Raw genomic sequence first — 115,408 nt, forward strand, 5'->3', positions numbered from 1 at the left:
GCAATAGACGTAGGCTGCCGGGGGATTCCCATGATGCATTGAGTTTTTCCTTTCCAGTCACCTTTCTCACTCACTATGCATTAATAGACCTCTCTGCATTGAATCATATCTGTTATTAACTTCTGTCTCTCTTCCACAGCATGTCTTTTATCCTGTCTTCCTTCTCTTACCCCAACCGGTCGCAGCAGATGGCCGCCCCTCCCTGAGCCTGGTTCTGCCGGAGGTTTCTTCCTGTTAAAAGGGAGTTTTTCCTTCCCAATGTCGCCAAAGTGCTTGATCATAGGGGGTCATATGATTGTTGGGTTTTCTCTGTATCTATGAAGCGCCTTGAGGCAACTTTTGTTGTGATTTGGCGCTATATAAATAAAATTGAATTGAATTGAATTGAAAAAACCATTTTATTTTATATGCTGGAATATGCAGAAAAAAGGTTTAAATGTTAAACAAATTTCTTCCAGTCAGAGAATGTTGCATATCATTTAATGTTTGCTTCACGCATAAAGTTAAAAGATTAAAACTAATAAAACTAGTTTCAAAAAGAAACTTTTTCATTTGATTACATTTTATATGATGGATTATACAGAAAAAATAGAATTGGGCTGAAAGATCTATTGCTTTTTTACCTATTCAGGTTGTAAATAATTTTTTTTAATAAGTAACTAAGTAACTAATTACTTTTGGGGGGAAGTAATCAGTAATTAGTTACTGATTACTTTTTTCAAGTAACTTGACCAACACTGCTTGAGAGTACTGACAGGGACTAGAACGACAGAGCATGCTTCAATGCCGGTTATGTGTCAAAATAGAGATATGTGAGTTTCGTTCACCCTCAGTCACTTCTTGGCTACATGCTAGCAGGAGGCCAGGTGAAGACAGACCTAGCTAACGTTCTAGTCGTGAGGTAATGGCCCACACCAACATCTGGGAAACATCTTCAATGTTTTCTGGGATTCGGTGAATAGATATTTTAACTTAACGGAAGGGGATCTGTAGAAGGGGGATCTCGGTGGACTTGAGGTGAGTGAGAGGTGCAGCTACCTGGCTGTACATCGCGTTCCAAGTTATTATGCACATTGTGTTTAAGTGTCATAAAGATTAAATAAGTTGTTTTTCAATTAAACTCATGGATGGAATTGTGTCTCAGGGATTTGTGGATCACTGAATTAATCTCGGAGACCTGTGATCATGAGTTTGACAGGTGAGCTCAATTAAAGGCAAGGCAAGGCAAGGCAAGTTTATTTGTATAGCACAATTCAACAACAAGGTGATTCAAAGTGCTTTACAGAGACATTAGAAACAAGAACAAATAAAAAGCATGATTTAAAATTGATTAAAACAAGCAAATAAACTAACTAACTAATTAACAAACAAACAAACAAACAAACAAAACAGTATATAAAATCAAAACAGATAAAATCAGAACAGTAGATAAAATCAGTAGTTAAATGTAAGTTTTGAAATTTAAGCTTAAAGTGTGGATTTGGTGCTTTATTCAAATGCAGCTGAGAACAGGTGAGTCTTCAACCTGGATTTAAATAAACTGAGTGTTTCAGCTGATCTGAGGCTTTCTGGGAGTTTGTTCCAGATATAAGGAGCATAAAAGCTGAATGCAGCTTCTCCGTGTCTGGTTCTGACTCTGGGAACTGATAAAAGACCGGATCCAGATGACCTGAGGGATCTGGATGGTTCATACTGGGTCAGGAGGTCATTGATGTATTTTGGTCCTAAACCATTCAGAGCTTTATAGGCCAGCATCAGAACTTTAAAGTCTATCCTCTGACGGACAGGCAGCCAGTGTAAGGACCTCAGAGCTGGACTGATGTGGTCCACTTTTTTGGTCTTAGTGAGGACTCGAGCAGCAGAGTTCTGAATGAGCTGTAGTTGTCTGACTGATTTTTTAGGTAGACCTGTAAAGATGCTGTTACAGTAATCAAGCCTACTAAAGATGAATGCATGGACTAGTTTTTCCAGGTCCTGTTGAGACATCAGATCTTTTATCCTTGAAATATTCTTGAGGTGATAGTAAGCTGACTTTGTTATTGTCTTAATGTGTTTTTCTAAGTTTAGGTCTGCATCCATCACTACACCCAAATTTCTCGCCTGGTTTGTGGTTTTTAGATGTATAGATTGAAGTTCTCTGGTGACCTGTAATCGTTTTTCTTTGGCGCCAAAGACTATTACCTCAGTTTTGTTTTTGTTTAGCTGGAGAAAATTGTGGCACAACCAGTCATTGATTTCCTCAATGCATTTACCAAGAGCCTGTACAGGGCCTCGGTCTCCTGGTGACATTGTGATATATATTTGTGTGTCATCTGCATAGCTGTGATAGTTTATTTTGTTGTTCTTTATAATCTGTGCCAGTGGGAGCATGTAGATGTTAAACAGAAGGGGTCCCAAGATGGAACCTTGGGGAACTCCACATGTGATACTTGTCTGCTCAGATGTGAAGTTACCTATTGATACAAAGTATTTCCTGTTTTCTACGTATGTTTTGAACCAGTTTAGTACAGTTCCTGAAAGACCTGTCCAGTTCTCCAGTCGTTTGAGTAATATGTTGTGGTCAACTGTATCAAATGCTGCACTGAGATCCAGTAAAACTAGGACTGACATTTTTCCACTGTCTGTATTCAGACATATGTCATTAAACACTTTGGTCAGAGCGGTTTCAGTGCTGTGGTTCTGTCTAAAACCTGACTGGAAGGCATCGTAGCAATTATTCTGTTTTAAGAAGTAACTGAGCTGTTGAGAAACTGCTTTTTCAATGATCTTACTTAAAAACGGGAGATTTGAGATCGGCCTGTAGTTGTTCATTTGTGTCTTGTCAAGATTGTCCTTTTTCAGTATAGGTTTGATTACAGCAGTTTTTAGTGATTCTGGAAACACACCTGATAATAAAGAAAAGTTGACGATCTGTAACAGGTCTGACTCTAAAGTCTTTGAGACCTTTTTGAAAAAACTTGTTGGCAGGACATCTAAACAGCAGGAGGAGGAGTTCAGTTTACCTAAGATGTCCTCCAGGTCTTTGCTGTTAATAGGTTGAAACTGTTTCATGGTGTTTAAACAGTTTTTTGGTGGACACAGTACATATCCTGGATCTGCTGTTGATGTACCAATTGCTTGTCTAATTTTTTGGATTTTTTCAGTGAAGAATTTGGCAAAGTCATTGCAGGCCATGGTCGAATGAAGTTCAGCTGCCACTGACACAGGAGGGTTTGTTAGCCTGTCAACTGTAGAAAATAAGACCCGAGCATTATGGCTGTTTTTAGTGATGATGTCAGAGAAGTAGGACCTCCTTGCATTCCTCAGTTGTAAATTATAATTGTGAAGTTTCTCTTTATAAATGTCATAATGAACCTGGAGGTTTGTTTTTCTCCATCTGCGCTCAGCTTTCCTACACTCTCTTTTTTCTTTTTTCACCAGTGTGGAGTTTCTCCATGGAGACTTTTTCCTTCCAGAGATAACCTTCACCTTAATGGGAGCAATAGTGTCCATTACATTTAACATGTTAGCATTGAAGCTATTGACGAGCTCATTGACTGACCCTCTGGGCAGGTCAGGTGTTAATGGGAAGACCTGGTTAAAGATCTCACTACTGTCTTCAGTTATACACCGTTTTGTGATCACTGTTGTTGATATATTTGTGTGGGCTGAGATTTTACTTTCAAAGAAAACACAGTAATGATCAGACAGGCCCACATCAGACACAGTAACCTTTGAAATGCTCAGGCTCTTGGAGATCAGTAGGTCAAGAGTGTGTCCTCTATTATGTGTGGCCTCTGTTACATGCTGAGTCAGCCCAAAGTTGCCCAGAGTGTTACTCAGATCTTTAGTCCCTTTGTCCTGAGGGTTGTCCACATGAATGTTAAAATCCCCAGCAATAATTACACAGTCAAAATCAACACAGATCACAGACAGCAGTTCACTGAGGTCATTAAAAAAGTCTGTGCAGTATTTGGGAGGCCTGTAAACATTAAGAAACACAACTTTGGATGGGGCCTTCAGCTGTAAAGCCACATATTCAAAAGACTGAAAACTTCCAGGAGATAGCTGCTTACATTGAAATGATTCATTAAATAAGACAGCAACCCCTCCTCCTCTCCTGCTCGCCCTGACCTCACTGATAAAACTGTAGTTAGGAGGGGTCGTCTCGATGAGAACAGCTCCACTGTTACTTTGGTCCAACCAAGTTTCAGTTAAAAACATAAAATCAAGGCTGTGCTCAGTGATTAAATCATTAATTAAAAATGTTTTCCCAGCTAGAGATCTAATGTTTAATAAAGCCAACTTAAGTGTTTTAGAGGTATTACTTGTCCCCTCGTGTTTGGGAGCAGTCTGTGGCACACAAGGTATGTTTACTATATTTAAAGATCTTTTAGAGTGCAGCTCTCTGTGTTTTGACCAGGCCACATGTCTCCTGTCACCTAAAAGTACAGAAATTTTAAAACCTTCTAGTAAACAGGGTCCCAGCTTCTCCTGGGAAAAGTCATCACTGCCATAATCCTTACAGCCCGGACCCTTCACACATCACGCATCAGACTGCGGAGACAGGGCATGAAGAGGAACTAAGGGGGGCGAGGCTGGGCAATGTGACTTCGATTGCTCTGTTGAGGGTGGGGCTCGATGGCGAACCTTTGGCCGCTCTGGTGGGGGGTTTATGGGGGACAAAAAGGGATTGGGACGGGGGGTAGATCTGAGCCCAGCATTGACCCGCTCCATCATCTCCTCAGTGAATTTCAGGTGTGGGGAGGAGGGAGAAAGGGAGGGGGAGGAGGGTGAATTAAAGGAAAAACTACTAAAGAAGGATGTTCCACATTATTAAGCAGACCACCATTTTCAAGCAATATGAGTAAGAAAAAGGATCTCTCTGCTGTTGCATGAAATAGTTGAATGCCTTGGACACATAACCAAAACCAGAGATATTTCACGAAAACTTAAGCGTGATCACCATAATGTTAAGAGATTTGTGGCTGAGTCAGAGCACACACGGGTTCATGCAGATAAAGGCACAATGAGGAAGGTTTCTGCCAGACAAATACTTCAGATTAAGAGAGCAGCTGCTAAAAGGCCATTACAAAGCAGCAAACACATATTTGAAGCTACTGGTGCCTCTGGAGCCCTGCGAACATCAAGGTGTAGGATCCTCCAGAGACTAGCAGTTGTGCATAAACCACCCCTAACTAATGCTCACAATGGCTGCAGTGGACCGAGAACTACATGAAGACTAATTTTAAACAGTCTTGTTCAGTGATGAGTGTTGTAATAGTAATTTTACAATGTATGTTGAAGAGATATTACTGCCCTCTGTTGGTGTGTCTGTGCATTACAAGCAATAAAAGGTGTTCGTTAAAAACATCAGGTTATGGGCCCAGAGGTCGCCAAGGGAAGCTGCTAACACGTTTTCTTTTGGGAGTCATAAACAGAATTGTGGGATTCACAATGGAAGATAGACTGTTTATTGACAAGCTGAGCGGACCGGAGAATTGGGCAACGTGGAAATTTCAACTGGAGCACCTGTTGAAGGCAAAAGGACTGTGGGGTATGGTACAGGAGACGGAGCAGTTAGCTGCGGATGCTAATGCCCAAGCGCGAGCTGAATTTGAACGGAAGAAAGAAAAGGCATTTTCAGTGCTGGTACTGAATGTAAGTACACCCCAATTGTACTTGATAACAAACTGTAAGACCCCCAAAGAAGCATGGGAGATGCTAAAAGCACAGTTTGAAAGAGATACTGTTGCTAACAAGCTATTTCTGAAGAAGAAGTACTTCCGGTGTGAAATGAAGGAAGGAGAACATCTCAATGATCATTTAAAGAGGATGAAGGAACTTACTGATCAGCTAGGGGCAATAGGTTCTGTAATTGAAGAGGAAGATCAAATTGTCACCCTTCTAGGTAGTTTGCCACCCAGCTATGCGACTGTTGTTACTGCTTTGGAGACAAAGATGGACAGTCTGACACTACAGTTTGTTCAACAAGCCTTGATAAATGAGGAACAAAAGCGAGTGCTTACTGACAACACCACTGTGTCCAGTAGTGTATCAGCGATGTCATCTCAGATGCATAGAAATGAACAGAGTGGATCAAAAACAGTGGGAGCAAACAGCTCCGACTCATGGAGATGTTACAAATGTGGGAAGGAAGGACATATCAAGCGTGATTGTCCAAGCATTAAAAAGAAATACAAGGCCCACAAGGCTAAAAGCGTGGTGTATAAGGACAAAGAGGACTCATATGAGGGAGCTTTTGTTGTAAATGAGTCATGTAAAAGTGATGCACAACAAGAAGAATGGTTAATTGATTCAGGAGCGTCAAAACACATGACATGGAATAAAGAAGCTCTACAAAACTACCAAGAGTTTTCAGAACCACAAACAGTGAAACTCAGTGATGGCAGAGTAGTTGAGGCTTTAGGTCTGGGCAACATAACAATGAAAATGTCATTCAGAGTTAGTAATGGAAAAGATGTCACAATGTATGATGTGCTGTATGTTCCCAAATTATCAATGAACCTTTTCTCAGTGGGAGCTGCTGCCAAGAAGGGAAACACAGTGAAGTTCAAAAGGACTCATTGCTACATAAGAGGAAAGAATGGAGCTCTCCATGGAATGGGAACACAAAGATCTGACGGATTGTATCAGCTGGATATTGAGGGAAACTGCACAACCTGTCATGGAGCGTCAACTGCTTCAGTTCCAGCAAGTATGTGGCATCAGCGTCTAGGTCACACTACAAATCTGAAAAAGGTCAAAAACTTGGTAAAAGGAGTTAGCTTTACAAATGAAGAGGAGGACATTTTTTGTGAAGCTTGTGTTGAGGGCAAATTATCAAGAAAACCTTACAAATCAGTGGGATAAATACGAACAAAACGCAAGTTGCAATTAGTGCATAGTGACGTTTGTGGTCCTTTTCAAACTGAGTCACTTGGAGGAAAAAAGTACTTTGTGACTTTCATTGATGACTACTCCAGATGTTGTAAAGTGTATTTCATAAGAGAAAAAACAGAAGTCCTGAGCAAGTTCAAAGAGTTTGAAAGAATCTTCTCAAATGAATGTGGACAGGGAGTAATAAGACTCAGAACTGACAATGGTGGGGAATACACATCTAAAGAGTTTCAAGAATATTTGAAAGCTCAAGGCATCCACCATGAAATGACTGTACCACACACACCACAGCAAAATGGTGTTGCAAAAAGAAAAAACAGAACTCTAGTGGAATCAGCTAGAAGCATGCTACCACATGCAAAGTTGCCAAACACATTCTGGGCAGAAGCTGTTGCTACTGCAGCTTACACACAGAATATGCTCCCAACATCTGCTTTAAAGAACGAAACACCCTATCAGAGATGGTATGAAAAAAAACCAGACATTAGCCATATGAAAGTATTTGGTTGCGTTGCTTATGCTCATGTTCCAGACACAGAGAGAAAGAAGCTGGACAAAAAGGCAGTGAAAGTTCGTTTCCTGGGAAATGCAACCAATGCAAAAGGCTACCGACTGTGGGATGAGGAAAAAGGAAAAATACTGATTCGACGAGATGTGGTCTTCAATGAAACAGAGTTTAAATGCAAACAAAGTGAAAAAGATCTCGGTTTGGGGAATGAGGTGACACTACACACGGGTGAAAGACAAACAAGTACTGAGGAGACTGTCACCAGTGAGGCTGCAAAAGGAGATCAGCGGATCAGAAGACCTCCAAAGAGACATGGATTTGAGGAGTTTGCTGATGCAGCTACAGTTGATCATTATGCAAACATCTGTTGTGTCACAGAACCAAATACACTAGAAGAGGCTATGTCAAGTCCAAATGCAAAGGAGTGGAAAGAAGCAGCTGATTTGGAATATGAGTCACTGCTAGAAAATGGCACATGGGATTTAGTGGATCTACCAAAGGATCGCAAAGCAGTTGGATCAAAATGGGTCTTTAAAGTTAAGCATCACAGTGATGGACAAGTGGAAAGATACAAGTGCAGACTTGTTGCCAAAGGCTATTCACAGATTTATGGTGCAGACTATGATGAAACATTCTCTCCAGTTGTACGATTTGGTTCAATTCGTACATTGTTGTCATTTGCTGTGCAAAACAATCTAAATGTGCATCAAATGGATGTTGTGACTGCATTCTTGAATGGACACCTGGAAGAGGAAATCTACATGGAGCAGCCAGAGGGTTACATCAAACCTGGGCAGGAACATCTAGTGTGCAAACTAAACAAGTCAATATATGGACTGAAGCAGTCTCCACGTTGCTGGAGCTTTTACAGAGTTCATGAAAAGTATTGGTTTTACACAGAGTACTTCAGATCAGTGTGTGTTTGTTAGAACAGGTCAGGAGTTGGAAATATTGGCTGTGTATGTTGATGATCTGATTTTGATTACAGAATCAGCAGAGAGCATGAAGACCTTAAAGGACACTCTGAAGAAACACTACAAAATGAAGGACATGGGTGAGCTATCCTACATTCTGGGCATCTCAGTGGTCCAAGACAAGGACAAAAACCATGTTATGCTTCATCAGAGGCAGTATATTGAAAACATACTACAAAAGTATGGAATGGACAGTGCCAATCCAGTAGCAACTCCAGCTGACACAAATGTCAAATTAAGAAAGAGTGATGATGTCAGTCAACCTGTAAACCCAAGCATGTATCAGTCAATGGTTGGAAGTTTATTGTATGCTGCCATGGCCACACGACCAGATATTGCACAAGCAGTGAGTGTGGTGTCAAGGTTCAATGCAAATCCAAACACTACACACCTGACAGCTGTGAAAAGAATCCTGAGATATTTGAAAGGAACTCTAAACATGGGGCTCAAATATCAAAGAACAGAAACAGGAACCTTGGTTGGGTATTCAGATGCTGATTGGGCAGGTGATCAGGACGATCGACGTTCTACAACTGGAAACATCTTTCTACTTGCAGGAGGTGCAGTCAGTTGGCTTAGCAAGAAACAAGCAACAGTTGCACTTTCAACTGCAGAGGCTGAGTATATTGCTTTGAGCCAAGCTGCACAAGAAGGAGTTTGGTTAAGACGACTACTAACTGAGCTTGGAATGGAAACCACAGCAACAGTGATCCTGGAGGACAATCAAGGAGCAATTGCAATCGCAAAAAATCCAGTCGATCATGCAAGAACAAAGCACATAGACATTCGTTACCACTACATTCGTGAATGTGTGCAAAATGGACAAATCCAGCTGAAGTACTGCTGTACAGAAAACATGAAGGCTGATATGTTAACCAAACCGCTGCCTAGACAAAAATTTGAGTATCTCAGAGGGAAGATTGGACTGTGTTCAGTTTAAAAGGGTTATCATATGCTTAACATGCCTATACTATGCTTATGTTAAGATAGTGAGCATTTAACTGTAATGAAGAATAATAGTTTTGTCTAAGATGGACACAGTACATTTTTTGTGTGAGTTCAAAACAAAAGAGAAAATGTTTATTTTCTAGTAACACCGTGATATAGGTGCATAATGTTGTTTTTTGAAAGAAATAAGCAATGGCAGTCAAGTAAGTGAACTCCATGGTAAAATTAAGTGGGAGTGTTGTAATAGTAATTTTACAATGTATGTTGAAGAGATATTACTGCCCTCTGTTGGTGTGTCTGTGCATCACAAGCAATAAAAGGTGTTCGTTAAAAACATCAATGAGTGCAGTGCAACCCTGGATGGTCAAGATGGATGCAGTGGTGGATGGTTGGTGGACAGCCACCATGTCCCAACAAGGCTGCGACGTCAGCAAGGAGGTGGTGGAGTCTTGTTTTGGGCCGGAATCACAGGGAGAGAGCTGGTCGGCCCCTTTAGGGTCCCTGAATAGACTCAAACACAGCTGTTATCCAACTGCAATAACACATCTGAATACTACAAAAAAATGTCCATCACGCCACTCTTGTGTTAATCTATGCACGGTCTGAAGCATGTGTGTGGGAATGTATGTGAATGTTTTACTGTTATATCTTATTAGTATTTTAAGTATTCTATCTATTTTATTTATTGAATTTTATTGTTTTATTTATATTTTGATATTGCTAGGGATGATGCAATGATCGGGGACCATTCTTAATTTCGTTGTTCTCATGACAATGACAATAAAGTTTCTGATTCTGATTCTGATTCTGAAGGTGTGAAAAGGACCTCTGCAAAGTATGTGGAGTTTCTGACTGACCACTTTCTTACACGATAGAAAAAGAAGAACTGTGCTTTCTGCAGCAAAATCACCTTCATGCAAGACAATGCACCATCTCATGCTACAAGGAATGCCTCTGTATCATTGGCTGCTATCAGCATAAAAGGAGAGGAACTCATGGTGTGGCCCTCATCCTCCCCTGACCCCAGTCCTATTGAGAACCTTTGGAGCATCCTCAAGCAAAAGGTCTATGAGGGTGGGAGGCAGTTCACATCCAAACAGCAGCTCTGGGAGGATATTCTGACATCCTGCAAAGACATTCAAGCAGACACTTTCCAAAAACTCACAAGTTCCATGGATGCAAGAATTGTGAAACTGCTATCAATAAAGGGTTCCTATGTTAATATGTAACTTGACCTGTTAAGATGCTTTTGATTGAAATGGCTTTTGATTTCACTAAAATTGATCTACTAATGCTGCAAATTTGACAAATAGCCATTTTCAATTCTCTATAACCTATAAAATGTTTTGACACTCTGTGTTCGTAATAATTTGGAACAGTGCATTTTAAGTTTTTTATTTTTGAAAAACATACTGTTTTCATTGGGAGGTTTGTTCAGTAACATTTGACTTATACTCTAATGGTTGATGACTCGAAAAATATGCTGACTGTCATTTGAATGGACTATTTAGGAAAATCAGAGAAAAATATCATTTGCATAATAATGTGGAACGCAGTGTAGTTCCAAGTGAAGCAACAGTAAAATATTTGCAAGTCCGAGAAAACGTTGAAAATGTTTCTAGCACATTGGTCTACAAATGACACATCTTGGGGTCGGGATGAATGTGAACAGGTGCAGTAGAGGTAGACACTGGTGTAGGAGTGGTACTCTCCCAGCGGTCCAGGCCACATTCAAAGCTGCAACCCTGTGCCTTCTTCTCACATTGTTTCATTCTGGCAGAACAAAATTATGATGTAGGCGACCGTAAATAATTTGCAATTAAGCTGTTATTTGAGGAATGGCGTCACCCACTAGATTGAGCCGAGCAGCCTTTTCTTAGATGGACAGACCAGAGGAATATCACTTACCTGTGGACCACAAAACAACTAAATGCCCGCCAGGTTTGATGGTCACTGTGTTTTTGTAGGTTTTAACTTTTTCCATCTCATACTGTCCAGGTTCTCTGAATATCAAGTCGGATGCTCTCTCCCGCCAATTCGCCACAAACACCGATCACTCACAAGGGGAGACCATCTTACCCGCCACCTGCAGGGAGGGTTTAATTTCCTGGGATGTGGAGAAGACAATTCGCCAGGCCCTCCAGGATGAACCTGATCCTGGCACTGGTTCACCTGACTGCTGTTTTGTCCCCTCCTCAGCCCATTCCACAGTAATCAACTGGATCAACACTGCTAAGTTCGCCTGTCACCCCGGCGTAGGTAGGACCATTTCATTATTAAAATGGTACTTCTGGTGGGAGGCCCTGGAAAGGGATGCCCTTTGTTATTTCTTTTAGTGTTATTTCAGTTACTACATTATATATGTAGTATGACGATGTCTAAGCTGAAAAAGAAATGGGGGAGAAAACTGGAAAAAATATAGCATGTGGCGGCTTGTACCATCTGTGCTAGGAGTAAGAACAGAACTCAACAACCGGCAGGATTCCTTCAACTTTTAACTATTCCCCATTGCCCCTGGTCTCACATAGCCATAGATTTTGTCACTGGTTTACCTGTCTCTTCTGGGAACTGTCATTTTGTCCATATTCGACAGGTTTTCAAAGGCTGCTCATTTCGTCACCCATGACAAACTCCCTTCAGCCCTTCAGACTACTAAGCTCCTGGTTAACCATGTCTTCAGGCTTCATGGCATCTCTTTGGAGATTGTTTCGGAACAGGGATCACAGTTCACCTCGCATGTCTGGAAGGCCTTCTGCACTACTCTGGGAGCCAAGGTCAGTCTCAGTTCTGGATACCATCCGTAGTCCAATGGCCAGACAGAGAGGCTCAACCAGGAGCTGGAGTCTAACCTCCACTGCCTAACCACTTACATCCCAGCGACATGGTCCTCTCATCTACCTTGGATAGAGTATGCACACAACACCCTCATATCTTCTGCAACTGGCTTGTCTCCCTAGGGTATCAGCCACCCCTATTTCCTGAGGAAGAGGCTGACCTCGCCATTCCCTCAGTCCAGCACCATCTCCAGCATTGCCACCGCGCCTGGGCTTAGACTCGGAAGGCGTTACTCAAAGCCACTAATCATCAATACCACTATGCCAATTGGCTAACAGGTATACTCCAAGGCAGCTAAGGATATTCCTCTGAAGGCACTCTCTCGCAAGCTTGCTCCCCACTACATCGGTCCTTACAAGGTTAAGTCCATAATCAGTCATTCGGCTGTCAAGCTTAAACTTCCTGCTACCATGTGCATCCAACCAACATTCCATGTCTCCCAGCTCGGACCAGTGCACTCCAGTCCCTTATATCGTACTATTGCCTTCCGTGTTTGAATCTGGTCTTGGGTCCAAATCATTGCACCAACCTCCGGGCCCCTGTGACAGCTTAAAACTTTACTTTTTGACAAAGCTAATAGTTAGAGGTGGATCAGGTGACCCTGAATCCTCCCTTGGTTATGCTGCAATAGACTTTATGCTGCTGGGGGGTTCCCATGATCCAATGAATGTTTCTCCTTCTCTCACCCATTTTCACTAACCGTGTCTTTATACACCCCTCTCAATTTAATTATGAGTTATTATTAATCTCTGGCTCGCTTCCACAGTAAGTATTTTGTCTTGTCTTGCTCCCCTCACCCCCAAACGCTGCGGCAGACAACCAGCCCTCACTGAGCATGGGTCTGCCGGAGAGAGTTCTTCCTTCACACAAGTACTTGCTCATAGTAAGTAAGTAAGTAAGTAAGTAAAATTTATTTATATAGCACTTTTTTAAGACAAAACGCTGTTACAAAGTGCTTCACAAGAAAACATGTCAAACAAACAATATAGCAACATAAAGAAAGTAAAAAGCATATCAAAAAAGCAATAGTACAATATAAATATAAAATAAAACAACATGTTACGCATTAACATTTCCCAAATGCCTGTCTAAACAGATGAGTTTTAAGCTGTTTTTTGAAAGAAGCCATCGTGTCGATGGTGCGTAGTGGGGGGGGTAAACCATTCCACAGTATAGGAGCCAGGGTTTGAAATGCGTGATCCCCCTTTGTTTTCAGACGAGTCCGTGGGATAGATAGACGACCGCTATCAGTGGATCTAAGAGTTCGCTTTGGAGAATAGGGCTGGAGAAGCTCCGAGATATAGATGGGGGCCCCACCTTGTAGAGACATAAACGTAAAGGTGAGGATTTTGAACTTATATCTATACTCAACCGGAAGCCAATGCAGGGATTTTAGTATAGGAGTGATATGGGAAAATTTATTGCTATGGGTCAAAAGCCTTGCTGCAGCATTCTGAACCGCTTGGAGCCGATTTAGTGAGGCCTTAGATACGCAGGAAAAGAGTGCATTACAATAATCCAGCCGGGAGGAGATAAAGGCGTGGACAAGCATCTCCAGTTCGGTTGTGGAGACAATAGTCCTGAGTTTGGCAATATTTCTTAAGTGAAAAAAGCAAGAGCGGGTCACGGATTTAACATGGACATCAAAGGACAAAGATTGGTCGAAAATTATCCCAAGATTCCGGGCAGTGGCTTTTATCGACGATGAAAAAGCACCCAGATGTTGACTAATCTGTGGCTTGATATTCTCCGGGGCTAGGATTAAGCACTCGGTCTTGTCTGCGTTCAACTGCAGAAAATTGTTTGTCATCCAAACATTGATTTCCTTAAGACAGTCCATAAGAGTGGATAGCTTGTCTAATTCCCAGGATTTAAAAGAAATGTATAATTGGATGTCGTCCGCATATAAATGATAGGAAATATTTTTGAAACCGCTAATGATCCGGCCTAAGGGAAGAATATATAGTGAAAATAATAGGGGGCTTAGAACCGAACCTTGTGGAACTCCACATAGAAGCTTAGCCACGTCTGATTGGAAGTTTCCCACTGAAACTAAAAGCGTCCTATCTTCCAGAAATGAGGTGAACCATTTTAGAACAGATCCTGATATCCCTACCGTGCAGTTTAAGCGATCGATTAAGATCTGATGGTCAACGGTATCAAAAGCTGAGCTAAGGTCCAGAAGAACCAGGACTGAGCAATCACCCCTGTCTGCAGCCATCAAGAGGTCATTTGTGACTTTCAGCAGAGCTGTTTCTGTAGAGTGTAATTTTCTGAAACCCGATTGAAATTTATCAAGAATGTTATGCTTCTCCAGCGCTTTCTTTACTTGTAGCCAAACAACTTTTTCTAGGATTTTTGAGATAAAAGGAAGTTTTGAGATGGGCCTGTAGCTTGACTGAAGTGTTGGATCCAGGTTAGGCTTTTTCAGCAGAGGTTGAATAACCCCCTGTTTAAAGCACCTGGGGACAGAGCCAGATAGCAATGAATGGTTTATCAGCGTGACCACAGAGGGCCCGATGGTCTCAAAAACTTTACAGAATAAACGAGTAGGTAAGACATCAGCTAAACTCGTTGAAGGATTCAATTGAGTCAGTGTTTCCAATAAATCCTCTAAAGAAACTGGGAGGAAAGATTCCATAATTATGGGGTGTGGACGATCATGGTTGGTGGGGTTTCCTGAGGGAGTTATGTTATGTCTTAGGCAACTAATCTTATCTTGGAAAAATTTTAAAAATTCACTGCAGTCCTTATCTGAAGAGACGGGTGTACATGGCGTTGGGGGGGAGACAAAGCTACTCACTGTATCAAAGACAATTTTCGGGTTTCTTTTTCCTACTGCAAGTAGTTGAGAGAAGTAGGTGGCTCTTGAATCTGACACCATGTCATTAAAGGTAGATAATAGTTCTTTTAAGTGAAGCTTGTGAACCTCGAGTTTTGTGATTTTCCACAGGCGCTCGGTTTTACGGCATATTCGCCTAAAGCTGCGGATAGCTTCTGTAAACCAGGGCGGGCGTTTGACAGTACTGCCTTTCCTGATTTTAAGAGGAGCCACTTTATCTAGAATTTTTTGACATTGTGAATTGAAGGAGGTCATCTGCTGATCTATATCGTCTGTTTCAGATAAATTGTTAACAAACAATTCCCTAAATTCTTCTACCGCTGAGTCGCTGATTAATCGTGAACGCTTCTCATAAACAGAGGGTAGAGTGTCATAAGTAGAAGAGAGATCAAATAAAAGGTATTTATGATCACTAATAAAAATGTCTCTGCAATGAACTGGGCCGATATCCAGACCCAGTGATAATATCAGGTCCAGGGTGTGGCCACCACTGTGTGTTGGCCCAGTCACATGTTGGACAAGGTTAAAAGAGTCTAAGAGAGTAAGAAAATCCGAAGCAGCGTGACATGAACTGTCGTCAACATGAAGATTGAAATCCCCCAGCAGAAGAATTTTTTCCAGCTTAATGGTGGAGGATAGAAAATCCCCAAACTCCACTAAGAAACTCCTAGCTAGTCCTGGTGGCCTATAGATTAAAATCACATAGAAGGGATGAGTCCTATTGATCTTCATCATCTGGATTTCAAAGGAGTTAAAGGAGGGGGTCTTTACCAGCCGACAAAAAAAGGAGTTTCTAGAAATAACTGCCAACCCACCACCACGTCCTGAGAGACGCGGTGTGGTTAAGCACTTACAGTCTGCTGGACACAGTTCTTTGAAATGGACAATTTCCATATTCCGCTGCCAAGTTTCAGTTAGGAACATAAAGTCCAGGTTATTCCTAATGAAAAGGTCGTTGAGAACAAATGCCTTATTTGAGATCGAGCGGCAGTTTAATAGAGCCATGTTAATCGGCGGTGCTGGAGTGTCACTGTTTACACCCTGAGGGGCTTGGTGTAGGTTCGCACTGCATACTCCTCGGGGTTTTTTACCGTTTAGTATAATCCGTGGGACAATAGGACGGTCACTCACATGGTCTGGAAAAACTGTTTTCAGACACGGCGTCCTGATGAAGCCCATGCGAGGAGACTGTGCATTAAGCTGGAGGTCCGCCTTAGCAAAAACATCCACTGTTGAGAACTCCAAGCAGGCCGTTAAATCAGCGGTACTCTTATATTTCCGTAGTCTCACTTGGATGCCCGCTCTCCTTCCTCGTCTTCTCTGACGGTGATTTGTCCGGGAACGGCGGCTCCGGTTTTTCCCTGGCCCAGGCAAGCAAGGGACGTAATGGGCAACAGCTGATCGCCCGGAAGGTGGAGAGAAGCCTCGAAAATATTTCCAGGTTTCATCCATAGATTTCATAGTTGATTTAATCCGAAGTAGAGTGTGGCGATCGTAAACATAGGTAGCTGTAATCTTATCCACAGACAGCAGCAAAATGGGTAATGCAACATAAAACAGAAGAAGAACACAGAGTCTGACAGCGGCATTGCCGATCACAGGCGCCATCTTGTCACCCAACTCATAGGGAGTCTTCCAATTGCCAGAGTTTCTTTGTATTATTGTAGGGTCTTTACCTTCCAATGTCAAGTTCCTCGAGATGACTGTTGTTGTGATTTCTCTCTATATAAATAAAACTAAAAAAATTGAAACGATTTGTGTCTTAGATTTGAAGGCGCTCCTATATGTTTACAATGGTGATGTATAGTTTTTAGCCTCTATGGACTGTGGCGTACACAGAGAGAGCAGTGAAAGTTGTGCTGTCCCCAGCGATGTGCTATACAGAAGTTGATATTTATCCTGGCGAGGGCAGGAAACAAAAAGAAAGTTGTATATATATGAAATGATACATGTTTACAATAATTGGGATATTCTTTTGTCACAGCAGTTGAAATGATGTAGAAATAATGTTATAATGAAATACCACATGAACCTCACTGTCACTGCAGCTGAAATAATACATATAATAATAAAAAAGCAACATGAATGTAACAATAATAGCAGTATTAATGTCATAAACTAATGGAATGATCACCGAGCACTGTAAAGGTTCAACAGGTTTATTTACAGGATTTTGCAAGGTCAAAGGCAATAACAAAGTGGAGGGTCAGGTGTTAAGAGTTCTAGCAACAGCGGTCTGATATTGCAGGCTGTTTAGTACACACACACACACACACACACACAACAGGGTTCACGGGAGTCAGACTTCATAGCAACAAAAAAAAACACTGATGAGGAGCAGGTCAGTCATCACAGCTGATTGCCAGCAGGTGCTGGCAAAATTCAGTTGTGGTTGCTTTAAAGTCAAAGCAACCACAACTGAATTTTTAAAAGGAAATAAAATATTAATGAAAGAGCAGATAGCTCTTCACCAGAGAGACATATTTTATTATAAAGAGTATTTACACGTGGCTGTGAGCTGAATCAGTGTGTGCTCAATAAGTGGTCCAGAGGATGGCCAAGAATATCTATGATGCCTAACAGTTTGTTCAGTGATGGCCTCGCCACCATTTGACAGCCAATCACAGAGCCAGCCTTCCTGTGGCTAGTTAATCAGCAAACTCCAGCAGTTAATCAGCAAACACTGTGGTCACCAACTGCCTGATAAAAAGCCTCCAGGATTTTGCTGTACATATTGAAAGAGCTCCCTTTCTTGTACACAACCTCTGTGATGGTCTTCTAATTCAGCCTGTCCTCGATGTTGACGACAAAAGTTGTGTTCTATCAATCAGCAAATGGTTAAAATCACCCATAAAAGCACTAAAACGCTTGGTGAGCTGGCACGTCTCACGTCACACATTACCAGTGCATCAGATGATAGCTGAATGTAAAAATGAACAACAGAGCAGACTAGGGTTTAGAAAGTGGGCGGTAAAATGTGTTTGGTTAGGAGCTCCTAATAACTGAAATACTTGGTTCAACAATGCCATTGACTTCTTTGAGAAATACATAAAAGGGTAAATGTGGTTGATTTCATTTTTTTACAGGAGTTAAAAAGAGTTAAAATGGCTAAAACAACTAAAAACGTCCCTCTTCATATGCTGTACTGATAAACCTAAAAAGAGACACAAATGAAGGGAGGCTGGTAGCAAATAACTGGGTTTGCATTGCAAAGGGTGATAAGAAGCTGAGTGACTGTCCAGACTGAGAAGCTGCGGTTACTGGTCTGAGAATATTACTGGGTTCCAGTGGAAGGGTTGGGCCAGAAGGAAAGGAGAGCAGGGCCTGGAGGCACTGCAAGAGGGAGGAGAGAGTTATTTCAGGAGGGGAATATCAGCAAGTCCGCCTTGAATAACTAACTAGATCAAAGGATGGCTAAAGCACATTTGCGTTGGAGACTACGATCTGGCAGTGAGGTGGTGGCAGAGCTGGATATTTGTAGACTCTTGATTACTGCAGTTGGTGAGGCTCTGCTCCAGTTCGTGGCACCTGTCTCCAGTACTTCAACCAAAGAGCTACACACACACTCACCAGAGTGACTGAGTGACTGTGTGTGTGTACGTGTGTGTGGTCAAATAATCAGTTTTTAGTTGCGAGGTTTGCTCACCCTGGGAATACAATGGGGGCACAACTGTGCTACATCAGGACTATGACATGACTGACTGAGTAGATCGCACCCATTGGAGACATTGTGATTCCAACAGACATGATACAATATGCTTCAGAAGCACATCTACACTCTGCCTCACTAAAAATAGTGTTCGACTTTACTGTCACATATCATCTTACTATACTGATATATGCATATACCCTATCTCCTATTTAAGTAAAGGCCATTCTGAATGAAACCTTCGACTGATATTGTCACACATACAGCGATTATTCACATCTATATGTTTTGTTTTGTTTTAAACAGTCATTAAAACCCAGTTCTTTTAATTTTTGTATTCATTATTCCTGCAAAGGTTCTCCAGTTGTGTTGTTTCACACATCACTCATATGTAACTTCACAGCCACCAAAATTTGTATGAGAATTTTGTCACCATTAAATACACTATGAAGACTGCCCAGAAAACTGCCTGTGGGTGATGTTTGCTAGTCGAAATTAATGAAATTTCTGTATCTATAACTTTAAGTGTTTATACATTTTAAACTTTCAACAATGTGTTAAAACAATAGACTGTTGTTTATAAATCCCTGAGTGAACTATGAATGTTGTGTACTGTAATAAGACTTGCTTGTTATTAAGTTGCTACATTATGTGAAGCACTTTGTAATGTGGCTTTAGGAAGTGCTCTCTCTATAAACACTGCTATTTTATTATCAGTTCTGATTGTAATCAGTTTGATGGACAGTTAAATTGGATAATCTACTTAAGCAGGAAGAGACATTCTGACTTTACAGGTGTAAATAATTCTTTGTGGCTTTCTTTTTGACCCCAGTCACAGAAAACAGAACCAGTCAACTCCAATCAGAAACATAACAGAAGAACGAGTAACAGAGATCAAAGAGTAATGCTGGCGGAAAATTGTTCATTGGAGATAAATTATCTGAATTTCAGGAGCGGGACAACCGGAAGGGGGGTGCATGGAGGTGGGTCTATATATGACCCCTCCAACACTACAAGCTGTTCATTCTTGTTTTCATATGGGGATCTGCCCAGTCCCAGGAGCCGCCACCAGTACCCTTACTGGCCTTCCCCAAACTGCAGCCTCAATTCACGCTTAAGCCATCTACCCTTATCTACTAGAAATGCTGTCAAACCTAAAATGAGGATGTGGTCCCAGCTAGTTTACTGATAAAATATTTTGGTCAAAAATGTCCAACAAACTGGGCTTTCTTATTTGTGCTCTATCAGCTGTAATTCCAAACAGACTTGGCAGCAGATTAGCGCAAAACTTGAAAACATTTATGCATTTTCATCAACTGAATATGTGTAAATCCCTGTGATGCAGTTTCTGCTGCTGTGGCCCTGCTGCATGGCTTACTCCTGTAGTGTTAGTTAGATACAGCTCAACAGGCTGCTTTTATAAAACATATTAGTTCAGCAGAGACTCTGTATAGCATTTAAATTATACTGTAAGTCAACATCAGTGTAACCCTGGGACTTCCAACCTGAATATAACCTGTTCCGGGTTCTGTGTTCAGCATAAGTTGCTATAGTGATCTAGCAAGATAAAAAGAGAGCAACCTTTGTAACTCTGAAAACTGACTTTAAGCTGAACATATTTCTCTGACCCATTAACCGCACTTTGTAATACACCACCAATATTTGCTAATCATCCATCTTCTTAACTCAGTGCGCCCCAGGACAGCTGTGGCTACAATGTAGCTTGCCATCACCAGTGTGTGAATGTGTGTTTGAATGGGTGGATGACTGGATGTGTAAAGCGCTTTGGGGTCCTTAGGGACTAGTAAAGCGCTATATAAATACAGACCATTTTTTACCATTTAACTGCTTTAAGATTTATTTCCTACTCTAATGTAATAGTATAGTCAAGTTTTATGGTCTTATGGCATTACAGGAAACAATGTAAGGTCACCAAAACTGAATATGACTTCATGGAAATCTAACTAGTACATTTTAAGAATTAAAGGATGGACAGATTGATGAAGAACATTTCCTAGGAACATATCCAGCACTTTTTGCAGATGAAATGTGCCACATGAACATATGAGATTCAAGGACCATTTTAAAAAAAAACACCTTTAGTCAGTCTGACAGTCTGGCTCAATTCAGTGGTTGATAAACTTTGATTTATATTGGACCAACTTCTTGTAAAAGACTACATGTTATGGGCTTGTACATTCCCATCTGTCATCACACTGCAGTGGAGAAAACCTTGTGTTTCGTTTTGTGTGTTCCACTAAAAGCACAAACAATTTTGGTGCTTTTTGTCTTAACTTTATCATGTTATGTTTGAGTTTTCAGTGGTCTAGGTTACTGAAATAGAGAATCATACAGTTGAATGCTTGTCATCTCCGAGACTTAACAGAACATCATCTTGGCATGTGAACCACGCTCTGGTCTTGTCTCATGTTGCCTCATGACTCAACAGGTACACGTCTCAAGTTTCAGTCAGAAAAGTTAGATTAATGATAGGTAAATATGGGGATAAGTGCAGTGATTATTAGAGTAGGATTTAAAAGCTGTAAACACAATGCATGAATTTCAGGAGCTGCATGACATGATAGATTACACCTAAAGTTAAAGCAGTGCGTAGACATCCAAAAGAATTGTGTCATGAACAAATATCCCCATGTTTACAGTAGGATGTAATACCACAAGTTCTTTCCATGTGTTTAAAATATTTATAATGGAAAAACATAGTGTCCTACTGGTTTCCAATACTTCTCACTGTGCTAAAGTTACCCAGCAGTAAAAATAATTCCTTCCAGTGAACTCAGTTCAGGTTAACAGGGTTGCTTAGTGACAATGTTTCTCACCAAATAGTTCCTATACTGTATGGAGCCGTAAGACGGAGACTAAGTGCTACCACTGACTTTCAGTATCTAGCATTCTCAGTAAAAGTAAAATATCTCAGTTAACAAGAATATAAAAGGTACAGATGGACACATTTATTTAGATGAACTTATTATTTATTTTTGTTCAGAGTAAAGCGTCATGGTATATTAACAGACATGTTTACTTATCTGAGAATTAAAATGCTTCTGTACTAGTGTAAGCATTTTTCAGGTCCTGTTTTATTGTCCAACAGTCCAGGAGGAAGGACAGAGGTGACACTGCCTAAAATAGCCTTTGGTGTAACTCAGTCCTGGGTGAAAATACCCCACTTCATCACTTGAACTGGATCCCTTTTCAAGTTGCTCAGATAAAACGGTGTGTGTGCCAGCTCTGACAGTTGAGAACACAGACTGAACCAAAGGTGTGTATCTGTATCCAGCCATTTAAAAAAATGACTAATAACGTTCACCTCAGATGTCCAGTACAATGTGCATTTTAAACTGGTCTGGATTGATATAGCTGACAGGGGTTGAACATGTTGCCAGTTTTCTAATATATGTCTAAAGGTGCTATTGACATGAAATTGTAATTGTATGTAAAAAAGAATTCTTAAAAAAAAAATTTTTTTTGCAAAAGATCCCCCCCAGCAGAGAAGGCCAGAAAGAGACACAAGACGAAATAGAGCAGCAGTAGCTGCAGGCCTTAAACACACTGAGCCTGCCAATTGATGTCAATTAAATATGACATGTGGCATAACTACATTATCGGTTTTCCATTAAAGCCCAACTACAGCTGAATTTTATTATTTTAGACATAGAATTTACATTTTTTATTAGAGCTATTTTTGATTGAAATGACTCCGAAGTTCAATATGATAAGCTATCATACCTTTAAGCATTAAAGGGCAGAAAATGTGATCACACAGCTGAACCTCTTAAGTAACTTTAACAACTTTTGAATAGCTTTTGGGTGCATGATGGCATCTGTCTGACTGGGATAGTGTGCGGCTCAGTACTTCCTGTTGATTACCTCTTATTTAAGTATTACTGTGCTGATAACCACAAACATCAACACAAAGAGCAAGATAGCTAGTAAAAACGAGAGAAAGCTTTCCAGCAGTATAGAAAGTCCACGTTACATTGTTGAGTGTCCCTTTTAACTATTTTACCATCTCATTATAATTTGGAGACAAGTTCTCACTCATTTTAGAATAGAATAGATTTCCCTTGGTGCACAGAGGACAGTTATCCAAAGGGACAGCAACTTTAACCTCACTGAAAACAATTATGTGTGCAACAGGAACAGGAGGAGCACATAAAAGAAGGAGAATATGCAGGAATAGGTTTCGTCTTTCTCTACTCGAGTAGAGGTTGATTACTTTATTAATAATTTTACATTTGCACTGCGTACAACTCTGGACACTGTAGCGCCTCTGAAAAAGTAGGCTTTTGTCACTTCTTCAAAAAGTTTAACTCCCAGGTTGAAAGTGAGTATTAAGCTGCTGTCTGGGAAGCTGCTCTTCTGGCATATACAGCTTTCCGTCAGTACAGAGCGTGTGATATGAGCTTGCATTGACAGGCCCTACGCAGGCTAGCTCAGTCAAACATGGCTGAATTAGCACTTTCCAAAAGGCATGAAACCCAAGCCTCTCTCCGGGGATACAGTGCACTTCTAAAATACACAAGCAAACTTTGAGTCTTTGGTCTAATTGTTCCTTTGTTGTTTAACAGCGCTTTCTTAGCTAAAGTTAATAGGAGCAGTACAGAGCAGTATTTGGATAAGTAATATTATATATGGTAATGTTGAATATAAAACATTATAAATTAATTCAAATGTGTGTGGAAAGGTTTGATTTCTATTTATACATGACTGTGTGCAGAAACCTAAATGTGATTTGTACATGTTATAAGAATCCATTAAAAAAATTCAGCTTTTGAAAATTAACATTGTTTTATTAGGATGGTCTTTTGCTTTATGTAAGATATGTAAGTAGGCATAGTGACCTCTCTTCACTTCATGTATCATTTACACTGTGCTCCGCCTTATGCTATTTCAAGGTCTGGGTGCTTGTGCCACCTTCTGGTACATAGCCTGTACAGTTACCAAGACAAAATGATTTTCACCATATCATTACATTTACATTACATTTTATATGTCGGAGTGACCTTGAGAATGGCCTCACACATGTATGTGTAGTGTATGCTTTGTCGATTTCTCCTCAGTTTTAACCATGTCTAACCTTATATTTTTTCTTGTACACTTTCTGAAATGCTAGGTCTGTACACAGTGCTGGATGTTGATAAGGAGGTCAAAGTGAATCGCCACCTTATCGTGGTAAGGGGTTTGTGTGCCCCAGTGATCCCAGGGGCTATGTTGTCGGAGGGCTTTTGCTTTGCCCCCTAACCCTACCCCCATCTTATCTCACTAAATTAAATACTATATCAGAAAATATCAATAAATTAGATTAAAAATAAAATATTAAAAGAAGGAGAAAATTATAACAAGTATTAATAATAAAACACTTTAAGATGCAACTTAATTACATTTTTGTTTATTACCACGTGTGAACATAATTGAAAGGTCTATGTCAGTCATCTGTGTTGGTTATTGAACACATCGATGTGCCTTCGGCCAAATATTAAAAGACACCTTTTGTGTTTTAGAGTGAATATAAGATGTACTATGCTAGATTTAGTTTTTTGAAGATGGGTTTCCAGCATTCAACTGTCTGGGGTAATGGAGTAATGAGCATTAACCATTACTGTGTGTAGAAATTTTCTTTACTGTGCCCAAGATTTTATTTAATGTAAACTTAATGTTGGGTTTATGAAACATGAACTGAGCAGTCTTGTTCTTCAACTGTGCATGTGTTAGTGAATAATTTCTTTTTATAGGGAAACAGATTTGAGGTGCAGCGGAACAAGTACTGACAACATTGCAAGAGAGAAGCCTCTACTGCTACGAAAACAAGGCAGAGAGAAAGAGAGAATGATAGTGTTCAAGGAAGAAACCACATAATAAGAAACTGAAAACAGGCGGAGAACAAGGGTCGCCTTATCTCCCAGCCAAAGACGAAAGAATCAGAGCATTTACTAAAAGAAGTCATCTGTCATCCAACATCTTTGGACAAGTGCCACTAAATTAGACTGGATGAACAAATGGTTTTTGTTCATGGCTGTTTATCATCCATGAACAAAGAACAAAAATCCTTAAAAAAAAAAAAAAACACACAAAAAACACAAAACAAAACATTACAAAAAATTGCTTAAGTTACTTTCCCCTAACAGATTTCTGCGTTAAAAACATGCACACACAAGGAGACAAGTCTTAATAACTTGAATTTAACATTCAGATGAAAGGTCATCTCTCTCTGTAATACCAGCTAAAACATATGCATGTTTGTAACACTGACGTCAGGCAACAATAATTTTAATCCAATATTGGCAAGAAAAAGGTTCCTTTAAATGTAGCAGTGACAGGAAGTGCACTGATTTTAGCGTGGCAGGAACCAGTGAGGGTTTAAACTGTCTCTCACAGTCACTGGTCAGGACAGTTTAAAAAAAAAAAATATTATTATTATTTCAAGTACATATACAAATACGGCAATCAGTGCTGCACAAATTCAAAGGATTACAATGAATTGCCAGAAAGAACAGCGATTACAGTAACAATGTAACCAGATAAAACAGAAATAATGAATTTTTACATCGATATAGATGTGTACAAATGACCAAGATGCAAAATTGAGTGAAATGCTGCCTATTAGAGAAAACAAAACAAAACAGACAAACAAAAACAAAGGGGAAGCATATATTCAGTTATTGGAGTCAGTGGGAAGATGCTTAAGAATATCATATAGTTTTTGTGGTTTATTTCCTTTAAGTAACTTAAGGATTTTATATATAGTTTCAATTTGTATAAGAAAGTAACAAACCTGGGGATGTTTTGGTAAATCTACATTTGTGTATGAAAAAATTTGCTATACATAAAATAACATTATGACATAGTCCATCCTTCTTATACTGTAGAAAAGGGCCAAAAGATTGGTCAGGACCAGTTGTCACAGTGACAAAACAGAATTGTACCACTCTGCTGCCATCTTCCAGACTCCGCTGTTTTAGAACAGCGCATGCGCTGGCCGTGACGTCTCGTGACGTGACATTTGAAATGAGCCGGGAAAGTAGCAACTGAGGAAGACTACGATGAAGTGAGAGCAGCTAAATGTGTGAGTGAGCTTAATAATACACTGTGTGTACAGGTGTGGGGACGGATGGCGCTTATGGCAAAGGTTACGCTTCCACCTTCAGTCTGTTCCTACTTGTTACTAACGTCATGGGTTCATAAGATCCCTGTCAAACGCTCGTACCTTAAACAGTGTACATGCTGTATATGCTCTCATATAGAAAGACTTGTTTGACAACCCGAGCGTACCGATCGCGCGCACGGTTAGGTTGCTGGCAGTAGAAGCAAACAGGTTTCCGTACATCAGTTAGCTGTAACTGCACTGCTTGTGGCTGGCTTTTATAGCTCTTGACCCTTACATTTCAGTGGTCTTCTTCTTCCCTGTCGTTGCTCTCGCTCTCGTTCACTCAGAGTAATGATGAATTAATAAGTTGTCCTTGTGTAGCGCTTTGTCTTAACACGTAATTTTATGTATGTTCCACAGACTTCCTGTAAATGTTTCAGAATAAGAGCCTGGTTAAGAAATGACTGTGCATTGACACGGTAACCCCCCCTTTAATTTGAAACAGCTACCGGAAGTGCCGAGTTTGTATAAACAAACAAGACTGTAATATGGGTTTTGACAGCATATAAGCAGGAGCCAGACCTTTGGTTTTAGCTGTCCTTTCATTGACGCCTATTAAAGTTTATAAGCTGATCTTTTAATAAGTGTCTGACCTGTTTGTTAATCCGTGTGTGGACGTATTCCGGTAACTACGAACAGCACATGGAGTTCATAATTATGAAACTGTCAAAATATAACGTACGTTAAGAAAACTCTGACCATTTGTGTATTATTCCACTGGTTTACTCTTCAGATCTCTCATAGTGCATTGTCATATTCATGCTACCTTGGTCCATCAAAATTGTCGAAGTGTTTGAATGGAGCCGTGAGGGTCATCAGTGTAAAAGTGATGTGTGTCTGACATAATGCGCTCGCTTTAGGAGATGGCTGGAGCAGCAGTCTCACATGTCCCATGTCTACAACTTAAATGTTTAAGGTTTTAGAGAGGCAATGTTTTTCGATCCAATTTTCATTGTCGTGCCTGTTGCTTTTTCTTCTCCTTAAGCAGTTTGATATCATCAAAGTTCTACTTTAGTTTTGTGCATGACCTTCACCTGCATGCTTGACAGGTTAGAATTTTAAATTCCAATGTTAATGGTTTTAATTTGACCCTGTTTCAGAAAAATGGGCGACCTTGAGGATATCAGCCACCACATTCATGACAGAATAACTTCTATAAAACACATGCTGGATCTGTCAGTTATTGGTATGACATGTCCACTTGTATGAGACTGATGATAGTGTTTGCATCCATGGGAACCACTGCTAAGTTTTGTGACATAAAATGTTCCTCTGCATACAGAATTGCCTCAAAACAAGACGAAGAAACTTGGACAAGAACTGTTTGCCCTGGAGAGACTTCTGGAGGAGTTTGAAAAAGGCGTTGACCAGCAGAAGGAGCACCTGAAGCATCTCAAGGTAAAGTAGAGGCGTTTGTTTATCTGTTGGAACAAACAAGTCTAACATTCACACCAATAAAGAAGAATAAGCTGTGACCGCCATAACTAATTTTAACTACTGCATAAACCAGTTAGTCACTGATACATGCCATCCAGTCAAGCCCCTGAAGTGATATTAATTTTTAGCATGAATGTCTTGCTTTTCCTTTGCTCAGAGTGGACCTTCAGGGGTGACTACATGCACAAAATAGAAATTCATTTTCTCCTGACAGTTTGATCAGCAAAATGGCTTTTTAATGCTTTCTAAATGAAAACCTAGATAAACAACATTTAGTTTCCTTAAAAAGCACCCTTTGAGGATGCCAGAATTTTGTGAATGCAGGAAAAATGGCAGAGATGAAAACAAATAATGAAATCATCCAGAGTAAAACATTAAGTGAGCGGAGGGTTTTAGGGTTTGACAGTCTCTTTTTCTCACTCAGGAACTTGATGAGGTTTTCCAGAAGCATCTACAGGATGTTCAGCACATTAAGAACAACATCCCTCCACACATGCCCCGGAAGAAGGGCCTGCTCAAGTGAGAATACCGGGATTGCTTACTTATGCTTTTTTTTTAATGGAAAATGGGGGATTTTATTTTGAATAAAGCAGTATTTCTCTAATGATCTATGAATCAAATATATTTGGCAACCCGCTTCAGCATTTTTACCTTTTTTGTTATGTTACCCTTTCAACAGAATGTTGTTTGTGCTCAATTTTTTACTTCTCTTTGTTTGAAAAATTGGCGCTAACTATCCAGCCCGGTCCTTCCTGTCGTGGATTTCCATACTGCCTGCTTCTCTGCTCAGACTGCTGTTGTAGCAGTCTTTGATAACACTCAGATGCTGAACCACAACTCCCGGTGTTACCATCCAGCTCATGGGGGGCAGCAAGAAGCAGTTGTTCTTGTTGCTCTCTGGAGATCCATCGTGAGGTGGAGAGTCAGTGAGCAGGTGGAGAGTTCATGTGCTGCTAAGTGGAGCTTACCAGAACTGCAGATGGATTAAGACAGCTGACTTCATTACTCTGCTGTTAATCAAAAAGTGCTTGGTTGTTTTTTTTGTTTTCCCCCCGCTCTTCTCAGCATAAAAACAAACGCATTATGTTTGCTTTCAACTGTTGCTGTACCTTGCTTGTAGAGCCCACCACCTTACAAAATATGCAGTAAATGCTTATGATCTGTTATTTTCCAGAGGAAGCGAACCTGCAATAAATCAGAAAGAAGCTGTAGAGGTTCAGCCAGCAGAAAAAAAGAGCAGCAAGAGTTTTGTCAGAGAGATGGAGTTTGTCACTATGCCAGAGTTTGAGAGCATCCCTCAGTAAGTATAATCAATCACTGTAATTCAAAATGACCTTATGTATGAAACCTTTGTGAAACCCACTTAAACAATCTAGGGAGGCTATCTCATTTTGACCTTGAGCCTTCCAGGCCATTCTTGGCACAGATGTTTCTGTATACAATGCCAGCTACTTGATTATGGGGTACCATGTATGCCTTGCCTGCTAGGATCTGGCAACGTGTGTGTGTGCGTGCTAGCTTGTTAATATCATATAATATGCTGGACACCTGTCTGTTCATTATGAGGAGTTTTCATGTCTTCATATCAGTGGCATCCATTTCCTCTTTATTACAGCTGGGTGTCTGATATCTGCTAAAGAATATTTGATGGCTTGGATCTTTTCCTACTGTTCAGCTGGCTTCTCAGCACCTGTTTTACTTTCTGGAAGTATTTGACTATTTTGCTTTCTGTAGCTCCGCCCCTTTGCTTTGGATCACCTTCCGTTTCGTTGCAGTCATTCAGGTATACTTATCCAGTCCAAAGGACATCCCGATATCCTTGCCTTAGATCTTCGTGTGGTGGAGCAGTGAGTCGATATCTCGCTTATTCCTGGCCTGCAGGACTAAGCGTCTAAGCTCTGGCTGGATCTGCCCTTGTGCTTTTGTGCTTGTGCTACCCGCCAGAGCTCATTTAGAGACTTCTTGTACCTCTTATTCATGCAGGACCTGTGTGTCATGACACCCTTCTGCATTTCTGTTAGTGACTGACATCCTTCCTGAGTTCTCTGATTTTATGACTTCCAGCCGTCATCATAGGGCAGTCTGGCTACAGTCAGCTCAGCAGATGTCATTGGTGGCTGGGCCTCATCTAGTTCAGTTACACTGCTCTATTCTACCATGGTTGGCTCATTATGCCCATACCGCTCACTATTGCTCCCATAATAGCTGAAGACATAACATGAAACGGTGTTTTTCTGATGTGTGTTCATACAGGTACATGAAAGGACGTGTGACATATGAGCAGCTCAATGCAGCAGTGGAGAGCATCAATACTGCTGTAGCAGCCAAGTACAAGATTGTCCATCAGTCCTTGAAAACACTCAACAATCACTCACGAAAGCTGCACCAGCGCTTTAAGGACCAAGAGACCAAAGATACAAAAGGTATCCTGCAAGCCAAAATTGTGTGCTACTTGTGTACGTCTCAGGAAGACAGAATGGGCGTGTAGGTTTTCAGTCATAGAGGTCATGTTAGTCCAAAGAGCTTTCTTTCTTACCAAGCTCCTTAGTTTGCAACAGAAGTCTTTCTTGCTTTAAGATCACATTTTAGAATCATTGTGAAGGTTTTTCTGATCACTTTGAAAGCATCTCTGGGTTTTTCCCCTCAAGACAGTGAAAATGTTAGACTTCAATATTTGATATGTTGTCTTTTTAGTGTTTTCAGCTAAGCATAGGCTTTTAATGATCCACAGACCTTTCTTCTGCCATTTATTTTATTTGTTTGTTTGTTTTTAAGTATTCATGAGTCATATAAAGCGATATAAAAATCATTTTGGACTAAACAGAGCAAACAAAACTGTCCTGAAAATTAAAAAACGAAGGATACCGGTGTTATACTTGCTTGTTTTTCTTTTGCTTTCAGCTTTGTGGGCGAATCATTAAATGCAAACCCACATCTCAGATATTTGAGATCACTTTTTTCAACTGGCTCTTTATAAGTACATTATCACATCCATATTGGTCAGTTTCTGAGAAAGGATTGTTTGTAAAACACAAAGTTTCACAGTTGTGCTTAAATGTTTTGCAGGTCAGTATTTTGTGGTGGAGGATGACATTCGTGAATTTACCCAGATGAAGGTGGACAAACGCTTTCAGGGGATTCTGAACATGCTGCGACACTGCCAGCGCCTGCGGGAGCTCCGAGGGGGAGGGCTCACCCGCTACATGCTGCTATGAAAAAGACTCTTTCAGTTAGTTTTTCCTTTTCTCTAGTACACTGCCATATTTGTAAATGGCTTACATAGGTAAATGTCATTTGTTGTGATAGGTAGACAAACCAAACATTTAACACGCTTCTGGTATATATATATGTTTGCGTACTTAAACTTCTATATGTATGTTGTATTGTCATATAGTGTAATAATAGATACTAGTAATAATAAATGGCACATTTTCTCTTCTGTATCATTATGTTGTAATAATGTAATAATATCTTTACATGTCTGAAAGCTTGGTTATGATTAAATTGCTTTTTGTGGTTTTTTTGAGACTTCATTCAGAGATTTATAGCCCTTTTACACTAGCACCTCTGCTCAGCTCCGTTTCAGTCGTTTTCCATTACAATTAAGTACCACCTATTGTGCGTGAGGTCATTACAGCAACATTCCTGAAACTCCTGCAATATCATTTGTAAGCAACACAAACATCACAAGAATGGAAGATGTTGTAGCAATAGTCGCTCTCAAGACACTATCCGAGCCAAAGACCACAAACCTGCCACAAGGTTAGACAAAGGGTAATACTGTCTGCTCTGGGACTACCCCAGGGTTACCTGGTAGTGGTTTATGAAATAAAAATTCTGTTCCACACTGAAAACTTTATATTCCAGAGGCCGCTGGATTAAAATGGAGGCTCTCTTTGTTGGTGCCATGGTGAATCCTGGTATCAGAGCTCCAATGGTCATTCATTATCTTACTTTAATGCGTGACTGGTAGAATAACTCGCATGCTTAACTCTGGAAGAACACACTCCGGGTTGATTAAAGTAAAGGTGATCAATCTCTTGATACTCAGAACAGAAGTTATGGTCAGGCTCAGTTTGTGCAACAGCTTCTCAGGCATTCACGTCATCAATGGGACGCTAACACACAGGCTGAAAGTAATAAGTAATTTTATATATGTATATGACTCAATGCCCCACACATGAATCCTGGAATACCTAGAACTATACAAGATCAGCAGGATGCTGAGAGCCTTCATCAGGAACTCAATGGGGATGTGGCAAACAACACTAGAGGCCAATTTCAAGCCTGTAGCACAAGTCACTATCGAGTGTGGGGTCTACAAAGGAGATGCGCTGTCCCCACTGCTTTTCTGCATAAGCCTGAACCCCCCTCAGTCCAATCCACACCACGAGGATCTACAGGAACGACATCTGAATGTCATTCGGACTGGAGAAGTGTAGTTGGACGGTAACAAAGAGAGGGAAGGTAGTCAGAACTGAGGGGATTGTAATACCGGACAGCTGCAAGTACCTGGAAATCCTAGGCAAATGGGAACCTTAAAGAGGCCGCTAGAAAAGCTGCAAATAGCTGCAGAGAGTGAGGCAAGTGCTGTGGAATCAGCTGAATGGGAAAAACAAGATCAGGGCTATCAACACCTACGCCCTGCCCGTGATCAGGTGCCCTGCCTGGATAATAAGCTGGCCAAAGGAGAAGACAGAAGCCACTGACATCAAGACGAGGAAGCTCATCACCATGCATGAAGGATTTCACCCCAAGTTCAACATCCTGAGACTGTATGCTAAGCGGAAGGAAGGGGGCCTGGGACTGGTGAGTCCAGGATGAGGCAATGAACATCCACAAATACATCAGGAAAATGGCCACAACTGACTGTGTGCTTAGTGAATACCACAGGTGGTAGAACCCCGAGAAAGAAGAGGAGCAAGAGGGGGAGCCATCATAGAAGGACAGGCCCCTGCACAGTATGTACAAACGCAAGATACAGTACAAGATCCATAGAGGGTGGGTTCTACCACACCAGACAATACCCCAAGTGCAGGCTGTGCAAAGCTGGCCTTGAGATAATCCACACAAAACAGCAGGGTACAAGATACTAGCAGGCAGGTCATACATGGAATGCCGTAACCAAGTGGCCGGCATAGTGTACAGAAACATTTGTGTGAGTATGGCCTGGAAGTCCCGGCCATAGTCAATGTTTTTTTGTTTTTTTGGGGTTTTTTGCCTGTCCCGTTTGGCTTTTTTGCCATCAGAATTGTTGTCTAAAGGCAAAGAAAGATGCCCAACGGATTTACTTTACCAAATGGACCATCCCAGCCTTGCCGTAATGGTCTATTTGATTCACCTTTGCTTTTATTGTTTATTTTATTTTATTTTCACTTGCTACACACGGGACAGACTTGACTGGGGAAAAGAAAGGGGAGAAAGAAAGAGGGAAAGAATAACAGCGGAAAAGAGGGACGGGGGAGAAGGGCAAAAAACAAAAACCAACAAAATAAGCAGACAAAAAATACATATATCAATCACCTGAATCACCTGTTGAGAGAGAAAAAAGAGAAAACAAGCAGAAGAAAAAGAGAGCAGTATAATAAACAACATCACGATGATCTATGGGAATATAACAGTAAATACTAAATATTAAACATTATTGAGCAGCACGTAAGATCGACAGCGCACAGTGTGCTTTGAGGTAGGAGCCAAAAAGGGTGTACTTTGTGTGTGTGAGCACTCGTGTGTACACCTGTGAGCGTGAGCGCGCTTGTATTTAAAAGGTTCCTTCATGTAATGATCTGCTAGAGGGTGTGGGGGGGCCACAGCCCCGTCCTCCAGGGCATGAAGCAGGTATGGAGGAGATCAAGGCTCCAGACATCCAGAGGCCCCCAGAACACAAGAGACCAAGGAAGACCAACAGAGGGGCAGCCGCGCCACTGTCCCAGAAAGAGCTGACGGCCATAGAGCAAATAATATCACATTGACGGCCATAGAGCAAATAATATCACATTGACGGCCATAGAGCAAATAATATCACATTGACGGCCATAGTCAATGCGATATTATTTGCTCTGCTGCTTATTTTCCATCCTTAAGTACAGCGTGTGTTGTGTGTGTGTTCACGTTACTGTGCTGGGTAAAGGCACACTGTGCGGTCAGTGTGCTCTGGTGTACTCTTGTTCGTGTACCACGAGGGGTCAGTCTGAGGAGCTCATCGCCACAAGTCCCTGCATGTGTGCCCCTGTGGGCAGTCTGCTTATTCTCAGTGTACAAGCCCACTGAACTGAGCTGGAACAACTTGTCACAGCTCATTGCTGATCCACGAATCTGCGCAGGGTCCCGGAGTACAGCAGGAAGAGGCTCCCCTTCAAAGTAAAGCAGTTCCGTGCGTCACAGCGCTGTTTGTCTCCGCGGTGATTTCACTCGAAGCTGAAGTTCAGGAAAACGCTACAGCACAGACTCCGTCCTCATGGACCTGGAAACCGCTCAGCACAGTGAGCCGTGTCTGCCTCTGTGAGGGAGCAACAGGCTGATTTCTGCCTCAAACCACCGCAGTGAGGTAAGCAGAGCCGCACAGCCGAGCAGCTGTCCGCAAACAAAGCGCTTGTCCTGGTGTGTGTGTGTGTGTGTGTGTGTGTGTGTGTGCGCGCTGTTTGGTTCTCGGTCAGCCTTCAGTTCAGCTTTCAGCTCTCGGTCAGCCTTCAGTTCAGCTTTCAGCTTCTCCAAAACTGGAGAAGCTGAAAGCAAATATCATAAAGCGTCTTAGTAAGGTATGAAAAAGCCCTCTGAAAATACAGAATACTTACTATAAAAACACAAATAATACGACAAAGTAAAACAGTACGGTAGAGCTCAGTAAACCCATTAGAGAATAATTAGGAAAATGTAAAAGGCTTAAAAATAAGGTGCAGTAAAAATATATGAGGAGTGAGGAGGGAACAGGAGTCTGCTGGGCAGATGTCACACGGGGTATGAAAGAGTTCATGCAGGTTTTGAAGAGCTGATTACTGACACACACAGCTATGCTCTGGGTGTATGAGGCCTGATGGGAGGGAGCTTTGCAATCTGGCCATTCTCTTTCCAGCTGTTAGCTTTTCTCTCTCAGTACAGTTGAGCTGCTTGCTCAGCACAGGCATGCTTCCATTCATGCCAGCCTTTCCTGCTCCAACCCCGGAGGTTGAAAGATCATCACCACCATCGCTCATACTCACTTTATTAAGCAGTTGTTCCTGCACTGCAGACAGTGCATTTCTGTGTATTCATTTGGCAGAAAATTAAAAAAATTTAATTACCACTTCTAACAGTGGTAGAAAACACCCTCTTCCTTTGAGGACTAACCCGAGAAGCATGCTGATGTACTGAAGGTGGGGCACTGCGTCAGTGCTCCAGGTAGAGGGTCGCCACAGCGCATCATCTGCCTGCATCTCACCCTGCTCCATGTAACATCCTCCATTTGTTAGCGCAACCTCTGCAAGTTCTCCTTCACTGCATCCATCAATCCACTCTGAGCTCTTGCTCGTTTCCTCCTGCCTGGCAGCTCTAGATTGAGCATCCTTTGTTCAAACCAGCTCAGCGTCGCTTTTCTTGTTGCAGTGTGTCTCTCACAAATCATGACACTCATTACCACTCACTCCACCCTGCCTTGACTCTCTTCTTCACCTCTCTTGTACACTTTGCTTTAGAAGGTGGATCTCAATGATTGTAGGGTCTGTCTTACAATATAAAGCATACCTCCACCTCTCCGGGCTCTCCTCCACCTGCTCTCTGTTCTCACTACAAATAGCTATGTCGTCTGCAAACATCACAGATCCACAGAGCCTCCTGCGTGAGCTCGTCTGTCACCTTATGTGTCACTTCTGACTTCTGAGATGACCAAAAGTTTACAAAGTGAATTTAATATGTTATTTGTTTGGACCCAAAATGTGTGATTGAGCCTGTGATTTCATTAGAGAGCTGCTTTCACATAGAGTTGTGTAGGCTCAAAAGTCATGCTTTAGTTACAGGTTGTTCCCTGCTGACCAGCTTTAAGGCACTTTCATGTTGGCTTCACTTCTCAGATCAAGAAGCTGTCCATCTTTTATACCGTTTGAGCTTGTGTTTATGTAATTCACATTCGGCTCACGCTGCCTTTTGACTTTTCCTTCAACTCATCACCTTTTCCATCAAGACAAATTAAACATGATTAGGAAAAGGCAGATGAGGGAATCTGTTGATGAGCCAATAAGGGTTAAGAGGTTTACCACAGAAGAAGAACCAAGCAGTGACATCTCCTGTTGGACATTCTCTGTTCTTGCTTTAGAGCCTAACGGAGGGACCGTATTGATCATGGTCTTAGCTGCTCTTCCACACACAGTTAGTGAGCAGCTGGATCGTCTGTCTGTTTCAGATCAAGTGTGGAAACCGGGGAATCTGCAAAATGAGCAGGCCTCCTTCATGCTGACAGACAGGCGGAGTGCTGTGTGGATGTTTCAGAAATCTTTGAGAACATGTGGCTGTCAAGCACTCCTATTTCGAGCTTTATCTTACAGGCTCTTTAAAAGGCAGAAGCACACACTGTTGCGTTTCTCCGGTCTGTCTGTGGCTCTGTCACACAGCAGTCAGCCGTGCTATGTGGGGTTAACCAGTGCTGCATGCTTTACTGTTGAGTCATGCTCTCTCACTCTGCTAGCATGTCTTCTGAACGCTGTGTTTGTTGTTCTGAGTCGTACTTGTTCTGGGTGTTGTGATGCACAGCAGTGCAGTGTGTGCTTTCTTAAATAAATGATTGTGTGAGACATAATGCAGATGAACGCTGCTTGCTTTACTTTCTCGTTAGTGTGACCTTGAAGCTGACAGGAACTAGAGAACAGAGTACAGACTAATGTTCCAGCTGCAGTCCAAGACAGTGGAGTTTGAGTCCATCCAACCACAGGAGGACAGACCATGCGGAGAGGCAGCTAGGTGATACTGAGGTCAGCCGGTAAGAAAACATGAGATGGAAACAGCTGACTCCCTGATATGTTGGCTGTTCTTCATTTCTAACTTTTTATCTTGTTTCTCTCGGGCTCCTTAGCTGGTTAGCAGCAGCTAAAATTTCTTAAAAGCCAAGTTGATGGCCAGTGACGGTGTTCTCTCAGATGGATTAAAAAGTAGAAATTAAAATGCTTGTATGAGATGTCAGAAGGTGCCGGCGTACATGACTGTGTGCAGACAGTCCACACAGGCCCAGCTGTTACTGCAGTCTAACACAGCGTCGCCCATTTCTGTGCTTTTCTGATCCCACTGACTGATTCAGTTTGTTTCCAAAGAGAGTGTAACCCAGGTTTCATTTCTCTGTACACAGTCTACAGATGCCCCCTGAATGCAGCACAGGCTGGTGGTGACAGAAAACAAGTTCAGGATTGGGAATGAATTCGTGCCAGTGACCACAGGAAATGCACAGACACAAAAGTTATTAAAATGCTGTGACGTCACAGCGAGCAGACAGTTTCCTCTCAGGCGTCTTTAAAGTGAACTCGACACTGTCGGAGCACGGCTGATGTTTTTCAGGAGGTCCTGCGTAGCGCTTGTATGTTGTGCTGTGACTGCAGCAGTAATAGAGACAAACAGTCTGAAAAGAAGCTCCCTCACTCTACATCGTAACTGTTCCCATAGCGAAGCAGGACAGACAGAGGTTGGTGCTTTGAGCTGTAGGCACATACATGACCAGCTCTCATTAAAATCCTCTTTTTGGCTTTTTTGTCTCATGCTTCATTTTGCTGAAAAAGGCAAAGGTATCAGAAGCGTCTGCTCTGTGGTCTTATCAGAGTGCCGATGTCACTGAAAGCACGCTCTCCTGCCCGCCATGTCACCATACTAGTGCTGTTCACAACACTGCCAAAGCAACACTACCAAAGCTAACAAAGTTTCAGGAGAAAAGTCGGTCCATGTGCAGCCTTGTTGTTTCAGTGATGATTCTGCGGGCTGATCTGTGCTCCTAATGAAGCCACTGTGTCACCCCTGTGGAATTTGGCACATGTATAAATATCTTTGCAACAGTAATTGCCTGCAAGTGACAGCAGCCAGAGCTCAGCTGTGTGATTGCATCTGAGGTCAGGATAGTTTGACTTGAATTGCCCAGACACGTATACTTGCCAGTTTGTGCTAACATGAAAATAAAAAGTGAAGCAGAGACGTAATGGATGGTGTGTAAGCCTTCACAAAATCCAAACCCATGACTTATAAAGATTCATAACAACTGTACAAGGATGATTTTTTAAATCACTTGTATTTTCACATATTGTGAGATTTGCATAAACCTCAGCGTGTAAAGTTTGAGCTGTGAACATTTTACTGCTGCCATTCTTCCCCAGCAGCAAGAGCGCCTCCCAGAAGTCCACTTCCACAAAAGTAGGTCACAATAGTCCCAGAGATGCACCCAGCAGTCACTTTGTTAGTCACTGCCAGTTACCACAAACACTCGAGCACAGTCCTCTGTCAGTGATCAGGGTTAGGGAATTACTTTTTCACACATGGCCAGGATAGCTTTTAAATTGATGAATAATCATTTAATAAATGCATTTGGTGTTTACTCAGGTTATAGTTGACTAATATGGAAATTGGTTTGATGATTTGAAACATGGAAGTGTGACAAATATGCAAATAACTAAGAAATCGGGAAGGGGCCGATAGTTTTTCACAGCGCTGTCTGCAGTAGTAAAACTCTGCTGCCATTGGCTGCGTCTCTCTGTCGTTCTGTCATTGTTCCTGAGGGCGGAAGCAGCAGCAGTCCCAGGTTGATTTAAAGCTCCAGACACTGAAACAGTCAGTTAGAGCCCAAAACCACAGTCTGCACACATGTTCACAGCACGGTCTGTGTGCGATTCTTTCTATATATTCTCGGCACCTGTGACACTGACATTAGTAATTCCTGGAGTTATAGGGGCTTAAAATCTGCATGATTAAGTGGGCGTGGCCTCTTTGACAGGTGGATGGTGTCAAAGAGTTGGAGTCCCAGAGCCGGACCTCTCATCCATGTTTGTGCTCTTTGCTGACAGACAGTCATAAAGTCTGTGCTTTTTATTTTATGTCCTCATCTGCTAAACACGCTGTAACGTCCTTCTCTTTAAACTGAATTATTTGTCCAGTTCTCTGCCTAATGTGATGTTGTACGTCATTCTAAAATATTCTGGCATATACACACGGTTAAAAATAGCTGCTGAGTAGTTCCAATTTATAATTAGCAAAGAACAAGAGTAGTTAAGCTTAGACCTCTCCAGTGTCTTTTAACTGAGTATATATTATTAGTATTTAAAAGGAGCATCCATCCATGCCAAGATACTGAACCCTGATTTGCCCCTAATGCATCCACTACAGTGTGAGTGCGTGTGTGAATGTTAAACAAAAGTTCTTGTATGGATGTGTGTGACTGAGGGGATGAGGCTTCTAGTAAAGTGCTCAGAGTAGAAAAGCACTATGTCAGTTCATATATTAACCAGTTCTCCTGTGTCTGTCTGGACTTGTGTTCACAAGTATGAATGAATGATGAACAAAATATAAAGATTGCATAATATTCCCCTCTTCACCATCTATCAAATTTCCTATGCAGCAACCCACCCTGAGGTTGAGAGACGGGGTGGACTATACCTTAGACAGGTCAACAGCCCTGAGATGAGCTGTGGACATACTCACATATTGGCCTGTGGCCAGTAAAGAATCACCAGTTTGTCTTTGGAATGTGTGACGAGGCACCCGGAGGAAACCCCAGCAGGCACAGAACACGTCCACGCGGCTGCTTTGAAGCAGGCATGGTAAGCTTCATATATAGTATGCTGTTGAAAGCACAGTGACTCGTAGGACATGCACAATTGCAGTGAGTATAGCCTTGACATTTCCTATATTGTTGCCGTACGTGGTAAAATGATTAAATAAGGTTGGTCGTTGAGAGATCCACAGACAGACACTTTGACAAGTGATGAAACTGATATTTCTCCTTGTTGTAACATCACACTCAGAAACAATATCTTGACGTGTCCTGGCAGGCTGGCCACTAAATGAGTGTAACGATGGACTGGAACACTTGTGTTGCTGACATCAACTTTAACCTGTAATAAACAAGTACTGTTGCATTTTCAAAGTTTTGGTACCAAAAGCTTTGTAAGTTGTTCTGGTGACAGTTCACTTCATAATTAATCCTTCTGTCAGCAGTCACATCATCAGTAAACTCCAGTGACCCGCTTCCACTGGCAGGCATACATGATGACAACAGGGAAACATAAGGTTTCCTGCACCACGTTTGACAGATGATGACAGATAATGAGCTGGTCAATGCTTTTCTCTTACATCATTCTGGTACAAGTTAATCTGGCTGTCATCTGTCCACTGATTTTTTTTTCCTAGCACTGAGGTGGAAAAGTCTACTCTGGCCTTCCTGTTCGTGAGTCTAACCAGTGGCTTGTACCTTGTTGTAAACCGTCTCTTGTACACTTATTCACTCAGGAGTTCTCTTGTTAGATGTTGTAAGGGCTTTTCTTCCCCAGGAAATAATTCTGCAGTCGTGAACTTTAGTTGTTTTTGTTGACTTCCAGGCCTGTTGGTTTTCCTGAGCCACCCGGAGCGTTGCTTCTTTTTAAGAATGTAACAGATTGTTGGTCACTCGTAAGTTGTTTTTGGTCTTTCTGCACTGACATCAACCCTTTATGGACCTCGTGTTGTGAGTTCCAGTGAACAGATCTATTAGCTGCTTAATTTGTCATTGAATGATTCATTTTTAATAACTTTATGCATTTTTGTGGTTAGAAAAGTGGTGACACTCTTCTCTCAGATATTTCATTACTTAAACAAAATTACTTTTCCAGAGTTAGCTGTAACTGAGGAAGTGACATCTGTGCTGGGTTGTGACAGCGGTCACACTACAAGTGTACAACTGAAATATGCTAGGCCCACCTCTTCATGTGGGCCAAGGCTTAGTTTACTAAACTGTTTACTAAAATGTGCACCAGTGAGTCACTGGGGCGTGTGAGTAAGAGGATTCACCACCATTGCAGCTCAGTAGCTAGACCGGCTCATCTAACAGTGTACTGGAAACATTCCGATGGAGTTTTGGTCAATGTTGAAATGATTCCATCACACAGTTGCTCCAGATTTGTAACAGTTTCACCACATCCCAAAGGTGCTCTGTTGGATTGAGATCTGGTAAATGTGGAGGCTGTTTGAGCGCAGCAAATATCTCTTTGAGGTGATCTGAGCTTTGAGATGTAGCACATTATTCTGCTGGAACTATACATTGGGATGCACGTGATCAGCAGCAATACTCAGGTAGGCTGTGGGATTGAAACACATCTCAGTTGGTACTAAAGGGCCAAAGTCTGCCACCACCACAACACAACACAACCACACCACAACACAACCACAACCACAACCACCCCACACTACCTGCAGCAGCTGCCTGAAATGAATAGACCTAGCGACTCATGTCTTCAGTCTGGCCTCACTGATTGCTCCAAACACACCAGGTTACTGAGAGATGTGTGATAAATCAAAACAGCACAAAAGTGCAGTGTGTCTCGCAGTTGTGATATCAGCAAATACAGTTTAATAATGAATTAATAGATTTTCATTAATCTTCTACACCAAATTCTCAAAGTGTTCTGTTCGTTTTCATTCTCTGCTGTTACCTCTGGTCCTTAGAATCTGGGCCTTGGTATTTTATTCAAGGTGAAAGCCTGTAAAATGTGGGTTAAAAGCTGGCTGAGCTTTGCCAGAAGCAGCAGCTGATTGGCTGTGGCTGAGCTGGTGTGTTGTGATAAGAGCCCAGCCTTTTGCAGCTCCACTGTGCAGTCAGAGGAAGTCTGTGACGGAGTGAAGCACAGCACCCCTCACTTCTTCCTTCCACTCTCTCTCTGCTACTCTGTCATTCCTGCCATACCAGACATAGCTTACCACCAGCTGAGGTAGGCTCTCACCATAAATTTTTGGAAAGAACAGCCGGAGTCAGCATTCAGTCTTAAAACACATAATTACAACAAGTTGTGGAAACATGTCCTTCTCTCTGTTTCTGTCGCAAGAGCCAAGTGTGTGTGTGTGTGCGTGCGTGTGCGCGTGCATGCTTTTTCAGTCTTTATATGTGTTTGACATACAATGGCAGTGTGTGTATGTTTTCTGCAGTTTACATAATGTACGTTGGAATGCTTAAAACTAGCAGTGAAACTAGCAGTAATAATTCCAGTAATTAAGAGGAATTTTGGCCCACCCATCTTTGCAGAATTGTTGTTATTCAGCCACCTTGGAGGGTTTTCGACCATGAACCGCCTTTTTAAGGTCATGCCATCCATCCATCCATCCATCCATCCATTTTCTGCCCCTTAGCCTGGGCTGGGTCGCAGAGGCAGCAGGCTAAGCAGAGAAGCACAGACCTCCCCTGCCACCTCGTACAGCTTGTCCAAGGGGAACACCGAGGCATTCCCAGGCCAGGCGAGAGATATAATTTCTCCAGTGTGTCCCGGGTTTGCACCGGGGCCTCCTCCCGGTGGGACATGCCCAGAACACCTCACTCAGGAGGTGCCCAGGAGGCATCCTTATCAGATGCCCAAACCACCTCAACTGGCTCCTTTTGATGTGGAGGAGTAGCAGCTCTACTCTGAGCCCCTCCTGGAGGGCCCACCCAATCTCTAAGTGAGAAGCCAGCTACCCTTTGGAGAAAGCTAATTTCCGCCGCTTGTATCTGCGATCTTGTTCTTTTGACCACTACCCAAAGCTCGTGACCATAGGTGAGGGTAGGGACATAGATCAGCCGGTAAATCGACAGTTTTGCTTTTACGCTCAGCTCTTGCTTTAGCACGATGGTCAAATTGCGAACAGAATTGGTGACAAAGGGCTGCCCTGGTGGAGTCCAACACAAACAGGGAATGAGTCCGACTTATTGCCAGTTATGCAGACCAAGCTCTTGCAGTGGTTGTTTAAGGATCGAGTTCTCCAAGTCCACAAAACACATGTATACTGGTTGGGCAAACTCCCATGCACCCTCAAGTATCCTTGAGAGAGTAAAGAGCTGTTCAAGTGTTCTGCGACCGGGCGGAAAACCGCATTGTTCCTTCTGTATCCGAGTTTGACTAACGGAGCCCCAGCCTGCTGCCTCTCACCAAGGGCAACTCCAAACTGAACCAGAGTCCAGCTCTTCTCCGGGAGACTGGTTTCAGAGCCCAAACTGTGCACTGAGGTGAGCCTGACTATATCTACCCGGTACCTCTAAACCTAATGCACTAGCTGAGGCTCATTCCTACCCAGAGAGGTGACATGCCATGTTCCAGTCGCTAGTCTTGGTAGAAAAGAGGATCGTTACGTCAGGTTTTGCTCCGTCAAGTTTGTATGTCTTAGTCCTGGTCTTAGTGTTAGTTACTTCCTGTTTTATTTTAAAAGTGTGACAAAGGACCCGACGCACACAACTTTACAAGGTACGTGTATGTTTATTTACATTGGATTTTTGCTCAGTCTTCTCGTACAGCTTTCCAGCTGCCATACTTCCGTTCAATCCAACACCATACACACCTCTCCCATCAGCTCTCGGTATCCAACCTATATAGGGGAGGCATGATAAGATAATGGAAATCAGCTGTTCTGGTCAGCCTCCCTGACACCACACCCTGAACCCACTGCTTCATCTCTCCCCTGCAGCTGAACCACAAACCACACTTCACCACAGATAGTTGCTTGTGTCAAGTGTGTTGTGTTGAGATTTTCATCTCCTTATCTCATTAGTTAGATTTAGTTTAGCTCTGTGTTGTTCCTCTGGTGTCTCCACTCCTTCCTAATGTCCTCTTGTGTATTTAAACCCTCAGTTTGCATTGGAGTCCTATTTCTGCCTTGAACATAGCAGTCCATGACACTTCTAAGAAAGGATGCAATCAAGATAACTCTAGAGACGAGTTATCTGTTTTACCCTTATCCTTTTTTAGCTTCCTTTCTGTCCCTGCATTCTCACTCATACTTTCACACATTTAATGCTTCCAGGGGGTTTGGGATTTTCAGTAAAATAATTTTATTTCTTTGCTGGAGTTTTAGGGTTAACCCTGGGTTTTTTGTACTACAAAGGTGGTTGACTTCTTACTGGAGTAAATCACAATGGTGACTTAAGCTGCTCCGAAGCTTCATTCACTTCTCCGAAGTTGTGCATTTTACTGGTATATTTTTATAACCTTTTGATATTTTTTGTTGCCATTTGATAACATTGCTGTAGTAGGTAGTAGTTAACCCTGGGTTAGCTTAGCGATTTGATAACCAGCTTTGTATGACCGTTTAGCCTGATCGCCAGTGTTAAGATAAGTGAAAGATACTGTCACGGAGGAGCAGGGAGGACTCGGCGCAGACTGAAATCTCAGAAAAACAGGTTTATTTACACACTCCAGGTGCACTATATACAGGTGAAGGAGAAGGGGGCCAGGGTTCCCAGGGGTGCAGAGCGGGGTCGGGAAAAGCGTCCAGAGTCTCCAAACCAAACACGAGAAATCTGCATACAGAGAACAAGAGTTAGCACGGAACTTTCACGGACAGAGCTCAAAACTGGCTGAGGCTAAAGTAGCACTGACGAGCGTTACTCAATAGTCCAGCGGCGAGGTGCTCTCAGTCACTGCCTTAAGTAGCGGGAGCAAACAAGGTGAGGAGCCACAGGTGATTGCCTACAGGTGGTGGAGGCCGGGAGCTCACAATGAGCTCCGCCCAGGCAGCGAGCAGAGAGAGAGGAGAAAGAGAAAAGACAAAACATAACATGTAGCCACACAGGGCCAGCCGAGCAGGCACGGGGACCATGACAGATACCCTGGATATGTTGAACGAGCTTCGTACTGTAGGGCACTGCTCATCTACTAATTAGAAGGTTGGTGGTTCAATCCCTGCCTGCTCCAGTGTGCATGCCAAATAACCTTGGGCAAGATACTAACCTCAACTTGTGCTCCATTGGAGTTTGAGTATTAGAATGAAAGTACTTAAGCATAGGGGGAAAAGTGCTTGTTTGAATGGCTTTAAGTGTGTTTAAGAGGCTTGTTGTATAAAGAGCTTTGAATGCTCAGCTAGAGTAGAAAACCACTATTTAAGAACCAGTTCGTTTACCATTTTACCTCTTGTATTCTAAGATCTGCTTTCTCTTCCAGCTGATTTAGCTTCCTCATGCTGAATCTTCCTTCATTTTGTCTATAGGCTATAAATCTAAACTGTTTTCCACTATTATATGATGGAGCAGTCAATACAGCGAGGACGACCAGGTCCTCGGTTACTTTCTCCTTTTGAAAGTCATTTAAAGTTGTTCTGCTGAGCTCCCTGGGTTTACTCGGCCCTGTAATGAACTCTACACCAGGTGTGAACACAGAGAAACAATCAATTTCCTAATTTTCTTTTTTCAAAATTATAACAATTTCTTCGGATCTCTCACCCTTGAAGACAATGTGGTCTTCTGATGAAAATCCCAGTGTTGTTGGTCTTAGCACTTTTCAGGGATAATCAGTTTATGTCCATCTCAGACCCCAGATGCCAATCAGTCATAGGATCCCGTAGGTGACACCAAGGTCGTCGTGGAAATATGAAATGAATTGAGGTGCACACAGCACAGAAACTGTTTTTTATTTTATTTTCTCTTGCAAAGGCGTCGAACAGCAGCACAGGGCAGCAGTCTGTATGCAGTCTGTAAGCCTAGAATATTTATAGAGTATAGTTAATCTGTCTGCCATGGTCACAGAACACTGTAACAACAGATAACTCGCTCATCAGCATGTGCTATAACTGAACGATTAGATGGGGACACAATTTGACCGTATGGAGCCTGCCATTTGTTAAGGTTGGGACTTATTAAGGCTTTTAACACTGAAGCAGAAGAATCCTAAAAAAATCCATGACAAATTACAACCATTTATATAAAACTGCAGCTGTGAGTTATTTTAGTAATCAAGTACACTGACAAGTATCCCATATCAGTGACATTCACATCCAAAAACTGACTGCTGTCTACAGTGGAGTAGACAGCAGTCAGTTTTTGGATGTGAATGTCACTGATATGGGATACTTGTCAGTGTAATGTCTACTCCACTGTAACCTATGTTGTCCGCGATCAAGACGAAAACCACATTGTAAAAGAAGAGAAGCACTAAAGTGCTGACTGTCATCATTTGTCCCACAGTGAGCAGTAAGATGCAGCGCTTTAGTGACAGACTTCGGCCTGCAGCGTCACTGAAAATGACTTCTTTGTATTTGAAGAGCAGGATACTGCTTCCTTTCACTCAGACACTGAAGTTATTGAATATTTGAGGATCCCGAACTTTTTCAGGATAGACTCTTTCCATGAAACACAGCAATACCCTCGAGTGTGCCTGTGGAGAGCTTCTTCAATCTGGGGAGTCTTGTGCTAACTCAAAGAAGTCAAAGGAGGAACATATTGGATTTAAAACTTCTCCCCATGAGGTTTAGTCCACTGGTAAGCTATTATTTGGCAAAGGAGCAGCTTTTCCCCTATTTTCAGTATTCCATTTTAACATGCTTTTTCCTTTTATTCATTTTTTTCTTGCACATATCTAACAAGCCTGTAAATTTCTTCATCTGTTGTTTGACTGATTTTGCTGTGACCTGTCCATAGTTGGATCCAATATACTAATAGGTGTAAAAAGGAAATCGAATGAACAACACTTAACTCTTAATTCTAAACCTGCACAGTGTATTTAACCTTCTACAGCCCACTGTTGCCCTCTGACCCTCACCCAACACAATCTCAAACCGAAAAAGTGTTAGACCTCCATATTTACCAAGAGATATGAACGCAGACATTATGACTTTTCTATTAAAGTTAATGTCCACACTTATTAATAGACACAGACAAAATAATAGTTACTAAAGCCCGAGCCACCAAAAGGGAAAAAGTTCTCTGTGTCATTCTACCCGACCAAAGAGACTTTATGAAATCCAGAAATGTGCAGATTTTTAAATGTGGTCAGCTTTACTAGAAACCAGAGAACACACAGATTACCTGATTTGTCTACCCTTTTTTTCTTTAAATGATATATTATAGTCTCTCTTGGGTTGCTTTTGCAGTTTGTTTTGGATCGTTATCATCTGTGGTGATAACTGTGAACCTCTTTCTGCTCAGTGTTGCAGCATTAGTCTAAATGTGAGCAGAGTGCTGCCCTGTACACTTCACAATTCATCCTGCTGCTTCTATCAGGAGTCGCATCATCAACAAACACCAGTGACCCGCTTCCACTGGCAGCCGTACATGCCCATACCATAATGCTCCCTCCACCATGCTGACAGATCATGTGGATGCTTCAGATCATAATCTTCTTTCTTCATACATTTCCTCTCCATCATTCTGCGAGTTTCAGTGAACAGATGGCAAATGCAAGTTCAACACTTAGAACTGACTCCAGATCTTTTATGGGTCATGAATCAGTTTGTCATCAACTGCTCAGTTACTTTTGAGCCTCTGGAAGTGGGAGACTGTAAAAATGGCCATAATTCCTAAAGAGTTGATTCGGTTCTTTGTTAAACCCTTTGAATTAAAGCTGATAGTCTGTACTTGGACAGCTGCAGAGCAGAATCAGTGAACAGATTGATGTCTAATGAGCCCCTGCTGTGGGATGGGGGGTGTGAGCAGGCACACACAGATTTATACACACATTCACACGATGCATACATCCATCCATGGGAGGGTGAGGATTATCTTTGCAGGCAGAAAGACAAGAAGATCCGGTTTAGCCACTTAGAAGTCTCTACTGAGCGAGCCTCTTTACCCACTAACCTGGATGAAGTCTCTAATTGACACACAAATTGTCATGCTAAAGAAATACTCGCTGCTTTTATATAGAAAGCACAGACAGCTGTCATTTATTTCTTGAGTAACAGTTTAAAAGTGACTTTAAAGATGTTCATGTTCAGCAAAGGAGAACTCTGCCACTAAGGTACCAGAGTCTAGTGGCATGAGTGGAAAGCATGAATCAGCCTCAGGGCAGAACTCTTCAGCTCAGGAATGTGAGAGCTCATTAATCGCTGCAAGCAAGACTGAATATCGAATGTAAAAATGCAGCAGAGCTGCGAGTGTGCGTTGCTGATGTCCTCCTTTATGTTACAGCTTCACTGCAACTCTCAGACGTTGGACAAAGACAGAGTTAAACAGAGCTTGGCGTTTGTGGCCAGCCAATGAGAAAAAGACTCCTTGCTAAACAGACAAAATGTCAGATTTCTGTCTTGGCTACAGAGCAGTCAGCAGGATTCTTTACAGCTTGGTTAAGTACCTGACGTAATGATAAAACCTCCCACCAGTTCATGAATGAGAGGCTCTAAAAAGCTCTGTTATACAAAGACTGTGTGTCTGTGAGTTTGTGTGTCTGAGAGAAATAGTCTTGTCCTTTGGGTGTGTAAGGATTCCCCTGTTTCGTTCTGACTTCCTGCTTCCTGTCTGTGAAAGGGCTGACCAAATCAGTGCATGTACGAGAGCTGAATGCAGCTTTGTGTCTCTGTCACTTGTCAGTAATAAGTGTGGTTTGAACAGTAAGTGAGTCATGCAGACTAGGGCTGGGCGATATGACCCAAAATTCCTATCTCGATATTTTTTAGCTGGATAGCGATATAAGATATATATCTCGATTTTTTTTTTTTAAAGCCATAAGTTAAGAACAAAAAGAGAGTTCTTAGTCACACTGTGTCCCAGATGTCACACGGGCACTTTTATTTACATACAGCGTAGATATTACTCAAAAATAAATTATCAGCATTTATTAAATAATCATGGTCCATAAATAAAAGAAAACAATGTTGTTTTTGTGCATAACAAAAAGCTCACAATTGTGCAGTCAAAATGTAAACTAATAGACGCTGAGCATAATAACAAAGAGACAGATTTCACAGCTGCACCACGTCTCTGAACAGGTGCCATTTGTGGTCCTTATACACACACAGTACGTATCACTCCGCGAGGCTCCTCCTCGGTAGCCGTAATCCTCCGACAATCCATCAAGCGGTGCAGCTCCGTAGCTTAGCAAAGTCATATTAAAACATTTTTTGACAGATTGCTGAGCGCTGTGTACCACATAAAATCGGTTCGCGGTCAGTAAGCACAACCAGAATTCATACATAAGGCGCACTGTCGATTTTTGAGAAAATGAAAGGATTTTAGGCCGTGCAGCCCCTCCGGGCTGCATGTCGTTAGCGCGGTTAGCTCGTTAGCGCGGTTAGCTCGCTAACATGTTGACGCCGTCCAGCCCCACGCACGGTAACTCGCTAACGGACATTTTCCGCTTTCATCTTGTCATTGCCTGCAGGTGAAACTATGGGGGAGGGGGAGTTGGGTTCAGTGAAGGAGAGGCGAGGCCGAGTAACGTTGTGTAGAGACAAAAGTGGACGAAAGAGAGGCAAACCTGCGGCTCCACAAGTATAATTCTAACGTAACATAGACTATATCGATATAAACGATATTGTCACATCTTATATCTCGTATGAAAATATATCGATATTTTTTTAAAAACTCGATATATCGCCCAGCCCTAATGCAGACTGCTACATTGTCAAGTTAAAGCTGCAACAAGTTCTTGCCATGTGCTGAGCGACACTCTGTCCACCTGCACGTCTCCACAGCTGCTGCACAGTGACAGACTGTGCCAGACTATGGTGCTGCCGTCACAGTGCCACTCCTGTAGTCTGACATTCAAACTGCTGCTCATTCTAGCAATTCAGCTACTGCTAATAGTGAAGCGTATGAAACACTCTAAAATCTCATATTAAAAACCAAAGACAAAACATTCACAGCTAAGAAGTGTTTTTCTTTTCAAACAGATAAGATAATACGCTGAAGTAGAAAAATATTTTTTCCGCACACACAGAAAGAACATATCGCACATGCTCCACTTCCTAGGAATCCACTGCTTATTTAATGTTTGCGTCTGGAAAAACGAACATAACCCTCTTATCAGGTTAGGCTGAGCAAACATCTCACTATTACAGAACATACAGCATGGTTACTTGAAGGAAAGGACGTGGAAGTGTGTCAGTGTGTCAGTGTGTGTTAAACTTTGTTTAGATTAGACTAAAATGTAAACCATCACCAGTTTGTCTGTTTGTAACTGGAAGTCTCACAGAATCTTAGTTCGGTCATTCCCAACCACCCATTTTGACTTCCAGGCCTTACTCGGCACGGATGTTTCTGTATACACTACCGGCCTTGGTTATGGCATTCCATGTATGCCCTGCCCTCCTGGCATCTTGCACCCTGCTGTTACGTGCTGGATTGTCTCAATGTCTGCGGTTTTGCCTTCTGGTAGTACAGTCTGATTACCTTCCCTCCCTTTGCTACAGATACATTTCTCCAGTCTGAATGACATTCCAATGTTATGATCCTCATGGTGTGGATCAGTGAGTAGATGTCTTGTTCACTGGCATGCAGCATATAGCAACTTTCCTCTGTGTTGCCTTGATCTTGGCCTCTGAATATAAAAAAACTAAATGCAAGTACCTTTATGTGCTGTGTTGGTTCAGAGTTTCAGTTGGCACATCCCTGAAAAAACTGCAGCAGTGTGTAAGAGGGTGGCAAGATGTTACAGTCTTTGCACACAGCTTCATCAAGCATGTATGTAATGTGTGGACGATGATGAAAATACAGTTTGTCAGCGAACACATCCTAGCATGTCATTTTCATGAGAAGATAACTGTTTTTCACTTCAGCTGTTTCAGACCTTTCATGTTGCAGATCTGGTATACTTCCTGGTGTATTTCCTCTGGCACTGTGAATGTTACATCTCTGCTTTGCCTCTTCTTCTAGTGTCTGACACCATGAAACTGAATCCACGGGAAGCTCTGCTTTATGTAAGTATCTGTTGTTTTTATAAGGCATCATAATGAGCTGTAAAGGAGCTAGAATGTCTTATTAAACTTGCCTGGTGTGGCAAATGCACTTTAAACACCAGCTAGCCAGCCGATTAGCAAATATGCTAACACACTTCACTACCAAACAGTCAGCAGATGGCACAGACCCAGATCTGTCACATGCCATCATTTTTGTTTCGAGTGAGGTTCCTTTTGTGAAGCACAGGGGCCATACCATTTGAAAACATCATCTAGCTTCAGCCATACAGGCGTTTTCCAAACTTATAGGTCTGTTTTTCCATCTATCATCTGTGATAGAGTAGCTGATGTGAGGTAGTGTTTGCTGACTCTCAGCAATCTGTGAGCATTGCTGCAGTCAATCGCCGATGCCATGTTTGTGACACTGTTTTCTGTCAGGGAGACTGTTTGCTGACAGTGCAGCTTGATGAGGACGAAGAGAAGGAAGCAGACTTTTACCTGATTTTCTCTGGGTCTACACAAAGGCACGTGAGCAGTACACTGCGAGTGAGTCATGTCACACTGCAGGCCATGTGTCCAGGTATAACACACACACATGTACACATGCATGCACATGCACACACTCACACTCGCGCGGCTGGTTGAGTGGATTTTTGAAATACCAGAACAGAGAGTGCAGAAGTTTTGCAGGTGGATGAAAGTATGTGTGTTCACATGAGTGGAGCTGCTACACAGCCCTCCTGCTTTCACCGTCCACTGAAGCAGTCCTGTGTTGGTTCCACTAATCCAGACTTGAGCTCCGTTAGGTTGGGATCTGGAGCCTGGGACCATCTGTACAGACTCACAGTGCAGACTCCTGTACTCAGTTCTTCATACTTCATGCTTTAGTGAATTTGTTTACTCTTTAATTGTCTTATGGATGAACTGAGGTAGATAACTTGTTGGTGAGTGAGTGATAATTTTGATGGTTTTGTTGATGTGCTGCTGACAACTCCACCCATAGATCACACATTAGCACACATCACGTATCAGGTTCTCTGCATGTAGATCACCTGCCAGAAACTGACTGTGTGTGTGTGTGTGTGTGTGTGTGTGTGTGTGTGTGTGTGTGTGTGTGTAGGCCATAATGTGTGTGAACAGGTCTTGGTGACACTGTGTTTGGCTCGCCCTGATGGATCAGTGGACACACACTCGCAGCAGACCTTCTCCTTTATACAGGTAACAGCATTAAAGAGCTCCTTTGGTTCAGCCCTGTCATGATGTCATGTGACTGGTGGGATGGATGGAAATGATGTGAGACTATTGCAGCAACTGATCACTTCCAATATGAGCACAAGAGTGTTAAAGTTTGGATTGTACGTGCCTGACAACAGAGAGCGGCAGACGTCTTCATATGTTGAAGAAAGCAGTCAGCACTGTGAGGCGGCAGGCCTGTTTACAATCCTGACGTACACATGAGCCAGTTTTATTTCTAATATGATTATTACTTATTAATGACTGCCACCCACAACTACAAGTATACCTGACTGAAACCTCCATCAAGGGACATTATTAACAACTCAGTTCTCAGACTGTGTGCACTGAGACTGAGACAGAGCAGAGTTTGCATCCATCCAGAAAGTTAACTTTAGCCATAATATAGATATATTACAAAATATATATTAGCAGTAATATAGATATATTACAAAATATATATTAGCAGTAATATAGATATATTACAGAAATGGGTCTGTTATAGGTATGAGGGTACAAAATATGGGTCTATTATGGGTATGTTACAATGTACACGATATGAAGGTACCGTATGTTATGAATATGCTATAACTATAAGTATGTACAGGCTGTAGTGGGTGTACAAGCTTTGTACAGGCTATGAACAGGATATAAATATGAAAACTATACAGAAATATGAACTATGCAAGTTATAAACAGTTGTAAACAGTTGTAGAATTATAATTATCGTATTGTACAGAATGTACAGAGGCTATATAAAGTGCAAGTGGTTGTGAGTGGTGGTTCAGTCCATGTTATTATTGTGTGTATGAGGGTACAGTTGGCCATTTGTTTGTTTTTGTCCATTGTGTGTGCGTAGGTGGTTGTGGGTGTGTGTTCAGTCCATGAGTTTAATGTGGGTCAGATGTCAGGAGGCTATGCTAGTAAACCTGTACCCTATTGGCTGGTGTAAAAACAAACATACTTTGTTTCTCAAGCAAGATAAAACCTAGTACAAATTCAGTTTCAGGGATCTTATGGTTAAGGATTTCTTAAAATATATATATTATAAAATAATATAGGTACCACAGTTTGGGAGCATGGGGCACCTTTGTGACATGTGTGTGATGAGTGTGTGCTGCAGGTCATGTTTGCAGTTTCCACAATGGAGGGTGATGTTTTTTTGTTCATCCTGTTTAAGAATGATGATTAGGCAGCAGAAAGCTGTGTGACACACATCCCTGTGAGGAAACAGGCAGATGTGAGCAGATGTACTTGAGTTGACAATTGACAGGTTTGACAAAGAGCCTGTAGGAGTGTATCTGAATGATGACTGCAGTGTGTGGTGTGCAGCACACAGAAGCATTCCTACTGAACCGGGAGCAGGTGAGTGAGAAGAGACAGAGGGGTCCTGAAGCTGCTGGTATTTAGAAGGAAACTCAGAAATTGAGAGTTTTGAAGAAGTGCTCAGCAGTGTGCCTCTGTTTGTGTGGTAGAGTCCAGAGGAAGCTGAGAGCCTGGCCCTGAAGCATGTCAGCCAGCCTCACCGCAGGACTGCACCACAAGCACCCTGCAGCACACACACAGATGTGCAGAAGGGAACGGTCACAGTGACGGACACGAACAGACCCGACACACGGATGGATGTCGCTTCATTTTGGAGCAGCTGCCCTGGTGAGTGAGCATGATTTCTGTGCAAACTACTGCAGTGAGAGTCAGCCTCACCTGGAAGAGGTTGAGAACAGACAGGTACAGGCTGCCCCTGCAGGGTCAGTCTTCTTCCAGTTCTCAGACGGTGACGGATTTTTCCAGCTCAGATGGCATTTGCATATTGTGTAATTTTAAAGGTTTGCTATTTAATTTTTTTGTATTCACCAAGGTGCCGAGCCAGAACCCACAACACAGCGTCCCAGCTTCAGAATGTTTAGCAGAATATTATGAAGGTTTATCTGGTTCCACCTGCAGACATGCACTACACACGTTTGATTAGCAGCCACGGCGGTCTGAGGAAGCTGAACCTTGTGATCCTCATACATCTTTTAGCACAGGGGTTTTATCTCAGTATGTACCAACATAGCACTTAACCAAAGAAGACCAGGTGTCCCACCCACAAGCTACTTCCTCTCCATGGGGAGCCCATGTGCTTCCAGATTATAAGGGGTATGTAATCCCTGCAGCATAATCTTTGTCTGCCTGTGCTCTCCTCCCAGCTGGACAGAATGTCTCCCTGTGGTGGTGTGCAGGTGCCATTGTGGTTGGTGGCTCACACCCAGTGCTGTGCAACTTCACAGAAGTCCTGTGGCTGTAATCTGCACCCACAGCTCATTGGTAACCTATGAAGAAGATATGGACATAGAGTAGCCGCAGCCATGGGTTTGTGAAGTTAGCTTTTTAAAAACTTGAGCTGGTATCATCTTAATTTTGTGGCCAGAAGTCTCCATACTGCGATAAGAGGATGGAGATTTTAATGAGCTGCATTCATGGGCTGTATGAATGCATCACAGATAACTGCTAACATCCACCAAAACTGAAGCACAGCCTTTTCATATGGTCTGTTAGCACTTGAACTGCACTTGAAACTATATTATTTAATAGATAATTACATTAAAATAATCCAAATACCAGCAGCACACACACTGTCCAGAGGGACTCAGGGACTGCAGTGAAGGCCTAGTTGGAGGCCACTTGGATAATAAAGCTAAACTTTTAGACTTGTTTCTATAAAAGGTCACAAGAGCAGGCTGAGGAGAATGCAAACAGAGGTTTGAGTCGTGTTCAGTCAGTCTGCGTGTCACTCTGCCAGAAGGAAAAGTCTCTGTTTATAACAGTAAACACAAGCAGAGCTAGCAGGTTTTTCTGTGTTACAGCACCAGCAGTGGTCCTCAAACGTCACACACAGCTCACTAAGGACTCTTCAGAATCACCCAACTCACTTCATGACAGTCGTGCAGAGCGTGCACAATGAATTCCACCTGCGTGCTCCAAGCTTGTTACACATGATGAATGTGCGTGAATTATCTTGGATGCATGAATCAGGTTTTCCTACCGAAATACTTCAACTTTGCCATTAACAGTGAGATTTCTCTAACGTCAGATGGTTCGTTGGATGATTTTGTAGCTTTAATAATGAAAGTTTGAATGAATGGAGACAAAAGCACCGTTGTTCTCCTTGTTTACACTGAACGTCACTGTTGAGCGGAGCGCCGTGTCCTGCTGCGTGACTTCCAGTCAGCACCAAATTGCTGTTATAATCTTCACTACGGTCTAAGTCAGCATTGGTTTAGTGTTTGTACTTTTCTGCCCACTGAAGCTTTAAACATTTCATGAAGCCTTTTAGGTCCACTAAATATGAGGCAAGTCTGTTTCTGCTGCTGTTTGGCAGCCCCCCTGATGCTCTAAGCACTGCTACATGACCCACATACATTTCCTTTTCACTATTTCTGCTTGTTGTTTTCAGACATTTCATCACACACACGTCTCTTAAAGATACAGAGTTAGTGGTAAATGGGCCGGCTCTTATATGGTGCATTTCTATCAGAGCACTCAAAGCGTTTTATACAAAATGCCTCATTCACCCAAGCACATGTTTCTATAAGAGTGCTTTCTAACATTCACAGATGTTCATGGAACAACTTTAGGTTGTTAGTATGTTGCCCAACTTTGGCACGCAGGCTGATATTTGGGATGCAGATTGGAGCAGCCAGGAATCAAACCACCAACCTTCCAATTAGCAGATGACGTGCTCTAACTTCTGAGCTACAGCCACCCTTACTCTATTCTTCTCTGTCCACCAGGAGCTGTTCTGTTTTCAGTTGAATCCAACCATCACATTTTCTCTCGTTTCTTCTTCTCCAGCTGTGTGTGAGCACCAGCAGCCCTCCAGCCTGCTGCAGCTCGCAGCCAGTCATGGTCTGAAGACGGCACCAACATTCCTCCTGCAGCAGCCCGCAGGGAAGGAGGCATTGCGAAGGACGAACACTCAGGGTTCAGCTCCAGCATGTCTTGCAAAGAGCAGAGGGAAGCAGCCACTTCTGGAGCTCTTCACACAGTGAGTACTGCTCATTAACGGGTACTAACTGAGGTTAAAGCTCCGAGTTTATCAAGAAGCTTTTGAACTGAAACACAGTGACAACATTCTGCACTCTTCTGTACACACTCCGGCACACAACAGGGGTCCAGTTGGCTGCCCCTCCCTGAGGGTTCTTCCTGTTAAAAGTGAGTTTTTCCTTCCCACTGCTGCCGAATGCTTGCTCAAATGTGGTTTTTGATTGTTGGGGTTTCTCTGTGGGTCTTTACAATACAGAGTGTGTTGAGGTAACTGCTGCTGTGAATAAAACTGAATAGAAATAGAACTGTCTTCAGTAAATCTGGTTTGCATTCAGTGCCAGAGAAATATGGAGATTATTCTTATTTTTATTAGTATTTTTAAAGGCATGAAAACTTTGGTGGCCACCATTGGGAGCTGAAAGGCACCAGTGTGTGTGTATTGTCCTGTGTTGTGATCGGTCAGTGTGTTCATCGCTGCTGCCCTCAGTCTTCAGTGTGGCCACTAATCCTATTGTCCTGTTGAGCTCCACTAACAAGCTCCTAATATATTTAAAAGGGATCCAGTGAATATGTGCAGCACCACAGATGCTAGCTAGAGATGATGTTAGTGTTTTTAGCTCATGCTTTGGATGAAGTGTTGGGTCCCTTTTCAAAGCCTCAGCAGCTTTACTGAATGGGTGGTGCAAAGACTGTAGCAGCTGAGGACACAGTTGGGTGCTGTGTGTTTGCTGCTGTGTGCCCAGGCCTCTCACAGCTCTGTCACCGATGAGGACGAGACGGTGCAGCTGGATGTCTGCAGGTGAACTGAAGCGTTGCATTAAATGACTGTTCGGAGGAAACAAACCCCACCTAAAACTGTGCCGTTGCCCCACCTTACTGTTTTTCATTTTCGAAACATCTGTTTTCCAGGCCACAGTTACCACAGTGTATGCACGAGTGCCATTGTGGCTGTGAGGCAGTAAGCCGTGGTGACAATGATGTGTTCATAGCTGTGTTCAAACACACACAGTACCCAGAACTTTTATCCCCCAGCACATTCATCAGAGAGCAGGGCGTCATTTTTGCACAGAACAGCAGAACTAAATACACATATACTAGCTCAGTAGGTGGCAGTATTGCAGATGACTGTACAACAACAATAGCAGCATATAAAACAGACAGACACCTGCAGCAGGCATCAGAGAGCAGGTGATTGTGATTTCCTGTTGATGGGGTCAGAAAGTCAGTGCTAGGAAAGAGACGAGCAGTAGATGCAAGACCCCGCTCTCCCAAACACAAAACATACATACATGACATCAACATGTTTGGGCCCCTGTTAGAGAGTTAGAGATCAGATCCTGTCCCAGCAGCAACGTTCCAAGTTCCTGGAAAATGTTTGTGTGTTTGAATCAGAGGGAGGGAGCTGGCAGAGTTCACAGAAACATGAGGCATTCATTTTGTCCCTGAGAAGAGCACAACACATCGAAGTGTGTGTGTCTGTGTGTGTGTGTGTATCAGTAGCTTTGAGCTCTGTGATGTGATCTGGCTGCATGGTTAGGGCTCCTCCTCTTTAGGGAGGGCATGGATGAGTTGTGTGTCTCAGAGACAGGAGGTGAAGTGTGTCTTTATTTGAGCTCTTGCACAGTTTCCTGATTCAGCTCCTCCCTCGTTGTGACTTTACTTTCTGTTCTAATCATTCCTGTGAACAGGTAGGAGCCCTGGGGTTGTATTTCTCTGTGTTTCCTGTTATCCTGGTATCTGGATCTGTGCACGTGCGCTACAGAGGAAACCAAGAAAACTCATTTTTTGTTGTTGTTGTCATTGCAGCTATGCAACGCTCCCAGATGTTCAAGCGGAAGCTGAGGAGACACTGCAGGTTTACCCCAAAGGTCAAGTGTTTCAGTACCATGCCAGTGTAGGTACCTACACCCTAACCTTCCTCCTCCAGAGGGAGGGGGACACAGGGACAGACAGCAGGGGGCGCTGCTGTTTACCAGAGGAAGTGATGGAGCTGAGGAGGCTGATGGAGGGTCACAAATCCACCGTGGTGAGTAGATAACATCAACAGTCACAGTGTGCAGAAAGACTTTTGCAGCTCTTTCCTGTTCCTGGCTGCTGATGGAATTTGGCTTGTTTCTTTGCTACTTTGTAGCTGCATGAGGCTTTCATTCATTATTGTATTTAGATTCTAATTGTCATAGCTGTGTGTGTGTGTGTGTGTGTGTGTGTGTGTGTGTGTGTGTGTGTGTGTGTGTGTGTGTGTGTGTGTGTGTGTGTGTGTGTGTGTGTGTGTGTGTGTGTGTGTGTGTGTGTGTGTGAACTTTTATAGGGTAACTTGGTGAGTAGCGATGCTATTAAGCAGTGTCTGTAATATGACAATGGGATAATGAGGTCAAAGGGAAACTCCCAGGGCTCAACGTGCTCACACATGCATCTGCATCATTTCCAGGATACAACGTGAGCTTGCATAAATATGGGCTTTGCTGCTAATACAGAGCCAGCTGTCCTAGACAGGTGACCAGCAGAGGAGCGTTAAACTGTTTATACTGCACAGGTGTGGCATATGTGGCATGCGTCATGATTTCCATGAAGTGATAACATCCACCCAGTGGAAAACCTTACAGGAAAGCTTGAAGTAACAGAGCACTTTGTCCCAGCCAGCAGGTGTCACAGTCAGACCAGAAGAGTGAGACGCTGGACTGTGACCTGCTGTTTCCTGCAGGTCTGTGAGCCAGAGGAGTGAAGGCCAAATGAAATTAAAATTCCCACAAGTGTCTCCTTTCTTCTTCAGGTTTTAAACCTACTTTATGCAGCTCACCTGACAGTTCATGGCTGGCCTGAACATGTGAGTGGATAGCCAAGATAGCTTGTTTGCAGTGTAGGGATCAGTTCCACATACAGTGGGTTGCTGTGGTAGGCATGCGAAGCCTTCGTTTCCTTAATGAGTGAGTGAGCTGTATGACTATCAGCAGTTGTAGGCACTGATGGCTGTGACAGATCATCTCTTTTGTACGTCACTCTTTTGTTAGTTTTGAGATTAGCTTCGATCACCCGTTCGGGTAACAGCCATCCATCTGCTAATGTTGTCTTTCACGCATACTGAACAAACGATGTGCTAAACTGCTTCGTGGGTCATTTCTGCATGTTTCCATATACGATTCATTTGTATTTCTTTTCCTTTTTTCAGAGTTCAGGCTTCCACTCGCTGGAGGAGAGAACACAAGGGGACGACTCGGCTGCTGTCAGTCAAACATCCTGTACCAGTGGAGGTCTTTGTCAAAGAGAGGAAAAAGGGTGGGAACACCAGGGCACAGCAGCTGCCCGCACTGGGAGGAACAAGAAAAACAAAAAGAGAACCGCCAAAGTCACAAGACCTGCAGCAGAGTCTTCAGGAAACCAGAGCCGAGAAAGTGCACGGAGGCCTCGCACAGCAACAGGAAGTGGAACTCTCTCACCAAGACAACGAGCAGTGGCGACCGTGACTAATGTCGGAGGAACACAAGAAACTCCATCACCCATAAGGCCAGTATTGGGACCAGGTGTTGAAAGGAAGTGTGCTGGCAGGAAGGTGGTTGCCTTGCCTACGGCCAGTGTCGTAGATAAACAGGAAGACCAGAAACAGGAAGTGGAGCTGCTGATGCGTAAGCTGGTGTCAAAGACAGGAAGAGACACACAAAGTGTCAGCGCAGAAATCACAGTGGAATCAGCTGCAGATGGGACAGGTACGTCCTGTAACTGAATACACAACTTTATTGTGCTGTGCGTCGTCTGAGGTGTGTGCAAAAACGAAACGCTCTTTAACAACAAGTGCAGGCTGTGTAGAGACGAGAAGAAAAGGAACGATGAGCTTGTGAGTTTCTGGCTGTTCAGTTACTTAAAGACTCAAAGAGTAACAAACGAGACATCTGTGCATCTGTGCAAACTGCTGTTTGATGAAAACGTGCATACAAACACATTATCTGAGCTTTTTCATGTTTATGAGGTTTTTTCTGAGGTGTGTGTGTTTGGTCCTGTTTCCTCTGCAAACAGCTTGCTCAGATAGAGACACGATGAGCAGTAAGATCCGAACTCCACAGAGCTGAAGGAGCCCGGTGGTTGTTTGTTAGCTCACATTAAAGATGAGTTCTTTAAGGCGGCGTTGTTGTGTAGGGATTGTGTCATCATCACTAAAGACAAAACCTGCTGCAGTCTCGGATACATGAAGGAAGGAAAATGAGGCTCAGCAGGTCAGTCAGAAATCCATCCCAGCTCATCATCAGTCTGCTCGCCTCTGTCTGAAGTTGCGGTTTATCACAGCGTTGCAGGTAGTCTGTGTCAGGCCTGTTCTCACTGCTGTAGATGCAGTGTGTCTGTTTTAGGCGGGGTTCAACAAACTATTAACCGCTCCATCTGACATCACAGACCTGAGCTGGCAGGTCAGGGACTGTTTCATGTGTTCGGCATGCAGCTGTGGTGTGTAATGTCTGGCCTGGGTGTGTGATCCAGATCAGAGTAATCCATTTGATGAGTAAGAGTTAAGAGTTAAGCTGTGATAGACCTGTTTGTTCTGCAGTCCCTAATCTGCTCGTCTCCTTTCAGTGGCCATGGGTCAGGAGCAGTCCCAGGACAGTCAGACAGAGCAAGAGGAGCCAAGCCCAGTCGGCACTATGGAGAAAAGTCCTTCATCTGACCCGGGAGCCAGCCCCGAGTCCACACATGCTGAAAGGAAAGGCAGGAGAGTGCTATGGCGGGATGGAGGCTGGACCGGAAGCATAATGGGACCAGAAGCAGCCGGAAAAACCATCTGGTATGAGGAAGAAAACTTCGGACAAGTTTCCAGTGAAGATTCCGGGAGAACAGAAGTGAACTCGCAGTCAGTCTGGTACGACAGTGGCACCACGGGTGAGAGAATCCCCGGACAACTGGAGCAAGGAGTGACACAGAAGAGAAACTGCGATGCGAGCTCACCTCAAGCTTTAGGTCTTAGTTCTCCACAGCTGTTAGAGCAGGCTCTGTCTGCAGCTCCTAGTCAGTCACATGCTGCTGGAAACCTGCCAGCGCTGTCACATGGGCCACACGCACAAAGACGGGAAGTGCAGCGAGAGGAGGAAGTTAGGTCAGACTGGGAGAAGGCAGGAGTGGAAGGAGACAGAGAAGAGGCCAGTAACAGAGAGACAAGTTTCAGCAGAAGGATTTGTGAAACAGCAGGCGCTGAAGAGGGAGGAGAAAAACTAGCAACGAGCAAAAAACGCAGGAGAAAGAAGAGGGGGAAGAGAGGAGGTGGAGAAGCCAAACTTAGCTCCTGCTCTAGTACAGAATCTCAGGGTCACACAGAGATTCAGTCAGAAAGCCAAGAAGCAACAGACCCCGGCATCCAGTCACAGACGCAGACTGGGAGGACAGACGATTGCTGCCTCCCTGATTCTGAGCCGGCCCGGAAGCAGGAAGCCGATGACGATGCCATGCACCTACCCGGCCACACGGAGATCCAGGCCCGCAGCGCTCATGGAGCTGGCGGTGATGTTACAAGCTCAGACTCTGGTTTCATGGCTGAAGAGCTCAGTCACACTGAGCATCTGACAGCACACTCCACTCCAGTTACAGCTTCACACACAGAAAGAAGAAAGGACTCATCGGAGGATGAGACCGTGAGCTCAGAATTCGGTGAAGCAGACGTCAGTACGGTGGACATAAAGATAAATACAAGTGTGCAGCTGGAGGCAACACAAGGACGTGACCCTGGAGAGCTGGAATCACAGATGCCTGCCATTCCTGTCCAGCCAGCACCGGATAATGCTGATCTTGAGGCTCTGCCACCAAACGATGATCTGACCGTTACTTGTACAGCCACAGAGTCTGGGATCCAGATCGAGTTAGCAAACTCCAAGTATCCAAAGGAATTTGTTAAACAGTCGGAGGATACAGAGCTCAGGGAGGAAAAGCCAGGACACTGTGTGGATCCCACAGGAACACCAGCAGGACTTGTTGAATCTGTGCGTCCCACAGAAGCTGCTTTTGTACCAGCTGACGATAGAGCGGATGTTGCTCCCCTTCACATTCAGGAAGGAAGCACTGAGATCACTGCAAGGGAATATTTAAAGCATTGTTTGGCCCCTGAGATGCTGAGAGGTCAGCAGCACACGGAGAAAATGAGACATGACATGTGGGTGGGCGTAGAGGGAGGAGTTGAGGAAAGAAGCCAGAGTGGCGACGAGGACAGTGCCACAGAGGCGTGCTCCATGGAGCGAGGGCGAGCGGTGAAGCAGAACTATGATGAAGATGTGGTTGCTGCTGCAGTAGCTGTTGTAGCAGTAGCAATAGCATCAGCAGTGGTTAGCATAGAAGTTAGCCAACATTTATTAGACAATATGTCAGAGAGTCAAGTGTGTGCTGGCAAAGAAGCAGGAACCAGTCCATCATTAGCTAAGGGGAGCGGTGCAGTCGGCCTCAGCACGACTCAGTGCTCACAGCTGGCTCCACAGCTGATCGCCAGAGCTGACACAGAAAACCAGCCTGCAGCACACTCTCACTCTCACCTCACTAACCACATCACATCTATAGGACAAGTGTGTGCTCACACAGCAGAGGAAGCACCTTCTGCAGAGATATCTTGTATAACTAACAGAGACGATCAGGCTAACAGTGACCTACCTTCATGTGCTGAAGCTCTTCAGTTACCAAAACAGCCCAAAGAGGAAATTCAAAAAGAAAGTCTGCACAGCAAAGTCTTTACATACTCACCACCTAAAGAAGAAGATAACAAACCTTTGCCAGAGGTGATGACAGCTAAGGCAGACGGAGAGAGCCAGTCCCACTGTCAGAATCCACTGACCTGTCCTGAAGAGGGAGATGGACAGCAGCACTTTCAAACAAGAGAGATCCCCGATCAAGACGGCGGTCACTCTGTGGAGTGCAGAGATGCTGAGTGGCAGGATAGATCAGAAGATAGTGAGTGCTGTGCAGACCTGTCAGCCTCACACTCTCACACTCCAGGAAAGGAGAGCCAGCCACAGCTGGTTATAATGCCACATCAGAGTGGTTCAGCACTTCCTGTTATCCCCAGTAACCCAGCTTCCCTAGCTAGTCCCACTCCACAGGAAACTACTGCTCCTGTGGAATCAGCTGAACTTCTGTCATCAGCAAATGGCAATAGTCTTACTGCAAGCCATCCTGAAGCTGACGGTGGCACAAACCAAAGAGAAGCTCATGACTGTGTCTGTGTGAACCTTGAGGATGGTGTATTTGAAGGTCTGGATACGGTGGAGAAAGGAGAAGTGGAGAAGCTCACAGTGGAGGATGCATCCCACACAGGTAACTCCATCTACACCCCCCCCCCCCCCCCCCCCCCCCCCCCACACACACACACACCCACACATCTTTGTTCATGTCTCTTATTGTCACTTTGATCTCTTTTATTTCCTGTCCTCGTCACCTTCCTGTCACCATCATTCATCCTCCTCTCCCCCACAAACCTCTTCCTTTCCTTCAACAGAATCATCATAGCAAAAATATCTCATTCCACATTCATTAGACTGACATAAATGTTCTTTAAAATTCTTTTTAACCTTTGAAGAGTGTGTCTATGGTCTAGTTACTCTTTGAAAAGATAAGTTAGTGTTGGAAAGAGCTGTCACATGAGCAGTCATAGTGTTGAATACTTGATTGAGACGGTGAAAGTCTTCCATAGTTCTCTCCTGGTCTGATGAAGGAGTGACTGGAACGCATCAGTTACGACATTCCTCCATTCTTAATGAGACTGAGTGGAAGCAGGCCAAAAAAGGTGTGTGTGTGTGTGTGTGTGTGTGTGTGTGTGTGTGTGTGTGTGTGTGTGTGTGTGTGTGTGTGTGTGTGTGTTGTGATGGTGGCGGTGTTGGTAAGCATTAGCTTTTCTTGGTTTCGGAGGCACTGTTTATATTTTGCATTGTATCCAGGAAACGTGATGATGTAATCAACATCATAACATCATAACAGTTAAATGTAAAACTAGAGGTAGGTGGAAATATGGTTGTGGTATGAGTTCTGTTCCTCTGTGTGTGTGTGTGTGTGTGTGTGTGTGTGTGTGTGTGTGTGTGTGTGTGTGTGTGTGTGTGTGTGTCCAATCCAGATTCTGATCCACTGAGCAAAGGCCTCGAAGGACAGCGGGACATTAAACGAGTATTATACTATTCGACGCTAAGTTAATACAAGCACTCACACTTTAAAAACATACCCGTGCTGAGGCCCAGCTAGCATTAGCACCAGAGCTAGCTGAAAGAGGCCCAGGCTCATAATTCTGCCCTGCTAAGACAGAAAAAAACCTAGCCTTTACGTGTGCCTACCACTGCAGTTTTGTTCCTTACATACAAAACACACACCTTGATCACTTTTCAGTGAAGTGTTTGCACTTCCTGGAACAATGACATCACTTACTTGTTTTCAGAGGCTTTGGAGTTAATGTGTGTGCAATGACTGGCCTGTTTGATCCTACCACCTCATGTTGTTGTTCTCATCACTGATTCACCACCCTCTAAATATAGCTGTGCTCTGTGTATTGTGGATGATATTGTAGCTGGCTGATGCGTTTTTCAAAGCCAGTGAGTGTCCACGCTAACCTGATGGTGTTTTCTGTCGTGTGCAGGAGCAGCAGAGCAGGAGCAGAGAGGCTGGGACAGCGCACACACTCTGCAGGTGAGCTGCTGTTCAGTGGAGTGACTGTTTGATAGTGTCACAGGCAAGTCTGTCCTATTGTCTCACCTGCATACACTGAACCTGTCAACGTTTTGCGAAGCAGCTGGCTAGATGTGGTGTGATCATTGCAGGCTCTTGCAGGAGTGAAGTACTGAGACTTTCTGGAGAGTAAGCTAAGGCTCCACCCCCTTAAAACCCTGTTATTTGACAGAGCGGACAAGGGAGCACGTAGACCGAGCAGCTAAGACAAATACACCAGCTCAGTGCCACACTCAGGTCCCACAAGCCCACCTCCTCTCTCCTTCCTGCAGTGCATATGAACATTAGTTTTGCTCTCTGTGGTTTTGGGGTTAGATCAGAGCGGGCCAGGCCGCGGTCTCCTTTGACACCATATAAATCCTTCTCTAATGACTCCTGATGACGCACTGTTTGGTATCATAGAGCTGCAGGTTACAGTGGGAGGCATGGGAACCTTGAGACCTTGCCCTGGGGTGTAATGTCAGAGTCAGGGAGGGACGGAAGAGGGAGGTACAGTACACAGAGCGGTATAGGAGACCCTGCTTTATTCGCTTTCATGTAAAACTTTGCTACCTTGTTGAGAAGATGAGCAGGTCGAGTTTGGAGTCTTAGAGAAACTGCTGGATTTCCATGTGTTTGATTCAGATGTTTGGCACTTTTATTTATTTTCCATAAAAGTGATCATAGGACTTTGAAATGACTTATTGAATCATGTTTGTGCAACTTTCTAAAGGATCCTGGGTTCCACTGTGTCCACATTTGAGTTAGTTTTTGTTTGGGATCAGGTAGCAGGTTTGCTAACCTCTGTTAACAGATCTGTTAATGCAGTTAGGCCAGAGCTGATACAGTCTCACATCTTACACGTACGGCTCGGTGACAAATTAAAGGAAAATCCTGACCCTCTCAACCCTGTAGTGAAGTGACCATCTTTATCACCTTTATTCCACGAGGAAGCTTTTCTGTGCTGATGGGAGTGCTCTCTGCATCCAGAGGACATGAACTTCATCACTGTCTCGGGTTGATCTTGAAGCAATTCCTGCAACAAGTCTTTCTGTCTTCCTCGTATCGTCCCCAGCTGTCGCAGCTTATGGCCGCCCCCTCCCTGAGTCTGGTTTTCCTGGAGGTTTCTTCTGATAAAAGGGAGTTTTTCCTTCCCACTATCACCAAAGCACTTGCTCATAGTGGGTTGTCTGATTGTTGGGGTTTCTCTGTATTATTGTAGGGTCTATACCTAACAGTATAAAGCACCTGGAGGTGGCTGCTGTTGTGATTTGGCGTTATATAAATAAAACTGAATTCAATTGAAAATTGAACCCTGTGTTCTCTTTGTGTGCTCTCTGATGCAGTCTGTAGGAACTCACTCATTTTCGGGTATTCTTTGTTGCCCCCGTGTGGTTTCAGTAGGTATAAAAAGTTCCAGATGTGACCGTCTCTCACTCTGTCAGAGCTGGGTGGTGTTCGGCTGTTACCGTGGTTACTGCTGTGTTTGTGTGCTGCTGATTGGTCACAGGTGGTGCTGATTTCTTGCACTTACTGACTATAAGTTAGCTCTGTGTTGTTGAGAGAGTTCTTTAATTTATTAAAAATGACTTTCATCATGTTATCAGCAACACATGCACACACATGCACACACACGTGTTGTTTTTCAACCAACTTATTCATTATACTGCACATTTTTTTTCCCAAGGTGTACCCAAAGCATTGTGGGAACTGTAGTGTGAAAAAGCAAATACTGAAAATATGAGGCATGCCAGAAATAAATTTGATTTCTTTATTTTTGTAACTTCAGCACGAGAACTGTGTGCTGGTGCAGTGTTGACCGAGCACTCTAATGTCAAGCCTGTTTGTGTGCTCTGTGTGTACATATGTGGGTGTGTGTCACGGGTCTGCATGTGGGTTAACTGTGATTGAAAATGTCCAGTACGTGTGAACGGTTGTGTGTCTCTTTGTGTTAGCCTTGCAACATATTGGGGGCCTGTCCCTGGTGTACTCCTCCTCTCATCCGTTTACAGTGGCATTGACTGCAGGTGTCTGTTTTCCATGTTTACGTCACCCTGATGTGGCAGTGATTGTGCATGTGGGTGCAGCAGCACATATGACATTATCACTCAGCACAGTCACTCAGCACAGGGCATAGTCACTATTTATCCACTTCTGCTGCTCTTATTTGGCTCCTTTGATGGAGGGAGTGGACAGAGAGAGAGGGAAGAAGGCAGTGAGGGAAAAAGGAAGCGGGTGGATAGGAGGGATGGAGAGGGGGCTGGTGTTATAAACAGATGTGTGCAGGAAGTCTCCTCGTCAGAGCTCGCAGGCTGTAGAGGATTACTCTGAGTAGGAGCACACTGATCTGCGTTAGCTGTTCTTTCACTGTTTGTTTAAGTGGATTTGGTTTGGATTCCCTCTTCTCATGTCGCTAATTGGATATACTAACTGTTTTCTTCTTTTGTGAAGTTTTCTCGTTTCACCTCAAGTAAATCAGCTGCCTGTAACTGCACAAAGTTCCAGTTGGACCTTTTTCCTTCGTACTCCTCCCTCGGCTGTTTCCATCATTGCTGCTGTGACAGATTTGCAGTCGGGACAGACAGTGGAGAGCGGGGCGATAGCTGAGCTTTTGCCTGCAGTATGTTTCGCTGTCAGCATGTGTGTGAGACCTGGATTGTTAGAAGCTGAGGGTGAAACTGGCAGCATGTATGAGAGGCACAGGCGAAGGTACAGCTTCTGTGCCAAAGGAGAGCCCACTGTGGATGTGCTGTTGATTAAGGTAGGGAAAAAAGCTGGTGATTTGATGGCTGAGAGTCCTGCAGTCACTCATGGCCTTCATATATGTACTTTAGATACAGTGCTGTGCAGAAGTCTTGAGCCACGCCTCATTTCTTTATATTTTGTTAGGAAATCTGTGCGGTGATTTATAAACATGAACAAACGTCCATGTAAATATATGCATGTTCCGGGGTCCGGGGGAGGCCAGTCCATAACTGATGGTGTTCCACTTTGTGTTTTTCTTTCCAGGAATGCTTTTACTATATTTGCAGTGTGTTTGGGTTCATTGTTGTATTTACATAAAATGAAGCTGCTGCCAGTCAGATTCTTTACAAATGTTTTTACACGGTGGATCAAAATCTGTTGGTACTTTTCTGCATTCATAATTCCATCGATTTTGACAAGATGTCGAACACCACTGGCTGAAAAGCAGCCCAAACCATGACAGAGCCTCCACCATGTTTTACTGCAGACACTCAGTGTTGGACCCTCTGTCCTGCCCTCCTCTGTAGATACACTCAGGGAAATAATTCTGTAATCTCCTGCTGAATTTGTAAGTTTGCTCACTCCCCTTTTTTTTTTTACTTCCCTTTTATGGCAGATTCATTTTAATGGAGAGAACAGAATATGAACAAACAATCCAGAAAAAACATTACATAAAAGTTATAATCTGATTTGCATGTCACTGAATGAAATATTGAAGTATTTGATCCCCTACAGCAAGCAAGAATTGTGGCTCCCACAGATGTGGCACACACATGACAATCAGTGAGTTGCAGATACTGCTGATCTAAACTCTCAGTGTGTATGAAGTAGGGCTGGGCCATATTATACCGTTCACGGTAATGAAAAATGTTAGGCAACGATAGGAAAATGAAATATCGCGATAGAATATGAGTAATCCGCGTATGCGCAGTGCCTTTGTTTTCATACGCACATGGCCGATTGTTGAGTGAAACAGATGAACCAGAATTGGTTTGTAAAAATGGTGCAACTTCAGTGATGTGGAACTGGTTTGGTGTTTGTCCGTCAGATACACGACAAAGCACATTTTTTTTGCAGAACATGCAAGCGGCCGTCGTTATTGTCGTATTTGTCGGACTAAGATGCTCTTAAATCTGGGAGTAATCTGGTTCCTAAACTCCGTATGTTTCAGGTGAAACAACACTGCAGCATCACTGAGAGTTTAAAACTGTCTAAATTCTTTCATCTTTAATAAAACGATCAGCATTGCTGCTTTACCAGGTATAACTATGAAGTTTAACTTCCAGGCATCCATGAAAACAAAAGTTATTACATTTAACGGAGTTAGAAGTTAGCAGGAAGCTAGCGGAAGTTAGCTCGCTAGTTTCGCTAGTTACCTAAGCATGATATTGCATGTTCTGACTGAGAGATTTCTGAAAAAATTCAAACGTACATTTCTGCTATCACTTCCAACATAAATGAAGACAGGAAACTAAACAGCAGTGACGTTTGTAGGGTTACTGAAGTTGGGCTAGCTGGTATATAATTATGTGCTACGTGATCGCTAGCGACACAGCTACGTTAGCATAACATAAACAGTGAAGCTGGAGGACAAACACTAACACTTTTCCACTTATAAAAGTTAACGTTAAGGTTCCTGATAGTTAGAGACAAATGCAATCGCATGGCAGGATGCTGTAAACGGACCAAACTTCAGTCAGGAGAGCAACTGAGATAATCCATCCACAATACGAGGTTAGTCATTAATATACTGCAACAACATGGGAATAGAGCAGCTGCCAGAGAATTCAACATTAATGAATCAATGGTACAGAAGTGGAGGAAGCAAGAAGAATGAGTTTAATAAAGTTTGATTTATCTGACTGCTTTGTTTCGATTAATGTGCCTTATAATCCCGTGCACCTTATGGTCCAAAAAATAAGTACTGCACACTGCAGTTTAATGTTGCAAAGCACCTCTTTTTAACTTCAGTGGATATTATACATGGTTATGCTCAGGATATGTCAGCCCATTTCTACTGGAAATGCCTTTTGGTTAAACTTTCAGCAAGGAATTTGCATTTGCACTGTTACATTTTTATAAAGCTTTAATGTACATAAAAACCAGCTTCTTGTTTAAGTGAAAATAAATGATAGGTTGTCTTTTTGCGCTAGTAATGTTGTGGAGTTGTATTTTGACTCGCATCAATTATATCGTCGGTTATATCGTTATCGCAAATTTTCAAATATATATCGTGATAAATATTTTTGGCCATATCGCCCTGCTCTAGTATGAAGGACACCTGTCCACAGAATCACTTTCTCTCATCCTAACTCACACTAAAAAAAATCTAATTTGGGTTGATCAGACCTCTTGCCACAGATTTTCAGTTCAGTTCTTGTGTCATGTAGGGTACCTCAGCCTTTTCCTCCTGTTTCCCTTCATTAAAAATGGCTTCTTGATAGCCGCTCCAAGGGCTGGGGCATATCATACCGTTCACGGTAATACTGGTATAATGTCGGGCAACGATAAGAAAATGAAATATCGCGATAGAATATGGGTAAAACCCGCATGCGCAGTGCTTTTGTTTTTTATACGCACATGCCGGAAAAAGCACGGCGGCGACGGAGAATGAGAAGGGCGAAAGGGGATCGTTAAATGAACCAGAATTGGTTTGTAAAAATGCTGCAACTTCAGTGGTGTGGAACTGGTTTAGCTTTCGTCCGTCAGATACACAACAAAGCACTATTTTTGGTAGAGCATGCTAGCTGGCCATCGTTATTACCGTGTTTTTTGGAAAATACGGCACACTTAAAATCAATCCTTTGATTTTTCTGAAAATCGACAGTGCCCCTTATAATCCCGTGCGCCTTATGTATGAATTCTGGTTGTGTTTACTGACCTCGAAACGATTTCATGTCGTACACGACGCTCGAAAATCTGTCAAATGTTTTAGTACGACTTTGCTAAGCTACGAAGCCGCACCGCTTGATGGATTGTCGGAGCATTACGGCTATCGTTGGCAGGAGCCTGGCGGAGTGATACGTACTGTGCTTCAACATAATATTACCGTATTGTGTGTGTATAACCTCTTTTTAAGTTTTGTGGATATTATACATGGTTATGCTGAGGATATGTCAGCCAGTTTCCGCTGGAAATGCCTTTTGGTTAAACTGTCAGCAAGGAATTTGCATTTGCACTGTTAAATTTTTATATAACTTTAATGCAAAAAACGGCTGCTTGTTTAAGTGAAAACACATTGATTTTATTTTTTTTTTGCACGAATAAAGTTGTGGAGTTGTAAAGTATTTTGTCTAGTGTCGATTATATCGTCGGTTATATCGTTATCGCAAATTTTCAAATGTATATCGTGATAAATATTTTTGGTCATATCACCCTGCTCTAGCCATCCCTCCACTGAGAACATTTCTGATCATCAGAAATGTTCTGTGCAAATGACTTAAAGTCATGTCTTTAAGAAACGGGATTTTTCCTGTTTCTTAAAGACATGACTTTCAGATACTGTTCGTCTGCTGTTGAAAGTCTTAGACCTGCCAGTTATTTTGAGGGAGAGGGATGTTGTTGATGCAGGATTCTAGCTGCTCAGCTGTCCTGGCTTCTTCTTCTTTGTCTCTTCTTTCTTATCATGATGCTCCAGATGTTCTCAGTTGGTGAGGGTCACAAAAATAACGCCATAGCAGGCCAGGTCGGCCATGCTTTAACAGATGCCATACATGGGTTAGCATTGTTATGCAAAATATGGAGAGTCGTCTAAAAAAGGTGTCATTTGGATGGACTATCTGTTGGTTTAGAACATGTCTATACCTTTCAGCATTGATGGAGCCTTTCCAGATGTGCCTAATTCCTTTGGTCTTCAGTCAGGAGGATGTGGTGCCCATGTTTTCCAAAAACAATCTGGAAGGGTCTGACCTCAGAACAGTTTCCTACTTTGCTTCAGTCCATTTTAAATGAGCTGTGGTCCAGAGAAGAAGGCAGAGTGTGTGCATCATGTTCACTGGCATCTTCTTTGCAAACACACACATATACGAAAATTTGTGTACATATCACTATGATCAGTGTTTTGGTGATAGTGTGAAATTGCCACACCCACAGCCTTTATGCTGTCACAGAGAGTAACACAAAGCATGGTTTGCATTATAGTTTCTCTGTTTTTACTCCTATGCACACAATTTTCAGAGCAATAGAACTCCAACTTCTACTTTGGTGATGCAGAAATGAAATCCTGCTGCCGGGGGCTGGTTTGGCTTGCTTCTTACGTATCAGCTCTTCCCAGCAGAGATGAGAGAGCAGAGCAGGCTTTGTGACAGCCCCCAGCATTAGATGACAGCACTGCTGTTAACACACAGCATCTCAGCTGTGTCAGCTGTCCTGAGAGATGATCTGTGCAACTATGAGAGAAAGCGCTCCGTGCTCCTGATACAGATCTGTGTTGTGGTAAAGTGTCAAAAACTGTGATGCTGATCATGCTGATTAAGAAACAGTCTATTACTGACAGAATGTAACAGACTGTAACAGCTAATAGTCTATCAATGTCAGTAGTGTATCAATGCTGCGATTGTCCTTTATTAACTTTTAACTAACAGCATCTGCTGCAACTGGTTGGGAGCGAGGGGAGAAAAGACAAGAAAGACAAGAAAAAGGAATGTTCTTTCTCAGACTCACTGAAAGCATTAGATGATTCAAATCAGCTGGACAGATCGCCAATCGACATACACAAACATATGTTTTATTTGGCACAGGTAAATTATTCAAGCTCATTAAACTGGGATAGAACAGTTCACATGCTTCATACATTTCATTAAATGTACTTATCTCTGGTGATTTAAAGTGAGTGTTCACTTTAAATCAAGTGTGCACCCTCCAAACAACTGTCCAGCATATGCTGCATGGGTGCAGAGTGACAAATGCTGCCTGTTGTCTCCTACATGTTGGAGAGCTGCTCTTTTGTGTGGATCTTTTTCTGCAGCATGTTGACAATAGACAGTGCAGGAAACATGGAGCTAAGACAACAGATCCATTGAGACAGTCGTCAGCGAGACAAAGGAGTCATTGGCTTTACTGATTAACCATCACACAACTAAATATGAGATCACTGCGATGGCCCAGCCTACAGCAGTGACAAAAGTAGTAGGAGTTACACAATTCATTGCTTCACTCACATTAATATCCAGCCCTTAGACTTCAGTCGGCCTTTGTCTAAACACGCACATTTATCTTAAAGATGATATCAGAGAAGAGAGGTCTTTGTGGTCTTTTGTTCAGTCCGCCATCGTGCAGTTTTACAGTGATTATTTCTGTACCCTAAACACAAAACATACAATTGTGACTTGTACATTCCATCAGAAGCCACGAGTATAAAGAAAGTCTGTCAAGTTCTTCCACACCAAACTCTCTCATTTCTTTACGGGCTTTGCTTTGTGCACTGTTATGCACTCATTTTGGAACAGGAAGGGACCATCCCCAAACTGTTCCCACAAAGTTGGGAGCATGAAATTTCCAAAATGTCTTTGTATGCTGAAGCATTAAGTGTTCCTTTCACTCGAACTAAGAACTAACAGCCCCACAACATAATCGCTCTCCACCAAACTTCACAGTTGGCACAGACAGACAAGTACCGTTGTCCTGACAACCGCCAAACCCACACTCCTCCATCAGACTGCCAGATGGAGACGTGTGATTCATCACTCCAAAGAACACTTCTTTGCATTGTGCTATTTGATGTAAGGCTTGGATGCAGCTGATTGGCCGTGGAAACCCATTCCATGAAGCTCTTACTGTTTATGAGCTAATCTGAAGGACACATGAAGTTTGCAGGTCTGTAGTGATTGACTCTGCAGAGAGCTGCGGACTGTGCACTGTGTACCTCAGCATCCGCTGACCCTGATCTGTAGTCTTGCGTGGCCGACCACTTCACGACTGAGTTGATGTTCCAGTCAGTCCCACTTTGTCATAAGTTCACTGACAGTGTGGAATGTGGAATATTTAGTAGCAAGGAAATTGCTACTAAACTGGTCAGCTGGATGGCCCAAAACATTAAAAATCTAAAGACATATGCAGGCTGGAAAAGTGTTGTCCCGGAGGGATGTTGAGCAGTTCAGAGCAGCTGATGTTTGAACAATTGCAGAATTGCACCCTGGTAAAGGAGCCTTCCTACATCGGTCTTATGTTACACTGGACTGCTGTGTGTGTGGAACAATCATTCTCTATGTGTTGGATCAACATGTAACACACAGATGCAGCACACACAGTACGTGGGTGAACGGCTGTTGTCATCAGTCACGCGTGGATCCCGTGTTTGTGTGTGACAGTGTCATATTGTGTCACCTGAGAACGCTCAGAGAAAAATTCTGCAAAGAACTGAGGATGACGCTTAGTTCTTCATCCTTGTTTCGGAGCACAATGCTGTGTGCTCAGCACAGAGAACTTTACAGGAAAACTCATGTACTGCAAACAGCAGCCTCATTCTGCTTTCTCTCCCTCTGTGTTTCTTTGTTAGATCCAGAGAGAAAGCCATGTGCTCTGTCCTGTACAGCCCAGTCTTGAACACAACGCAATAACACCATGTACAGGTAAGGCTTACAGACTGTCAATCCACTTATTTTGAAAGGAAGTAACCAGATCTTAACACCAGTTTACCTGCTACCAGTACAGCTGAGCAGAACCCTCAAGAACTCGTATTTAATGTGCTGTAAAATGTGATGGAGATGTGTGGAAACACTTATAATAGTTCCACTGTAATAAGCACGGCTCAAGCTATTTCTGTTTAATTCCATAGTAACATTTGAATCAATCAAACATAAGGAAGAGTGATGATCGCCTGCAAACACTTGAATCAGGGCTGCAAAATGCAAAACCATGTAATAACACGTGATTAGCATTTTGGAGGCTTGAAGGTGGTTTTAAATGCGTTTTGAGTCGAAACACTGATTTCACTGCATCTCTGATGAGGTTCTGTAACGAAAACTTTGCATTAAAATGGATTATTTTATTATTTAATGATAATTTGAGTAGAGTTATCAGTAGCAAAAACCAAAGATTGTTATTAATACATTAATTAGATTATTTAAATAGAATATTTGTATGAATGTAAACACTCACTGAGCCACATGGTACAATTCAGAACATAAACTTTCATTTATTATTGCAGTAAATTTAAAGCTTGAGCACTTAATGTTCGCTTATTTATTTAACCTTTAAACTTTATCAGATAAAGTGTGCTTTCACACACCAACCACAGAGAAACAGGCAGGCTGTTTCTCTGTGGTTGGTGTGATATGAGATAAACTTCCTTTCTACCAGCGCTATAGCATGCCACAGTCTCTAATGTGACAACTCATGTTGTCTTTCGCTCACTCAGCAGGAAGTGATTGACCGTCCTCCTCCTTCTTCTTCACAGATATTCACACAGACCGAGGAACGTGTGTGTCACTGTGTTTGGTGCAGGGAGAGTCGGCGGTGGAAGATGGCCTGAACGTCACTCCTGAGCTGGATGATGGTCTAATTCACAAGGTACACACACACACACACACACACACACACACACACACACACACACACACACACACACACACATAGACTTTGTGAAATACCACATTAACTGTTGAGGAATTACAGACATTTCTATGCATAGTCCAAAGTTTCAGAGGCTCAAACCTAATTAATCAAACGTGATTTTAATTAAAAGAATGAATGAATTTGTAGTGACTGCTTGAAGTTTAGCACCCAAGAACATCACCAAATGCTGTGTTTCCTCCTTTAACATCCTCTGCCAGGACTGTAGAGCAGCTGCTGTTTGTGGGTCTTTATCTTTCACTTCTATCTTCTGTAACTTAAAAGCATGTTAAGTTGAAATCAGGGTACTGACTTGGCCATTGACGAATACGTCGCTTCTTTGCTTTGAGAGGCTCTTGGGTTTTTTGGGAGCTTTTGAGTGCAGACAATTGAGCTTTGAAGTGCAGTGTTTATCCTGCTGGAAGCAGCCATCAGAAGACGGTACACTGAGGTCATACTGGGATGGACACGATCAGCTGCGATAGCTCGACTTATAGATCCCACACCCATACACCACCAGCCTCAGCCTGAGCCACTGACACTGGGCAGGAGTTTACATCAAAGTCTGACCCCGCCACCTGAAGGAAATCCAAACTTATCAGACCACACAACGTGTTTGACATTTGTATGAAATAATGTTGCCGCGTGTTCATAATCAATGCTCTCCTTACTCCCATAACCACACACGCACGCACACATACAAAACATCAGCAGTTTTGGTGCAGCAGAACTTCTCTGCTGTCACAGAGAAATATTTGGAGCTGGTGAGAGTGTGAGCAGTGACTCATTTTTTCTGGAAGAGGCCTTTTCCACCAGCTTTTCTCATAATCCTCCACAGACCACATTCAGCTCTTTCCCTGAGAACGTTTTCTTACAGGGCCCTTTCAAATCACTCCAATGCCCAGCTTCTAAAATATCCTATTATCCTATATTAAAAATCTACTACAGTGTGTGTGTGTGTCTCAGTGCCCTAGCTTTGTGTTTGTTTACATCTTTGTAAAATCCACCTCACATTTCTCCCCTTTTCTCCAGCCTGAGGCTCCTCAGACTGGTGTTGGGCACATGGACAGCCAGGCCTGTGGCGCCCACTCCTCCACTAGTAATGCACTGATGCAAGAAGCTGTCAGTCCCAGCAAAGCAGCTTTGTCAGTGGACACATCTGGCGCTGTGTCCCCTCAGAGCTCCACACTGTCCTGGATGTCAGAAACGGAGGACAGAGGTAAAGCACACAGTGATACCTGAAACTGTTATTTCCTTGAAGAAGTTAATAATTACAAGCTCTTTGGCATGTTCTACTTCCTGTCTGTCTGCCTGTGAGCTGATAGTAAATCTGTCTGTTGCTATGCACAGTAGATCAGGACAGATTTCACTGAGGTCACAGACACAATGAGCTTCTGGTGAAATCCAGCGAAACATCCCATATTCTCAGCATTTACTTCAGAGTTAGAACATTAGTCATTAGTATTTGTAGTAACTGTTTGAACGATGTGCTGGGTGTGTTGCATGTGTCCTGTTACGTGTTCATTCTTAACCGGTGAGTGGTTGTAATATTTTTTTCTGACATACATCTGAGGAGGAGGAGGAGAAAGAGGAGGAGAGGTAGAGGGAGGAGGCGATGAAGAAGAGAAAAAAGACCAGCTTCCAGAAACTCCAGTGTCATCAGCCGTCTTGCGCACATCCAGTCGCTCCTTGTCTCCGTTGCGTCGCCATAGCTGGGAGCCGGGCAGGACCAACACAGCCGCACACATGGAGCTCTCACAGAGCAGGTACTGGAACCTCGGGCTGTTCTGACACCGAGCCACTAAAGGACCATCTTCTAAGTAAAAAATATGACCCTCTGTATAGTTGTGCTGTCTAAGGAGGTCTTTCCATAGATGTGAATGCTAAGATGCTAACATGCAGCTTTGATACAAAGCTGCATGTTAGCATTGTGTAAGTGCAAACACAGCAGCCGAGCATCTGCTCCATGTCGAGCAGCAGGAGAAATTAAAGCCAGCTTCCACATCTTTGTTCACGAGTGTATCTTCCTCCTGTTGTCATCAACAGTCCGCCTGCCCCTTCCTTCAGCTCACTGAAGACCGTTTCAGGAGAGGTGAAACAAGCCAAGACCCCTCTCCACAGAAGAAGGTAACCCCGTCTTCCATGACCTGCTTTATTCACGCCTGCCTCTGTTTCCTTGCAGGGCCACATACTTTTTCTTTTTGTGCGTCTAGGCTGATATTTCTGCGAGTCGTGTTTCACACATTCAGAAACAGCTGAGAAATGACTGATTTACTGATGAAAAGGACAGCACGTATTCAAATGTGAGGCAATGTCAAGAACCTTAAACTGAGTTGTTAGAGTGTGAGTGCAACACCGCTATTCCTCACAGCAGCCGAATCAGGCTTGCATTCCTGCCTTCTTACTAGAGTGCAGCCTCAGCCTGCTCACACGGCATACACAGACACTCCCTGGCCCAAGCATGGCATCCAGTGGAAAAGTCATCAGCGCAGTGAGAGCAGCAGGTCAGCAAAGTGTGCTGAGACTGAGGTGGAGATGGAAAGATTCCCTTAAACTCTGGCTGTAGTGCTGAGATGTATGATTATTACCTCTGTACAGTATTTTCTGCATTGAGTTGTGCAGTTCAGGCTGTGTTGCTGTGATGTGAGTCCAAGTGTTATGAATTAAAGCAATGTGCCAGTTTTCAGACAAACTTAAATTAACAGCTTAGACACATCTTTCTCACCACAACACCATTATCATTAATTCTTGTTTTAATACACCCCTGCCATCAAACATCTTCTCTTTCTTTTCTTTGTTTTTCTTTGCATGTTTCTCACAATTCGTCCCCCATCTGTCCATTTCTCCAGTATGAGCTGGTGTCCATCCAACCTGGTTTTTCCTGATCAGGAGCAAATAGACAGCAGAAGGTAAATGGCAGAAGTCAACAGTAATACACAGATATTGTTTCGTTTCAACAGCTCTTCGATAGAAGAGCGACTTAAAACCTCTGACTATGATGTAAGACGAGCACAGAGAAAGATGACACAACAACATACCAATGCGCATTATGAAATGAGGTCTGGTTAGACGTGTGGTTCAGCCTAGCAGGCTGCTGTGTGCTTTGTGGCTGCACCCTGCTTCTCTCTCTCTCTGCTCCAGGTGCCAGCCTCCTTTCTCTTGTGGAGCCGGTGCACAGCTTTTCCACCCAGACACTTTATTCTTATTCCACTCTCTGCCCAAGTCTTTTGGTGAAATATAACAATTTGGGGGTTCGTCCAGGATGTAAAAACAGTCAAACCCATCCATGGTTTACCCCACCTCTCGCCCTATGACAGCTGGTCACCAACGACACTGGTGTATAAATCAGGATTGTGCATGCATGGATGGATGGATAGAACCTGGACATGAATACGAACCGGAACGAAATTAAAAGAAAGTTGGCAGAAAGTCCTGAAAGGCTATAAAAGTATAAAAGTTGTAAAATAATAACTACTCAGCATAGCACACTTACTATGAGGAGACAGACACAGAGCAGAGCACTGGTTTTATACTACAGTATTGAGTGATAAGTGGAGGAGCCGTGCACATCACCAGCAGAAAACAGTGTGCCACCTGAGTCAGGAAACATGGTCCTACTTCATTTCTCCTTTCATCCAGCCACAGTCTAGAAAGTCTAGAAGTGGGCACAGAAGTGGTGCAGGACCAGACACAGTGTGCCAGCATCAGTGATCAGGAGGTGGTGGCTGCAGGCAGGAGTTCACAGGTGGAGAGCCTGGACAGGGGGTCTCTGGCCTCCCTAACCGAGGAGGAGCAGGAAGGAGACAGCAGCAGCATTGATAGCCAGGTGTGTCCTCTTACTTTTTTTTTTTTTGCTTTGTTATTCGATGAGAGGACGGATTTATATACTTGTCATTTTCATTTCTTGTGTGTTGTTAGACATCATTGATTGTCAGCTGTCCTGCCATCTTTCATCATCCAACTCTCACCAAATCCATCTCCATGGTCACCGTCACTCAGCGGGACGTACAGGGTGAGTCTCTCAGTCCTCTGTCTCTGCCTCTCGTTTGTTCTGAGAAGTAAAGATTCTCGACGTTCTCCGCTAAGATTCTTTCATCCTGCTGCACCCATGAATACCTTTTAGCGAGTGGGTTTCCTCCATCAAAGCGACGAATCAGCTTCTCTGTCAGTATCTCTCCGCTCCTCCCAAAAACTAGACGCTTCTTTTCCATTGGCTCTTCCTCCAGTGATGAGGAGGAGGAGGGAGGGAGTAAGTATGAAGATTGTCCCTGTAGTGTTCCCTCTGTCAGTCTGGTGTCCTGTAACACTGACCATCAAAGCAGTTCAAATGTGTCGACCCATTGCTGGACCCCACGTGTTTGTCTTCAGAAGCCTAAACTAATAAACTAGTCTGTGTAAGTGTGACGAGTGTCTCCCTTTCAGTGTGCCGTGTTCAATGTGACCTAAACCTCTGACCAGCTAGTGCATTAACATTACTTTCAGGTGGTTCTTTTACTAAAACAGTGTTATTGTCGTAATATTACCCATGACAAAGTATGAAGGGAATGATTGATTGTTTGAGCAGCCGTGCTGAAGGCTGCTGCAGGTGAGACACTTACACAGAGCACATAGGATGCAGTCTGTAAACACGAAGCCGCCCACAGAAAAGGTAAGGCAGGCTATCAAGGAACTGCTGACATCTGAAAAACAGTATGTAGCTGTGCACGTTTATTTTTCTTACGGTACTCCTGCCAGTGATACAGAGCACGGCACTAGTACTGACTCAGCACATCTGCCAATGTCTTTGGTTAACTTTGTGTTTAGTCATTTTATTAGGGTTAGAAGTGCAATGGAGTTCATCAGTCATCACTTTTGTTGTCATGTCAACCAATTACTAAAAGCAGGCTTTGCTTGGTAACTGTGGCGTTGAAGACATTGCTGTGCAGTTCAGACTACAGCTGTGTTGTCCTGATCAAATGATGATTGTCGTCTTTGCCTCATGCAGGTGTGAACTCATTCTGCAGTCACTCTGGGTCACTGGCATCCAGGTAGGAAGAGAAGCTAATAAATCTTTTTTTCTCTGCTTCACTTTTAAAGCACATCATACTGAAGAGATGCAGCACAGGCTGCATGTAACTGAGTGCATGGCACGCTGATCCTGTTGGGTTTTTCATTTGAGTTTGTTATTCTGTTTCTTCAGGCCCATGATTGTAATGTTAATGGGTTTCAGTTATTTGAGAGAACAGGAAAACGTTTGCTGATATAAATAGAAATGAGCATTGTGCCTTTGAAAGTTCCCTTTGTGTTGTTCAGTATTTCAGAGGATGAGCCAGGTCCCCTGCAGAGCGAAACTGAGGGAAAAGGAGGGCCTAAAATTGGTCGGAGATTCAGCTACCTCCGCAACAAGATGAGCAAGAAAGTCAAGGTGAGAAATGTTTACACACAGGATGTGATGCAGCCACTTCTTCTTTTCTAACACTCTGACGTATGTTTGGAGATGACTGTAGAGCGTAACGCTGATGTGTCCATGTGTGTGCCCTGGCTGATAAAAACCAGGGTATTTCAGTTATATTCTTTATTTTTGCAAATGTATTGAAATGCTGAATTTTTCCATACTTTGTCAGGTGCATGAAGTATTCAGCACAGGTGAACATTTGACTGTGTTCACTGTGTTTTTGGGTAATGAAGCATTTAAAACACAGCATGCCAGACTTTAGTGGCTGTAGCTCAGGATGTTAAGCAGGTTTTCTGCTAATCGCGCGGTTGGTGGTTCGAGCCCTGGCTCCTCCAGTCTGCAGGATGAAGTGTCCTTGGGCAGGATACTGACCCCATGTTGTTCTCTGGTCCAAATGTGATTAATCGTTGGAATTGTGAATGGGTGATATATAAAGTAGTTATAAAAGCAGCAGTCCATTGTAACTGCTCGCAGTTGGAGCTGTCAGACTGTTTGTTTGCGGGCAGTTCAGCATAGCACTGCAGACTGTCTGCATGTTGTATCTGTCAAAGGGGGAAGTGTCAAAATTCTGTGGGTTGCTGCAGAGAACACAGATGTCATGAAAGACAACTAGTTTGTAATGAAGTGAAACCAACTGTCTGTTCTTCATGCAGGCTTTTTGATAGTTTCTTTTTTTTAAGTCACAAAGAGCTCCATTGCGGCTCTCTTTCTTCTTTAAGTGAACTTTTCCGCCATGATTCCACCAGTACAGAGTCTTCACTGTCACTCTGCATGCTGGACTGCACACAGCCATGTGTGTGTAAGTTGTGTACTCTGTGACTAGGGATGCATACAAACTGACCCAAATATACCTGCAATATTTAAAGTTTTGTTTGTGAGTGGACTGGAATTTTTCTCATGGTTAGCAAAAATACACCAGATACTAATATAGTGCTTTGGACACCCGGACTATATGATGACTATATGATCTGATAATCAGATGATCTGTGGCTTGTAAGCCTGGCTGGGTCATACAAGCACAGTCAGGCTGACCCCACTGCAGCTACTTGTGGGCTACTGTGGTGAAGTCAGTGTGACGATAGTTTGTGGTTCACTGCAGAGCTGTGCAGTTACAGGTCTGCACATCAAAGCCGTGCGTGGGATGTTGTGTAAAATGGAAATAAAGATGCAGTGCAATGACTTACAAATCTTACAAATCTCTTAAAGTCATGTTTTATTCACAATAGAAGACAGAAACCATATCAAGTGTTTAAACTGAGATATTTTTATTATTCCATGAAAAAATCGAATAGTAAAATGTTTTTGATGTGCTGTGTTTGCCTTTTATCACAGGATGATACAGGTTATATGCCAAATATCAGTGTGGACACAGTGGCATTTGTTGGCATTTGTTAGAGGTAATTAGTCTGAGTTCAGACAAGTTTAATGTGACTCATTGTGCATTTCTCGTACGCAGCAGACCCCCTACCCAAAAAACCAAAGAGGGAACTGAATTTAAATAAAGTTGAAGTGAAACCAAATATTCAAATAAATGAATAACTGCACTAAAACTGAGACGTAACAATACAAAACCCTGCTGAAACTGTTAAAGGAAATCTGAAGCCAAAAACAGGAACGAAGTGTGACATCATACATCTCAGAAAAAGATTTATTTTTATCTAATGCCATCACATACGTTATGGTAAAATAGTGGCTTCATCAAGACGGACAGAACTCTGCAAAACAACCAGACAGACAGCAAAAGAGGAACTGTGTGTGTGTGTGTGTGTGTGTGTGTGTGTGTGTGTGTGTGTGTGTGTGTGTGTGTGTGTGTGTGTGTGTGTGTGTGTGTGTGTGTGTGTGTGTGTGTTGGCATGCAGAAATGAACAGTGCACTATCTCAATTCAAAGGAATGAGAAATGTCAGGTTTTGAAGTGTGTTGGTGTCTTTGCTGTTTTCAGGACAAGGAGAGGAGGGGGGAGGGTAAGCAAGAGAGCAAAGCACGAGAAAAGGCCCCCCTGTGCCCCCCCGGCTCCACGCTGTGTCAGCACAGCGGCAGACTCCTGTGCAATAAGGAAACGTTCTCCTGCAACAGTAAGGCCCTCGTAGCGCTGTCTTTCTGACACGTGCCAGCTCTCTTACTCTCCTGCTGCATTTCTGCTCTTTCCTTCCTGCTTTTTATTTCACCTCCAGTCTGGGATCACCACTTCCTCTTCTCCGTACTCGTTATCTCCATGCGTTTTCACACCTTTGATAACACCATCATACTGCTCTGTGTAATAATGCTGTAGTTGTTTACATAGAAGTGGTTAGTCGTGATTAGTAGTGGTTAATAGTCTGGGCAGTCATCAGACAGCAACAGGGTTCTGTGTGGCTTGTGCTTGGTCCTCCTCTGCCTGTATGGTTTTTCACCCACAGTCCACACAGCTGCTGGGCTTGCTGTGGTAGGATCCACTCTGTACTTGTTTGGCCTTTAATAACAGGAACAGAACCAGCAGACCTCTTTTGTACCCCAGCCTTTACAGACAGAGCTGACTGGACAGTATTTGTGGAGTTGCAGACTTGAAGCCTCAAACTGAAGGAAAATACTCAGGGTAAGATGATGGAAGGTGTTGCAGGTACAAAGAAGCTGGAAAACTGAGCAAAAGAAAAGGTTAAAGCTGAGTGGGACAGTCCGGAGGAGGCAGCCAAACCTGGGGACAGAACCTGCCAGTTTTTCTGGCGGATGATTTTATGCTTGTTTCTTTATGGGTTTAGTTTTTCAATCATCAGCCATAAAAGGCTGATGGAGTACTGTTGTAAGTGTGTGGACGGCATGGATGCACAAGTGTGTGAATGTGATGACTTCAAAACGAGGCGAGGTATGAGTTTGACATTGATAGCATAGGTGTATCTGCCTGGAGGCTGAGGGGTAGCACTGACCAGCGCTGGTATTTCTTCTTCCTGTGAGCTGGACTGAAGCCATGGCAGCAGTCACTGCCTTCTGGTTTCTTTGCCTTTGCACGCAGAAGAGAAGAGTGTCAAAGGATGTTGTAGTGTTAAAGAGACGGAAATATCAAGGCTATAGCTGAATAGTCCAAAACTTCCTGTTCCACTTCACGGTGACCTTGATGGAGAAGGTCATGAGGTCAAGGAAGAGTGTTAAGGAGAATTTCCGAGGACCAATGAAGAGAAGCACGGTGCTTAGAGGCTCCAGCTGCACTCAGACTTCCTAAGAGAGTGATGCTGATGATGAGGCTCCTCCTTAGTGAACCCACCACAGTACATCCAGCTATGAAGTGAAATATAGCATGTGTGTCAGAAACGCTGCTGCAGAGATGAGCCACTGTAGCTCCTGACATTATGGCAGCTGTAAGAATAAAGCATTGCATAAATGTATGTGACCTGCCCTCTAAAGTGCTGTGAGGTCAGTAAGACATTAAAGTATGTGAGATGAATGTGGCACCCTGTGTGTGTGTGTGTGTGGTTGGGGGTGAATACACTAACATAGCTGTTTCTGTGCTGCCTGCAGACTGTGGGGTCCTCGTCAGTGACAGATCCACGGAGAGCCCGTCTGTCTGTGCAAAGAACAGAATAAAGGTAGGTATGGTACACAGACTCATGATGAATGTGTTACCATCAGGAATAACTGTAGATGAACAGCTAAACCACATGTTCTAATTTAGAGGTGAGGTATAAATCCATCATAAATGTATTTTACAAGTCTTCTTTAAGTTTAATCTGTCATGTTTGTCTCTATCAGCAAGCGGCGGTGCCAGAAGGCGTTCCTGGGTCGTCTGTTAACACGAGGAGTAAAAGTAAGAACACATGGAGAACTTTACAGAGGAGACACAGGGGAGCGAATCAACTAAAGCTAAAGACACTTTCAAAGAATCCTTTATATCAATCCGTCTAAAAATTCCCAGTTTCCCTCAGATTTGACTGGTGATTTTATCTGTATATGTCCTAGTGACCATTAAAATAAAGCTGTGGGTCTCAAGTCATTCATTTAGATACAGGTGCTTTAAAATAACTGCACAGCTGTGTTACTAAGAAAGCTGCTGAGTTTGAATCTATTCCACCACTCCCATGATCAGCAGAAGCCCATTAGCAAAAGAAGAGAGGTTTCCACGTTCTGTCGGTGCCGCACAAACGCACACTGTCCGCACTGCAAAGTGCAACACAACGTTAATGTACACATGTACTTGAAGACAAATTCCTGTCTTCACTCAGTGCTGTTCCTCTGTCAGGATAGAAAAAAGGTCCAGCTGTCACTCCAAAGCCAGCGTACAGTGATGGCACAAACACAGAACAAGCTTATGATTGAGTGCAGCATGTTTGACTTTTTACTCAGTTTGTAAAAGAGCAAGTCAAATAAGGACACTGGGAGGTAGCAATGCAGCATTTCTGAAGGAGCTTTAGTTCTCATCGAACTAAAGCTCTAAAGCATGCTTGCAACTCAGACCTGAGCAGACGGAGCACACGCAGAGAGAGGGAGCTGCTTTTGATTGGTAGACAGAGCTTCTGATGTCCCAGCAGTTCCACTGATAGACACCTTCTGGCTCATAGTATGAAGAAGAGAACTACAAAAGAACTAGATTGCTGCTTTTTAATGAGCAAACAATCAAATTCATTTTCTGTTTTGATATATTTTTATCTAGCTACATCTTCTACATCATCGCTGTCGTCAAGGTCCTCATCGTCACGTTGGTCAACAGTAACAATGCCCAACGACCACCTTCCTATGCTGTCTCCGAGAAGAAACCGCAGAACCTTCAGCCCTCACAGCAACCTGGCTAAGAGCATCTCCATTAGCAACATACCATCGTAAGACGTTACGACTAATTAACTTTGTTTCTGAAAATTCCCAGTTAGCTCTAAACGTCACGTGTACACACCAGCACAAGTGACTGTCTCAGCACTGAGCACACATGCCGTCGCTCGATGTGCTCTTCACAGACGTGAAGACGGGTTTTTCTGTTCTTGTCACTAGAACTAGTGGCAGCTCCAAAGGCGTCATATTGTTCTTGCGACTATGTGATGTATGTAGAAAGCAAAGCCATTAAAATCCTGCTCATCTTCATAGTTTTGTTCCTTCAGGTTAGACGATGCTGCACTCAAGCGCCTCAAAGTGCTGTCCCAGTCCACCGACTCTCTCCATCAGGGGAGCAAAGTCAACGCTTCAACTGAGTCTCTCACTGATGAAGGTAGAACACAACACACACACACACACACACACACACACACACACACACACACACACACACACACACACACACAGTTTAGATTCAAAGAATGATGGTTTGAGCTGCTGTGTGTGTGTGTGTGTGTGTGTGTGTGTGTGTGTGTGTGTGTGTGTGTGTGTAGGTACTGAGATCACTGAGACCCAGCTGATGGAGTTTGAAAATGACATTAAAGATCTGGCAGCTGATTCTTGGAGCGGCATGGTGGATAAGAAGTTCTTGAAGTCCCTGAAGAAAGATGAAGTGAAGAGACAAGATGTCATTTATGGTAAACTGTGCTGTGACTCAGTGGGGAGTGACAGACTGCTGTCGGGGCCAAACATGGAGATAAGAGTGTTTTCTCTGCACAGAGCTGTACCAGACGGAGGTTCACCATGTGAGGACTCTGAAGATTATGTCGGAAGTGTATCACAAAGGCCTTCAGAAGGAGCTGCAGCTTGATCTTCAAACTCTGAACAAGGTGATCAAAGAGCAATTTCACCCGTCGACACGCTTGGGTACACACAGTATAACGACCTGTCTGTCCAACATTTCCCTAGATTTTCCCTGTTTTGGACGATCTCTTGGAGTTCCACACAGAATTCCTCTCATTGCTCCTGGAGAGAAAAAGAAATGCATCAACCGAGAGACAGAAAAGCAACAACTTCCTCATCTGCAGCATTGGAGACATCTTAGTTAAACAGGTGAGACGAGGACACGAGGAGGGTGTATGCGTGCGTGTCAGTGGTAAATAAAGTTGAAATAAATCCATTTCTGGTGGCCCTTACACTCCTCGTGTGTGGAGTGTGTGCTGTTGTCTTTTAGTTAAGTTCAACTCTAAGATATCTGTTTGGAAATCAGGGGTGTCGTTTGGTAGTGTCAGTGGTTGCAGTAAAGATCATGGCAGTCTTTCCATTAAGTTGCAGTTCTTTTGAGTTAATGGAAGAACTACAATATTCACAGCATGTTATGGAAAGCGCTGAATTTGCTTCCACCTTAAATGTGTTTACTTTCTTTTTTGTGACTTCTTAAATTCAGTTTTCAGGCTGCAGCTCTGTCCGCATGACAAAAGTTTATGGCAAGTTTTGCAGTCGCCACAACGAAGCCGTCAGTCTGTACAAAGAACTGCACGCCAAAGATAAACGCTTCCAGGCTTTCGTCAAGGTCAGAGCTGCTCTCTGTACACGCAGCACATCAGAGGACCTCACCTGCACTGTCTGGGATCTATGCATGACCTCAGTATCTTTGTGTGCAGAGAACAATGAGCAGCAGTGTTGTGCGGCGGCTCAGCATCCCAGAGTGTATTTTGTTGGTGACTCAGAGGATCACCAAATATCCTGTTCTGATCCAGAGGATCCTTCAGCACACCAAAGGTAAGAATGAAGACCCGTGGCAGCATCCACTGAGTCAAGCGCATCTTTCATTGTTCTTCAAACGTCACCTAAAAACTGTGCGGTGACACTGTGTCCAACATCTTTCCTCAGAACATAATTCATCCTAAACTCTTTATGAATCTCTGAACAGAGTCAGATAAGGAGCACGGCTTGGTTTCTGACGCGCTGCGCCTTGTGAAGGAGCTGATTACGGCTGTGGATAATAAAGTCAACCAGCAGGAGAAGAAACAGCGCCTGAAGGAGGTGTACAGGTACTCAGTAGTGTCAGTGATGGAGTTTGCCTACTCCTGGATCAGCTGATCACGTGGGTCATCAGAGCAGTTCATTCCTCCAGACAGTCGCCTCCCTGCCCACTCTTAGCTCAGAGCGCTCCACAAACGCTCCCAAACCAACGCCTGAAGTATACGTTACACAATGTCAACTGATGAACGCTGAATGATGAATAAGCTTAAAGGCTGGCTGATACCTGGGCTGTACCTTCCACATATATACCACTTTTCTAGTCGTGCTGACTGCTCAGAGCAGTGCTGATGTTCAGCCTGTGTTTTACTCTCTGCATGTAGTTTTAGATTTTTTCTGTAAGCTTAGCTTGCAGAAACAGCAGTGCTCTTAAATGTGCCTGAGTGTAAACCTTTAATGTCTCACTGCAGTCGCACTGACAGTAAGTCCATCATGAGGATGAAGAGTGGTCAGATGTTCGCTAAAGAGGACCTGATCAGAGGGAGGAAGCTGCTGCACGATGGAGCGCTGCAGCTGAAAAACTCTGCAGGAAGACTCAAAGGTTCATCACATTTGCATCTTTGGACCAAACCTGACGTGAATTTATTCCGACTGGAGCTCGCTGTAATATTTGTTTCTGTGTGTTGCAGAAGTCCACGCCATGCTCCTGACAGATGTGCTGGTCTTTCTTCAGGAAAAAGACCAGAAATATGTATTTGCCTCATTGGTAAGTTTGGCACTCGGCACATACATAAGATTGTACCCAAGGATTCGGTTTGATTTGGAGCCTTTGTTCCCAGGACCAGCGCTCCACGGTCATCTCCTTACACAAACTCATTGTAAGAGAAGTGGCAAATGAGGAGCGAGGTCAGTCTCCTTCCTTCTCTCACATCTTTTGCGGATTTCAGTCACTGTGTGATTCAGTCTGGCTTTTAGTCAGCACGAACCACAATGGTTTCATCAAGGATTGCCTCGTGTCTCCTGCAGGTCTGTTTCTGATCACAGCTGGCACAGAAAAGCCAGAAATGGTGGAGGTGTTGGCCAGCAGCAAGGAGGAGCGCAACACATGGATGGCCATTATACAGGACGCTATGCAGTGCATGTGAGAATACACACACACACACACACACACACACACACACACACACACACACACACACACAAAGATCACTGGCAGATGCACTTCAAGTCCTTTATGCAGAAGTTTGTTCCTAACATGAAGGGTCAAAGGAAATAATATGTTTTACACAAGTGTAGTGGGTGCTCAGCACACAGCAGCGGTTAGCACGGTCTCCTCGCAGCAGTAAAGTTTTCATTTGAATCCTGGCTGAAGCCTTTTAGTCTGCATGTTCCCCCTGTGCCTACGTGACTTCCTCCCACAGTCCGAGCATGCGCCTCAGCTGCACTGGTGATTTTTAGAGGCCGTGGGTGTGAGGTGGATAAACACAAAGTAAAGTGCTGTATGGCTGTATGCTTTGATGTGGCTTGTAGGAGTGAGTAAGACTGCAAGTATGGCAGTCCGTTTACAGATGCTCCATTTCCAAAGTGTGGAGCTCAATTTGTGGATTATCTATTCAAAAAAGCAAAACTTTATTTCTTCCCTGCTGGAAGAAGTAATGCTGCACAGTGTGAGGTCCCGTGGATAACACTGCCATCAAACTCTGTACATGATGTAGCATGGTGCATTAGACAAAGCTAAGCACAAGCACAGCTAAGTAATGCGAAAAAGGTCATTTAGGAAAAAAGAACAACATTTGACCAGTAAAGAAATCAAATACACATTAAAACTGTTTGTGAAGCAGGAACAAAAAAAGATTAATTAGAATAATGATTAAATTAAAGTGCGATCGCCAAATTAAAAGCAGTTTAAGATGAAATGACTGACAATAATAACTGAAACCACAAATTAAAACCTAACAAAGAAGTAGAAATAAAATCTTCAGTATGGCAGACCTCTGTGCAGAGCTTGTAGGGCCTTTAAAATAAGCTTTTCATTTTTTATCTAGCAAATGAGTTCGAGCTGCTCTGTTTCCAGCAGTGCACGTTTGAGCGTTGTGAGCAATGTGGTACATTTATCTGAGCTGAAAGCAGAAGCTGGAGAGTATTCGAACATCACGCCAGGCCTTCATTTGTGTTCTGACAGGGAGAAAGATAAGGATGAGGGACTCCCAAGTGAGACGGAAGAAGACCGGAGACACCAGGAGAACAGAGCAAAGGAGATCCGCGGTGAGCAGCCGATGTTCCAGTTAACGTGCTGTAGTGGGCGGGGAGTCCCGTGTCATGTTGAGTGTGTTTGCATTTGTCCCTGATTCCAGAGCTTCTGCAGAGGAAGGATGAGCAGATTATCAGTCTATTGGAGGAGAAGATACACATCTTTAGAGAGCTGGGTAACTGCAGTCTGTCTCCAGAGGATGCTAACACATCGGTCATGGAGCGGATGTTGTTCAGAGCCACACCTGATAACGTCACCAAAGGAGAGCCGGTCATAAATGATGCTGTGAGAGAAGGTGAGCAGGCCTCTGAGGTTACTTCTCGTCATGTGCATCTCAGAGATGACGTGTTCAAACCTGTTCCTCTCTGTCAGTGGAGGCCCTGCATGCTTTGGTCAGCGGAGGTTTTGGTGCAGCGGCCTGCGGTCCAGGCGGCCTGACAGGGGGCGCCGTGGGACCAGTCTGCCTGCCCAGACGAGCGGAGACGTTTGGAGGCTTCGACAGTCATCAGATGAACAGCAGCAAGAGTAAGACACGAGCAGGCCATCAAAGATGTCAGGGCAGGTGTTCACGCTCCTGTGAGACCGACTCTGCCGTCATCACAGCAGCTGTCTTTATCATGACCAGCCTTTAAAAGCCTTCACCTCCTCTTACTGTCAGATGGAGAAAAGGAAGAGGGCGAGGAGTCAGTGGACCTCCGCAGGACTGAGTCCGACAGCGTGCTGAAGAAGGTAGGGATGTGTGTGTTTCACATAGGGTTATTCATCTCATTTAAGACGACTCATTTCTTTAATACGTTCCTGCAGGTTTTACTGTGATGAAAACGAAATGTGCCTAACTGATCAAATGGGAAGAGGCATGGCTGCTATAAACAGAGTGGGAAATCCATATGTAATAAAGAACAAGATCAGCGCAGGTATTAGTGTTATGAAGTTGAGTCGATAGTGTAGTTGATAGTGTCAGTCAGAGCAGACATCGAAGGCTGCTTCTCTGACGTCACAGTCATTTTTTAAAAATGGAAATATGTGCGATAAATGTTTTTGCACAGCACTTTTCCCCTGTGAGCCACCAGAGGTTCAGAACTTTACCATCCTCTGACTTCTGCTCGCTGCAGTCCACATCCTGATGTTACCTGACCAGCACTTTGCAATGTGCTAACATGAACTGTGTGTGTGTGTGCCTCAGGGAGCCACTGCCAGCCTGCAGACCCTGCTAAAGAGAAACAATGAAGTAAGTGGGCTCCTCATTCAAACACAAACAGACACACTAGTACTACTCCATCACTTTAGCTACATCACACAGGACTTTTGATAAGGACAGGACAAAGAATATCTTTTACAAGAAAAGCTTCAAAACTGCTTTGAAGGTGATGCTGAAAATATGGACGTGGCTGTTTCATAAGAATACAGTTTCTGCTTCCTTTCTGTGATGAGCTGCCGTCACTGAGAATTTTCCAGTCTAAGCTTGTCTTCACTGACTGCTGCAGCTGTCTGCAAAGCCACTTCTTCTCTTCCTGTTGTTTAATGGTGTGCTGCAAGCAATTGTAGGTCCAGTGCTGCCACCTGCTGGTGGTGTTTACACATTTTATCTTCTTAGACACCAGCAGAAGGACAGAAGTTGTTGCATAAGCTGTTATTTTTTTCTTGACAACTGTGACCATCCCTAGCTCTTTCTACATGTCAGGAGGAAAATAAAGATGAACCCAGTCATGTGATGTACTGGAGGTCTTATTTGTATAAACAGCAGTTTGAGCTGTTTTTACTGACTCTGGTGTGATGGTGTGTTTCTCCAGCAGCTCCAGCGCAGTGTGACACGTCTCCATGAGCTGCTCATTTCCCTGCAGGTACACATACACGTTTACAGCAGAGGTCACGTTCAGGCTAAGTTTTCACTTTACATTGACCGTCTGTCCCTGCCTGCAGGCTGTGGTCATCCAGCAGGACTCATTTATTGAGGACCAGAGGCAAGCCCTGAGCAGCCAACTCAGCACCACCTCCTCCAGACAGTCCATCTCTTCCTCCTCCTCCTGCTCCTCGCTCTCATCCTCAACTAGCTCGCGCCCCTCCTCCCTCATTGAGCAAGAGAAGCACAGGAGTTTGGAGAGGCAGCGGCAGGAGGTGGCCAGCCTGCAGGTTAGCTCTCACTACTGCTGCTTTCACATGTTGAGTCATGGCTGCAGTGAGCTCATCGTTCCATTGTTTGGCAGGATTCATGTTTTCATCCAGCTTCTTGTGACATCACACTTGTGGTTTGTTTTAGAAACAGCAGGCTGCACATCAGGAAGAAAAGAGGAAACGAGAGAGAGAGTGGGAGCTGAAAGAGAGAGCTCTGGCAGATCGGGAGGAGAGGCTGGGGGAGGAAGAGGAGCAGACGAGGCGGAAATGTTGGGAGCTGACAGAAGAGATGCAGATGTTACAGAGGAGCAAAGAAGAGTACCAGAGAGACGTGGAGTGGCTGAGGGAGGCGCAGAGGAGGCTGGAGAGAGACGAGGAGGCTCTGAGGAGAGACAATCAGAAGGTGGACGCAAATAGAGAGCAGGTCAGAGGTCATGTATGATGAAGGCGCTGCTAGTCTGATGCACTCGAGCAGCCTGCCTGTGACGACACTCGAGTGCTCGAGTGCCGTCACAGGCAGGCTGCTGTGTAGCTGTAGTCTCTGTGCACGTTCACCTAATCATCACAAATTAATCAGTAAACTACATGTCATGCACGCTGTAGTATTTTATGCACTGGATGTAGTGAATTCTGTTTTTCCATGTCTGCTTCCTCTTGCCATGCCAAGTTTTGGAGGTGGAGAGTGGAAATTTGGCATAATGACTCTCAGAGCCATGACAGAAGCTTCAAAAAGAAAACCAGTTGGTGGAAATGAACCAATAGATATCCTTCACCGTCTCACTCGCATCTTCATGCATGATCTAATCATTTTTGCAGTTGGAGGAGCTTCAGAGGTACCAGCGCACTCCCTCCACAAACTCAGACGACTCCTTAAGGTTCCACAGCACCGGGTCCCTGGATCTGGATTTAAAAGAAATAGCAGAACAAGCCAAAGAGGTAAGAACAAAGTCCTGCTTTAAAACCGCGTTTGTGTTAGAGTTTAGGAAGCTGCTGCATGAGCCCTTGAATGACTAATATTGTGGGTGAACATCAGGTGGAGCTCTCATCCTCCGCCCCAACCAAAGAACCTTTCCTCCGCATTGGATCCAAGAGGATGAGCAAAAACTTCAACCCCTTCTCCTCTAAGGCTCAGGGAGCAGAGAAGGAGTCCCAGCTCCCCTCCAGACTACTTCAACTGACCAAATCCAAAGAGAAGAAGGAGAAAAAGAAGAAAGGAAAAGGAGGGAAGGACGCGCAGACAGGTACAGTCAGACCGACTCAAAGTGAAGACGGTCATGGGTGGAGCGGTGTTCTGTGTACTGGTATCCTCCTACATAACTCTTGTGTTTGTCTTTAGAAAACAAAGGTGCAGTGATGTTAGATTCTCCAAACGACAGTGACTTCTTCATCTGAAGAGTGAACTCCTAACACCCAGTCGCACAGCTGACAGTGTGTGTCTGTCTCTGTCTGCTTGGCCCCAGACATTGCCCCAGCCTTCCCGTCACACAGACTGTACCATCAAAGGTCAAAGGTCGGGCAGGGTAACACACTGACTTAGCTGAAGTCTTTCCCAAGGTAACAGACTGCTCTGGAAACTATCCTGCCCACGCTCCAATAATGCCAAACTGGATGGATTCAGAAGAGTTTGTCCAGCAGCAGGTCCGAACATCGACAGCACCTGAGCCTGGAAAAGCTTAACTTGACCAATCACAAGCAAGATTTCTTTTAAGTGTTGCTGAAGCTAACTTTTGTTGCTTGTTGTGCACTCCTTACTTGTAGAACACACACACACACACACACACACAGCAGGTTAAACCATCATTCATTGTGAATGAAACAGACCCCTTAAATTAAAAAATCTGTGTTTATTTGATCTTGAGCTGAAGTGCCTTCCATGTGTCTGGTACATCACTGGCAGCAGGTATACGTGTAGCAGCAGTTAATCTGATTTGTAACAAAGTACTGATGAAATGTACATTATACAGAGCTGACCCTGCACTGTTTACATGTCAGTGTAGCAAGCTTCCTGCTCATTTCATTGGTCCTTCATTTCTGCCCAAGCTATCATTTCAGACCCGGCAGCAACATATCTAAAGCATGCACTGACCCGGGCTCTCCCATCACAGTCACCAAACTCTTATACGCTGATTTAAATTCAACTTAAGATTTTAATAACGAAACTGGACATTTTATTAGACAGATGGTTCACAAACCCAGCCAAGAGTGAAATCAAAGAAGGACAACTGTTATATTAGAACACTACATACCTCTGCATGTGGACAAGGGTCCACTCTAACCCCCATTTCTATTGCCTTTATTCACCCTCACAAAGCCCTGCCGGTGTGCATAACACACCCATCATACACTGGACACCCACAGGCTCGTGTGCTCCATCCACCTGTGTGGGGAATGACAGTCGAGGTCGAGACATTGCTTTACTTACTGCTGCACTCACTTGTTATGTTTACTCTACATGAAGCTTAATATTCCTATTCTTTTTAATAGAAGCACCTGACTCTTACTAAACAGCCCAATGCTGAAAAGTGGAACAAACACGTGAGAAGAAGACTTCTGTGATACACACCACTGGTTTGAATCTGCTTGTGTGCATTCCCCTGTGTTGACAGCTGCTTCTCGTCATGACAAAAATGGCGTGTCCTTGCTGAACTGCTCCTCTTTGAACAACAGATAACAGAGCCATTACGAGGAAGCCAGTCAAACATGCCAAAGAGAAGAGTCCATTAAATATTCATCACTTGTGCTTCTGTTTTTCTGCAGCGTTATGTTTCCAGATAACTGGATTCTCCCAGTGCATCACACAGGGAGGCTCGCTCAGGGCATGTACATGATTATATGTAGCCTTCAGTGTCATATTTCCGAGGGCGGGGTTAATGCAGCAAAAGTGCTTTAGCTCTGCTCTAACCAGGTAGTACTCTAACCAAACAGCAGAGGTGAGAACAAAAGTTAACAAATAAAACCAACACTGAAAGACTGACACTCCTGCATTACACTTTCAAGCTCGTGGCGCTCCGTGACGCTGCTGTAGTGTCTGCTCACAGATAACAGAGGACAGAGATGGCAGCACGGGATGCTCGACAGTGACAGCACAGTGGTTTAACAGAGACGTGAGGAACTAGTCAGCAGTAAGATCAGGTATATAAACAGTACATGCTAAATTGTGTAGTATTTTTACACCAGCAGCAGTCTGACCTTTGTTTACACGGTCTCTTTGAATAGAGGCTGACGAGATTTTGATGAGAGGCTAAAGAAGCATTTCTGCTAATATCCATTTCTTTTTAGTGCAGTAATTCAAAAACTGCAGAAATAGAGGTTTAAAAAATAGTTTTGCACTTGGATGGAAGTATGTGTGGGTGTAGTATATGAGCAGCAGGTAAATGACTGAGAAGAAACCATTAAGGATGATACATAACAAGCCCATTAATACATTAGTCATGTTTTTGTGTTGAGTGGCACAAATCATGTTAACCCTGTAAAGCCTGAACCAATCATTACTAGAAAATTACATTTATAAAACAAATGTAGTTCATTAAAACTACTGACAATTTTTCTTAAAGAACTTAAATATTATTTTGCATATATGTGGTTGTTTTTATTTAGGTTTTTTTTACTATTTATTGTTGATTTGTTGAGCAAGTTATTTGTTTTTCGGCGGGGAGAAAGTCTCAAAGACTCATCTATCAAATATGAAACAGTTGGCATTATAGGGTTAAAGACACGTTTCACACTCACAACCAAACAGATGATCACTGATGGATTTTAGTGGAGCAGACACTCCAGCACCACCCACCCACCCACCACACAGCAGTACAGTGTTATCAGTGTACACTGATCCCTCAACAAACAAGCTCAGTCACTGACACTGCCTCTGTGTTGTTCCCGTGCACTAAAAATATTTCTAAAGCCATTAAAAATGAAAGTTTCACCATCTTTCTCGCTGTGTGTGGGATCGTCTTGAAAGGTTTTTGGAATAAAAACACGAGGTACAAAGTTTCTGTTTTATTTCCAAAGAAAAAAGATGGAGGCAGAGCAACACATTTTGTAAATATGTACAAATTTCAAGTGAGAGAAAAGCTTTATTTGTCTACTTTCTTCCTGATCTGGAAATATAATGTTCAATCCTAATAAATTACTATGCTATTGTCACTGTGTGGTTTTATGTACACGGATAGTATGTTAGCTGAGAGGAGACAGAGGAGTGAGAGCGATGTTGAGAAGCTCCTGGTATGCTGCATTCCTCCTCTCACAGGAGCATGTGGACCTGTGTTTCCACCGAGCTGTGTGACTGTAAATGAACTGGAATCATCTGTGCACCATTTCACTGAAAGTCACCAGAAGATCACTTTGAGTGAAAATGGATTTTTATTTTGTTAGTTAACATTAGAACAGGAGCAGTTTTACCACCATGTGCAAAGTGAAGTATTCAGTCATTGCCCCCTGACCAAGTTTCACAGCGAAACATTTTACTTGTGATGATGTTAAATCGTGTTAGCCTCTGTGTGTCCAGGGGCCCAGATGGGTCACCAGTGCAGGGCTGCCGTAGATGTTTATTCATTGAAAGTATTCGGTCTGATTGAGGTGCCCTTCCTATTCTGTGCTATACAAGGTACAGACGGGCTGAAAATCCTGCATTTGTTTTCTAGAATTTGTCCCATGATCCCTCTTTGTCTATCAAACCCTTAGGCAACCTCCTTAGAAATAACTCCGTATTTAAGGGCTCTAATCTTGAAAGCACAGTGCACAATATCTGTCTTTATACAGGCAGTTAACTACAGCACATCTGCATATTTGTATTAATTCAGACACTCTTTAGCAGCCACAAATGGGAGTTCACGTGCAGGTCCACCGGTCACAGTGATGGAGGTGAAAAGATGGAACAGAAAGGTAACATCAACAATTCAAGAAAAATGCAACAGACTCAAAAGTTTGAGTGCATTGTTGTTTTTAACAACCTCGGAGCTGCACGAGGTCTGTTTCTGAGGCAGTCACGGGCTGAGGTGGTGTTGAGTGATGGAGAGTGGAGAGGTAGTGGCATTTTCAAGAGAGCGCATGTTGTGACAGCAAGGCTGGATGAAAGATCGCTTGGACTGCTGTAAGTACCTGTGAGGTAATGTGAGTGAGATAATGAGCTGGACCTTAAGGAACGCTCAAGCAGCAGTGGTGCCAGCACTCATGCTGATCTGGTAGGGTTTTACCTACAACTTAAAGATCTATGATATGGAGATTTGGTGCTGTTGTAAAATGGTGTTTTGTAATGGAGACCAGGGGCTACACAACATTATTCCATGCATGTATTTGTTCTTGAATGAAGATACATGAAAACCACATGTATATTACTTGAGATATTTTATGAAAAACCGCTGTATGTTGCATTCTGTAAGATGTGAAACTAGTGGTTAAACCCACAAACTCTTTATTGTTTGTGATCTTTTTGCAAGCAGAGAGTCAGCTGCTGCAGCCGTTAATGTGTCATCTTCACTTTCCAGAGCCACAATGCCCATCTGTTTTCTAAATTGGAGCATGGGGTAGTCAGTGTAAGGCCATGTCTTTCACAATGTTTGGTTGCAAATCTTTAAACTGTCTATGTCAAAGTGAAACTGAGCGTTGCATAATCAACAGAAACATTTGCTTTTCAAAGACCAAGCGTTGAACCAGGGAGAGAAGAAGGAAACATGAGGTTTAAAAAAACCAAAACACAGCTGACCTGAGGCCTTATCCAGACAGCTTCAGGGTTACCCTGGGCTTCTATACTATGAAGGTGATTCACTTCTTCCGGGGATACATCGCCATGGTAACGTTGCTGCTGTGAAGGTAACTTGCTCCGGAGCAGGTTAAGATCCAGATTAGAGATAAACAGGTATGAAATCTACTGACCAATCAGGTCTCCAGAAAGTAGCATCATGATCCCTGGAAGATCCCTCCGACCTCTGTGTGTGAACTCTACGGGGGATCTAAAGTTGGTTTTTTTTTAATCGTCTAATGTCTCTGGATTTCCCTGATGACCATCTATAATAAATAATTCGATTTTTGAGCGCAAAATTGTTTGTGACCCTAAAACATGACACCTACACAAATTTTCTGACCCGACATCTAATTTATACAAAGTTAAAATTCCGCTTTTATATTTAATCTTTACTCTCAAACCATAAACAGCAGCGACTCTGCAGCTGAGAGAGTAACACACATCACACCGTGAGCAGCAGGTGATGTTTCCGTTTAAAGTGGGCTCAGAGCACCATGTTTTCGCTGATGCTTGTATTCAGTCTGATGGATTCTCAGCCGAGGGACTATGTTTTCTGTGTGCAACTTGTTACTGACACCACTGGCACACTGCGTCTCCTCTAATGGGCTGTGAGACATGAGGCTCTAATGTTAAAATGAATCCAGTTTAAAGTTTCCCGGCTCCAATGGGAAGCCCTGGCAGTGCACGCAGTGATGAAACTGTTAACTGGAATGACAATATTTACTCTCTGCGCTAAATCACCAGATTAGTCATGTCTGTTTCTACTGTGTGGCTGTGATTTAAAGCCAGGGGATTGTTTTAAAATCAGAGTAGTGTCGACAAGCAGTTGTTGTGCTACCGTGTTTAAAGCCGCCTCTCTTTGTGTATGATTGCTCCTCGGGGGATTTCATTGGGGCTAGCTGTGTGGTTCGTACAACGACGTCGACGATGATTGGCCTAAGTAGCTGCCAGTCACGATAGACGCCGCTTCTAAAATCTCGCCGTGTGCAATGTTATTGGCTGAGAGTTTATCTCGAGGCTGGGGATTGGTGTTAGTAACGCCAGCAACGAGTCAGTCCAAAGTCATTGGTTGTTGGTTCCGCTGCAGTGTGAAGGCTTTCTTCCACAGCCAGTGAGACAGGCATCGGGCCAAGCTACCGAAGAAGAAGGAGAACAGGGAGAGGTAGTTGAGCTGCTGTGAAGGGAGTGTGATGTTTGTTCGTGAGCGGAGACATGAAACTTTACACTGCGTGGATTTAACCTGCAGCTGACGTGAACGTGAGTAGCAGAGCTTCCCTCTGGCACTGCTGTGGGAGCCAGACCGTGGAGTGAGTGGAGCTTTGTCAGTTATTGTTCTCACATTAGCGTCAGTGCTTCAGCGGCAGAGCTGTGTACGGTCAGCTTGCGAATTCGTACGGACTCGAAGTGTCTGTGTCATGTGAACGACAAGCTTTAAGACAAGTGTAGGCTGCTCGCAAAGGTTCTCAACAGCACCCAAGTTGGTGCATAGCAAAGCTAAATGGAAGCCATTTGGTCCAGTGCCATTCCAGCGGAACGCGATTTTTCACATTTGAAATTCCGGACAGGTCTATGGAAGTGCATGTTCGGCTGCCCCACAGGCAGGAACCGGCCTAAGCACATCCACAGCCTGGAGCTGGTGGCCCACTGGGGGCATGTTCACTGACGGCTAACTAACTCCGTGGCCTCAGATCCTGCTGGACTAAAGTGAAAGTTTTCGTCTTCTGTCAGGGAGCTCTTTGTTTCTCGGAAGCTACAGCAGCTCTGCCACACTCTCTCAGGACCACGTTTGTCTTTTGTAACTATTCTCCGATTATGCAACACTGTTGCTCAATTATTTAACTTGTGATAAATGATTGAAGCAGGCTGAGCTGCACACATCTTTAATGTTAGCAGGTCCATGTCAGGCACCAGGGTCAGCAAACAGAGTCAGCATGAAAGATGTGAGTGCGCATGTGAAGACTTGGTTTATGTTTCATGTATTTGATCGGTATAATTTGTGATATGTGATCTGTTTTTATTGATTAGCCTGTGAGAGTTAAGCGGCTGTATCAGACAACACTTTGAACTCTGAAACGTTGTATTTGTCTCTCTGACCTTAGAGACAGTTTGAGACAGAGGCGAGGGAGAGTAGATCTATTAGACAGAGGATGATGAAGATGGAGCTGCCAGGCAAGAGGAAGACCTCAGAGGTGGTTCGTGGATTTAGTGGAGGAGGATGTGCAGAGGGTTGTTGTGACAGAGGATAGTAGGTAGGGAGGGGAAAGATGGAGGAGCTGAAAGGAGAGAAGGAATGGTTCCTCACCTCACAATTGATTTTCTAGAAAATTATTTGGATATTTAAAAAACGTAAAGTTCAATAAATTTGACCTAAAGAGTTTCTTTTTCTCAGAGTTTGTAGCTTGTGTCTTACAGCTGACCAGCTCTCTCCCTTTTATCCTTTGTCTCTAAATCATCTGAGACGTAATTACTTCCTTTTTGTTCTAAGAAAAACTTTTGGAAACCTTTGGCTTCTAATTTCTTCTTCAGTTTCTTGCACATAAAAATTCTGGGTGGGCCATGCTGATGTGGATGTCAGTCAGTATTTACTCACTAAGCACATCAAAGTTTTTGGTAAGTTGTTTAATAGGTTGTGCTTATGTCAAAGCCATTTAACACACAGAGTTACTAACAAAGCCAAGCTTGGCTGCAGTGCAGAAGGAAACCTTTGATTGTCTTAACTCATAGCAGGCATGGATGTGTGCTTTTTACTTAGCTGTCCAGGTGGGTAAATGGGAATTTTAATAACCTAGAAATAACATGGACCCGGCCCCCAGGAGAGGGCTACTTGTTAGTGAATCACTTGCTCAATCAGACGGACACACAGAGTGGCTCAGGGCAACAGATTCAGCTATGTTAGTTATGGGTAAACAAGCTCAGGCCTACTGACTGCTGCTCTCTTTAAAGCACTCCATCTATTCAGCCTCTGTGTTGATATTCCACTGGTGAACGATACATGTGTGCGTGCTGTAACACTGTGTGTGTGTGTGTGTGTGTGTGTGTGTGTGTGTGTGTGTGTGTGTGTGTGTGTGGTGAGCTGTTTGAATGTGGAGTTGGTATGAGCCTTCTGTTGGGCACACATGCTGTTGCCTGGATTCAATACTGCCTTTATGTGTCCAAGAAACTCAGCTAATCTGGACACACCGACCCACATTCAGCACACTGCGCCTGTGCACAAAAACCCTTTCACCCATCCACGCTGGAGCCCCTGCAAAAACCTTCTGCACTTATAAAAACTGCACTTCACACTGTAAGGATCCATCTGCCCAAACATACTCTCACCACTGCTTCATGTACCAGCAGTAACACGTAAATACCAGCATGCATCTGTTTTTAATGAGCGTGCAGTAGCGGGACCTCCACCTATTGTCTGAAATGCATTAACAGTTGGCTGCAGCTGCTCTACAGCTAGTGCATCGTTCTTTTTCTGGTACACCACTTAAGAAGATGAGAACCAATCACACTGTACGTATATTTTGCTCTCCCTCATCTCTCAAAGATGGACATAGAGCAAGCGCCCTGCCTCCTCTGGTGAAGGTCAAGTAAAGATGGGGTGAAAAGTTGAACAGAAAAGAACAACCACAGCAGCCCCCCATGGTTCAGTCATTTACAGAAGATTATGGTCCAAGAATTGCTTGTTCTGTTTAATAAACTCTGAGTTTCCATAACTGAGTCCTCTAAGTGTTAATGTAATATTAACATATAGCTGCTTTGTTAAGAAAACTCCTTCCCTCCGATTGCAATATATATGTATCACCAAATGTACTATCAAAAAGGATTTATAGTTGATAATGTTGCACAAGTACTGTGGCTCATTGTGTATATGTTTGAAACTGGTGATTAAGGTAAGAGTGGCGTCGACAAACAATCAGTTAACCCCTCCCTCCCTTCCTCGACAGGTGGTTGACTCGGGCTGAGCAGGCCGCCAAGCTTGCGTTACTCTGGCAGATCCCTAGGCAGTTGGTGAGTGCACATTCATTTTTGTTTTAATACATTCTTCCTTCTAACCATTATCTCAGGCTGCAAAGTTGATAAAATTGTAATTTCAATCATGATTTTTATGTTCAAATAATTAATGAATGTGATCGAGGGGTGTTGGCTATGCACGCTCTGCCAGCAGAACACAGCTTTATGTGTCAGTCACAGCGCTTTCCTGCACTGCGGAGCCTGAGGTTACCTGAGTGCACCTGACTGCAGTGAGGTGCTCTATATCACAGACTGTCAAACAAAAGTCTCATGTCTGCCACAGCAGAAGACCACGAGCTCTGCACAGCAGAGCGTCACAAAATGCAGTATGATGAAAGCCAAACAATGCAGTGGTTGCTAAGTTGACTCACCAAACATGAGCTCGGATAAAGATTTACATCCATCATGCAGGTGCAGATGGCATGGAGTGAAAGAAGCCTTCTAAGAGATGCACTGAATTTGGGTGAATAAAGAGGACCAGTTAATTTTTATGCAAGGATTTGTAAGTTAACAGGAAGGCAGCAGTGTCCTTTTACCTCACTAAGATCAAAAACAATCCTGATCCAATAACTAATCTCAGTACTGATCAACATAATCATTATTATCACCACCGCTGAAGCCTCAGCTCTAACTACGGTATTTTACTGCTTTGAATTAAACAACGCCAAAGAAAATATCTACCTGTTAATCCTGTTGTTGATAGTACAATGCAGTATTAGGGCCGTATTAAGAAAAAAAATAGTGTTTATTCTTAGAATAAAGACAAAATGTTGAGATTAAAGTTGTTTTGAGTCAAACATCTGCCACAGAAAACACCCTGTGTAGATAAGTTAGTGAGACAGCTTGAATAGATATCTTCTTGTGTCTTAGTCTACAACATACACCTTCCCTACTGCATGAAGCTATAAGCATGAGCAACTTGAACTTGATCTGAACTTATTTCTGTTTTAGCACATAAACACAGCGTGGTGATGCGTATAAGGACGAGAAGGTGCAGAAAGCTGCATCTGGTCAGAAGGTGGAAAAAAAACCACACAAACGTGGAGGAGTTGGTCGGATTTGTCCAAAATGAAATGGCTGCATTGGACAGATGCAACGATACAGATGCTTACAGCCTCGAGCACGTTTGAAACGACTGTAATCTCCATATTTCAACTTTGTTCTCAAATATTACTTTAGGTTTAATCTTGAAAGTAACAATAATATATATTTTTTCTTATTATGGCCCTAATATTCCTTCGTATAACAGGGATTCTTTAAAAACTTTATCAGTGGAATAATCAGAAACCACAAAAAAATACAGGTAAGTGTGCCATATAGGGTAACAAAGATGAATTGCCTTTACTGTATGTTGACTGATGACAGCTAAATGTATAATCATCTCTCAAAGCCCCGCTCTGAGTCAGAAAAAAATCTTGTAACCTCTTGTAACCAAGTCAGAATCTGCCATCATCCCCTTGGAAGGTGTGTCAGAAACGGCCCTAATTACTGCGGCCCTCCCAAAGGGAGAGATGACAACACAGAAGCTCACGTGTGTGTGAGAGAGCTGTGCTGCGCTGCTGTGTTGTCCACAACATGCTTTGTTTGAATGTGCTAGCATTTCCATCCTTTGTTCATTCACAGCACACACTGGTCAAGTCTGCATGCACACACCCTGTCACTGAAGGGGTATGACTTTACTCTAAAACTCTGTGTCAGCAAATGTAGACACACACGCACACACACAAGCAGCAATGGGGATGCTGACCCAGCATTCCTTCCAGTCTGGGCTGTCTACCTATTTTCCTGTGACTGGCTAACACAGCACCACTGTAATAAGACCATCTTTAGCGCTTGGTTGTTTATCAGTCTGCAGTGAAATTGAGAGGAAATATTGTGTTCTATTTATTGAGTCTTACTTCATTAGGTGTTTAGAGTAACCCAGGGTGTCATGTCCATTGCTCTACTGTGAGACACTAATGTGGGCTACAACAGTGTGACCTGAAGGAGGGAGAGAATATAAGTGTACATGGCACCAGGACACTATAGGTTGCAGGTCCAGTTTTGTAATCGGGTGAAGAGAGGAGCTGAGCTGTCAGTGAGTTGGAGCAGGTGGTTGAGGAGGATACTGGACAGGCATAATGTATAATGAGGAAGTGCTGGAAATATCTGACAGAGGATCTTCTATTCCCACCTCCAACAGAACAGAATCCCTCAAAAGCAGCTCTGGCAAATCATCAGGTGACTGATGAAGTGGATAACTCGCCCGTTATGTATTAGTTGGTAGTAGTTTAACAGCTCCTTGTTAGCCGGGTCTCCAGGGTGGAGGAGGTTTGTCCTGAGATTAATTAAGGCCCTGGATGTTGAAATACTGATGTGATGTGGTGCAGTGCCTCTGGATTGGCTGACGGGGATGGCTAACACCATCCCTAAGGAGGAGTGACCTCCACAATCTAAAATGTGTTGCCCAAAGGCGAAAAAGACAATGCAGTTTGTGCTTTCACTGTTCACTTTGACCATTGTCACGTCACATTCGTGCCTCACTCTAGGACAGCGGTCCCCAACCCCCGGGCAATGGACTGGTACCGGTCCGTGAGGCGTTTGGTACCGGGCCGCAAGAGTTGAGGCTCGGGTGGGAAATTTATGGTTTCTATCGGTTTTTATTGTTACCTTTCTTTCCCTGGGTCTTTTCCCGTGTGTTATGAATAAATCTTCTTCTTCTACTGGTTTTATTTTGTTGTATTTATCTGCAACACCTTAAAGGCCCGTCCCTGAAAATATTGTGGGGCCTAAACCAGTTGGTGTGTGTGTGTGTGTGTGTGTGTGTGTGTGTGTCTTCTTTATTCTATTAATGCATTTTGTACATGGCCCATATAAGAAATAAATAAAAATGAAATAAAATCAAGCCAGTCTAGGAGCACTCTGTTTGTCTGTCAAAGAACACACCTCAACATGTTTTGTTACTTTCCAGATATCTCAGAGTGCTGCTCATCTGCAGCTGTCACTTGTGTATAAGTGCATTTTATTAAACATGTTTTAATAGTTCCCCATACTGGTCCCATGAGCCTATCCTTTCAAACTTAAGAGACAGTTTGGAACATTTCCTCAACGCTCTGGGATCCTGGAGTGCACTCAGAGGAACTCATTCAGGGCACAGATACACTGTGTTGCCAAAGGTATTTGTTTGTCTGCCTTCACACGCATATGAACTTGAGTCACATCCCATTCTTAATCCACAGGGTTTAACATGATGGCGGCCCACCCTCTGCAGCTATAACAGCTCCCACTCTTCTGGGAAGCCTCACAGCTTTGCACTGTGTTTATGGGAATATTTGACTATTCTACCAGAAACACCTTTGTGAGCTACTGATGAGGACGAGAAGGTCTGGCTCACAGTCTCCACCCTAATTCATCCCAAAGCTGTTCTGTTGTTGAGGTCAGGGCTCTGTGCAGGCCAGTCAAGTTCTTCCACATCAAACTCATGTCTTTATGGACCTTGCTTTGTTATAACACCACTAACAGCTGACTGTGGAGTATTTAGTAGCAAGGAAATTTCATGACTGGACTTGTTGCACAGGTGGCATCCTATCACGGTACCACGCTGGAATTCCCTGAGCGTAAGCCATTCTTTCACAAATGTTTGTAGAAATAGTCTGTGGCCCTGAAAGCGATTGAAAGTTGGATGGGTGAGTGAATACTTTGGCAGTACAGTGTACCATTATGTGAACAGTGTTGTAAGAAATGTGATGTTATGGTTAGATCTTTAGTTCTTGTGTATTGTGCACAGAACTGTGACCACTTGCATACACGCATCTATACTGCTAATCCCAGCTGTGTCTACAGTGTGACAGTATTTTCCTTTGTCTCCCCGTTTTTATTGCAGTATAGGAGAGAGTGCTGTAGGTACCAAGCAAAGCTGCCATGTCGGTGACTGTTCACGAGAATCGGAAATCCCGCACTAGCACAGGTTCCATGAACATCTCATTGTTCCACAAGCCTTCACATCCCGACAGTGTCCTGACTCATTTGAACACCATGAGAAAACAATGCATGTTTACTGATGTCACTCTGTGGGCCGGCGATCGCTCTTTCCCATGCCACAGGTAAACTCACGCTGGCAGTGTCTTTTTCGATGACCCCTTTTGTTTGTTTTCTAACTTGTGACTTTCACTCTGGCTCATCTGCTTTCGTGTTCTGCAGGGCTGTCCTGGCAGCATGTAGTCGTTACTTTGAAGCCATGTTTAGCGGAGGGCTGCGAGAAAGCCTGGACACTGACGTCAATTTCAGAGACAGTATACACCCCGAGGTACTACTCTGAATTTCTCTTTGAACAGTCAGGTTAGCATGTTCTGGTGGCTCCTTGTTTTCAGTTCTTTTCATTAAAAAAACAAACATATCTATATATATAATCTTATATAGCTCTACCTCAGCACTCAAAGCACTTGCCTCATTCACACAAACACTATTTTTCTCTGCTTTTCCTGCACAAGTGCTTTCTATCTAACATTCACCCACATTCATACTGTGATGGATGCATCTGAGAGCAACTTGGGGTTAGTACCATGCCCAAGGATATTTAGCACACAGACTGGAGGAGCCAGGGATCGAGCCACCAACTTCCCACTTAGTAGATAACTTGCCCTACCTCCTGAGCTGCATCCAATAAAATGAACCTGAAGTCTGATGCTATTTAATTTTGTATGCCTTAAAGTTTAATCTTCAGAGGACAGGAAATATAAGTGTAAAGAAATATACATGTAAAGAGTTGAGGACAGAGAGGGTTGAACCACTTCATAGCAGGTCCTTTTTCTCTCACATTAAAGAAATCAGAAGGACAGCAGGCTTTCATCTGCACAATATGGTCAGAATCATGAGGGATCTCATAACCTCCTCTGCCACCTCACTGTGGACTGGCTCATTCCTTACTACTGGGCTGCTCTGAAAGCTTTTAGTGGCGCGGGGATGAGAAGGAGGGATCGTCTGTCTCCCATATTAGCTGGTCTTCACTGGCTCCTCAAGTCCAGAATTCACATTAAATTTCTTCCTCTTGCAAACAAATTTTGCAAGAGGAAGTGATCGGGGTTCATCATGTGTCACAGACCTTATAGTATCCTGATATCCCAGCAGAGCTTTGCTCTCAGACTGCAGGTTTACTTGTTTTTAGTTTCTAAAAGTGGAATGGGAGGCATGTCCTTCAGCTGTCAGGTATCTGCTGTCATACTGTTTAGGTAATGGCTTCAGATTGTCCTTGTAATTTGATTTGGCTCAGGTGACACTGAAAAATTATTGTTACTCCAATTTATTAGGATTTAGTTTAGGAAGATTTCTAACTAGGATCAAAGTGTCTTTTCCAATGGAGACCTGGCTGAGGTTGCAGGCTCGCATTAAATGCTGCATGTATAGCACACATATGCAAACAGCCACAATACAAACTGCCTGCTTCCTCTTTTCTTCCATTCTTTGATCTCTTAAAATTCACCAGTACACGTGCCCACGTTTAGTGTGTTTTGGTCTTAGGCAGTGTATCACGCTGTTATATGTCCTGTAATGTGCATGGCTAATTTTCCAATGGCCTACTTGGCTAGGTCCTGGAGCTTCTGTTGGACTTTGCCTACTCTTCCCGAGTGATCATAAATGAGGAGAACGCAGAGTCGTTGTTGGAGGCTGGCGACATGCTGCAGTTCCACGATATTCGGGATGCAGCAGCAGAGTTCTTAGAAAAAAACCTGCACGCGTCCAACTGCTTGGGAATGATGCTGTTATCAGATGCTCATCAGTGTAAAAGACTGTACGAGCTGTCGTGGAGGATGTGTCTGGTGCACTATGAGACGGTAAAGATGACTATTCTTGTTTTCTCTAAGTTTATTAAAAAATACTGAGTGAACAAATGAACATATGTTTCAGATTTGTGGGGGGATTGATCCTGTGGAATATTTTAATAATCTGAGATTGACACAATCAGGTAGTAGGAACTCAAGCGCAGAGCGGTTAGACGTCTCCAAAAGCAGTTTATTTACAGCACTAGTGCACGATGTATACAGTGAAGGGAAATCCAAACTCCAGGGAATCACGGGGAAGCTCTCTCACACTCGCTCACGTCTTCTTGCCCAAACTCACACATTCACACGGCAGGGAGGAAAGTCTCTGTAGCAGAAGAAAGGGAAGTCACTCACAAAGCACAGGTTCACAGGAGCTGGGAGAATCACTAACGTACAATCATCCAGCGACGAGAGGATCTGTGTTCCAGCCTCAAATATTGCTCCTAGGTGATGACAGCTGATTGTTGCCAGGTGTGTGGGCCAAGGGCGGAGCCCACAGTGAGCTCCGCCCAGGCAGAGAGGGAGAGAGAAAACCAAACAACACATGAAGCCTCGTGGGGCCGGCCGGGCAGGCACGGAGACCACGACAGAGATGGAGGATTTGTGGTTTTCATGCACTTTAAACCAGAATGATCAAAATGGAAACGAAGGCTTAAAAGGTTTTACTTTATTCAAAAAAGGAAAGTTTCCTTTTTTGAATAAAGTGTGTGTTTGTGTGAGAGAGTGTGTGTATGTTGCATATAACATAAGTATTTGTGCTTTCAGGTGAGAGAGTCTGAGGATTTCTACAGTCTGTCCAAAGACCAGCTGCTGGAGCTGATTCTGAGTGACGAGCTGGAGATAGAAGATGAACAGGTGAGTGTCGTCACTCGCGGGGACTCTCCTGTGTCTGTGGCGTGTTTTTTCAGAGCGTACTGATTTGTGTTTGGAAGTGATTTTTCAACCAAATACCAACCAAACCACAGAATGCTCCTGGTACAGTGTTGGAAGCCATAAATTGATGTTGGCTGGTAATTCGACTCATGGCAGGTTGTGTTTAACTCTGTGATGCGGTGGGTTCGATACGACTTGGAGGGTCGGCGTCTTCATTTGCCAGAGCTGCTGACAGGCATAAGGTTGGCTCTGCTGCCCTCGGAGTGTCTGCTGGAGGCTGTAGCCTGTGAGGAGCTGATTATGGCTGACAAGAGGAGCAGGTAGGCTCATAAGACCAAGACCATGTAAACTTTGTGTCTTCTCTTTGTTTCATCTCACATTTAAGCTTTCGCATTCAATACTAGCTTTTCATATTCGGTGGGTCTGATTGAGTGAAAAGTGTTACAGGCCAAGAAGTTTCTTAGGCTTAAAAGGTAATAAAGATGTAAAAGAGGAGCCGACCACAAAAAATGAATGGAAGAGAGAAGACGATGGTTAATAACAATTAATGCAATAGTGGCATATACACACAAGTGAGTAGAGGAAAGGAGTGAAAGGAGGTAGAGTACATCATGGGGAGTCCCTCAGCAGTGTAGCTAAAGCATCTTCCCAGGGTCCGTTGATCCTGCCCTAATCGTTGGCTCTATCAGAAACAGAGTTTGAAGCCCAATCTTAAAACCGGGTTCGTGCACAGTTTTAAAATGATATTACTTTTCCATCACTTGAATACAAATTTTCTGAAATGTCTTCAAGTCCAAGCCAAAATCTTTTTTGAAAGGTATTACACAGCTGAGCCCGAGCAGCCTCGCTGTGACTGTGACTCGATCATCACAGATCTGTGACACCCTGTGAGCTGGTGCCATGGACCAGCTGAACCCAGCTTCAATCAAAAATGGTGTTTCTCAAAAGTGACAGCAAATACTCTACCTTAGAATGAACCAAGAATGTCACCGATTCCTGCTTTTATTTAGCTATTCATTCAAACTGTATTTGATGGGGCGATACAGTTTAATATAGTTCTGATGCAGAGCATGAAACGGATGTCCTGCAGGGTGATTCCAGGTATCACAACCTGTCTGCATACAGGCTTCTACATCGATCAAGCAAAAACAAAACATTTCAGTATCACTTACATGAAACCACAGAGCAGATCATGTCGGACTCCATGACAAGACTTGCTTGGATATAGATTCCCATGTATCTGTGTATCAGTTCAGTTTCCTTTTGTGTTATCTTTTTTTGTTATTGTTACTATTTATATTTTTCAAATATTATTAACATATTCTTGAGAAATTATAGGAGTGTGAATTTAAACAGAAATCCGCTAGCAGCTGTGGTTTTGACAGACTCTCCACGCTTTCAGTAAGGATCAGCTGATGTGCTGACTGTCCTGCAGGTCCATAGTAGAAGAGGCAATGCAGTGTAAGAAGAAAATCCTTCAGAATGATGGAGTAGTGACGAGTCCTTGTGCCCGACCACGCAAGGCAGGACATACGCTACTTATACTCGGAGGCCAAACCTTCATGTGTGACAAGATATATCAGGTAAAAGGACCTTTCTGCTTGTGTGGTGTGATTTCATGTAATGCACTGTCAGTGTCACTTCTCTCAGGCTGATGTGAGTTGAACTGCTATGTTATTAACATGACATTTAACGGCTCTTTCATTTTAAGCTTACACCTATAGATCTACTAATTCCTCCAGTATTTAATTGTTCTCCTGTGTAAAACATCTCTCCTGTCTCTGCTGTGATCTTCTCCATCTCAACCCCGACACAGTCGGGTTTTCACAACCAAAACTCTCCTTGCTGATTGAGTTTAATCTCAGCACAATGACTAATACTAATTTAATATATCAGTGGGGAAATGACATAAAAATTCCATTGATTGGTGAGTTATGAGGATTAACCTCATAATACATCGACATAACCCCGTCTTCGTGTCCTTTGTGAACATGGAAACAAATTCAGAGTGAATTTTAACTCCGCTTTATTTAATTCACCAGTTCATCTTTATGTATTTCTCATCCTCTGTCTCATTTTATGTTGACTGCAACAACTGGGCCACTTCTGATGTTCACATATTTATGTCAAATCTATAGGTTGATCATAAAGCCAAGGAGATCATACCAAAGGCAGACCTTCCCAGCCCTAGAAAGGAGTTCAGTGCCTGCGCCATTGGTTGTAAGGTTTATGTGACAGGAGGTCGAGGATCAGAGAATGGAGTGTCTAAAGACGTCTGGATCTATGACACTGTCCATGAAGAGTGGTCTAAAGGAGCACCCATGCTAATAGCCAGGTATGCTGTTTGTTGCTTTATAGGAAATGCTGGATCAGCGCAAACGGCAATGTAGTAGTACTGTCCAATTTCTAGGGTAGTTTTGCAGTTAAATTTGCAGTGTAAATGGACATTTATTGGTCTAAATGTGTTGCCCAAAGCAAAGTGAGATTCTAGAGTTCTATATATTGTACTTGGCAATTGTTTAACAATAAGAAATTATCACAAAACAGACGTTGCTCTTGCCACTGAACCAGAAATCGCTTAGAAGGCAATTTTTCCTGCTGCAACGTTTATCTTTGTGAATCTGTGCTTCAGACTACGTTTCATTCACTTCACCCTATTATGTTTGAAAGGATTAAGAAGTGTTAGCATGACTGTAAACATGGCAGATATGTCATGAACTGTGGCAAATGCCAAGGCTTTCTAAGGAGCTCCAGGACAAAATGAGTTTTGGATGCAACTGAGATTAGTTCAAGTGCCACTGGTAGAAGTATAGTTTGTGTGGATAGACGTTGTGTATAGAAAAGTGTTTAAACTTACTTTAGCCATATAGTGGATTGCATTACAAAGTGCACCATCGCAAACCCATCACTGACAGAAGTTCACACAACATGCTGCTTCCCTTCCACAGGTTTGGCCATGGTTCAGCTGAGCTGGAGAACAGTCTGTATGTTGTTGGAGGGCATACAGCCATAGCTGGTGTCTTCCCTGCTTCACCATCTGTCTCTCTGAAACAGGTCTGAAAAGCAATGACTTCTACCTAAAGCTGAAATAAACAATTATTTATTTGTAACTGACAAGTGCAGAATTTTTTTTTGACAATTTACGTATATTTATGTACAGTTTATTTGTTCTGTAAATTTCATAGCCAGCCACAAAAGCGTATATGCATTGACTTTGAACTGGCAGGAAGTTACAGAAAGTGGTACTTTGCACAAAAGTGCATTCTCTGTTAAAGTCTTACAGAATAGTTAAATTATAATAATAAATGACAGAGAGAAAATTGCACCTCGACAGGTGTTTAAAATAAAGCTTTATAGGCAATGTAAACATGTTTTATTGGGCAGGGTGGAGCGCAGGGTTAGGTGTATAGCAGGTCGTCCGTAACACTCCTGCCAAGTTTAAAGACTGTCTGTCAAGAAGAGTGAAGAACAGCTTTACCATGTGCAGAGATTTCGCTGATGCTTGACCAGCAGCTCAGTTTGCATTTTACTGTTTTATGATCAAACTTTACAGGGACATGAAACTAAAGTGTTAAGTGTATCAAACGTCTTCACCAGGTGGAGCGGTATGACCCTCTCAATAACAAATGGACCATGATGGCTCCACTAAGAGATGGCGTCAGTAACGCTGCTGTGGTCTCTGCCAAACTCAAACTCTTTGTTTTTGGGGGGACCACCATACACAGAGACAAAGCCTCCAAGGTTGGTGCTCTTTGTTACTTACCTGCCTCTCTGAAGCATCTCTACCAATACTGTATGAATTTTATTGATTATACTTTTCTTTGAAAGACCAGTTATTGTTCTTTGTTTCAGTAATTGTGTAATAAAGATGTAAAAGAACAATACTACATTTAGTGTGAGTGTTGTGCTGTCGGCGATAGCACTGTAGCTGTATAATTCCCTGCTTGCTATTTTGTAGGTCCAGTGTTACGACCCCGTAGGAAACCGCTGGAACATCGCGGCCGAGTGCCCTCAGCCCTGGCGCTACACGGCAGCTGCTGTCTTGGGAAGCCAGATCTTTATCATGGGCGGCGACACAGAATTCACAGCTGCCTCTGCTTATCGCTTTGACTGTGAAGCCAGTCAGTGGACTCGAGTGGGCGACATGACGTCCAAACGGATGAGCTGCCATGCCGTGGCCTCGGGAAATAAGCTTTATGTGGTTGGAGGTTATTTTGGGACGCAGCGGTGTAAAACTCTGGACTGTTACGATCCCACGTCAGATAGTTGGAACTCCATCACCACTGTACCTTATTCACTGATCCCCACTGCCTTTGTCAGCACATGGAAACACCTGCCTGCCTAACTGTGAGGTACCAGGAGACACTCATCCCAGGTATGTTGAGGAATGTCTCAGTATGCCACACAAGTCACTGATTGTTACAGCAATCCACATTTGTTAACGTCAAAGTTACACTTCATAACTTCTTCACTGTGTGTGGTTTTTATCACAACTCGGGCTTTTCAGTCATAAACATACTATTCACCGCTAGATGTTACTTAGTCCTCCCACAGCTTGCCTGAATTGCCTTCAGGCTAGCTGAAAGTCCCTCTTCCCAGGTTTTGCTTCTGCAGCTGCCAAAGCCACAGGCCAGTCCTCCAACACCCATCTGCTACCTCAGGAGACCCTTGAGGTCAACCAAGCCTGGGAAGCCCATACCAGCCTCATTTATTCCCTCACTGGCACTGGCCACTAGTGGGCCCAAATCCTTGGGCAAGAGCTCAGTGTGTGAGCGTTAGATAGAAAACAATGATAACGACTGTAGTGCATCAATGTATGTTCCCCCAACCTTGAATCAGTCTGGAAGAAACTTTATGACGCGCAAATACTTACAGGTTACATATATTTAAAAAGAACAAAAACAAAGAAAAACTGCAGTGTTGTGTGTACATTATGTGTACGTTTTTGTAAATACATTTTTCAGTTATTGGGGATCACAGGAATGTGATGATGTCATGTGTGAATAAGTGCTGATCAAAGTGACAGTAACTGACTATTTTGTCATACAATGAATACGTGTTTTGTTATTCATCTCTTTGCTGTTTATGAGCAGCTGTTTTGCTTTCTCACTAAATAGTTATGTAATGAAGATAAAAAGATTTATGATAAATGAACACGTATGTGTGAATTTTCATACATGAGCAAAGCGAAGAAGCGCCACAGGCCAGAGTATAATGGTGGCAGTACTAATATTGCTAAAAAATCAACTAAGTAAACAGGAAATGTAATGTTACCAAAACATTACAAACATTTGCAGATTAAAATCGTGTCCATTTTTTTTAATAGAGTTATGTGGGAGAAATGATTTCCTGTATCTGTCCTTATAGCAGCCGCACTGATTCAGCGTGTTAGAGGTGATGTGTGTCCTGTTTGTGGTCCATAACAGCCAACACAGAGCCAGCCTTCCTCATCATTTATTATCCTGATCACTTGTTGGTTTCACCAGCTCTGATGCTGCTGCCCCTGCACACCACAGCAGAGGACACTGTGCTCACCACAACCCACTGACAGGAAATCGCCAACACTATGCTGCACGTGTAGAAGGATGTTAGGAAACGGAGGCGGCTCATCCCTTTCTTGTATCCAGCCTCTGTGTTAGTTTTCCACTTGAGCCTCTCGGGACGTACACGGGGAGTGGATAGCTGTCCTCGATCACCATCTCCCTGGCCTTATTCAGGTTTAGAGGCACATGATTTTTCCCAGACCATTAAAGCACTACTGATCTGCCCTCCATCTCCCACCCATCACTTATACAGTTGGCTGTATAGGCCTCTGAGTGATGTTTCAGTTCACACTGCAGTTTGGTCACAGTCCTGCTCCAGCCTCACTGCTGTTGTCTTCTCTGCCTGCAGGTGTCGACGCTGCCCCTCACATCAGTTTACAGTCGCACTGTTTCACTCAGGGTTGTAGAGAGTTAATCTAAGCGCAGTTTATTTAGATTGTTATTAAATAAATTATTGTTTGCATTGCTGGTCATAATAAGAGTGATGACAGCAGTTATATATCTAAGATGATGCTGTGTAATCGTTGAACAGCTGTGAATGACAATGACACCAGCCAGCAGGCTCCACACAACATTATGGTGGTGGTGTTAATGATGGTGAAGTTCCCATAATAATAATAATAATAATAATAATAATAATAATAATAATAATAATAGCATCAGCAATGTCTGTGTATATATGGAACCACATTAAAAGCAGCAGAACACAGTAGTGGCAAATATCATCACACAGATGAATATTTTTCTCTAATCATAAACTGATGGGCAACTTTTTAACGTTTTCTTGAATATGAAGTTAATAGTTTTGTTGCCTTCATGTTTTATTTCTGTTCTTTTCTTCCAGGAGGAGAAACTCTGAGAGTGGCCGAAGCGCCACACAGACCAAGCTTTCTGAAGACGAAGCAGCGTGTCACACACTCTGAAACATTGTGAGTGGTGTGGTTAAAAACCCCCACAGTGCACCACTCAGGTCTGAACAGACAATTACAGTGCTTCCTGATGACATACAAACACAGAGACTGTGTGTGTGCGTGTGTTTCTTTAGTGTCTTATGAGTCAAACCATTCCAGTAAGAAATCAAACTAAGAGCTGCCATGTTTACTTAAGTCATTTTCCTCAGAAGTCCAGCAAAATGAAATGAAAGCAAAGAATATGTTCACTGCAGTATTGAATAGTCAATGATGTGATGGAGGTTTCTGGCTTTTGCAGTGCTAGGTTTTATTTGTTCATTTTTTAAAATTTTTTTTTTCTTCGTAAGAGATTTTCCAGTTCATACAGAAACAGGTGCAGCGCAGGCCGAGTTTAGCCTGAATTATCCGGTGGTAAAGAATCATTTGCTAAAATGAAGTTGAATTACTCATGCTACTTTCTAAAAGTCCTCGTTGATGTCACAGCATTAGCAGCTCTCCACACACGATCTATTTATTCACCTCTGCAGCAGTGCAGCTCGTCACCAGAGGATGTGGACATGACTGCACAGCAAGCAGCCTGTGTGGCAGACTGTACAGAGCTGTGACGTCAAAGCGATTTACTCAGCACCAAGAAAATAAGCATCAAAGATCTACTTTTTGGGCTTGGATTCAGCTCTGATGGACACCTGGTTGATTAACATTTCAGAGTGCATTTGCAGTCCTCTGTATTTCCCGTGACATGATTACATTATGAATGAATGTGTGCAGCTGAGCAAGTTTTCCGTGGTTTGAAATCTGAGAAGCACAGCGGCCTTGTTGAGTATGTCCTGCAGACACGCTCAGTGCCATTCAAACACTGCTCTGTATTTTCTCTGTAGCACCTAAAGACTTTTAATCTTCAACAGTGAGTTCGTGTGCGTGAGTGTGTGAATGAGTGTTTCCCCGTGCTCAAACTAACACAACAAATGAATGAACACGGTTTGTGGCGCACACAGTTGCACCGCCGTTGCTATGTTGTACTGGCTCTGTCAGTGTACAGTGTTTACTAATGTCGGGAGCGTCTTTGCACTCGTCCTCTCTACAACTGTTCATGAAGACCTTGGATGGACCCTTCTGAGCTGCATTTGCTTGTTTTCCCAAGTTGGAATTAAACTGTATCTCAGAAGAAAGACTGAAGCATGCACCAGTGAATCTGGGAAATCTGAGGATGAACATGTTTCTTAAAGTGAGGTTTTCCAGATGATTTTGAAAAAGTTTTTTAAGTGTGGTGCTGTCATGTTTTTACTGGTGATAATAAACACTGACTTACTTTTTAAACTGCACTGAGCTTTTGAACGTGCAGACGAGGATGACTGGTTTGTCTCTGTCGCTTTTAACACGTCGGGTGTCAGAAAAGGTGAATCTTTCCATCCCAGTATACACTGCATCCTTGACTAATGTGCACAGTAAAACACTTACTAGTGAACTCAGTTACAGGTAGACTGATTGTGTTTTCTGCAGGTACAGAGCAGGGACCCTGATTCTGGTTGATTAAAAACCTCTCACCTGCACAGAGTACCGCAAAGACGGCCATGAAGTCACAGGACAGCCCGTGCTTGCACTCCGACTAAATGACTAAATAAACCACAACAATGTTTTCAAATTCACATTTAGTTAGTTTTACAGTTAAAGGCACACGAGCCAAGGATCAAATGACTTCTGAGTGCGTGTGACGTGCACACTCGTGCCAATACTAGATTTATCCTTGAAGTCAAAGAGTCACTCTTCCAGTGTCCTCAACAAAAATGAAAAAGTTAATTTGGG

General features: G+C 43.3%; 3 protein-coding genes across 16 annotated transcripts; all 3 read left to right on the top strand.

The window, feature by feature from the left end:
- The first annotated feature begins 25,574 nt into the window (after window positions 1-25,574).
- Window positions 25,575-30,756, top strand: ska1 (spindle and kinetochore associated complex subunit 1). Of its 2 annotated transcripts, none has more exons than XM_004556260.2 (7): window positions 25,575-25,716; window positions 26,898-26,983; window positions 27,080-27,195; window positions 27,659-27,753; window positions 28,409-28,534; window positions 29,488-29,657; window positions 30,301-30,756. In XM_004556260.2, exons 2-7 carry the CDS (start codon window positions 26,902-26,904, stop codon window positions 30,447-30,449), a joined length of 738 nt encoding a protein of 245 aa, XP_004556317.1. In that variant the 5' UTR covers window positions 25,575-25,716; window positions 26,898-26,901; the 3' UTR covers window positions 30,450-30,756. The 2 variants fall into 2 exon arrangements, with proteins under 2 accessions (XP_004556317.1, XP_004556318.1); XM_004556261.3 differs by lacking the exon at window positions 25,575-25,716 and adding an exon at window positions 26,457-26,475.
- Window positions 30,757-33,500: 2,744 nt separating this feature from the next.
- On the top strand, window positions 33,501-94,881 carry LOC101476157 (uncharacterized). 6 transcript variants are annotated; one of them, XM_023155698.2, is made up of 48 exons: window positions 33,502-33,781; window positions 38,789-38,990; window positions 49,967-50,010; window positions 50,428-50,569; window positions 51,110-51,207; window positions 52,698-52,875; window positions 55,057-55,249; window positions 57,055-57,274; window positions 58,415-58,949; window positions 59,806-62,517; window positions 63,824-63,873; window positions 73,133-73,205; window positions 74,033-74,145; window positions 75,220-75,406; window positions 75,761-75,953; window positions 76,234-76,314; window positions 77,037-77,096; window positions 77,827-78,013; window positions 78,106-78,199; window positions 78,311-78,436; window positions 79,172-79,214; window positions 79,480-79,591; window positions 81,562-81,694; window positions 83,112-83,179; window positions 83,343-83,397; window positions 84,241-84,406; window positions 84,680-84,786; window positions 84,947-85,090; window positions 85,173-85,282; window positions 85,362-85,505; window positions 85,840-85,965; window positions 86,057-86,174; window positions 86,326-86,446; window positions 86,846-86,976; window positions 87,065-87,141; window positions 87,215-87,281; window positions 87,402-87,516; window positions 88,558-88,640; window positions 88,730-88,921; window positions 88,999-89,151; window positions 89,285-89,355; window positions 89,810-89,854; window positions 90,417-90,467; window positions 90,547-90,756; window positions 90,884-91,162; window positions 91,555-91,674; window positions 91,772-91,979; window positions 92,075-94,881. In XM_023155698.2, exons 3-48 carry the CDS (start codon window positions 49,978-49,980, stop codon window positions 92,128-92,130), a joined length of 8,580 nt encoding a protein of 2,859 aa, XP_023011466.2. In that variant the 5' UTR covers window positions 33,502-33,781; window positions 38,789-38,990; window positions 49,967-49,977; the 3' UTR covers window positions 92,131-94,881. The 6 variants fall into 6 exon arrangements, with proteins under 6 accessions (XP_012775936.2, XP_012775937.2, XP_023011466.2 ...); XM_012920482.3 differs by lacking the exon at window positions 38,789-38,990 and having other exon boundaries at window positions 33,501-33,781; window positions 90,420-90,467; XM_012920479.3 differs by lacking the exon at window positions 38,789-38,990.
- A 2,650-nt stretch (window positions 94,882-97,531) lies between these two features.
- Window positions 97,532-114,922, top strand: enc2 (ectodermal-neural cortex 2). Of its 8 annotated transcripts, none has more exons than XM_076886154.1 (14): window positions 97,532-97,735; window positions 99,005-99,088; window positions 100,414-100,477; window positions 104,343-104,562; window positions 104,660-104,765; window positions 106,045-106,290; window positions 107,044-107,133; window positions 107,308-107,471; window positions 108,587-108,734; window positions 109,290-109,486; window positions 110,100-110,205; window positions 110,749-110,892; window positions 111,110-111,526; window positions 113,539-114,922. In XM_076886154.1, the coding sequence occupies exons 4-13, from the start codon at window positions 104,381-104,383 to the stop codon at window positions 111,494-111,496; spliced, it is 1,770 nt and encodes a 589-aa protein (XP_076742269.1). In that variant the 5' UTR covers window positions 97,532-97,735; window positions 99,005-99,088; window positions 100,414-100,477; window positions 104,343-104,380; the 3' UTR covers window positions 111,497-111,526; window positions 113,539-114,922. The 8 variants fall into 8 exon arrangements, with proteins under 8 accessions (XP_076742269.1, XP_076742270.1, XP_012775895.1 ...); XM_076886155.1 differs by having other exon boundaries at window positions 104,348-104,562; XM_012920441.2 differs by lacking the exon at window positions 99,005-99,088 and having other exon boundaries at window positions 97,532-97,785.
- Window positions 114,923-115,408: the final 486 nt, after the last annotated feature.

The sequence above is a fragment of the Maylandia zebra genome, linkage group LG7, assembly GCF_041146795.1.
Source record: "Maylandia zebra isolate NMK-2024a linkage group LG7, Mzebra_GT3a, whole genome shotgun sequence".
In the NCBI taxonomy this organism is placed as follows: domain Eukaryota; kingdom Metazoa; phylum Chordata; class Actinopteri; order Cichliformes; family Cichlidae; genus Maylandia; species Maylandia zebra.

What these genes read in the sequence shown, in the direction of transcription:
- ska1 (XM_004556260.2), top strand. Translation starts at nt 26,902, where the DNA reads ATGGGCGACCTTGAGGATATCAGCCACCACATTCATGACAGAATAACT. An exon ending in CGGAAGAAGGGCCTGCTCAA is followed by an intron (nt 27,754 to 28,408) that starts GTGAGAATACCG and finishes GTTATTTTCCAG; the next exon opens with AGGAAGCGAACCTGCAATAA. An exon ending in AGAGACCAAAGATACAAAAG is followed by an intron (nt 29,658 to 30,300) that starts GTATCCTGCAAG and finishes AATGTTTTGCAG; the next exon opens with GTCAGTATTTTGTGGTGGAG.
- LOC101476157 (XM_023155698.2), top strand. Translation starts at nt 49,978, where the DNA reads ATGAAACTGAATCCACGGGAAGCTCTGCTTTAT. An exon ending in ATTTTGGAGCAGCTGCCCTG is followed by an intron (nt 52,876 to 55,056) that starts GTGAGTGAGCAT and finishes CTTCTTCTCCAG; the next exon opens with CTGTGTGTGAGCACCAGCAG. An exon ending in AAATGATGCTGTGAGAGAAG is followed by an intron (nt 88,922 to 88,998) that starts GTGAGCAGGCCT and finishes CCTCTCTGTCAG; the next exon opens with TGGAGGCCCTGCATGCTTTG.
- enc2 (XM_012920441.2), top strand. Translation starts at nt 104,381, where the DNA reads ATGTCGGTGACTGTTCACGAGAATCGGAAATCCCGCACTAGCACAGGT. An exon ending in GCACCCATGCTAATAGCCAG is followed by an intron (nt 109,487 to 110,099) that starts GTATGCTGTTTG and finishes TCCCTTCCACAG; the next exon opens with GTTTGGCCATGGTTCAGCTG. An exon ending in ACAGAGACAAAGCCTCCAAG is followed by an intron (nt 110,893 to 111,109) that starts GTTGGTGCTCTT and finishes GCTATTTTGTAG; the next exon opens with GTCCAGTGTTACGACCCCGT.